The 144,179-nt window shown below is 44.1% G+C and overlaps 1 protein-coding gene across 1 annotated transcript; it reads left to right on the forward strand.

Moving 5' to 3' along the window:
* The first annotated feature begins 2,150 nt into the window (after positions 1-2,150).
* syt3 (synaptotagmin III) lies at positions 2,151-115,232 on the forward strand. Its single transcript, XM_034190388.1, has 12 exons — positions 2,151-2,508; positions 4,057-4,469; positions 28,588-28,977; positions 31,410-31,518; positions 42,047-42,223; positions 73,097-73,223; positions 79,683-79,901; positions 81,754-81,874; positions 89,083-89,254; positions 89,888-90,017; positions 103,719-103,812; positions 113,293-115,232. Exons 2-11 carry the CDS (start codon positions 4,322-4,324, stop codon positions 103,806-103,808), a joined length of 1,683 nt encoding a protein of 560 aa, XP_034046279.1. The 5' UTR covers positions 2,151-2,508; positions 4,057-4,321; the 3' UTR covers positions 103,809-103,812; positions 113,293-115,232.
* Positions 115,233-144,179: the final 28,947 nt, after the last annotated feature.

Here is a 144,179-nt window from a genome sequence, read left to right on the forward strand (position 1 = left end):
CATGGAGGAGTGTGAATATTTCAGGATCTGACAGGCTCACTGCAAAGGGCGTTCATTCAGTGGAAAACTACGGAGGGAGCCGGCCAGTCTCACAGAGAAAAACACACACGTTTATCTGTTTTTGGAGAAGTATGACCACAAGGAGTTGGAGAGAAACTGACAGCATGTGACGTTGGCAGACGGTGATCTCATGGACACGTGGACACATGACCTGAAACAGCCACCAGCCATTTGTGTTATCAGTGTTGCCTGCTTATTGACTGTCGGATGTTTACTGACCATCATGTGGAACTTGGAGAACTTTGAAATACTGAAAGGAGATAAGGACTTTGTTTACATATGAAGCCGTGTGAAACCAGAGCAGCGCCAGTCAGCAGAACGTGTTTCAGGATATGTATTTATTACTGCTTTATTTGTGGTTATTCAGACGTATTTGACGACTTTTTCTGAATACACTGCAGGTTACAAAGGAGAAATACATTGGAAATATGTTGGTCAGCAAACCTCGGAAAATTCAACCTAAAACATACAGTTTAAGCCCTATAAGTGGCTACACGCGGTAGCGAGAATTTAGTAATTTGGAGGATGAGCAAGTGGCCTCCTAGAACCCTTAGCATATCATAGAACCAACACTGACTATTAAACCTCACTTTAATAGAGTATGTTTATGTAACAATGAGAAATGTAGCTGAACCGGGGTCAGACCACCAGGGTTCTCCTTGTGGATTTCTGTCCATCTGGAAAGTGATTTAACAGGCACAAATGAAGAAGAAGCAAAGACAAGGGTGTTAACGCTAATGCTAGTTAATGCTATAGAAACACCCGCACACAAGATTAGCAGTCAAATGGAATGGCTGGAATTTACCGTTTCTGTGCAGAAAAACATGCAGGACTGCTGCATTATGATGATCAAATATGGTTCAACCCGATGCTGGGAGAGGCTAGCAGGCTAACAGTGCAGGCTAGCAGGCTAACAGTGCAGGCTAGCAGGCTAACAGTGCAGACTAGCAGGCTAACAGTGCAGGCTAGCAGGCTAACAGTGCAGGCTAGCAGGCTAACAGTGCAGACTAGCAGGCTAACAGTGCAGGCTAGCAGGCTAACAGTGCAGACTAGCAGGCTAACAGTGCAGGCTAGCAGGCTAACAGTGCAGGCTAGCAGGCTAACAGTGCAGACTAGCAGGCTAACAGTGCAGGCTAGCAGGCTAACAGTGCAGACTAGCAGGCTAACAGTGCAGACTAGCAGGCTAACAGTGCAGGCTAGCAGGCTAACAGTGCAGAATAGCAGGCTAACAGTGCAGGCTAGCAGGCTAACAGTGCAGGCTAACAGTGCAGGATGCACAGCTAACCTCTAGTAAGAAAGCACTCCAGTAAGACAAACAAACAAACAAACAAAAAAACAGAACAAAAATATATATAAAAAATAAAAGTGGTGTACAAATGTAAAAGTTAGGGCTAAAAGCTGTTTGCTGAAATTGTAATATTTATCAATAAAATGTCCCTCTGTACATTAGCAAAAACAACCTACAAGCTCTAACAGGAACAAACGTATGATTATAGGATGTAAACTTTTTTCCCTCCATCAAACTTTATTTTTTACTTATTATTTTTAATTTGTGGACCTAAACTGAGAAGATGCTAATTGGTGTGCTAATAGTTTTCAGAGTTAACGTAATTTTGTGGTTAGCAGATCGGTGTAAGTGTACTCACCACTGCCTCTCGCGGTCAACATTTTTTGACCATTGATTATTAGGCAAGGCATCCTCAATTTCTCCATTTTTTAAGAGACACATTAAACATAACTTTGCATATCATCTCCTGGTTTGGAGTCCTTTGAGACTCTCAGACTGTGAGAAAGCAGAGTTTGGCTGTTGACCTGCTTTTATTTAGACAGAATGAGTTCAAAATGAAGACAGTAGCTATGCAAAAGAAGTCTAGTTTCTCCAGGATGAAAGGACAAGGCGCGCACACATCAGGGATTCAGACTCAGTGCAGCTAATTATAATTGCATCTGATGTTTCTTGATGAGATTCTGCAGCCGTCCAGCACGCTGGGGTTCGGATCCCTTGTTGTCCGTCTTGTTGTTTGTTTGTCTCTGCTGCATTTTGGCTTCATGCATTTTATCATTTATCAACTGTAATGTTTTTCAGGTGATGTTGGACGGCTTTGAAAGACTCTCCGCAAATGCAAAAGTGAATTCTGGTCCAGGCTGATGTGTTTGAGAGGCAACGGAAACCCAGGCATCCCATCAGATCCTGCTGGAGATAGATGACTAAGAGCTCATTCCCAGCATGCAGTGAAGAAAACTAGCAGCTATTTGTCTGCAGGTGCCATTTTCTGCTCGTGGAAGCAATATGAAAATAACAATCTAAAGATTATGTGTAGACTGGAGGCATAACTGGGCATTCCTCAGCTAAATTCAGTTGCAAAGAAAATTCTGCATGTAGCCTGTCTTTGATTGGGTTTACAAATTCATCATGGACCAGAACCCATCAGGTTGATTCCAGTAAAGGTAAGCACACACATACAAACACCCCTCTGACACAAATCAACCTAATTATTCAGTGTTTAGCTGTATGATGGGCCAACAGTCTGCAGTTTGTTCCTACGTTTTCTGGCAGTGTACTTACTGCTGATATGACTGGTAGATACCCGGAATTTCTAGTCAGTTTATGAAGGTTAATGTCTTAGTGTCCAGGTGCGTCTTGTCTTACGGTATAGTTGTGAGGCTTGAATGTTGATCAGTGACCCGAGGAGTATCTGGGTTTGCAGTTGACCTGGATCAAGCATTTAATGACTTCCTGGATTTGGCCATGAGGACTGTATCTGTATGTGGTGAAAGTGTTACAGAGAGACATTCATTGCTCTCTGGATTGTCTGCCTTTGAGATCAAGAGACGTCCAAGAAGAATTTATGGAATCATGAGGTTGTTGGACAGCATAATGAAGGTCTTGAGGGTCCTGGTGCTACCTGTTCTACTGTATGATTGTGAGACTTGGACATTAACCAGTGACCCAAGATGATGACTAGATGTGTTTGGTTCCCCGTCACCTCAATCTTTTGCTAAAGTTGGAATGACTTTGTGTCAAATGAGCAGTTACTCTGGGAATGTCCCTTACATTGTGAGGGAGTGACAGGTTAAAATAGGAGCTTGTAGCCCAAAATAGAAAAAAAAGTGAAACGCTGCCTTTAGCAATCACATGATGTGCTCCAGAAGGACATTACGTTCATTCTGGTGAGGTGTCCTTTGTGAGCATCTTGACCTTTCTCCTTACCTTAGCTATTACTCCTCGATATATCAAGTCTGATCTGTTTTAGGCTGAGCGGAGAACTGATAAGAGTGCCACCCTCGGTGGTACAACCGCCGCACTAACATCTGTTCTGAGACACCTTGTGTGTCACTGCAGTGTTGCCAAGTGCTGTGACAAAGCATCACTGTCTGATCCCTTCAAATGAAAACATGTCGCATCAGCAGGTGATGTCACGATGAGCAACACTTTGAGATAATGGAACTAATTCATCGGTGAAATCACCTGCCAAGGAAAGTGGCTCGAACAAAAAGCCGCAGACTGTTGGTTCCTCACTCCGTACAGTTTCCTCGCTCCTGTTTTAGATGTCTGTGGTTTCATCGTGTCCCTCTACATAGTGCTAAAGTGATATGTTGGAGCACCACAGCCAGTAATCTATCAGGGACATCCAGAAGGTTTTGACGTGTATTTATATAGCCCTTTGTCCATCTGCACCAGAAGCTCCCAACACATTACAATGACGCCTCACATTTACACAGACACACTTGCATACTGTTGTCAGGCTGTTGCCATGCAAAGTGCTCACTACACACCAGGAGCAACTGGGGGATTAAGGACCTTGCCCAGGGGCACTTAGTGATTTTCGGGTCTAGCTGGGTTTTGAACCAAGGATCCTCTGGTCTCCAGCCCAATGCTTAACCACTAGACCATCACTTCCCCTGATGTGGAGTAGAATCTGCCAGATAGTTGATTTGTGCAGTTTTATGTCCTTGTGTTTGTGTTGCCACTCTCTCTGTCTTTTTGTCTTTCAGGAAAAGAGGTGTCACTCCATCAGACATCAGCACCGCAGTCTGGACTCTGTGATCCACACCAACATACCCACCGTCTCCCCTTGTATTTTCTGAAGCTCCATCGACTGACTCCCTTACCTCCTCTTCCCCTGTTCACACCTTGTAAACAGTGGAAGGCCAAACACACGACTTACCCGAACGCTGTCCAGTAAGCGAGGGCGGCGAGGGCGGCGAGGGCTGTGCTGTCATTGGTTGACTGCAGGTTGACTGCAATGTGGATGGGAGGATGTCGGGGGACTGGGATGAAGACCTGTGTAAGAAGGCGCTGGTGTTGGTAGAGGAACTCTGCTTCAACACAAGAGGATACAGCCAGAGCAAAGGGTGCCAGGAGTTCAGCTACCTGCTGCGGGGTCGAAACAGACAGCTGGACACAGGTCAGTGATGCAGTCAATGCCATATATATTTACATAATGATATCATAACATGCACCACTGTTTGGTCTCCAAAGCTTCAACGGTTCACAAAAACCCAGAGTGAAACTTCCCATACTGTACCTGAAGCATTTATGCCTACTAACACTGTCGACTTCTGGAATTCTGACCTGTACCTCGTTGTTGTCAATTTAAACGTCCCGTTCTTGTCAAAAGTAGACTACATATGGTTGCTCTGCTGCAACGTGTCTACCATTGCATGTTCTGGTAGTCTTCAGTTTTGTTTAGTGTTGTTAGAATGGCCAGAGCAGATGGTCACCCCACTGAGTCTGGTCTGCTTCAGGTTTATTCCTGCAATCAAAAAGCACTGAGGGAGTTTTTCCTTACCGTTGTCGCCAGTGCTAGGGTCGGGTCGACGGGTAGGGTCGAGACCTTACTTGTGTACAGCACTACTGCCAGCTGCTTTAATAGAGTTGAACTGTTGTTGCGATGCAGAATGTGCTCATCTAAACACCTTTTCACTCAAAGTGACTGTGAACATGCAACTTGTCTTAGAGTACAACAGTGCTTCAGTGCTTCGGTGCTTCAATGCTTCAGTGCTTCAGTGCTTTCCTGGGCTGGGTGTTGAGTAGGATTTTGCACACCATAGGTGCCTAAGGTTAAGATGCCCATGTCAGTGAGAGAAGGTATACTGACCTTCACTTTAGAGCCGATGTGGTGATCTTAGCAGAATCAATAGATGTCCCGATTGCAGCACTTGAGAAGCTGAGTGTGGAGTCGGACTGTCTGGGTTCGTGATTGTCCTTGATAAGGAGTAAGTGCCAGACTTTCAATGAACTCCTGGACTGAGCTATCAGAAGTCTATCAGAATGTGGCGAAAGTGCCAAACTTGTCGAGACAATCATATCTCTGGGTCCTCAGTCTTTTAGCTTGTTAGATACCTGGCAGGAGCTTATGGAGTCATGAGGTCACTGCACAGAAGTCTTTGCCAACACCGATGAACAAATATCAAAGTCTTTAGGGTACCAGTAACTGTCATGGTTGTGAGATTTGAATGCTAACCAGTGACGTCCTTGGTGCTAGGTGGCTTCAGAGCATCCTTGGATACCACAAGAATGACTTTGTGTCAAATTGTTGCTTATCTAGACTCTGATAAGGAAGGTCTCTTTCATTGTGAGGGGAGGTCAGCTCTAAACATTTTGGGTGGGTGGTGCGTTTATCTGCATATGATCCATCACACATGTGCCTTAGTGATGAGCACCCTAATGGCTGGAGATGGCCCACATTTTGTTGGAATTGTCTTCTATCCTGGGTGGCAACCACCTAGGCAGAAGACAGTTCAGTCGAGTGGTGGATGTGGTGACGTGTGGTACCAGAGCACACTTCCAGCCCTGAACTCACCTGGTACAATGAGTGTGGATTTTTTTTTTTTCTTTCTTTCTTTTTTTTTTTTTTTTTTTGAGGAATGCAAATACTTTGTTGAACTTTTGCAACAAGCTAGTACATGGTTATTTTAACATGTACTCCACACATATTGAAGGAACTATTAAAACTTCTCAAAGCACATAGAGTATTTCTCTGCTGGGGATTAGTTTCTTCATTAGGGTTTAAACACTCATATCTGCGCCACTTGTGGATATCCACAGCAGTAAGCATGTTCGACTTTAAAGTGTGGTCTAAAATGGCAAATGTTATGAAGGGGGCTCATGTTTAAAGATGTTCAGAGGTGCTGTGCTTTCTGAACAACAATGCATGAAATATTCATTTCCTAGATTGGAGTGGCTTCAGAACAAGTGCATCCCATTTGCTTTACGAGGCCCAAAAGAGGCTCTGGAAAATTTGGAGATGGGTATTTCACAACCAGATTACATTAGTACATCTTAGTAAGTTGTAGAACTAAACTCTTCTGGACAGAGAACGCACAAAGTGTGCTGGGAACTTGATGTGGCCAGTTTACAGGGTTACAGCCCTGAGTGGTACTATTACTGCACGAACCTTGTACAGCTGCAGACATACGTTTACATACATCTTGGCTATAAACTTTCAAACTCAGTTTTCCCTTATTGCACTGTATATTCTTTTTTATTAAACAATATATGTGGTAAGTCGGTTAGATTGTCTGCTGTATTTCCATATAAAGTACTCGCTGCTGGGCGTCAGAAACGCTGAAGCACGTACCCTGTAAAATGCAGTAAATGAATCCATAGATTGAGAAACGAGTCTTTCTCCTCCAGCGAGTTAACATGATAACTCACCATATTACAAAGGTCATATGACGGCAATCTCATTACAATTTGGTGAACTTGCTGCACTAAAGCAATCCAGAAAGCAACTTTGTTTCACCCATGTGAGATCTCAAAGATATTAGATGGAGAAGGGTTGGTGCAATAAAATAGGAGGATGTCATTAATCCAAAATTGATATTAAAAAGGTTTTGGCCTATGAGATCCACAGTCATTTTGTTCCAGATTTATTTATTTATTTTAGGTCATGATGATGATGTGATGTCACATTTCTACCTGCTGCCTTCACTTTCTTTATCGGTTCCTTGGCTGTGGTTCTGGTGGACTTTTATGGCAAAAGCTTGTCAGTCACGGGGTGTTAATTTAAGCCTCGTTTCTCAGTGATGTAAAGTCTGTGTTGTCCGAAAATCCTTATATGTTTCCACAATAGATTGTACAGTTGCTTGTAAGGCCATGAATTTATTTATTTATTAGAAAAAGGAATCAGACTTGATCAGTCAAGGAATCAATTCATTCTTTACATTTTTCCCCTGTTTTGAAAGGCAAAAAAGGGTGAACGCTGAGCCTATACTGTCCTTTGACCTGCACATTAGAGAGATTACAAAGACTGGATTCTTTCATCTGCCTAATATTGCAAGGATTTGCACTATCCTGTCAATGGCGGATGCACAGACACCCAATCACACCTTTGTTTCTTCTACAATTGACTATTGCAATGTTCTTTTTTCTGGTTTTGCCTCATTTGAGCCTCAACAGTCTCCAGTTGGATCCGAGTGCTGCTGCTGGTGTCTTATTAAGAGAGAAAGTTTGATCAGTGAGCGTTTCAATTAGATTGTTGCAAACTGTTCCTGTCAGCCAGCGTCAGTCACTTCACATCATAATGTGAATGGGACCTTAGATTACTGGACGCAGGTGCAAGACACCTCTCTAATAGACATGGAAGTCAATGCAGTACTGTAATATCAGTTTACTTTTATAATGTTAGTGTGGTGCGATATGTAATTCCGTAGGATTTTTGTGCCAAAATTGATTTTTTTGTTGATTTGACTTGGTTAGTGGTCCAGTTAACTGAAAATAATGGGGTACAATTTTTCTGACCCCTGTAACCCCCCTCTATGGGGGTCATTCTGCCCGGGTGGCCCTCAAACAGTATAAAGTGTATCTTCCTCAATTCTAGACCGATTTTCACAATCTTACAGTCCTTTTTTTAATTTGTAAGGGTGCTAAATACATAAATAATACACCCTGCATGCAATAAATCAAGCTTTGTTGCTTTTCTGTATTTTGGGGGGCTGGGTCTCCTAAGGGCCCCAAAATTAATCTATGGGGTTATGAGGGTACTCAACATAATAATGATACACCCTGGATAACATGAAAAATATTGATTTCATTTTTGGTTATCTCCCTTTGCAAGATATCAGCTGTCACTCTCAGTTTTGCAACTGTGTCAAGTGAATCTAGGTGGACATCAATAGCTTTGCTAACACCCTTCAGGGTAACAGGTTTGTCAGGCTCATTCTTACGCAGTGATTTGACAAACTGGAAATTTGGCAGACGCTCAGTGATTAACCTTTTCAGGTGTTTTCTGTAGTTTTCATCACCCTTGACCTCTATCTGATAGATGTAGGCCTCATTCACCTCAGCCATATTTATTGTGTCACAATCATCCACAACTGTATTTTGAATGAACATGAGTAACTCTTCATCACAAAGAGATTGGATCAGAGGCACATTGCTGTGGCCCTCAGAAAGACAGGTTCTCTGTGCTGACCGTAAGCAGTTTCTGTGATAGAACTTTTCTTGAGCAGCTGCATCACCAGCATCAAACAGATCAGAAACACAAGTTCGGACATGATCATCACATGTGTTCAACTTTATCTGAAGCAATGTTTCACCCATTCTATCAGTAAAAACCTGATGCAAAGACTCTTTGGCCTCAGATGCACAGAAAGAACATGAAGAGAACAGACACACCTCTGCTTTAGATAGACTTTTTGACCTTTTTGGACGGTTTGGAGCATTTGAACATGAGGGGCGACCTAGAGCAGGAAAGAAACCTATGGGGGAGTTAGATCTATCACGCTTTTTAGCACCCTCCCTGAGTCTTTTAATTACACATTTATTCACAAGGGGTTTACGGCATTCACTGTGATATAACCAGTGTTGCCACAGTTACTTTGAAAAAGTAATCCAATTACTGATTACTGATTACTCCTTGAAAAAGTAACTTAGTTACTTTACTGATTACTCAATTGTAAAAGTAACTAAGTTAGATTACTAGTTACTTTTTTGGTTACTTTTCCCAGCTGCCGACAACAACCCTCTGCCACCTCAACATGACAATGATACCTGTTTTGCCAAAAGTTACTTTATAGTCACCCTTTCTTGACTTCAATGAAAATAAATACTTGTTTTATAAAAAGTAAAATAAAGACCTCTTTCTTGACCTCATATTTAACTGTTGACAGCACTGTAACAGTAAAACTTGCAATTTCAAACCTACATTGTTTATAAATGTAACTATTAAATTCATTCTAGCATTTTTCTAATGTTTAAATTCTCTCTAAATATTTTACTTGTCAAAATTAATATTATTTTAAGTAGTATTAGTAGTTGTAGTAAAAAAAGGCTTCAAAACTGGACCTTTAATCTAGGGGTGTTGTGAGGGGGGCACATCCCTCCCCCACGCCCCATTCCAGCTGGATTCGCCCCTGCTTTGGCGTTTCAATCAATCAATCAACTTTTTTTTTATATAGCGCCAAATCACAACAAACAGTTGCCCCAAGGCGCTCCATATTGTAAGGCAAGGCCATACAATAATTATGAAAAACCCCAACGGTCAAAACGACCCCCTATGAGCAAGCACTTGGCAACAGTGGGAAGGAAAAACTCCCTTTTAACAGGAAGAAACCTCCAGCAGAACCAGGCTAAGGGAGGGGCAGTCTTCTGCTGAGACTGGTTGGGGCTGAGGGAAAAAAACAGGAAAAAGACATGCTGTGGAGGGGGGCAGAGATCGATCACTAATGATTAAATGCAGAGTGATGCATACGGAGCAAAAAGAGAAAGAAACAGTGCATCATGGGAACCCCCCAGCAGTCTAAGTCTATAGCAGCATAACTAAGGGATGGTTCAGGGTCACCTGATCCAGCCCTAACTATAAGCTTTAGCAAAAAGGAAAGTTTTAAGCCTAATCTTAAAAGTAGAGAGGGTGTCTGTCTCCCTGATCTGAATTGGGAGCTGGTTCCACAGGAGAGGAGCCTGAAAGCTGAAGGCTCTGCCTCCCATTCTACTCTTACAAACCCTAGGAACTACAAGTAAGCCTGCAGTCTGAGAGCGAAGCGCTCTACTGGGGTGATATGGTACTACCAGGTCCCTAAGATAAGATGGGACCTGATTATTCAAAACCTTATAAGTAAGAAGAAGAATTTTAAATTCTATTCTAGAATTAACAGGAAGCCAATGAAGAGAGGCCAATATGGGTGAGATATGCTCTCTCCTTCTAGTCCCTGTCAGTACTCTAGCTGCAGCATTTTGAATTAACTGAAGGCTTTTCAGGTAACTTTTAGGACAACCTGATAATAAAGAATTACAATAGTCCAGCCTAGAGGAAATAAATGCATGAATTAGTTTTTCAGCATCACTCTGAGACAAGACCTTTCTGATTTTAGAGATATTGCACAAATGCAAAAAAGCAGTCCTACATATTTGTTTAATATGCGCATTGAATGACATATCCTGATCAAAAATGACACCAAGATTTCTCACAGTATTACTAGAGGTCAGGGTAATGTCATCCAGACTAAGGATCTGGTTAGACACCATGTTTCTAAGATTTGTGGGGCCAAGTACTTCAGTTTTATCTGAGTTTAAAAGCAGGAAATTAGAGGTCATCCATGTCTTTATATCTGTAAGACAGTCCTGCAGTTTAGCTAATTGGTGTGTGTCCTCTGGCTTCATGGATAGATAAAGCTGGGTATCATCTGCGTAACAATGAAAATTTAAGCAATGCTGCCTAATAATACTGCCTAAGGGAAGCATGTATAAAGTGAATAAAATTGGTCCTAGCACAGAACCTTGTGGAACTCCATAATTAACCTTAGTCTGTGAAGAAGATTCCCCATTTACATGAACAAATTATAATCTATTAGATAAATATGATTCAAACCACCGCAGCGCAGTGCCTTTAATACCTATGGCATGCTCTAATCTCTGTAATAAAATTTTATGGTCAACAGTATCAAAAGCAGCACTGAGGTCCAACAGAACAAGCACAGAGATAAGTCCACTGTCCGAAGCCATAAGAAGATCATTTGTAACCTTCACTAATTGTTGTGAAAGTGTAGGAACACGGACCCACAACAGGGGGCGCAAATGAACGGACAATGGAGAAGATAAATAACAAGTTTTACTATTGTGAAACGAGCACAACCAATACAACAATCAACAATTTGGGGTTAAGCCGAATTCTGCTGGTGTCGTGTGGGCAGGCTCGAAGGTAGGAGACGTCCGTCCAAGTCGAACCGGAACCATCCAGATCTCCTCTGCCACCGAACCCTGGAAGTACTGGAACCGCCAAGTCCCGAATTCCCAGGTGGCCACTGCCTCCGCTCGTCGGATCCGGTACTACTGGCAAGAGAGAGCAACAAACACACAGGTGTGGATGCGGCTGCACCCAATAACACGGAGAGGGGAGAAGCCGCCTCCACCTCTCGTCACAAAAAAGCAGGAAGGTGAGTACTTATCTAATCACTCGGCCTGCGGTAGTCAGCTGTCCTGAAAGGTTTAACAAGTGTTATCAATTAACACAGAATATGCTGCAGAGAATGTTACCTCTATCTCAAGGCGATATCTCGACACTGAGGTGGAGACGCCGTCCTGCTGATATACCTCCGTGCTGAGTGGAACAGCTGTGTCCAGTGATGGGTGACAGCTGTCACCCTGGCTGCTCTCGTGAGGCGGCAGCGCCCTCTGGTGCCTGGAGCCCGCACTCCAGGCAGGGCGCCCTCTGGTGGTGGTGGGCCAGCAGTACCTCCTCTTCAGCGGCCCACACAACAGGACCCCCCCCTCAACGGGCGCCTCCTGGCGCACGACCGGGCTTGTCCGGATGGCGACGGTAGAAGTCGGCCAGGAGGGCCGGGTCCAGGATGAAGCCCTTCTTCACCCAGGAGCGTTCTTCGGGACCGTACCCCTCCCAGTCCACCAGGTACTGAAAACCCCGACCCATTCGACGGACGTCAAGGAGCCGGCGCACTGTCCAAGCCGGTTCCCCGTCGATGATACGGGCAGGAGGTGGTGCCGGACCCGGGGCGCAGAGGGGTGAGGTGTGATGGGGTTTTATCCGGGAAACATGGAATACTGGATGGATCCGCAGTGAGGCCGGGAGCTGGAGCCTCACTGCGGCGGGGTTGATGACTTTAAGGATCTTGAAGGGTCCGATGTATCGTTCCTGGAGTTTTGGGGAGTCCACTTGTAGAGGAATGTCCTTGGTGGATAACCACACCTCCTGCCCAGGACGATACGTAGGGGCCGGGGCCCGTCGCCGGTCTGCATGTTTCTTCGCCCTCGTCCGGGCCTTCAACAAAGCAGAACGGGCGGCGCGCCACACCCGACGGCACTTCCGTAGGTGGGCCTGGACCGAGGGCACACCGACCTCTCCCTCAACCACCGGAAACAAGGGGGGCTGATACCCCAAGCACACCTCAAAAGGGGAGAGGCCGGTGGCTGACGACACTTGACTGTTGTGGGCGTACTCGATCCAGGCCAGGTGGGTACTCCAGGCCGTCGGGTGCGCGGCTGTCACACAACGTAGTGTCTGCTCCAGTTCTTGGTTGGCCCGCTCTGCTTGCCCGTTGGTCTGGGGGTGATACCCGGACGAGAGGCTGACCGTGGCCCCCAGTTCCCGGCAGAAGCTCCTCCACACATGCGAGGAAAACTGGGGACCGCGATCGGAGACGATGTCTGATGGTATCCCATGCAGACGGACGACGTGGTGGACCAAGAGGTCCGCTGTCTCCTGGGCCGTTGGTAGCTTCGGGAGGGCCACGAAGTGGGCCGCCTTGGAGAAACGGTCCACTATCGTGAAGACGACGGTGTTTCCCTGGGACGGCGGGAGACCCGTGACAAAGTCCAGGCCGATGTGGGACCAGGGGCGATGTGAGACGGGCAGCGGCTGTAGCAGCCCTGAGGTCTTTCGATGGTCGGCCTTGCCCCTGGCGCAGGTGGTACAGGCCTGGACGTAGTCCCGGACGTCGGCCTCCAGGGACGCCCACCAGAAGCGCTGCCGGACGACTGCCACGGTCCTTCGCACCCCAGGGTGACAGGAGGCTTAGAACCGTGACAGAAGTCCAGCACCCCAGCTCTGGCTTCCGGTGGGACGTAGAGTCTGTTCTTTGGTCCGGTTCCGGGGTCCAGGTCTCGGGTCAGGGCCTCCCGGACGGTCTTCTCCACGTCCCAGGTGAGGGCGGCCACGATAGCGGACTCCGGGATGATGGGATCCGGGGGATCCGACGGTTCCGTCTTGACTTCGTCTTCGTGTACCCGGGACAATGCATCCGATCTCTGATTCCTGGTCCCGGGACGGTAGGTAATCCGGAAGCCAAAACGGCCAAAGAACAGTGACCAGCGGGCTTGCCTGGGGTTCAGCCGCTTGGCGGTCCTGATGTACTCCAGGTTCCGATGGTCAGTGAAAACCGTGAATGGCACGGATGTTCCCTCCAACAGATGTCTCCACTCTTCGAGGGCCTCTTTCACCGCAAGGAGTTCTCGATTGCCGACGTCATAGTTCCATTCGGCCGGGGTCAACCTGCGGGAAAAATAGGCACACGGGTGAAGGACCTTATCGGTCTTCCCGCTCTGGGAGAGCACCGCTCCTATCCCTGAGTCCGAGGCGTCCACTTCAACCACTAACTGGTGGCTAGGATCGGGCTGCACCAGAATGGGTGCAGACGAGAAGCGCCGTTTCAACTCCTTGAACGCGGCATCGCACCGGTCCGACCAGGTGAAGGGGACTTTTGGTGAGGTCAGGGCTGTCAGGGGGCTAACTACCTGACTGTAGCCCTTAATGAACCTCCTGTAGAAATTAGCAAAGCCGAGGAACTGTTGCAGCTTCCTACGGCTTGTGGGTTGGGACCAGTCTCTCACCGCCGCCTCCTTGGCCGGATCAGGAGCGACGGAGTTCGGGGAGATGATGAACCCCAAGAAGGACAAAGATGTGCGGTGGAACTCACACTTCTCGCCCTTCACAAACAGCCGGTTCTCTAACAACCGCTGCAGGACCTGACGTACATGCCGGACATGAGTCTCAGGATCCGGGGAAAAGATGAGTATATCGTCTAGATACACGAAGACGAACCGGTGCAGGAAGTCCCGCAAGACATCATTTACCAATGCTTGGAAAGTCGCGGGAGCATTAGTGAGACCGAACGGCATGACCAGGTACTCAAAATGACCTAACGGGGTGTTAAACGCCGTCTTCCACTCATCTCCCTTCCGGATCCAAACCAGATGGTACGCATTCCTAAGATCAAGCTTGGTGAAAATCCTGGCTCCATGCAAGGGGGTGAACACTGAATCCAATAAGGGCAACGGGTATCGGTTGCGAACCGTGATTTCGTTCAACCCCCTGTAATCAATGCATGGACGAAGCCCGCCATCTTTTTTACCCACAAAAAAGAAACCGGCACCCATCAGAGAGGTGGAATTCCGGATCAACCCGGCAGCTAATGAGTCCCGGATGTAGGTCTCCATTGATTCGCGCTCCGGCCGTGAGAGGTTGTACAGCCTACTGGACGGGAACTCACTGCCTGGCACCAAATCAATGGCACAATCATACGGGCGGTGCGGAGGAAGCGTGAGAGCCAGATCCTTGCTGAACACGTCCGCAAGACCGTGGTACTCCGCCGGCACCGTCCTCAGATTGGGCGGGACTCTGACCTCCTCCTTAGCTTGGGAGCCAGGAGGAACCGAGGAACCTAGACACTCTCAATGGCAGGTCTCGCTCCACTGTACCACTACCCCGGACGGCCAATCGATCCGGGGATTGTGCTTCAGCATCCAAGGAAAACCCAGAACCACACAGGAGGTGGCCTGAGTCACAAAGAACTCGATCACCTCCCGGTGGTTACCTGACACCACCAGAGTTACTGGTGGTGTCTTATGCGTGATCGGCGGGAGTAGGGAGCCATCTAGTGCCCGAACCTGTACAGGCGAGGTAAGAGCCACCAGAGGGAGCCCTATCTCCCTGGCCCATCTACTGTCTAGCAGATTCCCCTCAGAGCCCGTGTCCACCAGTGCTGGGGCCTTCAGGGTTGAATCCTCATATAGGATCGTGACTGGGAGTCGTGTGGCAATGTGGGTGTGTCCCACGTGAATGTTTTGGCCCACCCCAGGCCCAGTCTCTAGGGGCGGGCGTTGGAGTTTAACCGCTCGGGGCAGTCGTTTGCAAGATGCTCAATCGAGCCACAAACAAAACAAGCTCCGTGGGCCCGCCTCCTTTGTGCTCCAGGTGCCCGAAATGTTGCCCTGCTCGTGTCCATAGCATCGTCAGCAGGGGGAGCCGTAGCCGCACGGAGCGCAGGAACAGGGGAGCGTGGGGAGGGCGGAGCTCGGTCGGAACCGGAAGGGAGAGGAACGACTCGTGCCTGGCCACGCCCTTCGCCTCGTTCCCGACGGCGTTCTTCTAACCGGTTGTCGAGTCGTATGACTAGATCGATGAGCCCATCTAAATCCCGCGGTTCGTCCTTCGCCACCAGGTGCTCTTTTAGGACCAGTGACAGTCCGTTTACAAAGGCGGCACGGAGGGCAGTGCTATTCCAGCCGGACCTCGCAGCCGCGATGCGGAAGGCGACTGCATAGGCAGCTGCGCTCCGACGCCCCTGTCTCATTGACAGTAGCACGGTTGAAGCGGTCTCTCCTCTATTGGGGTGATCGAACACCGTTCTGAGCTCCCGCACAAACCCATCGTATGTATGAAGGAGCCGTGAGTTCTGCTCCCAGAGCGCTGTAGCCCAAGCGCGTGCCTCCCCGCAAAGCAGGTTTATTACATAAGCTACTTTGCTAGCGTCAGTCGCGTACATCACGGGACGCTGTGCGAAGACGAGCGAACACTGCATAAGGAAATCCGCGCACGTCTCCACACAGCCTCCGTACGGTTCTGGAGGGCTTATGTATGCTTCTGGGGACGGAGGGAGGGGCCGTTGAACGACCAGTGGAACGTCACTATTACGCACAGGGTCCTCGGGAGGGAGAGCCGCAGCGGCGCCCGAAGGGCGTGCTTCCACTTGTGCGGCGAGAGCCTCCACCCTGCGGTTTAGGAGAACGTTCTGCTCGGTCATAAAATCCATCCGAGTGGTGAAAGCGGTGAGGATCCGCTGCAACTCACCGATTACCCCTCCCGAAGACGCCGACGCGCCCTGTTCTTCCATTGGCCGTTCAACAGCTGGTTGACGCCCCTCGGGATCCATGACGCTGGCCGAGATATCCTGTTGTGAAAGTGTAGGAACACGGACCCACAACAGGGGGCGCAAATGAACGGACAATGGAGAAGATAAATAACAAGTTTTACTATTGTGAAACGAGCACAACCAATACAACAATCAACAATTTGGGGTTAAGCCGAATTCTGCTGGTGTCGTGTGGGCAGGCTCGAAGGTAGGAGACGTCCGTCCAAGTCGAACCGGAACCATCCAGATCTCCTCTGCCACCGAACCCTGGAAGTACTGGAACCGCCAAGTCCCGAATTCCCAGGTGGCCACTGCCTCCGCTCGTCGGATCCGGTACTACTGGCAAGAGAGAGTAACAAACACACAGGTGTGGATGCGGCTGCACCCAATAACACGGAGAGGGGAGAAGCCGCCTCCACCTCTCGTCACAAAAAAGCAGGAAGGTGAGTACTTATCTAATCACTCGGCCTGCGGTAGTCAGCTGTCCTGAAAGGTTTAACAAGTGTTATCAATTAACACAGAATATGCTGCAGAGAATGTTACCTCTATCTCAAGGCGATATCTCGGCACTGAGGTGGAGACGCCGTCCTGCTGATATACCTCCGTGCTGAGTGGAACAGCTGTGTCCAGTGATGGGTGACAGCTGTCACCCTGGCTGCTCTCGTGAGGCGGCAGCGCCCTCTGGTGCCTGGAGCCCGCACTCCAGGCAGGGCGCCCTCTGGTGGTGGTGGGCCAGCAGTACCTCCTCTTCAGCGGCCCACACAACACTAATGCTGTTTCTGTACTATGATGAATTCTAAAACCTGACTGAAACTCTTCAAATAGACCATTCCTCTGCAGGTGATCAGTTAGCTGTTTTACAACTACCCTCTCAAGAATCTTTGAGAGAAAAGGAAGGTTGGAAATTGGCCTATAATTAGCTAAGATAGCTGGGTCAAGTGATGGCTTTTTAAGTAATGGTTTAATTACTGCCACCTTAAAAGCCTGTGGTACATAGCCAACTAATAAAGATAGATTGATCATATTTAAGATCGAAGCATTAAATAATGGTAGGACTTCCTTGAGCAGCCTGGCAGGAATGGGGTCCAATAAACATGCCGATGGTTTGGACGAAGCAACCAATGAAAATAACTCAGACAGAACAACTGGAGAGAAAGAGTCTAACCAAATACCGGCATCACTGAAAGCAGCCAAAGATAACGATACATCTTTGGGATGGTTATGAGTAATTTTTTCTCTAATAGTCAAAATTTTGTTAGCAAAGAAAGTCATGAAGTCATTACTAGTTAAAGTTAATGGAATACTCAGCTCAATAGAGCTCTGACTCTTTGTCAGCCTAGCTACAGTGCTGAAAAGAAACCTGAGGTTATACTTATTTTCTTCAATTAGTGATGAGTAGAAAGATGTCCTAGCTTTACGGAGGGCTTTTTTATAGAGCAACAAACTCTTTTTCCAGGCTAAGTGAAGATCTTCTAAATTAGTGAGACGCCATTTCCTCTCCAACTTACGGGTTATCTGCTTTAAGCTACGAGTTTGTGAGTTATACCACGGAGTCAGACACTTCTGATTTAAAGCTCTCTTTTTCAGAGGAGCTACAGCATCCAAAGTTGTCTTCAAAGAGGATGTAAAACTATTGACGAGATACTCTAACTCCCTTACAGAGTTTAGGTAGCTACTCTGCTCTGTGTTGGTATATGACATTAGAGAACATAACGAAGGAATCATATCCTTAAACCTAGTTACAGCGCTTTCTGAAAGACTTCTAGTGTAATGAAACTTATTCCCCACTGCAGGGTAGTCCATCAGGGTAAATGTAAATGTTATTTTAAAATGATCAGACAGAAGGGAGTTTTCAGGGAATACTGTTAAGTCTTCTATTTCCATACCATAAGTCAGAACAAGATCTAAGATATGATTAAAGTGGTGGGTGGACTCATTTACTTTTTGAGCAAAGCCGATAGAGTCTAATAATAGATTAAATGCAGTGTTGAGGCTGTCATTCTCAGCATCTGTGTGGATGTTAAAATCGCCCACTATAATTATCTTATCTGAGCTAAGCACTAAGTCAGACAAAAGGTCTGAAAATTCACAGAGAAACTCACAGTAACGACCAGGTGGACGATAGATAATAACAAATAAAACTGGTTTTTGGGACTTCCAATTTGGATGGACAAGACTAAGAGTCAAGCTTTCAAATGAATTAAAGCTCTGTCTGGGTTTTTGATTAATTAATAAGCTGGAATGGAAGATTGCTGCTAATCCTCCTCCTCGGCCCGTGCTACGAGCATTCTGACAGTTATTGTGACTCGGGGGTGTTGACTCATTTAAACTAACATATTCATCCTGCTGTAACCAGGTTTCTGTTAGGCAGAATAAATCAATATGTTGATCAATTATTATATCATTTACCAACAGGGACTTAGAAGAGAGAGACCTAATGTTTAATAGACCACATTTAACTGTTTTAGTCTGTGGTGCAGTTGAAGGTGCTATATTATTTTTTCTTTTTGAATTTTTATGCTTAAATAGATTTTTGCTGGTTATTGGTGGTCTGGGAGGGTTTGAGCACAAAGAATGGATAACATTTATTTATGCAGAAAACGTGACCAGATTTACAGGTAAGAAAGTTTTATTGTGTTTTCACATCATGTGGTCCTCAGAAAGAGAGTTTAGGTGCATTTGAGTGGAAAATAGTCTTAGTTGTTGACGCGTCGCGGAGGATCAGCTGTTTTAACGTGCAGATACGGAGCGGCTCAGCTCAGCTCTAAATAAAGGAGGAAAAAAAGTATAAAAATGTCTTTGTAAAGCTCAGTGCAGGTGTGCTGTTGTCACCGCGCTTTAAGAGGTGAGGACGAGTCGTAACTGCCGCAGAAAACCGCAGATGAAAAGCTCACAGCTCGCTTAATGTGGCCAGTTCAGTCGAACCCTGACCCCCTGTCCATGGACCAAGTTTAATGCTGCTATCGACCCACAATGTAAAAATAATAGTAACGCACAGTGACATGAAGAAGTAACTTTAATCTGATTACTGATTTGGAAAGATTAACGCGTTAGATTACTCGTTACTAAAAAAAGTGGTCAGATTAGAGTAACATATAAACTTGATAAGCTCTCTGTGAGGTTTTGAATGCTGGTATCCCCAAGGCTTAGTCTTTCTTTACAACAGTCCAGGAGTTCTTCAACCATCTGTGGATTACAAACAAGTCTTTTGGATGATGTTTCACCCTCATTGCAGATGATACAAGCACTCATTTTGCAGACACAGCTTCAAGGATACTCACTTCACCGTTATGCATAATCTACAACACACACAAATATAAATATATTTTAATACAGTTACCTATAGATGTTATTTTGATAATGTGTGGTGTCTTATTCTAACTTATTCTATCTTATTCTATGTTATCTTGGGTAAACTAATTGTTAATCAGAAAACATTTACCTTATTTACTTATATAACATGTGTTATTGTTACAGTATATAAAAATAAATATTACTTAACTGGTCATGAAACCAAATGTTAACACTGAAATTATTATTCCCTTAAAAACCACAGCATCTCCAAAGATTCCTGTCTGTCCAAAACTGACTGTGGTCACTGAAAAATTTATGAGTAACATGTAGTTGATAAAACTGGTAAATTGTAACAAATCCTTATTCCATTAATAATATAAAGACTTAAATATCAGTCTGTGCTGAGTCTGCAATTTATAAAAAAAAGTTTTATATGAAGTTAGCAACAATGAAAACCCATAAAAGACTCTAAAGTTTAATAGAAGTGACTAAGAACAGGGGAAGATAGTAATTTAGAGGGTTTTTTGCATCCTCGGCAAACAAGTCCCTCCAAAAGGGGGTTATGGGGGTCAGAAAAACTGTACCCCGCTATTTTCAGTCAACTGGACCCCTACCCAAGTCAAATCAGCAAAAAAATCAATTTTGGCACAAAAATCCTACGGGAGCCCTTTTTATGACATATCGCACCACACTATGTTGTCCATATTATATTTAGCGTCATCTTTTTGAGACTAATTCCACTCAATGCTGTTCTACGTTCTCTGGCAGGTTGTTCTATGTATCCACCACTCTCACTGAAAAAGAGAATTTCCTCAAATCCAGATGTGACCTTCTTTTAAATCATTTCTTCCTGTGACCCGCTTCTGCCATCTTCTGATAATCTGATGAGTACATTCACTGTCAAAAATGTTATATTTAAAAAAAAACCACACCATCGTATCCCCTCTTTCACGTATCCAGTGTTGGTAATTTGAGTTTTTTGAGTCTTTCCTGCTATGAATATTTTGAAAACTTATTTATTTATTTTATTTCTGGTTATCTCTTCAAACAATCACTTGTCAATATTAAAGCTTCCTCCTAACCTTTTTTTGTTGGGTTTTTTTTTTTTTTGGTGGTTTAAAAAAGAATTCTAGCAAGAAATTATGGAAAGTTTTCCTGATTATATCTGTCACTTGTGATGCCTGGTTAATAATTCCCTATCAATGTTTATTAGAAGTTATTGTTAAAAATAATTCTGAAATCTTTCTCTCTGTCCACTCTTTCTATCTTTGACTCATTTGCTTTATCAGTTCTGTTAGCTAATAAAACTATATCTTTTTAAGATGATAAACAGACATCGTGCCTTTTGAAGGTCATGTCTGCAAGAAAATGAGCTTTTATTCATTTGGGATTATTGAGTATTGGTCTGTCAGATAACTTTGTGGTATCCTGGGTCAAGGAGCAAATCTCCAAAAGAATCCAGTCTGTTTGTCTGTTTTAATAACTGATTAAGTTCTTTAAAGAGTGATATTATTCACATTTTCAGCAGTGACGTGTCCAGACTGTTTGACTCTGGGGGGGGGGGGGGCTGTGTGCACACACACACACAAACACACATGTATCTGCTTAATTCATTAAAACAGAACATTAAGGATTAAGGTTAATGATGATTAGGGTGATAGTAAAATAAGCTTTTTCCATCGGGCTCAGTTGTACGGTACCAAACCCAAATTACCAAAATGACAAAATGAATATTGCACCTCTACAAATATAATTATCAAGTTTCTCATCAAAACATTCAATCTTAATCCTGCCTCTGACTGGACAGATAGCCAGTCATACTTTACAATAATGTGGTGGCCAATCAGAACCTGAGGCGAACCCGTCTGCAAGTTTCAGTAAGTTAATTTAGTCACCAAACAGGGATGGATCCGGGGGGGGGGGGGGGGGGGGGGGATGAGCCCTGCTCCCCACCAGTTACAAGTTTTTACACAGTTTTTACACTGCATCATGTGTTCATAGAAGTAGGATAAACTTCTGTAATCTGCAGGTTGTTATTATTGATTAGTGTTTTTGGAGATTCCTGGACAATCTTTGAAAAATTCACTGGTATCATGAAACATATGGTTTACAATAAATATTTATATTTTACTTTGCAAATTTGAGTTTTTCACATTAGTATTCACAATGGAAAGATTTCCTTAGTACGAGTATAATTTTTTATTTATTTTTTAATATCAGTGCCAATATTACGGTGTCATTCCATGAATGACTGGAATTCACTGAGTGCATTTCCCAGCTGCGAAGAATCGGGACCCCCCCCCCCCCCCACATAAATATCTGGATCCAGCCCTGTCGCCAAGGGCCTCATTTTTTTCACTGACAAATAGAATTCAGAAATGAGTCATTTCAGGTCCACGTCTTTCCTATAAAAGGAAAATTTCTACATCCACCCTCATGGATTTGTGCGACTTTAAAAACCATTATGACTATGTTTAGCTATTAGAGGTGAATAATGTATGATTTTGCAAAATATGACCCCTTTAATGAAATAAAGGCACAAAAAAACCCCCTCTTCTTATTTGATGTTTGTTGGAATAGAAATGTTGGGACATTTTTCCCACTTAGTGTAAAAGTAAAAACAAAAACAACACAAAAACACATCAGTCATATTTGCTCAGTACCGATATCAAGTACCATCTACTAAAAACTGGAACTTCACCATATCTGCAGTGAAGCTGCATTAAGCCACCGAACACCAAAGCTGTTTGAATTTATCCGTTAAGCAACTCCTGCAAACACGACGCGTCACCAGAGATAAATCATTTTGAACAAAAAGCATTTTTATTGTAATTTTCAGTTTTCTGTATTACGCCCCATCTTAAATATCAGGGCAGCTGCTGAAATCTGATTCTTAAACAGGTTATGTACAGTTTATCTGCTGTGTGTAAGATAAAATGTTCCTTTTTGAGTCCCACACGGGGAAATTTATGATGTCAGCAGTAACTGGATAAAGTAACATGTGCAAATTGAAGGAATGTAACTAATTAGCAATTTTAAACAAAATAATTCAGCTGTGAATGTGATGTTATCAGCTGCCCAAAATACTTTTATTTTTATTTATTTATTTATTTGCAACTTATGTCCATATGTCTTTCTCATCCAGATGTTAATAATTTTGGAATTTTGCAAGACATGGTTCATAGCTCATCATATGTTCTAGGCTCTTGGTCAGGACCCCCCCCCCCCCCCCCCCCCCCCACACACACACACACACACACCACTAGTTGTTCACTTTCCATCTGGTTGCCATGGTTTCCTTGCACCTCATGTCAACCTTGTTAATCCAGATGACATCTGAGCCAGTATTACTCTGTCTTCACGGTTTAAGGGGCCTTACTGAAGGCCAGGTTTTGACCTCTGCTGTCCGTGTCCAACATCAGGAAATGAAATGTCTTCTTCTTTTTTTTACCAAACTAACAAGGTTCAGGAAGTTGCAGCCTGACAGCAAAATGTGTTACTTCAACTCAACTGTGATACATCCAGCTATTCCTGGGCTTTGGAAAAGCCTCGGCATATTCACTGTAAAATGCAATTAGTGAATTGATGCATCATCTCCATCCCATCTAATTTGTTACCACAATAATTACAAATCAATAAATCCTGTCATCTTTTAATTTGAAAAATTAAAAGAACATATAATGAGGATAAACTGATCAAGATTTGTTGAGCTTTGAAGTACCAGATCAATTTAAAAAAAGTAAAAATAATAAACAAACAAATAAATAAAAAGCAACTCTTTTTGCTTGTGCAGTCTACTGCAGACCTGACTGTCACCTGCTGGACATGTCTGGGATTGTTGCAGGGAATAAACACAAGGCTAATTTATGCTCCATTTACATGCATAAATCTGTGTGCGCATTTCAAATGGTGTAACCGTGTCTGTCCACACACTTCCATATGTCCATTGTGCTGACATAGATGTTAAGCAATATGTCCACTGGAGGGCACTGCAAAATCTCAAACATTTGTGACAACATTAATAATGCCAACATAATGATAATGTATCAACTGCAGAAGAGATAAATGTGTTGGCAGCAGCATAGCCAGAAATAGTACATGCAGTGGTGGGCACAGTGCGGCGTGCCCTGTGGTCGCCCTGAGCAAAATGGGAGCAGCACAACAAAATGTCATTGAATGGAATATTCAGCGTACAAAAAGCAAGTGCATTTAAATTCTCCAAAAATCATTGGTTTAAAAATAGCTTGATGATGTTAATTTAGCAAAACAACAACAAAACTTAGTTTTACTGGTTTAAGATGGAATTTTTTTTTTTTTTTAACTCTCAACAGCTTCATACTGTAAAATGTACAGGTTGTTCCTCATATCTCCATATTTTTATTGTATTTTTTTACAGAATTCTTCCTGCCATGAGAGCCACCAGCTTCTTTTTTGTTTTGTTTTAATGTAAAAACAATGGATTAAAAAATTAAAATCTAGCTGACAATAGAAATCATGAAATATCATGGACTCGTACTGTCTGCACTCAATTACAACTCAAAGTAAATGTAATAATTGTTGAATTGTTCTTCCATATTGTCCAAACTTTTTCTGTTTTGGGTTGTAAATGCTGTATTTCGACGCTGGCACACTGTGGCTTTAAGTTACCTGCAACGAGTTATATTTTAGAGATTTGATTGTGTTTGAGGTCTCAGATGGCCGTTAACGTGCACCTGAACATGACCTTATCGTGTCTGGGTTTTAGGAATTGACCCTCTCACTCACCAGCTGTCATTTTTCGCTGCTTGCTGATGGAAGTCCCCGAGCCCTCCCGGGAGCCGACTCCCGAAAGCTGTCAGGGAGCGACCTGTGTAAGCAGCAGAGATGTGTTTGATGTGGAGCGATGCGCAACTCCCAGTGGTCTTGCATTAGTCACTGACTGACAGGGAGTCTCGGCTCGTGCAGTCAGGCCTCCTGCCCAAAAACCTACCAGCCCGCTGACTCGCTCTTCACTCTGAGGTGGATTAGTGATGCATCTCCTACAGGATCAGTGCACCGAGATGCATCACTAATTCTCCTCAGACTGACTGAACAGCATCTGACCTAAAGAGAGACACACGGGGGGGGGGCGACAGTCCCCTGGTGCACTTTTGGGGGGGGTGGCCCCTGATGGTCCCCCGGTGCATGTTTGATCACAGCTGTGTGTTATCACTGCTCCTGATCTGTCAGCCACAGACAACCTCTTCCTCTGACGCACCCCCCCCAATCAATACGTTAACCTTTCTGGCTCTGAAACACCTCCCTTCTTCAGGTTTCTCTCTAAATCACTGTCAGCTTGTTTTCGTCCATTTTTCTCTCTTTTTCTGTCTCTCTAATTGCCTCTTTGATTTCTACTCTTTCACGCATGTCGTTGTAGTTGCGTCAACTATATCAGCCCTTCTAACCATCTTCCCCTCCCCGTCCTCCTTTGGAGAATCAGGTCACTTGGCTAAAGTGTCTCTTTCACCTTGGGCACCGATCGGGTCGCCACCTTTTGTCTGTCCTGTGGTTTCGAGCGTTCTTGTCTCCCTCTTGCCCTTTCATCACCACTCCTCCTTTTGCTTAATATTTTCTACCTTTCTCTTCACCTTCTCCTGCCTCCTCACCTCTGTCATCTCTGTGTGCATCCTCCTCACTCCTCCTTAATCCCTCGTTCTTCAATCTGCTCTTGTCTTGTTGTCCTCGGCGACAGATCGATGTCCCCTTGCTTACCAACCCCCCACCTTTGCACCACCAATCATATCTTCTGAACAAGTGCTGATTAATGACATACACTTCCTAATGAATTATTCACCAAAGAGACGAGTGGAGAGGCAGAGGAGGGGGGATGCCGGAGAGGAGGCAGAGGTGACAAATAAAGAGCCAACGTCAAGCACAAGAATTAAGCGGGAGTGTGCAGAGGCACTGAGAAGGAAACAACTTGAGGAGATTATGTAAAAGAGACTGTGATACAGAAAGAGAAGAGAGACATGTGGAGACAGATGACAAACTGAAGGACCAGCTGCTGCAGAAGATGGACCCCTAGGCTCTCAATCAGCTGATATAGAAGTAAGAACCCAGGGTCAGGGGATCAGCTGCTGTAGAACATGGACCCCAAGGCCTCAGGATCAGTGGATGCAGAAGAATCCAGGGCAAGGGCATCAGCTGCTGATGGACCCCAAAGAGTCAGGATCTGCTGATGCAGAAGTAAGAACCCAAAGCCTGGAGGATCGGCTGCTGTTTTCTTAGTTTCAGTCATTTGTTCTTCCTGTTGTTGTCAGCAAGCTCAAGGAAAAATATTCTCTTTTATGTGATTTAGCAGCATTTACATTGTTGTAGACAGTTTGATCAGATTTAAAATGGGTAAAAGGGGATTGGTCTGTGTGTGATACAAGAGTTTATTTTCATATTTAAACATTTAATGAAGACTTAATTATTTAAATTCATTAGTTCTTTTCAATAAATACTTCCATCCATCCTCTTCTACTACTTACTCCAATTAAGGGTCACAGGGGTCTGGAGCCTCTCCGAGCAGTCATGGGGCGTGAGGCGGGGTTCACCCTGGACAGGACGCCAGTCTGTCACAGGGTCACATACAGACAAACAAACATATTCGAACCTGTACACACACCTACAGACAATTTAAAGTTTCAAGTCCATCTAACCTGCATGTCTTTGGATGTGGGAGGAAGCCAGAGCACCCGGAGGAAACCCACACAAAAACGGGGAGAACATGCAAACCCCACACAAAAAGGACACTGGTGGGAATCGATCCCATGACATTCTTGCTGTGAGGCAACAGTGCTAACCACTAAGCCACTGTGCTACCTGAAGAAATGCTTTCATGTTAATAATGTAAATAAATTTTAATTACATTTTTAAATTTTATTATCCAAAAATGTTTTTGGTTTTACTGACATACTACTAAGTCATTCAGCATTTTATTTTTAACTTCTATCCCAAAAATCTGGCTTTCTGACTGATTAACTCACAGAGTCCCATCCATTTGACACTACAGAAGTCGTAGATAAGCACGAGAACCAACAGGCCTCAGGGCCTATACAGGACTTCTTTACATTGCAGTAATCTAGGCTCCTTTGTTATAGCTCCATGTCCCCAGGATGGCCCCCAGCCCACAGTCTAAGAAGCTCTGCATTAATGTGATGACTTTCCTGCCCACAAATAAGATTACTTGCTAATTGTTGACCCTGCGGTCTGGATGGAGGCTAAAAAAAGGGATCATTCCAATTAGGAGGCAAATTTCACACACTGGACAGCTTGGAACCATGAATATTCATGCTGAGGGCTGTTGTTTAAAGTTGATTGTGGGCTCTGATCACTCTTTTTGTTAAAACAGTCATTAGACCACAAAGTATTATTTATAAAAACACGTCAAACGCCTCAGTCTATTTATACCAGTGGTGTCCAAAGACCTGCGCCCTCTTGGCCCTTTCTGGAATGTCTTTGGACACCTCTGATTTGTACAGAATGCATTGTATATTTTGTGTTTTTAAATATTTGTCATTGTTTTATGGGATAATTACAAGTTCACACATTTATCAGGGATCACAGGTTGTGACACATGAAGAAGTCCTCTTTCAGATTTTAAGCCGATCTTCGCACATTTCTGGAGTCGATTTTGAGCCTCATTCTGCTATTTTCATGGAAGCTCGTACTGGAGCTGTCCAGCACTCTGGTGCTGAAATAGCATTTTTTTTTCTCTTATTCTTGACAGTTTTTCAGGCCAGTGAGTCACACACACACACACACACACACACACACACACACACACACACACACACACACACACACACACACACACACACACACACACACACACACACACACACACACACACAGAGTGGGTGACACATATATCCTAATCCCAAAAATCCATCACTCCCACAACCCTTAATTCCTCCTCTGTTTGATAGCTCTTGAATGTGGAAATGGAGACATCACTATGTTTTTTTTTTCCCTCTGCTGTGGCCCCAGCTGTACTACAGGAAAACATTTTTTTCTATACTACAGGAAAACATTTTTTTCTAGAGTCCTATAAGGTGTGCGCCTGTACATCTGTTCATATGATATAATTCAAAAACTCAAACAGAGCAGGTTATCCTCATGACAGATTTGTGGTAAAAGCTCATGCAAAAATAATAATTTGTACATATCCCACGTATTTGTCAGCTGGCAGGTGTTGATGACATCATCAATAGCATGACTGTGGATTTTCCAGTTTTGAAAATACAGTAAATCCTTCTTTTTGTTATTTAAAATCCTTGTATCACACATTTCTGGAGGGTCTGTTAAAGGATCTTGCTCTCCTGGTTCATGTCAGTTCTACCAGAAGGAGCCAGAAGTACAAATTGATAATTTCAATGCAATAAGATAATACAAAGAAAGTGATATGCATGTGGTGCTGGTTCCCATCATGGCAAAGAGTAGACTTGAGGTGATCACAAATCCTGCTGATGAAAGTGGCAGGGTCGGAGCCTGGCCCGAGGCAGACGACAGGGACCAGGTGAGTGGAGGAGGGGATGGCTTGTCAGTGATCTGTAAGCAGAGAGAGTTGGGTAAGAACATTGATGTTTTGAGGAATGTTCCTGTTGGTTAAGAGCTGATGACTAATGTGGAGCAACTTCTTAGTTCTGATATTAAAGCTGATATTAATTAAAGGGATTCTGAGAGACTACCTAAAGATTGGAACTTGCAATGCGCTGATGTTGCTGCTACTGTTACATGCATCCATCCCTGCCCAAACATAAATAAAATGATGCATTCCACAGTTTTTAATTATTATTATTATTATTATTATTATTATTATTATTATTATTATACTCCTCGGCAGCCACCTTTTCTCTTTGGTTCATTGATTTTAATTGGGTTTGATTGTCACACATTTAATTTTGAGAACCTCAGAGTAGATATGACCTCTGCCCCTCCTTGTGAACTTTGGTGCCCCCTAATAGAGGCACTTACAAATGTCAGTGTGTTGATGCTCTGTTCTGGCATTCTCCACATTTTTTCAAGCATCTTTGCAGTGACAGTGACCTGCTCATGTGCAAACTGTAAATTATGATGAATTAGTACTGCCATTTTTTTCTAAAGTCTTTTTTTCTCTCCTACCCATTTCAATCCTTGCAGAGATCTCTGTCAGCCTACTGTCGGTCATTGTGACATTTTGCGGCATCGTCCTCCTCTCTGTCTCCCTCTTCGTCTCCTGGAAGCTCTGCTGGCTGCCATGGCGGGACAAGGAGGGCGGAGGTTTGAGCCTGACGTCTGGGCTGCTCCCTGGAAGCAGCCTCGGAGGCCTGGCAGGTGCCGGCGGGTCACTTTTACCCCCGCTGCTGCAGAGGAAGGACGGCCACTCGTCCTCCTCGCTCTACCCATCTCTGGGCCAGCAGGGTCAGCACCATCCCCACTTCTCTGATCTGGTGGGGTTGGAGAGGGGGGAAGTCGGTGGTGTCGTTGGGGGACCACATGAAACCCAGGAGCACTCCTACCTGGATATGGACTCCTATCCCAACAATGCTGGTGAGATAGCAGTGAGACATTTTAGCATTAAATCAACTGACTGCAGGGGTCATGTTTTGCTCCCATTTGTCACATTTTTATGTGCATATTAATACAAAACAATAGAACAAACCATATGATGAAGTGCTCATATAAATCTGTTTATTTTCAGAACAAATGAAGTTAAAATATTTTTCTTTTTTTCCTTCTCAGTGGGACATGTCTTGTATGCATATTTGGTTGCATTTCATCAGAAGTATTAAAAAATGCACTATAATGTGTAGTTCATATTTTATTTATAGCAACTCTGCCCCATTTCTTATTAATACGTTATTTCTTAAAGCTGCATTAATTGACGTTTTCCAACTTGGGTGTAAGAATGACCCAATGGACACATTTTTAATTTGGCAAGAACATATCTGGGACTTTAAAGGGAACTCTGGAATTTTTCAACAATAACTTTAATCATTGCACTGCTGAACCATCCATCCACCGGGCTGTGGCGGATAGATGGCTGCTGTTGAGAGGTGAGGATGGATCGGTTGTCTGCCTAGGTATTTGCCACCAGGACTCAAGGCGGTTTTGATGCATGACACCAGCACATGCTCCCAGACCTCACCTGATGTGAATATTGAACTCGAACTGAAACACTGTTAGAGCAAATAATGCACAGTGAACTGTTTCTTGTTGACACTGAACAGACGAAATTGTCTTTAGAATGTTTGGTAGCATGGAGAGGGTCCCTCCCTATGTGTGCATGAAACCTTTTAAAATGGGCGATTATACAATAAACTGTTTGCCTTAGCCTCCCTGTTGTGAAAGTGTAGGAACACGGACCCACAACAGGGGGCGCAAATGAACGGGCAATGGAGGAGTCAAATAACACTGTTTTTACTGTTGTGAAAACAGGCACAACAACACAGCCGATTACAATATTGAGACTGAGTCCAATAACAACGGTGTCGTGTGGGCAGGCTCGACGATAGGAGACGTCTGTCCAAGTCGAACCGGAACCAACCCGATTTCCTCTGCCACTGAACCCCGGGAATACTGGAGCCGCCAAGTCCCGAATCCCCAGGTGGCCACTGCCTCCGCTCGTCGGATCCGGTACTGCTGGCAAGGAACAGAAACAGTCAGGTGTGGATGCGGCTGCACCCAGCAACACGGAGGGTGGAGAGTCCACCTCCACCTCTCGTTAACAACAACACAGGAGTGTAGGAAGATGAGTACTTATCCAATTGTTGTCCAGTAGTCAGCTGTCCTACGAATACTCAACAAGAAATACAACAATGGTTATTTATATGTTTGGGCTGAGAGTGTTACCTCTTTGATAAGGCGATATCTCGGCAAATGAGGTGGAGATGCCGTCCTGCTGATATACCTCCCGGTTGATTGGAATCAGCTGTCTCCAGTGATGGGTGACAGCTGTCATCCTGGCTGCTCCTGTAGGGCGGCAGCGCCCTCCGGTGCCTGGAACCCGCACTCCAGGCAGGGCGCCCTCTAGTGGTGGTGGGCCAGCAGTACCTCCTCTTCAGCGGCCCACACAACACTCCCAGCCATTTGGTGGCACTACTCTCCACTGAGTCATTACAAATGGAATGACAGTGAAGACCAATGCCCTCCTCCTCAGGAATCAACTTGCAATGGCTCAGTGGAGACCAACTCTGCTGAATGGGAAAGGATAAAGGTAAGTGGCTAACTACATACGAGGTCTGTCCATAAAGTAACGGCCCTTTTTATTTTTTTTTTAAAAACTATATGGATTTCATCCATATGTTTTTACGTCAGACATGCTTGAACCCTTGTGCGCATGAGTGAGTTTTTCCACGCCTGTCGGTGACATCATTCGCCTATGAGCACGCCTTGTGGAAGGAGTGGTCCCGCCCCCTCGTCGGATTTTCATTGTCTGGAAATGGTGGAATGAAAAAGACTTTTTTTCCATTTTGTATTTTCAACCCCAGAATATCTTAAGTTAGAGCCTAGGTTGAAAAATTCTGGTGTTTTAATATAACATTTAAGAGATATTCAATGATGTATACAAGGTAAATGTTCTTATGTCCGCCCCCTGACTTGTTTAAAGTCAACTGGCTGTGTTCGCTTGTGTTAAAATCAGTGTAAACCCAAATAAGTTTAAATTTTCACAGCATGATTCATCACAGAAACTCCTTAATTATTTTAACTTCCCAAAGCGGCATTTATACAAAATTGCTGCAGGTTGCATTATTCAGTCAAATGTTTGCTAAAGTCTCATTTGTTGTCCTTTTTTTTCTTTTTGAGTATCAACAAACCAGTGAGTGTAATCGAATCAATGTCATCGATGATGTCGGCCCTGAAATACAGTTAACCAAAAGTGTGTGTTTAATGTCGCTTTGACGACTGGCATCACAGAAGCAATAACGAGAAGGAGATGGGAATCACTCAAATGGCTCTTTTATACATTTCCTCACTGGCAGGAACGCTGAAGCTCAGCCAGACATCTCCAGATGTCCCCAACTCAGAGGGTGGAGCCCATTCCCATAAAGACCTGCCCAACGCCCACTCGCAGCAGCAGGTCACCCCACGGTGAGCCCCGAGTTTGAGTGGCCGGCATGAGTGTGCGGTGTCGTCCCTGGACGTGACCATCACGGACAGGAAGTCAACAATGCTGGACGCTGGAGTTCAGTTCAACTGCATTTCAGCCACACTCTAAAACCAGATAGATTCATTTAACTAAAAAAAAATTGGTGAAACTAATTTCATAAACTTTTTAAATTGCACCAACTTTTTAAAGCACTGAATCCAGAATGTTTCCTTAATTTAAAAATACTTTGTGCTACCTGAACGTTGTCTGCAGTCAGATTCAACCTGTTGGGTTTTACAGTGTGGTATTTCTCAAAGTCAGCTGTGGCCTCACAGCCGGTTACTGGTTTTAGGTTCAGGGACTGCGGGCAATTTTTTCACAAGAAGAGAAGTGAAGGTCAGGGTCCAAAATCAGACATGGGTTCTATGTCAGTACCATTAATAGCTTTTGAAATATCACAATGACTGACAAACACTTGATGAGAAGCATTGTAGCCTCAGTGGCCTTGGTCCACGGAGGTATTGATTATGGATTTAAAGGGCACTCACAGAGCAGAGGCATCCGCTAATAGCATAATAATGGCCAATACCATTATTCAGTCAAACAAATGACAGATATTTATAGAGCTTTGTTTTGTCATTAGAGAAGCCCTCAATGAAACCATGGAAGTAGTTATATAGTTAAGTGGTTATATATGTTGCCTCATCACCAAAAGCTCAGGATTCAGTACCTTGACCACATAGAAAACTGTGGGTGGAGAAGCAGAAAAAGAGCACTGCTCTCACCCTCATTATCGCCACTAAGCAGTGATGTAATTTAACAAAGTAGAAATACTTTGTTACTGTACTTAAGTAGAATTTTGATGTATCTGTACTTTACTTCGTTATTTACATTTCTGGCAACTTTCACTTTTACTCCACTGCATTTCTTCAATAAAATGTATACTTTTATTTCCCTTAAACATCTTCGTTAGTTGTTACTACAATCTACACTGAAAAAAGTGAAACACAGTGCACTTCATTCAAAGTACTTATTTACATTGGTCTAATGGAAAATTGTGGTTTCCAGTTTAAATCTGATGGAATCACTTTACAAAATCATAAATATACATTGAGAAACTAAAAAAATTAGCTGTAACAAATTACATCAATTTTTTTAAGTTGATCCAAAGTACATTTTTTCAGTGTAAATGTAGAAGAAATTTGATTGGGCAGTGCCTGTGGTGAAGGTCAGTCGGAGTGCAGCTGTACACCGGGCAGAGATACAGTCCTCTTCAGTCGGAGCACGGCGCCTTACAGCCCTGTGGCATCAAGTGACGTGTTTGACATAAAACAAGTTTAAAAGACAAATAATATAAAAGATGACTGGTTGAATCTGCTCCCCTGCTGAGGAAGAGGAAACTGTGGAGGGTGAGAACCATCTGTGGTTTGGACTCCAAACTCACACACGCTGACACACACATTCACATGGATTGACTCCCGCTGAAGTCCAGCACACGATTGGAGTTAAGGGGAAAAGTTCAGTACTGATAAAAAGTGCAGGCCTGGCTGTTTCAAACGGAAAAATAATCATTTCTCGACATTGATTGTGGACACGGTGGTTCTGATTTACAATTTATTCATCACTCTCTGTCAAAGTTGTTTAAAGATGTCCATAATGACTACTGGGACTCTGTTATTGCAGGTAAGAAAAGAGAATCACCTGCCGTTTATTTCACACAGTTTTTTCCCCCTCATAATTTGTCATTTCCGTGGGACAGCACATGAAGGTTCTCTGGTGTGTCAGAGAATTTTTCCCATAGCCGTGTTCTCCTGCTGCAGGAGAAAAGACCCACCCTGTCCATCCAGCCATCTGTCTGTGTATGTCTCAAACCTCTTTATGGATTTCCATTTCTTTCATTGAGATCCATCTTTCATTGAGATATGATGGTAGCACATCATGTTATGCCTGAAGGAAAATAATTGCAGTCTGATGTTTTCAAGGGGAGATAATTGGAATTTTTTGTTGTTTTTTAGTACATTATGTTTGTCAATATTTGGTAAACATGGCAATGAAAAGGAAAGTTTTCAAGAAGGATGTGCTCCCAGTGATGATACACGGCATTGAGACATGGATACTCACAACCACCCACATGGAAACACTCAAAGTGAAGCAGAGAGAGATAAAAAGGATCATTAAAGCAGGCATTAAAGGAGTGGAAACACAACATTTATACAGTGTTGCCACAGTTACTTTGAAAAAGTAATCCAATTACTGATTACTGATTACTCCTTGAAAAAGTAACTTAGTTACTTTACTGATTACTCAATTGTAAAAGTAACTAAGTTAGATTACTAGTTACTTTTTTAGTTACTTTTCCCAGCTGCCGACAACAACCCTCTACCACCTCAACATGACAATGATACCTGTTTTGCCAAAACTCACTTTATAGTCACCCTTTCTTGACTTCAATGAAAATAAATACTTGTTTTATAAAAAGTAAAATAAAGACCTCTTTCTTGACCTCATATTTAACTGTTGACAGCACTGTAACAGTAAAACTTGCAATTTCAAACCTACATTGTTTATAAATGTAACTATTAAATTCTAACATTTTTCTAACATTTAAATTCTCTCTAAACATTTTACTTGTCGAAATTATTATTATTTTAAGCAATATTAGTAGTTGTAGTAAAAACCGGCTTCAAAACTGGACCTTTAATCTAGGGGTGTTGTGGGGGGGCACATCCTTGCCCCACACCCCCATTCCATCTGGATTCGCCCCTACTTTGGCGTTTGAGCACAAAGAATGGATAACATTTATTTATGCAGAAAACATGACCAGATTTACAGGTAAGAAAGTTTTATTGCGTTTTCACATCATGTGGTCCTCAGAAAGAGAGTTTAGGTGCATTTGAGTGGAAAATAGTTAGTTATTGACGCGTCGCGGAGGATCAGCTGTTTTAACGTGCAGATACGGAGCAGCTCAGCACAGAATTCTAAATAAAGGAGGGGAAAAAGTATAAAAATGTCTTTGTAAAGCTCAGTGCAGGTGTGCTGATCACCGCCCTTTAAGAGGTGAGGAAGAGTCGAGCAGCTGCAAAAAAAACGCGGATGAAAAGCTCACAGCTCGCTTAAAGTGGGCAGTTCAGTCGAACCCCGACCTCCTGCCCACAGACCAAGTTTAATGCTGCTGTCGACCCACAATGAAAAATAATAGTAACGCACAGTGACATGGAGAAGTAACTTTAATCTGATTACTGATTTGGAAAGATTAACGCGTTAGATTACTCGTTACTAAAAAAAAGTGGTCAGATTAGAGTAACGCGTTACCGGCATCACTGATGGATAGACAACCTGGTCTTCGAGCTGTGAGGTCCATGTGAGGTTCATCCATCGAGAACATTGCTGATTATTTTCAATTGCATTTACAGACTTTGACCGGTATGTTAATTTGATGTTTAATGACAAATGATTCACTACCACCAGTAGCAATGCCAGTGCTGCCCAAGGAGTATCCTCTGCATGAGGTGGGAACACTACTGTACCAACATCAGCGTCCTGGCTGAAGCCAAGCTCCAGAGTGTAGAGTGTGTCATCATCAAGACCCAGCTTCACTGGGGGGATCACATCATTGAGATGAATGATGGCTGACTTCCCAAGCAGATCTTCTACTCCCAGCTGAGTGAAGGAAAATGGTTCAAAGGAAGACAGAAGACATACTACTGAACCACAACCTCAAGAACTGCTCAATTTAGTGGAAGACCTGGGAAGACCAAGTGAAGGACTGAGCCAGCTTGTGAGCAATGATCCACAAGGGAGTGGAAGTCTTTGATGAAATGCACCCAAATAACACAGAGGAGAAAGAGGAAGGAGAGAGAGCAAAATTTTGGCTACACGCCCTTGCTGAAATGCTGATTTTTTTAAAAAGTATTATTTCTAGTGTTCAGCCTTCTCCTCGGCGACTGATTATTCCTTAAATACATAACATTGGTGCCAGGAAATAGCAAGCCATTCATAATCAACAACTTTTTTTTTTTCAAAAAACTAAAAACATGGCAAAATGACAGTAAGGGTGGTTCATGGGTTTCGGATGAACCGCCCACTTTGCCCACGTTTGCCACAATTTTCTTACTGGTGCCTGTTCGGGGTCTCTATCAGATCATGGTATTATCAACGTACCAGTATATCACATTTGGTATGTGCACGTATAATCTCTTCGTGTGTTTACATCAGAGTTTGATGCTGTGAGCTGTCATTCTGCTGTTTTACGCAGCAGGTCCGAGTTGAAAAAAATAGTTCCCTTCTGTGTCTCAGAGCATAAGAACGTAGAGAACAAAGAGCAGAGTGCAGAGTTTCAAACATATTTTTAAACATTTCTTCTCTCTCAAAGTCTGAGCCTCTCTGTGAGTGTCCTCACTGTGGTTAAACTAAAAACCAAGCTGCAGACATATTACAACAAATACTAAAACTTTTTTTTTCAAATATCTCGTTCTGAGGACGGAGTAAAGTAAAAAGCACTGATAAAACCTTTTTACCTCTCAATTAGGTCATGCATTCCACATAAATATGTAACTTCGCAAATCTACCTGCTCAGACTGCAAACCAGGTGTGAATCCAGATGGAAAGAGGGTGCTGCCGGGGGGGTGGGGGGTGGGGTGGCGATGTGCCCCTAAATACCCCTCAATTAAAGGTCCACTTGTGAAGACATTTTTTTTATACTAATGGAATATTACTGCTACTAGTAGTATTTGTAATAATAATAATAACAGTAAATAATATTTTTAACAATTAAAATGTTTAAATCAGTATAAACCTGGGCCTGAGTTTTACTACAGTTCTGCACTGTTTAAATGAGCTATAAATGGTAAATGGACTGCATTTATATAGCGCTTTTCCATCTGCATCAGGTGCTCAAAGTGCTTTATTATTATTATAATTATGCCTCACATTCACCCCGATGTCAGGGTGCTGCCATACAAGTCACTCACTACGCACCGGGAGCAATAGGGCATTAAAGGCCTTGCCCAAGGGCCCTTAGTGATTTTCCAGTCAGGTGGGGATTTGAACCCATGATCTTCTGAACTCAAGCCCAACACCTTAACCACTAGACCATGACTTCATGACTTTCTTTGCTAATAAAATTTTAACTATTAGAGAAAAAATTACTCATAACCATCCCAAAGACATATCTTTATGTTCGGCTGCTTTCAGTGATGCTGGTATTTGGTTAGACTCTTTCTCTCCGATTGTTCTGTCTGAGTTATTTTCATTACTCACTTCCTCCAAACCATCAACATATTAAGCAAATATGTAGGACTGAGTGATGCTGAAAAACTAATTCATGCATTTATTTCCTCTAGGCTGGACTATTGTAATTCATTATTATCAGGTTGTCCTAAAAGTTCCTTGAAAAGCCTTCAGTTAATTCAAAATGCTGCAGCTAGAGTACTGACGGGGACTAGAAGGAGAGAGCATATCTCACCCATATTGGCTTCTCTTCATTGGCTTCCTGTTAATTCTAGAATAGAATTTACAATTCTTCTTCTTACTTATAAGGTTTTTAATAATCAGGTCCCATCTTATCTTAGGGACCTCGTAGTACCATATCACCCCAATAGAGCGCTTCGCTCTCAGACTGCAGGCTTACTTGTAGTTCCTAGGGTTTGTAAGAGTAGAATGGGAGGCAGAGCCTTCAGCTTTCAGGCTCCTCTCCTGTGGAACCAGCTCCCAATTCAGATCAGGGAGACAGACACCCTCTCTACTTTTAAGATTAGGCTTAAAACTTTCCTTTTTGCTAAGGCTTATAGTTAGGGCTGGATCAGGTGACCCTGAACCATCCCTTAGTTATGCTGCTATAGACTTAGACTGCTGGGGGGTTCCCATGATGCACTGTTTCTTTCTCTTTTTGCTCTGTATGCACCACTCTGCATTTAATCATTAGTGATTGATCTCTGCTCCCCTCCACAGCATGTCTTTTTCCTGGTTCTCTCCCTCAGCCCCAACCAGTCCCAGCAGAAGACTGCCCCTCCCTGAGCCTGGTTCTGCTGGAGGTTTCTTCCTGTTAAAAGGGAGTTTTTCCTTCCCACTGTCGCCAAGTGCTTGCTCACAGGGGGTCGTTTTGACCGTTGGGGTTTTTCTGTAATTATTGTATGGCTTTTGCCTTACAATATAAAGCGCCTTGGGGCAACTATTTGTTGTGATTTGGTGCTATATAAATAAAATTGATTTGATTTGATTTAGACCATCACCTCTCCCAGCTATATACAAATAAGTTTTACTTAATTTAACTTTTCTGCATAACTACATAACTAATGTCTATGTTCAGGCATTACTGGGTCTGTTTGGGGTTCTAGCTTTAAAATCAGGTCATTTAGAGTTCATGAAGTCATAAGTATGAATATGATTATGGATCTTGTGGTTCATATGTGTTTGACAGCTGTTTGAGGTTCAATGAACAGATAAACTTTGTTGTCAAAGCAAGTATTTTCCAGTTACATCTTCTGGATAAAGTAAAGTCCTTCCTCAGGAGGAATCAATTTGGGGTGAAGGCAAAGAAAAGGTGAAAATGTCCAACAAAATAAGAAAAATACAAATTCCACACATATTAAGCAATACAACTAAATTGGGGGGAGATAGCAATAAACCCTCCAAAATGCATCCCTGGACATCCGCCAACAAAGGCTGACTTTCACCACAAAAAAGACCCCCCCCCCCCTTCAGATCCTGGCTACGGGCCAGGTTGTTGTTCTTCTGGTCCTTCAAGAAGCCTCAGAATGCCCCACTTTGACCTCAAATTTTCAAAAGCTCCACACCGAGTAAGGGGGAATGCCCCCCCCTTCCACATCATTCTCCTTGCTCGGGGGTGGGGGCGGAGGGGGGCTGGTCAGGGCTGTATTATTTTGTGATCTTGATCACAGGTTTCGAGTTCCATCAATCATCCATCTCTGTATATCTTTGGAAATATTTTGTGCTGTTTATGGAGGTGTTCATCTTAGTTGATGTAAACTGTTGACCCACTGAAAATCTGACATACGAGTATTAAATAAAAGCTGACATCAATCTTTCTTCTCTGTAATATTTTTAAATACTGTTTCATGGAATTACAGTTGAAATGACAAATATATTGTTTGACAAATGGGGGACAAATGGAAAAATTAAGTTTGAATGTTTTTGCAAAGGTGTATTTAAAATTATGTTCACAATTGCTACAACGACTAAAAACCAGAATAAAACAGTAGAAATTAATAAAGCAGAATGAAGGAAAGGATAAATCATGACAATACATAAAGTGAAACATGTCATCTCTAAAATGTAATAAACTCCTCCTTCTCAGTTTCTCCATGGAATATTGTCAAAAAGTACATTTTATATTTTTGATATTGGGTCCTATCTTGACAATCTGTGGGACAAGTGCACACTAAAAAAGGAACCACTGTCCCAACGAGAAAAAGTGATGCAACAATTTATAGATTTTTTTAAAAGTTATTTCAACTTAACTAGAGATGTGGCATTAACTCAGTTGAAAGTTGAAATACGAGGTCTGTTAGAAAAATATCGGACCTTTTTAATTTTTGCAAAAACCTGATGGATTTTGATGGATGATGGATGCATCAGCCAACCTTGAACCTTCGTGCACATGCGTGAATTTTTTCACACCTGTTGATTGCGTCATTTTCTGGTAAGCAGCCTTTGTGTGAGGACGTGTGTTGTGCAATCAATCAATCAATTTTTTTATATAGCACCAAATCACAACAAACAGTTGCCCCAAGGCGCTTTATATTGTAAGGCAAGGCCATACAATAATTACGTAAAAACCCCAACGGTCAAAACGACCCCCTGTGAGCAAGCACTTGGCTACAGTGGGAAGGAAAAACTCCCTTTTAACAGGAAGAAAAGATTGCATAATTTTCTGGTAAGCAGCCTTTGTGTGAGGACATGTGTAGTGCACTCGGTGGATTTTCATTGCAAGGAAAAAGACGGAACGACTGGAGCAGCACCGCATCAAATTTTGCCAGAAACTGGGCGACAGCCAGGTGGAAACCATTCGGATGATTCAGACGGCTTTCGGTGGCTTTTTAGTCATGTGACTATCCGAGAAATTGTGGAAGAGGTGGGCATGTCACAGCATGTCCTGTGAGACTTCAACACGGAGGCGCTTTTGCTCCGTCAGCAGCAGCATGAATTTCACAGCCACTCTTTTCATGGCCATATCTTCTGTCACAGTGGAATGTACCGAAAAAGTGCTGATGTCCACCTCTTCTGCAATTTTCAGATAGTCACACGACGGTCCCACATCACCACAGCGTTCACTTTGGAAATGATCTGGTCATTTCAGCATGTTGATGGCCGACCGGAGCGTGGCTCGCTCTCCACCGTTGTGCGGACGTCTTTAAACCGGTTGTACCGCTCCTTAATCTGTGTGATGCCCAGAGGATCGTCACCGAAAGCCGTCTGAATAATCAGAATGGTTTCCACCTGGCTGTTGCTCAGTTTCTGGCAAAATTTGATGCGGTGCTGCTCCAGTTGTTCCGTCTTTTTCCTTGGAATGAAAATCCACCGAACGCACTACACACGTCCTCACACAAAGGCTGCTTACCAGCAAATGATGCAATCGACAGGCGTGAAAAAATTCATGCATGCGCACGAAGGTTCAAGGTTGGCTCATGCAAGCACATGTGATTCAAATCCATCAGGTTTTTGAAAAAAATAAAAAGGTTGGATATTTTTCTAACAGACCTCGTAACTAAGTTGAAATAACTTTAAAATATCTATGCAAATTGTTGCATAAATTTTTGTCATTGAGACAGCAGTTCCTTTTTTAGAGTGTGAATTTGGGGCATGATAACCTCCACTTTGCTGTTTGCGCATAATCTGAAGAAAAGTCAGCCTTAGGGTAGAGAGGGATTGTATTTAGTCACTTATGCACCACAGTCACAGGAGTCATTTGCTTGTCATCACTCCTTCCCTTTAAGTGCAGCGGCACTGTGACTGACTCAGAAGTGAGAGGTTTGCTGGCAAGGAAAAGAATCATCATGCAAAGTGTCATTGTACAAATGTGTAATTTACAGAGCATCAATCTTCCACCAAAGCTCCCTGAAGCATTTGATCTCCTTCTCTTCATCTCCCCCTCATGACCTTCTCCAGCCTTTGGGGTCCTCAGCACTGAAGCACCTACATGCTGGATCCTGCACAGAGGAATGTGACGCATGGCCAAAATGATGAAGCTGACAAGTAACCCTTCATTTGACATAAAGTCAGACATACCCAAGGATTCCATGAAGAGTCTAGGACCAAAAACATCCAGTCACTGCCTTAGGTTGCTAGGTAGCCTTCAAATCTCACAATCATACAGTAAGACAGGAAGCACCAGGGCTCTGAAGACTTGGACTTTCATTCTCCTACACAGACATCGGTCTCACCAAACACACCTGTCCAGTGACCTCACAACTCCATAAGATATTCCCAAAGGATCCACAGACATGAACATCCATGTTGAGATAAGTGAATCTCTACAAGTTAAGCAGTTTCACAGCAAACAGTTCCACTTCAGATGTATGAGTCCAGGAAGCCACTGGAAACCTTGGTCTTAGTCCTGATCCTGGGCAGTCACACATGGGTGCTAGTGGTCAGCGATCACCTTAGTATTTCTTCTGTTTTTCTTGTTGCTTAATGCTGACAAATTGATTCTGATTCTGTTTTTTCTCTCTCTCTGTTTGAGGGGGTCTTCTTCTGCAGGCCTCCTGTCCTGTGCACCAGCATGGACTCCCAAAATTTCCTGTATATTTGTATTGTCAACTCTGTTGGTAGCATGGCCCAAGCAGAGGATCACCCCTTTGAGTCTGGTCTGCTTGATGTTTCTTCCTCAAATCATCAGAGGGAGTTTTTCCTTCACACTGTCTTCTGTGTTCTTGCTCTAGGGGTTAGTAAGGTTAGACCTTATTTGTGTGAAGAGCCTTGAGGCAGCTTTGTTGTGATTTGGCGCTATATAAATGAAAATTAATTGAATTAAATTGTGCTTGGCTTTAAAATGATGACTGCATTGGATTACATGAGCAATGACGTTTGTGCCGTGCACTGCTTTGTGTCAAGTGGAAGATAGGTCCAATCTTGTCCACAAATATACAGACGGGAGCTGTCACACTGTCTTAGCTGATGGATCTGAAGAAAACAAGTTAATACCCTCTTTGAGATGATTAGGAAAATTGTTTGACGATAACTGAAGAAAATAAAGTCTGTGTTTTGGAAAACTGTTGTGCATGATGTGGATTTATTCATATTTTACATTATTATTTTTTAATCGGCTGATATTTGAAAAGACGTGTAGTTTAATTTTGCAAACATGAACCTCTAAGCCTCAAATTTCACTTTCAGTGAAGGAATTTTAATTATTCCTTTGTACTCCATTAACATGGTGCTGTCTTTGATTTGAAAACATGTTGCATGTTGTTTCAATTTTGATGTTTCCTCACCACACTAGTGTTTTTCATTATATGCTGCAAACATCCTATTCAACTTCCCCACTTTTTTGTTTGACTTTTCATTTTTTAGACCCAAACCCATGACTCACCAGCTCTCCAGCCCTGATTTCCACGGTGAGGAGAAAGAGCAGGTAACCTGCATCGGCCAGATCAAGCCGGAGCTCTACAGACCCAAAGGTGACCAGGGTGAAGGCAAACAGGGCGACAACTGTGGCAAGATCAGCTTCCTCCTCCGCTACGCCTTCAAGTAAGTTGCTACAAAGTCACCTACTCACTGTCAGCAGCCCTTCACGTGCAAGATTCAAAGTCTCAATGCACAGCGCCACAGTGTCTTAGTGGTTGTCTCACAGCGAGAAGGTCCTGGGTTCAGTTCTGACATGGTCCTTTCTGAGTGGATTTTGTATGTTCGCCCTGTGTTTCATGGGTTCCCTCCAGGTGCTCCAGCTTCCTTCCACTTCCAAAAACATGCAGGTTAGGTGAACTGGCATCTAACAGGGCTATTCCACAGGGCACAGTTCTACTTCGATTGACCACTATCCAAAAATGTGTAAAAACAATACGAAACGACTTAATCTGGCTTGCTTGCTTCCTAACAGCCTGGCTTATAAAGTTCAGATCTGGTAACTGGCTGACTAATACAACCCCTGGCAAAACTTATGGAATCACCGGCCTCGGAGGATGTTCATTCAGTTGTTTAATTTAGGAAAAAAAATTGTGGCAGTCAGTAACGGTTACTTTTTTAGACCAAGCAGAGGGGAAAAAATATGGAATCACTCAATTCTGAGGAAAAAATGATGGAATCATGAAAAACAAAAGAACGCTCCAACACATCACTAGTATTTTGTTGCACCACCTCTGGCTTTTCTAACAGCTTGCAGTCTCTGAGGCATGGACTTAATGAGTGACAAACAGTACTCTTCATCAATCTGGCTCCAACTTTCTCTGATTGCTGTTGCCAGATCAGCTTTGCAGGTTGGAGCCTTGTCATGGACCATTTTCTTCAACTTCCACCAAAGATTTTCAATTGGATTAAGATCCGGACTATTTGCAGGCCATGACATTGACCCTATGTGTCTTTTTGCAAGGAATGTTTTCACAGTTTTTGCTCTATGGCAAGATGCATTATCATCTTGAAAAATGATTTCATCATCCCCAAACATCCTTTCAATTGATGGGATAAGAAAAGTGTCCAAAATATCAACGTAAACTTGTGCATTTATTGATGATGTAATGACAGCCATCTCCCCAGTGCCTTTACCTGACATGCAGCCCCATATCATCAATGACTGTGGAAATTTACATGTTCTCTTCAGGCAGTCATCTTTATAAATCTCATTGGAACGGCACCAAACAAAAGTTCCAGCATCATCACCTTGCCCAATGCAGAGTCGAGATTCATCACTGAATATGACTTTCATCCAGTCATCCACAGTCCACGATTGCTTTTCCTTAGCCCATTGTAACCTTGTTTTTTCTGTTTAGGTGTTAATGATGGCTTTCGTTTAGCTTTTCTGTATGTAAATCCAATTTTCTTTAGGCGGTTTCTTACAGTTCGGTCACAGACGTTGACTCCAGTTTCCTCCCATTCGTTCCTCATTTGTTTTGTTGTGCATTTTCGATTTTTGAGACATATTGCTTTAAGTTTTCTGTCTTAACGCCTTGATGTCTTCCTTGGTCTACCAGTAAGTTTGCCTTTAACAACCTTCCCATGTTGTTTGTATTTGGTCCAGAGTTTAGACACAGCTGACTGTGAACAACCAACATCTTTTGCAACATTGCGTGATGATTTACCCTCTTTTAAGAGTTTGATAATCCTCTCCTTTGTTTCAATTGACATCTCTCGTGTTTGAGCCATGATTCATGTCAGTCCACTTGGTGCAACAGCTCTCCAAGGTGTGATCACTCCTTTTTAGATGCAGACTAACAAGCAGATCTGATTTGATGCAGGTGTTAGTTTTTGGGGATGAAAATTTACAGGGTGATTCCATAATTTATTCCTCAGAATTGAGTGAGTCCATATTTTTTTTTCCCCTCTGCTTGGTCTAAAAAAGTAACCGTTACTGACTGCCACAGTTTTTTTTTCCTGATTTCTTATAGTGTTTCTTAAAGCCAGAAAGTTGCCATTTGAAATTACTTTAGTTTTGTGTCATGTCTGTGATCTGCTTTTTTTCTACAAAATTAAACAACTGAATGAACATCCTCCGAGGCCGGTGATTCCATAATTTTTGCCAGGGGTTGTAATGTGCACACATAGCAACCCGCCTGAAAATGAAAGAAAGGAGACATGTTCAAAAACTGCAACAAACCCTGCTTCGGCTTCATATTTTTACCCTAAAGGAGCACGATCAAACACGTTTCATACTGTCATCACTACAAACACCCGAATACCCCACTTAAAGATGTCCAAGCATGATTGAAGCCATTAAGACTACAAATATTCGGAAGTTACCATGTACTATTTGTTATGTGTCGACGCGGGTTGAGGAGCGGACCTGCGTCAGACGGAACCCAGCGCTACAAATAACCAGAAAAGCGGTTCCAAAAACAATATATTTATTTCACCCACTGGTGCATAAAAAGTGTAAAAACAGAAATAGCGTCCTTCTGGTGGAGTGAAGGCTGGCACGCTCTCCAGCGCCCAAAAGGATCGAAGCCCGGCGCTCCTGGACCCACTACCACTGCCAAACACCCCCCAGGTGGACACGACAAACCGACTCTCTGCGAAGCATAGAAGAGGTGAGGTAAGTTAGCAGTTACAACTAATATCCTTCAAAAGACACACACTATCAGCAACACATACAGGTCTGTATTTTAAGCTTTATGCAAATAAGCAGCTTCTCACAACAAGTGGAGGACCACTTGTCCGCATGCCACAGCAGTGAGAAGCGAGCTGCACAATCCTCATCACAATTCAAGTATACTGCGTAACAAAATACCAAGTTACTATCAACAATTAATCAAACACTTAATCACCTTTGATGTGTGCTGACAGCATGTGTCCCTCACCCTTCCTTGCTTCACGGGCTCGATGTGTCAAACCTCAGCGTCTCACAAACGAACATCACAAGGTCGAGTTCCCGGCAGTTCTGCTTGAATCACACATGACTTAAATGCAGAACGCCATCCAATTATCTGCTTCAGCCTAAAGTCTTTAAGGTTGCATGTGAGCACCATTCACAGGTGCTACACATGATGTTGATGAGGGTGAAGGATTCTTCAGCCAGCACCTTCTCCACAGACAAATCAGTTCTCATGCCACCTGGAGAGCAAAGTGTTGTATGGCTGGGGGGGCCTGGCTGTCTTTTTGTTTCTGTCTTTTGTCCTGTCTTTTGTTTTTCCTTCCAGGTGGCTTGCATTTGGGACTGAGTGGCTGTGTAGCTGAGTTTATCAGGACCTCACCCTGATCACCTGAGGCTGATCACCTGCGGCTTGTCAGGACTCACAGCTGTGGTGCATCTACATGGATTGGAACATGGTGGCATTTAAGACTGGAGTACACAGTGTGTATTTGCCAGAGACTCGACCTTGTGACCAGACGGGTGAGATCGTCGTCTCGGGAGCCATCTCATCATCAGTGGATGCAGAGAACGTCCAGGTTTGATGCATGGTCTGTGAAAGAGGAGGGGGTGAGGTCTCACGCTCGTCAGCACACTTCCTGAGGTACGTTAGATTTTGTGACTAACATTTATACAGTCAGTAAATGTGGTGTCCCTCACACCTTATTATATTGAGCAGACGTTCAGAAGTTATCCGGATCAGTTGCGGGTGCTCTCCGCCCGGATGGTGCGCGTTGGAGAACCCATTACTAAATACTGATTTGAGTGCTCATGCAGCCGTGTTCCTGTGTTTGTGCCTTATCCGTGGGTCGTGGTGGAGTGTGACTGGCGACGGCTTCGCGTCACACTTCGACCGGATAAGAGGTTTAAACGGGAGCTGCAGGAGTGGTTCTGTAATGGGTGAACGCGCACGGCGGAGCTCTGTGGCACGGGTCGCGGTGCTTCCTGTGTTACAGTCGTAGCCCCGTTTCCCCAAGTAATGATAGCTACTGCATCTGTTGTGTCAGCTCCGGTGTTATTTAGTTGAATCACATTTTTGGTTGTGTCTTGCACACAGCTGTGCACAGAAAAGCAGCTCGTTTGTTTTCTCTGTCACCAAAGAGGGTTTTTCATTTTTAGCACTCTGGCTCCCTCTTGTGGTGACTGAGTCACATTACCGTTAAGCTCTTAAGTTGGAACAGGTGTGTTCGATTTGTTTGAGCTTGACGGTATAAACCACTGATTAGTTTTGTGTTGGTTCGTTTCTTGTGGGTGTTTTTTGAGTTGGTTTTTGTGTGGGATTTTATTTTTTGTTTTCCACTATTAGTGTCTGGGGTTGTGACCCTGCAGCCTGTTTGGAGCAACAAAAAAGGACCCAAGCAACTTTATGTTAGTCTGTTAGTCTTTCTTTTTATTTCTTTTCGTTTCACCTCCCCAGGGTTTGATGGGACGGTCCCCGGGGGGTGATGGGGGGTAATTGGGTTGTTTTTTCTTTTTTCTTTTTTCTTTTGTTTTGTTTTTTGTTATGCCCTCTCTTCTCCTCTGACTCCAGCCGGGTGAGCCGTAGAGTCGGCGTTGCTGGAGTGGTGCAGTTTGGTTATGTTGGGCGTTTCCCGGGTAACCTCTGCACCCGGGAGGGGGGGGGGGTTTGGGGTATTTTCTTTTTGTTCCCTCTCTTCTCCTCTGGCTCCAGCCGTGTGAGCCGTAGTGTCGGCATTGCTGGAGTGGTGCAGTTTGGTTATGCTGGGCGTTTCCCAGGTAACCTCTGCACCTGGGGGGGGGGTGTTTTTGTTTGTTGATTCCCTGTTCCACCTCCGGCTTCAGCGCGCCTTTGAGCCGTCTGCCATCGGCGTGGCTGAGGTTTGGGGCAGTGGGATATACCCGCAGCTGGTGGCTGGTTTGGAAGTCGGAGGAGTGGCGCCGTTTTGTGCCGTCTGCCATAACCGCTGTTCCACTCCTCCCGGTTGGCTTCTGGGGTATAGTCACGGTTGGTGACACTGGACATGCTTCCAGTTTCCACTGCGCCAAGGGGGTGGGGTTGGGGTTGTTTTGTTTGTATGTTTTTTTTCTCTTTTTGTTTTTCCCCCCAGTTTCCGCCCTCAGGGTTTGACTGTGGTGTCCTCTGGGGGGGAAAGGGCTGTGGGTCCATCTAGCCATAGACGGCCGGGGCTGGGTCCGTTGGTCATGAGGGGAGGCGTCTCCTGGGGTTGATGGAATGGTCCTCTGGGAGGCGCTGGGAGTCCCCGTGGGTGACATTGGGTCCCAGAGGGACCTCAGCTGTGGTTATTACTCCTGGAGCTGGCGGGATGTCCTCTGGGGGGTGTTGGTCCCTACATGTCGTTGGGGGGGGGGGGGGGGTGTTAGTGTTTTTATTTGTTAGCTTAAGTTTTGGTTGTTTTTCTTTTCTCCCCTTCCCGGGGTTTGATGGAACGGTCCTCTGGGGAGGGGGGGGGGGGGTGTTAGTGTTTTTATTTGCTAGCTTAAGTTTGGGTTGTTTTTCTTTTCTCCTCTTCCCGGGGTTTGATGGGACGGTCCCCTGGGGAGGGGGGGGTGTTTTGGTTGTTTGTGTTTGTCTTTTTTGTTTTATGACTAATCAGACTGTGAACATGGTTGGACAAAGGCTGACCGCACAGGTTTACGAACTCCTGGCCACACCTGTGCTAATTGACTGATAGAAACAAGGGCAAAGATGCAGCCAGAGGAGAAGACATCAACCGTTCTGTTAGATGAAGATTCTGTTGGAAGATGAATGCGGATACGGTTTCCAGCCATGGTCCCTGGAGGGGGGTGTTTCTCCTGGGCCAGGTTTGTGTGGTCGCCGGGAGGCTTCCCGTGAGGGTGGGGTACTGTTGTATGGCTGGGGGGGCCTGGCTGTCTTTTTGGGTGTTAGTGTTTTTATTTGTTAGCTTAAGTTTGGGTTGTTTTTCTTTTCTCCCCTTCCCAGGGTTTGATGGAACGGTCCTCTGGGGAGGGGGGGGGGGGGTGTTAGTGTTTTTATTTGCTAGCTTAAGTTTGGGTTGTTTTTCTTTTCTCCTCTTCCCGGGGTTTGATGGGACGGTCCCCTGGGGAGGGGGGGTGTTTTGGTTGTTTGTGTTTGTCTTTTTTGTTTTATGACTAATCAGACTGTGAACATGGTTGGACAAAGGCTGACCGCACAGGTTCATGAACTCCTGGCCACACCTGTGCTAATTGACTGATAGAAACAAGGGCAAAGATGCAGCCAGAGGAGAAGACATCAACCATTCTGTTAGATGAAGATTCTGTTGGAAGATGAATGCGGATACGGTTTCCAGCCATGGTCCCTGGAGGGGGGTGTTTCTCCTGGGCCAGGTTTGTGTGGTCGCCGGGAGGCTTCCCATGAGGGTGGGGTACTGTTGTATGGCTGGGGGGGCCTGGCTGTCTTTTTGTTTCTGTCTTTTGTCCTGTCTTTTGTTTTTCCTTCCAGGTGGCTTGCATTTGGGACTGAGTGGCTGTGTAGCTGAGTTTATCAGGACCTCACCCTGATCACCTGAGGCTGATCACCTGCGGCTCGTCAGGACTCACAGCTGTGGTGCATCTACATGGATTGGAACATGGTGGCATTTAAGACTGGAGTACACAGTGTGTATTTGCCAGAGACTCGACCTTGTGACCAGACGGGTGAGATCGTCGTCTCGGGAGCCATCTCATCATCAGTGGATGCAGAGAACGTCCAGGTTTGATGCATGGTCTGTGAAAGAGGAGGTGGTGAGGTCTCACGCTCGTCAGCACACTTCCTGAGGTACGTTAGATTTTGTGACTAACATTTATACAGTCAGTAAATGTGGTGTCCCTCACACCTTATTATATTGAGCTGTATGTTGGTCATTTAAATCAGCTTCTACTGCAGTGGAGTTTTGTGAACAGGGTGTTCTATGCCTGCAGGGTGGGAAGCTGATTTGCAATTAAGCCAGGAAGTGTTTGCTGTTTGTACACCTTTGAGTGGTCTCTCTGTGTGTTGAGTGTGGACTCACATAATGATTCCTTCTTTCACAGACTCAGTTTGTCGCGGCCACCTGGGGGGGTGTCGGCGGGGTCCTTGGGTCCGAATTGGTTCTGGCTCCGGACCGTTAACACTGCTGGGAGCGCTGCTGGGAGCGCACCGCAAAACCACCACGCCAGACCGCGCACTTTTATATTTTTTCACATCACTGTTATGTTTATTAAACTCTGTTATCCTTTGTACCGTGCTCTGCTTATTTTATACTGGGTCCTTCAAACGCTGGTCGGTTCTCCGGGCTGCGTCCGACACATAACACAAAGAAAAGAAAAGAACACCAAAATATCCAGCCACACCCCCCAACACACAACACTATTAACAATTTCATAAATCGGGTTGACATTTTTGAACACTTCAAAAATTGGATCCCGATTTCAAATCTGGTGCAGATGATGACCCTAACTACTGTGTATACCAAGTTTGTTCAAGATTGATTAAGATAACTCAAAAAGTTATTGTGATGCTTCAAAATGTGCCCCAATTTGCTATTCGGGATTAAATGGGAAGGAACGGTGCTCTGTGGAATAGGCTTATAACCTCAAGCAGAATAGACTCAGTTGGGTGACCATCTGTGACGGTCATACCAACAAGACGTCATGCACACGAACAGCAGAACATGCAGTGACAGAAAGGTTGCAGCTAAATCCTGTGTCACACAGAGTGTCACTGATTCAGGAGAGTTGTGGACAGTCTCTGTCACAGCCCCCTCAGGAATACAGTGGTGGACTTTGGGTGGGGACAAAAAGTTGCAGTCACATACATAAAGACTCTGATGCACACATATGCATGATGGTGGTGCAAATTTATAACTGTCATGACTCATGGGAGCTGTCTGTGGTGCTGAACTGTGGTGCTTTTTATCAAAGAAGAAGGGGGATCGTTACACCTGCAAGGTCGTGTTTCTTGGACACGGTGAGCGCTCCAAGCAAGACTGCTGGCAGACATGTTACTACATGATATTCTGATGGTCCATCTGTTGAGTGAACTAACTTATTTTAGTTACGACCATTTTACGACCAGTTAATGGACTGTCATTATCCAAGGATGCATACTTCTCTGTGCCCTGAAAATATAAAAATACTAAAGTTCTAAAAAAGTTCTATTCATGTGGTGTCAAATTTTCAAAACAATCTTAGTTCATATTATTAAGACTTGAACCTTCCAAAATGCTCCAAAGCATTTGGCCAGAGACCATTGTTCCTTTCAAGCGTAATGCCTTCAGATTTAAAGTTTGGACTAATATGGGCTTTATGCAATGACAGTGAAATTGTTTCTGCGTCACGCAGTGTGGAAAATTGAAATGTTTAAAATAAGAGCTGAGCATGGTCTGATGAATCTGACATTCAGAAGAAAACCTTGATCCAACCCCGAATAGCGATGAGCTCATGATGTTGGATTTGGTTTCATATCTGCCACATTTTCCATGGCACAGCCCAGGTAACGTGTGCTGTTTGGGAGAATTAATTCAATATTGGTGCATATTTCAATAGAGACTAAAATAATGCCTCCACTCAAGTGGAAAATTGAGTTATCCTCTATGCTGTGATCAGTACGGCTCTGAGGAGACACATCTGAAATTACAAATCCCCAGACAATAGAAGGCATTTCTGATCTGAGCTGTGAAAAAAAGTGGGGAGTGGAGATGTGTGTGTGTGAATTAAATAGGTAAAAAACAATCTCATTAGCTCAAAAAAGTCCAATGTTGAAAAATTAATGAAAGATAATATTCAGACTTGTGGTCTCTATTCCTTAAGCACTTTCAGCTAACTACTCAAATCTGTACTTCATGCTTTTATGCTGTCAGGTGAAAAAAATGAATTATTGTGTAAGGATTCAGCTGTATCATTTTTTTGTATTATTTAATTTAATTTAAAAATAGTTATTAGTCACAGATGGTGGGTCAGCCACAACACCAGGATGCTGATTTTACAGGTTGGCGGAGGCTTTCTCGCATCACCTCGACAGATGTGAGTCGATATTCATGACAGATCATGTTTTCACTCCAGTATGGTGTATTTTTTTGTCCTACGGTATTTAACATTTAAAAAACATGCATAGACTGCTTAAAAATCACTTTTGCACAGAATAATGAGAACTGAACTGTCACTTGGGCAGCACAGTGGCTTAGTGAGTGGTTAGCACTGTTGCCTCACAGCAAGAAGGCCGTGTGTTCGATTCCCACCTGTGTCCTTCTGTGTGGAGTTTGCATGTTCTCCCTGTGTTTGCTTGGGTTTCCTCCCACATTTAAAGACATGCAGGTTAGGTGGGCTGTAAACTTATAACTGTCCAGGTCTCCCTTGCAAAATAAATCTCAATGGAACTAACCTGGTTAAATAAATGTTAAATTAAAATTATGGTATAATTGTTGATTTATATAATGAGCTAATGTACATTGCCTAAAATGCTAAATTATCAAAAAAAATACAATACTGTATTTTCTGGAGTACAAGTCAGTCTTTTTTTCTGTTAAGTGGATCTTTGCAGGAAGCCCTCAGCTTGTGGTGCAACACACAGAATTTTATATTACAAAAAATGATCAAGATAGACAGATACACATGCAATGGACAACATATTACTTGATGCAGTTTGGACAACAGTCAGGTGGACACGGGCTTGCTGACCCACATCGCTTAAAACACTACAAAAAAAGAAATGTGAGTCCTTTTCATTTTTTTGCTCTTTAATTTAGCTGTTTTGTGTTTATTATTCTAGTGTACTCTGTTATTGGAGTTTCTTTTGTGCATTGATTCCTGGGAAAGCCCAATATGAATAGTTATTACCTATCTATTGTTAGACTCGATTGGCTTTGCTCAAAATGTAAATGAGTCCACCCACCACTTTAATCATACCTTAGATCTTGTTCTGACTTATGGTATTGAAATTGAAGACTTAACAGTATTCCCTGAAAAACCCCTTCTGTCTGATCATTTCTTAATAACATTTACATTTACTTTAATGGATTACCCAGCAGTGGGGAATAAGTTTCTCAGTCTTTCAGAAAGCGCTGTAACTAGGTTTAAGGATATGATTCCTTCTTTATGTTCTCCGATGCCATATACCAACACAGGGCAGAGTAGCTACCTAAACTCTGTGAGTGAGATAGATTATCTCGTCAATAGTTTTACATCCTCATTGAGGACATCTTTGGATGCTGTAGCTCCTCTGAAAAAGAAAGCCTTAAATCAGAAGTGCCTGACTCCGTGGTATAACTCACAAACTCGCAGCTTAAAGCAGATAACCCGTAAGTGGAGAGGAAATGGCATCTCACTAATTTAGAAGATCTTCACTTAGCCTGGAAAAAGAGTCTGTTGCTCTATAAAGCCCTCCATAAAGCTAGGACATCTTACAACTCATCACTAATTGAAGAAAATAAGAACAACCCCAGGTTTCTTTTCAGCACTGTAGCCAGGCTGACAAAGAGTCAGAGCTCTATTGAGCTGAGTATTCCTTTAACTTTAACTAGTAATGACTTCATGACTTTCTTTGCTAATAAAATTTTAACTATTAGAGAAAAAAATTACTCATAACCATCCCAAAGACGTATCGTTATCTTTGGCTGCTTTCAGTGATGCCGGTATTTGGTTAGACTCTTTCTCTCCGATTGTTCTGTCTGAGTTATTTTCATTAGTTACTTCCTCCAAACATCAACATGTCTATTAGACCCCATTCCTACCAGGCTGCTCAAGGAAGCCCTACCATTAATTAATGCTTCGATCTTACATATGATCAATCTAACTTTATTAGTTGGCTATGTACCACAGGCTTTTAAGGTGGCAGTAATTAAACCATTACTTAAAAAGCCATCACTTGACCCAGCTATCTTAGCTAATTATAGGCCAATCTCCAACTTTCCTTTTCTCACAAAAATTCTTGAAAGGGTAGTTGTAAAACAGCTAACTGATCATCTGCAGAGGAATGGTCTATTTGAAGAGTTTGTCAGGTTTTAGAATTCATCATAGTACAGAACCAGCATTAGTGAAGGCTACAAATGATCTTCTTTTGGCCTCAGACAGTGGACTCAACTCTGTGCTTGTCCTGTTAGACCTCAGTGCTGCTTTTGATACTGTTGACCATGAAATTTTATTACAGAGATTAGAGCATGCCATAGGTATTAAAGGCACTGCGCTGCAGTGGTTTGAATCATATTTATTTAATAGATTACAATTTGTTCATGTAAATGGGGAATCTTCTTCACAGACTAAGGTTAATTATGGAGTTCCACAAGGTTCTGTGCTAGGACCAATTTTATTCACTTTATACATGGTTCCCTTAGGCAGTATTATTAGACGGTATTGCTTAAATTTTCATTGTTACGCAGATGATACTCAGCTTTATCTATCCATGAAGCCAGAGGACACACACCAATTAGCTAAACTGCAGGATTGTCTTACAGACATAAAGACATGGATGAGCTCTAATTTCCTGCTTTTAAACTCAGATAAAACTGAAGTTATTGTACTTGGCCCTACAAATCTTAGAAACATGGTGTCTAACCAGATCCTGTTGTGTGGGCCGCTGAAGAGGAGGTACTGCTGGCCCACCACCACCAGAGGGCGCCCTGCCTGGAGTGCGGGCTCCAGGCACCAGAGGGCGCCGCCGCCTCACGTGAGCAGCTACGGTGACAGCTGTCACCCATCACCTGAGACAGCTGACGGCAATCATCTGTGGGGTATATCAGCAGGACGGCACCTCCACCTCATTGCCGAGATATCGTTTCTACCTACGAGGTAACGTATCAAAGCTGACGGAGTGTATCCTTTTGGATTAGTGTATAGCTTGTGGATTATTGTTCCAACGAGAGGTGGAGGTAACTTCCCTGCTGTTCGGAGTCTTGGGTGCAAACGCGCCCCCATCTAACTGTTCTTTGTTCCTCGCCAGCAGTACCAGGTCCGACACGCGGAGGCAGTGGCCACCTGGGAGTTCGGGACTTGGCGGCTCCAGTATTTCCGGGGTCCTGTGGCGGAGGAAGCCGTGTGGTTCGGGTCTTACCTTGGAGAGGCGTCTCCTATCTTCGAGCCTGCCCACACGACACTTTTGTGAATTGACTATTGTCCATTTCATGATTGGTTGTATTCGTTGTGCGCGTTCACAACAGTAAAGCCTTGTTATTTGACTTTCTCCATTGTCCGTTCATTTGCGCCCCCTGTTGTGGGTCCGTGTACAGACACTTTCCCAACAGATCCTTACTCTGGATGGCATTACCCTGACCTCTAGTAATACTGTGAGAAATCTTGGAGTAATTTTTGATCAGGATATTTTCTTCAATGCGCATATTAAGCAAATATATAGGACTGCTTTTTTGCATTTGCGCAATATCTCTAAAATTAGAAAGGTCTTGTCTCAGAGTGATGCTGAAAAAGTAATTCATGCATTTATTTCCTCTAGGCTGGACTATTGTAATTCATTATTATCAGGTTGTCCTAAAAGTTCCCTGAAAAGCCTTCAGTTAATTCAAAATGCTGCAGCTAGAGTACTAACGGGGACTAGAAGGAGAGAGCATACTTCACCCATATTGGCCTCTCTTCGTTGGCTTCCTGTTAATTCTAGAGTAGAATTTAAAATTCTTCTTCTTACTTATAAGGTTTTGAATAATCAGGTCCCATCTTATCTTAGGGACCTCATAGTACCATATCACCCTAATAGAGCGCTTCGCTCTCAGACTGCAGGCTTACTTGTAGTTCCTAGGGTTTTTAAGAATAGAATTGGAGGCAGAGCCTTCAGCTTTCAGGCTCCTCTCCTGTGGAACCAGCTCCCAATTCAGATCAGGGAGACAGACACCCTCTCTACTTTTAAGATTAGGCTTAAAACTTTCCTTTTTGCTAAAGCTTATAGTTAGGGCTGGATCAGGTGACCCTGAACCATCCCTTAGTTATGCTGCTATAGACTTAGACTGCTGGGGGGTTCCCATGATGCACTGAGTGTTTCTTTCTCTTTTTGCTCTGTATGCACCACTCTGCATTTAATCATTAGTGATTGATCTCTGCTCCCCTCCACAGCATGTCTTTTTCCTGGTTCTCTCCCTCAGCCCCAACCAGTCCCAGCAGAAGACTGCCCCTCCCTGAGCCTGGTTCTGCTGGAGGTTTCTTCCTGTTAAAAGGGAGTTTTTCCTTTCCACTGTCGCCAAGTGCTCACAGGGAGTCGTTTTGACCGTTGGGGTTTTTCCGTAATTATTGTATGGCTTTGCCTTAAAATATAAAGCGCCTTGGGGCAACTGTTTGTTGTGATTTGGCGCTATATAAATAAAATTAATTTGATTTGATTTGATTTGACATGCCTGAAACACCTCCCGAGGGAGACGACAAGGGGGCATCCTCTCCAGATGAGTGAACCATCTCAGCTGGCTTCTTTCGATGTGTAGAAGCATCGACTCTACTCAAGTTCCTCCTGGATCACCAAGCTTCTCACACTGTCCCACTGAGACACCTGAGAGAGGAATCTCATTTACATGTCTTGTATCTGTGACCTTATTCTTTTGTTCATTACGCAAAGTTTATGACCATAGGTGAGATATTACTGTCATTATAATAATAATAAATGCATGATTTTTTTGGTATATGAGTTGCACCAGAGTCACAGGACCTCCTGAACTACTAAAAACAACCCTTGACTTATACTTCAGAAAGTGTGTGTGTGTGTGTGTGTGTGTGTGTGTGTGTGTGTGTGTGTGTGTGTGTGTGTGTGTGTGTGTGTGTGTGTGTGTGTATGTGTGTGTGTGTGTGTGTGTCCACCTGTATTATCTAACACAGATATATTCTCTATCTTTAAATTTTTAAAACATGTCTGAGGTCTGTTAGAAAAGTATCCGACCTTTTTATTTTTTTCAAAAACCATATGGATTTGAATCATGTGTGATTGCATCAGCCAAGCTTGAACCTTCGTGTGCATGCGTGAGTTTTTTTCACGCCTGTCGGTTGCATCATTCGCCTGTGAGCAGGCTTTGTGTGAGCACTGGTCCACCCCTCTCGTCGGATTTTTATTGCGAATAAATGTCTGAACAATTTGGAGCTTTGCTGCATCAATTTTTTGCAGAAACTGTGAGAGACCTCCAGGTGGACACCGTTCGGAAGACTCAGATGGCTTTCAGGGACGATTCTATGGGGATCACACAGATTAAGGAGTGTTACAACCGGTTTAAAGACAGCGCACAGTGGCGGAGGGCGCGCCGCGCTCCAAGCGGCGATCGACAGGCTGAAACGACCAGATCATTTCCAAACTGAAGGCTGTGTTGATCCGGGACGTCGTCGGACTACCAGAGAAATGGCAGAAGATGTGCACATACCACGTTTTTGCCACATTCCACTGTTACAGGAGTTTTTGTCATGGAAAGAGGAGCGGAGGAATTCACCACGGAGCCGCTAATGGCGCGGGACAAAAGCACCTCCATGTTTGTCTCACAGGACATGTTGTAACATGCCCAGCTCTTGCACCATTCGGAAGATTCAGACGGCTTTTGGTGGCTTTTCAGTTGTGTGACTATCGGAGAAATTCTGGACGAGCTGGACATGCCACAACATGTCCTGTGAGGCTTCATCACGGTGTTGCTTTTTGTCCCGCACCATTAGTGGCTCCGTCCCGACGCGCAAATTCCTCCACACATCTTTTCATGACAAAACTCCTGTAACAGTGGAATGTGGCAAAAAAGTGCTATGTGCACATCTTCTGCCATTTCTCTGGTAGTCAGACGACATCCCGGATCAACACAGCGTTCAGTTTGGAAATGATCTGGTCGTTTCAGCCTGTTGATCGCCGCTCGGAGCACGGCGCGCCCTCCGCCATTGTGCGCCGTCTTTAAACCGGTTGTAACACTCCTTAATCTGTGTAATCCCCATAGAATCGTCCCTGAAAGCCATCTGAATCTTCCGAACGGTGTCCACCTGGAGGTCTCTCACAGTTTCTGGAAAAATTTGCTGCAGCAAAGCTCCAAATTGTTCAGACATTTTCCTCGCAATAAAAATCCGACGAGAGGGCTGGACCACTGCTCACACAAAGCCTGCTCACAGGCGAATGACGCAACCGACAGGCGTGAAAAAAGTCACGCATGCGCACGAAGGTTCAAGATTGGCTGATGCAATCACACGTGATTCAAATACATATGGTTTTTGAAAAAAATAAAAAGGTCGGATAGTTTTCTAACAGACCTCGTATTTTATATGAATATACGTTGCTATTGTGTTGTTGCTGTTATTGTAGTTGTGTGTTTTCTCACTAAAATGCACAGCGAGTTTATAGCATGAGAAGGAAGGAAACTAGAATGATGTCTCTGCTGAATCAGAGCAAATCATTTTTTCACCTGAATATGGTTATTTGATGTTATTTTCTCCTTTTCTTTGTGTGACCCAGTTGTCAGTCCTGTCTGGCGGAGCATTTGGTGGTTATTGATTGGTTATCTAGAAATCTGGCCAATTTTCTTAAATCCTCCAAACCGTGACTATCCAGGGTTGGGACCAGGAAGCAGAGTTGTAGTCTTACACACCTCTCTGCAGCTTCTGTCCCCCTGCCATCCCCTCATTACCCCATCCCCGTAGAGACGGTGCCTGCTCCCAGACTACCAATAACCAGCAAAAATCTATTTAAGCATAAAAATTCAAAAAGAAAAAATAATATAGCACCTTCAACTGCACCACAGACTAAAACAGTTAAATGTGGTCTATTAAACATTAGGTCTCTCTCTTCTAAGTCCCTGTTGGTAAATGATATAATAATTGATCAACATATTGATTTATTCTGCCTTACAGAAACCTGGTTACAGCAGGATGAATATGTTAGTTTAAATGAGTCAACACCCCCGAGTCACACTAACTGTCAGAATGCTCGTAGTACGGGCCGGGGCGGAGGATTAGCAGCAATCTTCCATTCCAGCTTATTAATTAATCCAAAACCCAGACAGAGCTTTAATTCATTTGAAAGCTTGACTCTTAGTCTTGTCCATCCAAATTGGAAGTCCCAAAAACCAGTTTTATTTGTTATTATCTATCGTCCACCTGGTCGTTACTGTGAGTTTCTCTGTGAATTTTCAGACCTTTTGTCTGACTTAGTGCTTAGCTCAGATAAGATAATTATAGTGGGCGATTTTAACATCCACACAGATGCTGAGAATGACAGCCTCAACACTGCATTTAATCTATTATTAGACTCTATTGGCTTTGCTCAAAAAGTAAATGAGTCCACCCACCACTTTAATCATATCTTAGATCTTGTTCTGACTTATGGTATGGAAATAGAAGACTTAACAGTATTCCCTGAAAACTCCCTTCTGTCTGATCATTTCTTAATAACATTTACATTTACTCTGATGGACTACCCAGCAGTGGGGAATAAGTTTCATTACACTAGAAGTCTTTCAGAAAGCGCTGTAACTAGGTTTAAGGATATGATTCCTTCTTTATGTTCTCTAATGCCATATACCAACACAGTGCAGAGTAGCTACCTAAACTCTGTAAGTGAGATAGAGTATCTCGTCAATAGTTTTACATCCTCATTGAAGACAACTTTGGATGCTGTAGCTCCTCTAAAAAAGAGAGCTTTAAATCAGAAGTGCCTGACTCCGTGGTATAACTCACAAACTCGTAGCTTAAAGCAGATAACCCGTACGTTGGAGAGGAAATGGTGTCTCACTAATTTAGAAGATCTTCACTTAGCCTGGAAAAAGAGTCTGTTGCTCTATAAAAAAGCCCTCCGTAAAGCTAGGACATCTTTCTACTCATCACTAATTGAAGAAAATAAGAACAACCCCAGGTTTCTTTTCAGCACTGTAGCCAGGCTGACAAAGAGTCAGAGCTCTATTGAGCTGAGTATTCCATTAACTTTAACTAGTAATGACTTCATGACTTTCTTTGCTAACAAAATTTTGACTATTAGAGAAAAAATTACTCATAACCATCCCAAAGACGTATCGTTATCTTTGGCTGCTTTCAGTGATGCCGGTATTTGGTTAGACTCTTTCTCTCCGATTGTTCTGTCTGAGTTATTTTCATTAGTTACTTCATCCAAACCATCAACATGTTTATTAGACCCCATTCCTACCAGGCTGCTCAAGGAAGCCCTACCATTATTTAATGCTTCGATCTTAAATATGATCAATCTATCTTTGTTAGTTGGCTATGCACCACAGGCTTTTAAGGTGGCAGTAATTAAACCATTACTTAAAAAGCCATCACTTGACCCAGCTATCTTAGCTAATTATAGGCCAATCTCCAACCTTCCTTTTCTCTCAAAAATTCTTGAAAGGGTAGTTGTAAAACAGCTAACTGATCATCTGCAGAGGAATGGTCTATTTGAAGAGTTTCAGTCAGGTTTTAGAATTCATCATAGTACAGAAACAGCATTAGTGAAGGTTACAAATGATCTTCTTATGGCTTCGGACAGTGGACTTATCTCTGTGCTTGTTCTGTTGGACCTCAGTGCAGCTTTTGATACTGTTGACCATAAAATTTTATTACAGAGATTAGAGCATGCCATAGGTATTAAAGGCACTGCGCTGCGGTGGTTTGAATCATATTTGTCTAATAGATTACAATTTGTTCATGTAAATGGGGAATCTTCTTCACAGACTAAAGTTAATTATGGAGTTCCACAAGGTTCTGTGCTAGGACCAATTTTATTCACTTTATACATGCTTCCCTTAGGCAGTATTATTAGACGGTATTGCTTAAATTTTCATTGTTACGCAGATGATACCCAGCTTTATCTATCCATGAAGCCAGAGGACACACACCAATTAGCTAAACTGCAGGATTGTCTTACAGACATAAAGACATGGATGACCTCTAATTTCCTGCTTTTAAACTCAGATAAAACTGAAGTTATTGTACTTGGCCCCACAAATCTTAGAAACATGGTGTCTAACCAGATCCTTACTCTGGATGGCATTTCCCTGACCTCTAGTAATGCTGTGAGAAATCTTGGAGTCATTTTTGATCAGGATATGTCATTCAAAGCGCATATTAAACAAATATGTAGGACTGCTTTTTTGCATTTACGCAATATCTCTAAAATCAGAAAGGTCTTGTCTCAGAGTGATGCTGAAAAACTAATTCATGCATTTATTTCCTCTAGGCTGGACTATTGTAATTCATTATTATCAGGTTGTCCTAAAAGTTCCCTAAAAAGCCTTCAGTTAATTCAAAATGCTGCAGCTAGAGTACTGCCGGGGACTAGAAGGAGAGAGCATATCTCACCCATATTGGCCTCTCTTCATTGGCTTCCTGTTAATTCTAGAATAGAATTTAAAATTCTTCTTCTTACTTATAAGGTTTTGAATAATCAGGTCCCATCTTATCTTAGGGACCTCGTAGTACCATATCACCCCAATAGAGCGCTTTGCTCTCAGACTGCAGGCTTACTTGTAGTTCCTAGGGTTTGTAAGAGTAGAATGGGAGGCAGAGCCTTCAGCTTTCAGGCTCCTCTCCTGTGGAACCAGCTCCCAATTCAGATCAGGGAGACAGACACCCTCTCTACTTTTAAGATTAGGCTTAAAACTTTCCTTTTTGCTAAAGCTTATAGTTAGGGCTGGATCAGGTGACCCTGAACCATCCCTTAGTTATGCTGCTATAGACGTAGACTGCTGGGGGGTTCCCATGATGCACTGTTTCTTTCTCTTTTTGCTCTGTATGCACCACTCTGCATTTAATCATTAGTGATCGATCTCTGCTCCCCTCCACAGCATGTCTTTTTCCTGGTTCTCTCCCTCAGCCCCAACCAGTCCCAGCAGAAGACTGCCCCTCCCTGAGCCTGGTTCTGCTGGAGGTTTCTTCCTGTTTAAAGAGAGTTTTTCCTTCCCACTGTAGCCAAGTGCTTGCTCACAGGGGGTCGTTTTGACCGTTGGGGTTTTACATAATTATTGTATGGCCTTGCCTTACAATATAAATCGCCTTGGGGCAACTGTTTGTTGTGATTTGGCGCTATATAAAAAATTGATTGATTGATTGATTATAATGGGTGGGCGTCACACACTGGCGACCGGATGATGAATTTGCATGCGTGCTGGCGCTGGCGGCGCTTGGTGGCATTTCTTTGTCGTTCCTTTTCTCTGTGTGGCTCAGCTGGCAGCCTGCCAGCTCCTCCTGCACCAACATGTACCAACATTGCAAGAGCCTGAAGTGCTGATGGTCAGGAAAGAAAGGCAGTGCACCACCGCTGGGCTCATGGATTATTTATGGTGAGCTGCTTTAAACAGCAGCCTTTGTCAACACGCAATAAAACCAGACTGTCTTATAGTCAGACTTCCAGAGGACCAGAAAGGGACCCGGACATCTGTGTGTCCCTGTTTTCATCACTGCAGGTTCCTGTCATGTTTCAGTTCTGCCAGCAGCAGCAGAGAGACAGGAGAGCAGGTGGAATGCCGTGGAGAACATCAGGGGGCGGAGGTGGGGGGATGTGTGAGACCCCCGTCCCCCTGTTGTTTAGGATGTAAGAAGCAGAACAACGTCAGTTTTCCTCAGCCCCCCTGGGAAAGGCGTTTCTATTGACAGTCCCATTAAAAACTGACACATTTCCACTCTGGAAATAATAGCTCGCTTTTGGCCACTGTTTGCCAGGAATAAGGCCGTGAATTTTGCTCCATGTTTAAATAGTAATAGGTATACCCTCTGCAACATGCCTCTGGGATTATGTAAAAGAAAAAAAGCTTTAATACAGGCTCATTCCTTGTTCTGTGTGCGACGACCTGCAGCTGCCTGTTTGCAGGAGACAACAAATCCATGAATATTCCTGACGATCAGGCAGCTTTTTCAAATTTTGCACATTTTCCTGTAGTTTCAAGTTGTTTTGTAGCCGGGAGCAATGTACAAATAACAAATTCTTGTAGGTAAATGAAAGTCCCTTCCTAGAAAAAAAGAAAGAATGATGCATTTTTTTTCAATTTGGCTTATATATCGAAATACTTTACACAGACTTTTTACTAGGTCACTTTCTATGACAGTAATCTCTCATATTTCCATAAATACCATATTTTTTTTAAATTATTTTATAATGTCAATTATTTGTACTGTAATGCTTACTCAAAATTGTAATGCATCACAGTGATGACCCCATTGCAGAGAACCACAGTGAAGAATGGTTTGAAGAACAGGTTTATGTTATTTAATAATAAGTTAAACAGCAGTAGTTTAGGGACAGACTGGATGGGTCATCAGAGACTCAGGCTCAGGTTTGGTGCACAGTAATCAGTTCAAAATATAAAACAGAAAAAAAAACACAGAATCATAATCCAGAGTTAGATAAAGTTCAGTAGCCAGATTTCAATTAATAGTGACAGGAGTTCTTACAGCAGGCCAAAATGGGGATCTGGAATGACAGCAAGCATCGGTAGCATGGAGTCCAAAAACAATATAACTTGAGTAAAAGACAGCAGGAAAAAACAGAGGTCTTGAATGATATCGAGGAGAGTAATTGGAGTAAATAAACAGACATAGAGCACTAGAGAGCATGGCAGAGCCTAATACAATCTGGCAACTAGGAGACATTTCCATGGAGTATTTGTAGGACCCGACACAATAACACCCAGTGTCCAGACACACAAATGCAAACTTCAACAAATAGTAAAATGGTAAATGGACTGCATTTATATAGCACTTTTCCATCTGCATCAGAAGCTCAAAGCACTTTACAGTTATGCCTCACATTCACCCATTCACACAAACACACTCACACATTGATGTCAGAGTGCTGCCTGGGGTTAAGGACCTTGCCCAACGTATCATAGTGAGTTTTGAACCGAGTATCCTCTGGTCTTAAGAGCAATGCTTAACCACTAGACCATCACCTCCCTGGAAGTAAAAACTAATACAGAATTTGTCAAAATAATAGCAAAATAATTGTCAAAATAAGAGCAGTTCAATTTATTTCATTTATATAGCACCAAATCACAACAAAGTTGCGTCAAGGTGCTTCACACAAGTAAGATCTAACCTTACCAATCCCCAGAGCAAGAACACAGGCGACAGCCGTAAGGAAAAACTCCCTCTGATGATTTGAGAAAGAAACATTAAACAGACCAGGCTCAAAGGGGTGACCCTCTGCTTGGGCCATGATACAGACACAATTGACAATACAGGAAATTTTGGGAGGTTTTGGGAGTCCATGCTGATGCACAGGACAGGATACCTGCAGAAGAAAACACCCACACCCATCTCTGGATGGAGCCGCACCTCAAACAGAGAGAAAAACAGAATCAGGTGGCAGAAAGACAACAAATACAGAATAATTTGTCAGCATTAAGCAACAAGAAAAACAAAAGAAAGTTGATTGCCAGCCACAAGCCATAAGCTTCACTAAAAGACCCAGACTTTAGATAAAGTTGAGGCCGCTGCCTGCTCTGTTTACTAATAAAATGAATTTAAAAGGGTAAAAAGCATAGTAACATACTATGCCAGTATGTTAGCCATATAAAAGGGAAAATAAGTGCGTCTTAAGTCTGGACTTGAAAGTCTCTACAAAATCTGACTGTTTTATTGACGCAGGGAGATCATTCCACAGAACAGGGGCACGATAAGAGAAAGCTCTGTGATCCACAGGGACACAAAGTAGTCCTACACCCTGAGAACACAGAGCTTGGACCGGTACGTAGCACTACAGGTAGACACCGCTAAATAACACCAGGGGGAAAAGCATCAGAAGCAACTATAAAATAGACAAAAACAGGAAAAAGGACAAGAGATAAAAACATGACCCATATTATTATGAGGTAATAGTGACATACTTGTGAGCAATAAGGACTGACACCTGAATGACCTTAACTTACACCCAAATGAATTGCCTATGTGTTCATGACTGGATGTAAAAGAAATACTTCGACCTTTGCCAAAATGAAATCATTAAAGGCACATTTTGGGTTAGCCTTCACTGATGTGCCAAGTTTGGTAGAAATCAGTTAAAAGACCTGAGAGGAGTCGACCAAGAAACAGAGAGAGACATGCCATGTTTGGTGGTAAATCCACCAGAAGGACCAGATGATGATGATGATGATGATGATGATGATGATGGCTATCATCATCATGTTGTTGTCAAATTAGTCATTAGTCTATTCCCTTACAACCAACCACTTACTGTCAGCAGGGAGGAATCAACCTGCAGCAATGCGGCAAATGTAGTAAAATTCAGTGGTAAAACTACAGACTTGGCAACTCTGTCCAGCTACAGATTGTTATGTTATCCAGCAACTCTTGGAAGAAACCAAAAAGGCAGCAAACATACAAGGATTTAGGTTTATGGCATAACAAGAAGACAACCTTTGATTCGGAAAATAATAGTAATACAATAAAATAAAAACAAACTGAAAATTTCATATGTGGAAAAGAAAATGGGGCTGTCTTCCTCATCTGAGCCCCCCCTAAACTGGCTGCCGATGCACAGCAGCCGTACTGGATGAAACGTTATTAGATATGAGCTAATACTGCGCAGGTGTTTCTGGTTATATTTTCAGGCGTAGCTGGAAATCATATTTCCTCCTGTAATTTGGCCTGTGCATCATCTCCCTGATGGGCTGTGATTAGAGAGTGGGCATGTTTATCCAGTTACCCTAATTGGATGTGACTCATAGGTAAACACATTTCCTCATTGGTCACAGTTGTAGTGACAACAAGCGTGTCTTGTTTGCGATTGGTGCGTGTTTCCGTGTAACCGCCGAGGTCGCTGCCGGCTTCACCCGGCCGAACCTTCTCCGGCCCTAAAGTTCAGGTTGAGCTCCTGAAGCAGCTAATGAAGTGCTGACATGCTGGTTAACACGAGGAGACTCGGTATAACGGAGCCTGATTAAAGAGCTCTGAGCCGTCCCCGTCTTCATCTGCTAATTAAACACAGAATAAACAGTCAAACAAGACGAGGCCTTATGACACACACACATGCACATCCACACAAACACACACATCTCATTTGGTTTGGACCTTCTGACATTTCAGTTTGGTCCAAAACCAAAAGGCTGCCTTGTCCATGTCCCGGACAAAAGGATGGTCTCGGCTTGGATCATACTGAACCGTGATCCGGCGCATTTAGAATCAGAATCAGAATCAGAATTGCCTTTATTGTCACTGTAATTTGCATTACAATGAGATTTGAGTGCAACTCCAAAAAGGTGCTTTCCGTGGTGTGAGTAATTTTTAGACAAATAAAAGATAGTGAAATTTAACAGTAAATTATTCAGATTATATGTACAACTAATATAAACATAAGGTAAAATAAAATGAAATGTGGACTACGTAATGTAAAACGTGAAATATATACAACCATGGAATCATATTGCATGGGAATATTGCACATGGTTTACAGGTATTGCACAAGAAACTTGAAAGGTGCAGATTAGAGTGATTTGTTATTGTTCAGAGCAGTGATCGCTCTGGAGAGAAAGCTGTCCCTGAGTCTGTTTGTCCTAGTTTTGATTTACAGCATGAAAAAACCATTTTGATGGTTGAACCAGGTTATCATCACCTGTTTAATATTTTACTTTGCAAATTTTACTTTTTAAAGTTGGTATTCATGATGTAAATTGTTGTGAAAGTGTAGTGACACGGACCCACAACAGGGGGCGCAAATGAACGGTCAATAGATGAGCCAAAAAGTAACAATTTAATGTTGTGAAGGTGCACAACGAATATACAGACAATCTCAGAATTTGATAACAGTCAATCCACAAAGGTGACGTGTGGGCAGGCTCGAGGATAGAAGACGTCTGTCCTGAGAAGAGCCGGAACCACACGAATTCCGCTGCCACCGAACCTGGTGAATACTGGAGCCGCCAAGTCCCGAATTCCCAGGTGATCACCGTCCCCGACTGTCGGATCTGGTACTGCTGGCGAAGAACAAAGACAGTCAAGTGTGGGTGTGTGTACACCCAGTAACAACAACGGTGGGAATGCCACCTCCACCTTTAACACACACTCGTGCAGCGTCTGTTTAACCACTTATCTGATGAGACGAAGGACGAAACAGTCGTGACCCACACCGGTCCTCTGGTTGACAGCTGCAACACAATAGCTCTGGAAATCACTGAATGCTGGCAGAGAATATTACCTCCATAGAAGTACGATATCTCAGCGATGAGGTGGAGATGACGTCTGGGTTTTATGGAGTGAGATGATGAAGAATGAGTGACAGCTGTCAGGAATTAATGAGTGACAGCTGTCACTCCCGGCTGTGTCCGTGGCGGCAGCGCCCTCTCGTGCCTGAAGCCCGCACTTCAGGCAGGGCGCCCTCTGGTGGTGGGCCAGCAGTACCTCCTCTTCTGGCGGCCCACACAACAAGACCCCCCCCTCAACGGGCGCCTCCTGGCGCCCGACCAGGCTTATCGGGGTGTCGACGGTAGAAATCGGCCAGGAGGGCCGGATCCAGGATGAAGCTCCTCTTCACCCAGGAGCGTTCTTCGGGTCCAAACCCATCCCAGTCCACCAAATACTGGAACCCCCGACCCATTCGACGGACGTCCAGGAGCCGGCGCACTGTCCAAGCCGGCTCCCCGTCAATGATCCGGGCAGGAGGCGGCGCCGGACCGGGAGCACAGAGGGGTGAGGTGTGGTGAGGCTTGATTCTGGACACATGAAAGACTGGGTGGATCCGCAGTGAAGCCGGGAGTTGGAGCTTCACTGCGGCAGGACTGAGGATTTTGAGGATTCTGTAAGGTCCAATATACCTGTCCTTGAGTTTCGGGGAGTCCACCTGGAGGGGGATGTCCTTCGTGGACAGCCACACCTCCTGCCCGGGCTGGTAAGCAGGGGCCGGGAATCGCCGGCGGTCCACATGGGTCTTCGCCCTCGTCCGGGCCTTCAACAAGGCAGAACGGGTGGAGCGCCACACCCGACGGCACTTCCGCAGGTGGGCCTGGACCGAGGGCACACCGAACTCTCCCTCCACCACGGGAAATAATGGGGGCTGATACCCCAAACACACCTCAAACAGGGAGAGGCCGGTGGCAGAGGACACCTGGCTGTTATGCGCATACTCGATCCAGGCCAGATGTTCACTCCAGGCCGTCGGGTGTGCGGACGTTACACAGCGCAGGGCTTGCTCCAATTCCTGATTGGCCCGTTCTGCCTGTCCATTGGTCTGCGGGTGATACCCGGACGAGAGGCTCACAGTGCCCCCATTTCCCGGCAGAAGCTCCTCCAGACGTGTGAGGAGAACTGGGGACCACGATCAAAGACGATATCGGTAGGTATCCCATGCAGACGGACGACGTGGTGGACCAAGAGGTCTGCTGTCTCCTGGGCTGTTGGGAGCTTCGGGAGGGCCACGAAGTGGGCCGCCTTGGAGAATCGGTCCACTATCGTGAAGATGGTGGTGTTGCCCTGGGACAGCGGGAGGCCCGTGACGAAATCCAGGCCGATATGGGACCAGGGGCGATGAGGCACAGGAAGTGGCTGGAGAAGCCCTTGGGACCTCTTGTGGTCTGCCTTGCCCCTGGCACAGGTGGTGCAGGCCTGGATGTACTCCCGGACGTCGGCCTCCATAGACGCCCACCAGAAGCGCTGCCGGACAACTGCCACGGTCCTTCTCACCCCTGGATGACAGGAGAGCTTGGAACTGTGACAGAAGTCCAAGACTGCAGCTCTGGCCTCTGGTGGGATGTATAGACGATTCTTCGGACCAGTTCCGGGGTCCGGGGTCCGGGCTCCGTGCCAGGGCCTCCCGGACGGTCTTCTCCACGTCTCAGGTGAGGGTGGCCACGATAGTGGACTCCGGAATGATGGGCTCCGGTGGATCCGACAGCACCGTTTTGACTTCGTCTTCGTGTACCCGGGACAAGGCATCCGATCTCTGGTTCTTGGTCCCGGGGCGATAGGTGATCCGGAAGTCAAAACGTCCGAAGAACAGTGAGCAGCGGGCTTGCCTGGGGTTCAGCCGCTTGGTGGTCCTCATATACTCCAGGTTCCGATGGTCAGTGAAAACCGTGAACGGCACAGACGCTCCCTCCAACAGGTGTCTCCACTCCTCAAGAGCCTCTTTCACCGCAAGGAGTTCTTGATTGCCAACGTCATAGTTCCGTTCAGCTGGGGTCAACCTGCAAGAAAAGTAGGCACACGGGTGAAGAACCTTATCGGTCTCTCCGCTCTGGGATAGCACGGCTCCTATCCCTGAGTCAGAGGCGTCCACTTCAACCATGAACTGGCGGCTAGGGTCGGGCTGCACCAAAACTGGCGCAGTAGAGAACCGTCATTTCAATTCCTTGAATGCGGCTTCGCACCGATCCGACCAGGTGAAGGGGACTTTTGGAGAGGTCAGGGCTGTCAGGGGGCTAACTACCTGACTGTAGCCCTTAATGAACCTCCTGTAGAAATTAGCGAAGCCGAGGAACTGTTGCAGCTTCCTACGGCTTGTTGGTTGGGGCCAATCTCTCACCGCCGCAACCTTGGCCGGATCAGGGGCGACGGAGTTAGAGGAGATGATAAACCCCAGGAAGGACAAAGATGTGCGGTGAAACTCGCACTTCTCGCCCTTCACAAACAGTCGGTTCTCTAACAACCGCTGCAGGACCTGACGTACATGCTGGACATGGGTCTCAGGATCCGGAGAAAAGATGAGAATATCGTCCAGATATACGAAGAGGAATCGGTGCAGGAAGTCCCGCAAGACGTCGTTAACCAAGGCTTGGAACGTCGCGGGGGCGTTGGTGAGGCCGAACGGCATGACCAGGTACTCAAAGTGACCTAACGGGGTGTTAAATGCCGTCTTCCATTCGTCTCCCTTCCGGATCTGAACCAGGTGATACGCATTTCTAAGATCCAGCTTAGTAAAGATTTTGGCTCCATGCAGGGGGGTGAACACGGAATCCAACAAGGGCAACAGGTATCGATTGCGAACCGTAATCTCATTCAGCCCCCTGTAATCAATGCATGGACGGAGTCCGCCATCTTTCTTGCCCACAAAAAAGAAACCTGCACTCATCGGGGAGGTGGAGTTCCGGATCAGCCCGGCAGCTAATGAGTCCCGGATGTAGGTCTCCATTGATTCGCGCTCAGGTCGTGAGAGGTTGTACAGCCTGCTGGATGGGAACTCAACGCCTGGAACCAAATCAATGGCACAATCGTACGGACGGTGTGGGGGAAGGGTGAGTGCCAGATCCTTGCTGAAGACGTCAGCAAGATCGTGGTACTCAACCGGCACCGCCGTCAGATTGGGAGGGACTTTGACCTCCTCCTTAGCATGCAAACCGGGAGGAACCGAGGATCCTAAACACACCCGATGGCAGGTTTCGCTCCACTGAACCACTACCCCAGACGGCCAATCAATCCGGGGACTGTGTTTCAACATCCAGGGGAAGCCCAAAATCACGCGGGAGGTAGAAGGAGTTACAAAAAACTCAATCTCCTCCCGATGGTTTCCAGACACCACCAGAGTTACTGGTTGTGTCTTGTGTGTGATTAAAGGGAGGAGGGTGCCATCTGGTGCCTGCACCTGCAATGGTGAAGGAAGCGCCACCAGAGGGAGCCCTACCTCCCTTACCCATCTGCTGTCTAGCAGATTCCCTTCTGACCCCGTGTCCACCAGTGCTGGGGCTTGAAGGGTTAAATCCCTGCTCAGGATTATAACTGGGAGTCGTGTGGCAATCTGTGTGTGTCCCACGTGAATGTTATGACCCCCCCTTAGCCCAGTCTCTAAGGGCGGTTGTTGTTGTTGTGGCCATTTGGGGCAGTTTTTCTGTATGTGCTCCTTTGAGCTGCAGAGAAAACACGCCCCGCGGACCAGCCTCCTCATTCTGGCCCTGTGCGTTTCCCTAACAACGTCAGCAGGGGGAGCTGTTGCCCCACGGAGCGCTGCGGCTGTGGAGCGTGGGGAGGGCGGCCCCTTTTCAAACCCGGAAGGGAGAGGGACGGCGCGTATCCAGCCACGTCCTTCGCCTCGCTCCCGACGGCGCTCCTCCAACCGATTGTCTAACCGTATAACGAGATCGATAAGCCCATCTAAATCCCGCGGTTCTTCCTTAGCTACCAGATGCTCCTTCAGGACCGATGACAGTCCGTTTATGAAGGCGGCGCGGAGCGCAACGTTATTCCAGCCGGACCTCACAGCCGCGATGCGGAAGTCGACTACATATTCGGCTGCGCACCGGCGCCCCTGTCGCATTGACAGCAGCATTGTTGAAGCGGTCTCTCCTCTGTTAGGGTGATCAAACACTGTTCTGAACTCCCCCACAAACCCAGTGTATGCTGATAACAACTGTGAGTTCTGTTCCCAGAGCGCCGTAGCCCAGGCGCGTGCCTTACCCCGAAGCAAATTAATTACATAAGCCACCTTGCTGGCGTCAGACGCGTACATCACGGGTTGTTGTGCAAAGACGAGTGAACACTGCATGAGAAAGTCCGCGCACGTCTCCACACAACCCCCGTACGGCTCAGGGGGATTTATGTATGCTTCAGGGGATGGTGGGGGGGTTTGTTGAACGACCAGTGGAATGTTAATACCCGGCACCGGGTCGGCAGGAGGAGGAGCCGCAGCAGCGCTCTGATCGCGCGCTTCCACCTGTGTGGTGAGAGCCTCCATCCTGCGATTAAGGATGACATTTTGCTCGGACATCAATTCCAGCCGAGCGGTAAAGGCGGTGAGGATTTGCTGCAACTCACCGAGCACGCCTCCTGCAGACGCCTGTGCACCCAGCTCTTCCATTGGCTGTCCAACAGATGGGTGACGCCCCTCGGGATCCATGACGCTGGCCGAGATATCCTGTTGTGAAAGTGTAGTGACACGGACCCACAACAGGGGGCGCAAATGAACGGTCAATAGATGAGCCAAAAAGTAACAATTTAATGTTGTGAAGGTGCACAACGAATATACAGACAATCTCAGAATTTGATAACAGTCAATCCACAAAGGTGATGTGTGGGCAGGCTCGAGGATAGAAGACGTCTGTCCTGAGAAGAGCCGGAACCACACGATTTCCGCCGCCACTGAACCTGGTGAATACTGGAGCCGCCAAGTCCCGAATTCCCAGGTGATCACCGTCCCCGACTGTCGGATCTGGTACTGCTGGCGAAGAACAAAGACAGTCAAGTGTGGGTGTGTGTACACCCCGTAACAACAACGGTGGGAATGCCACCTCCACCTTTAACACACACTCGTGCAGCGTCTGTTTAACCACTTATCTGACGAGACGAAGGACGAAACAGTCGTGACCCACGCCGGTCCTCTGGTTGACAGCTGCAACACAATAGCTCTGGAATTCACTGAATGCTGGCAGAGAATATTACCTCCATAGAAGTACGATATCTCGGCGATGAGGTGGAGATGACGTCTGGGTTTTATGGAGTGAGATGATGACGAATGAGTGACAGCTGCCAGGAATTAATGAGTGACAGCTGTCACTCCCGGCTGTGTCCGTGGCGGCAGCGCCCTCTCGTGCCTGAAGCCCGCACTTCAGGCAGGGCGCCCTCTGGTGGTGGGCCAGCAGTACCTCCTCTTCTGGCGGCCCTATAAAAATTGATGTGAGTGTGTGTGTGTGTATATATATATATATATATATATATATATATATATATATATATATATACGAGGTCTGTTAGAAAAGTATCCGACCTTTTTATTTTTTCAAAAACCATATGGATTTAAATCACGTGTGATTGCATCAGCCAAGCTTGAACCTTCGTGCGCATGCGTGAGTTTTTTCACGCCTATCGGTTGCGTCATTCACCTGTGAGCAGGCTTTGTGTGAGCAGTGGTCCACCCCTCTTGTCGATTTTTTATTGCAAATAAATGTCTGAACGATTTGGAGCTTTGCTGCATCAATTTTTTTCCAGAAACTGTGCGAGACCTCCAGGTGGACACTGTTCAGAAAATTAATATGACTTTCAGGGATGATTTTGTGGGGATTACACAGATTAAGGAGTATTACTGCCGCTTTAAGTACGGCCCACAACTGCTGAGAGCGCGACGTGCTCCGAGCGCCGATCGACAGGCTCAAACCCCGCTGGAACAACCAGATCATTTCCAAGGTGAAGGCTTTGTTGATCCAGGACGTCATCTGACTTTCACAAAAAGGCAGAAGGCGTGGACATCAGCACTTTTTCAGCACATTCCACTGTTACAGGAGTTTTTTTCATGGAAAGAAAAGTAGAGGGACGCGCCACAGAGCCGTTCATTATGCGGCACAAAACCACCTCCATGTTGGTCTCACAGGACGGCTTTCAGGTGGATTTCAGATGGCTGTCGGTTGCTTTCCAGTCGTGTGATTATCCGTGAAATTGAGCATGAGCTGGACATGCCCCAACATGTCCTGTGAGGCTTCATGCGGCTCCACCGCGACTCGCGGAATTCCTCCACACGTCTGTCTCAATGTGCCAAAAAAGTGCTGATGTCCACGTCTTTTCCCAATTCTTGTGCTAGTCAGACGACATACCGGATCAAGACAGCGTCCAGTTTAGAAATGAACGGCACATTCCACTGTTACAGGAGTTTTTGTCATGGAAAGAGGATCAGAGTTCCGCGCGTCTGAGCCTGTCGATCGGCGCTCGGAGCGCGGCGCACTCTCAACAGTTATGGGCCGTCCTTAAAGTGGCAGTAACACTCCTTAATCTGTATAATACCCACAAAATCGTCCCTGAAAGCCATATTAATTTTCCGAACGGTGTCCACCTGGAGGTCTCTCACAGTTTCTGGAAAAAAATTGATGCAGCAAAGCTCCAAATCGTTCAGACATTTATTCGCAATAAAAAAACAACGAGAGGGGTGGACCACTGCTCACACAAAGCCTGCTCACAGGCGAATGACGCAACCGACAAGCGTGAAAAAACTCACACATGCGCACAAAGGTTCGAGCTTGTCTGACACAATCACACGTGATTCAAATCCATATGTTTTTTGAAAAAAATAAAAAGGTCGGATACTTTTCTAACAGACCTTGTATATGACAATATTACGCTGTCTTTCAATGAAGAAGCAGAATCTGCTCAGCGGATTGCCCAATTGTAATGAGTCAAACCCCCCTACCCCCCACTCAAAAATGTCTGGATCCACCCCTGCAAGCTTGTGCACCTGTGTTTGTGTGAGTGCACGTTAGTGTGGGTGGCTCCCACCTTTTTTAATGCCTTGTTTTAATGTCTGAAATAGAAATTGTGTGTGTGTGTGTGTGTGTGTGTGTCCACATCAGCACGGAGCAGCTGGTGGTGAAGATCCTGAAAGCTCTGGACCTGCCCGCGAAGGACGCCAACGGCTTCTCCGACCCCTATGTGAAGATCTACCTACTGCCAGACAGGAAGAAGAAATTCCAGACCAAGGTGCCGCCCACTCACACGCCCACCACACTCACCTGTGCTGCCGGCGTCGGCTCCGATCACAGAACTGATCCTCATAGAATCACCCACTCCACCCGATTTCAGCATCTTCAGCTGTGACCTGCTGTTTGTTTCTGCCCGTCTGATGATCCAGCTCCCTCATGGGGAATATTACAGCCCCGCTAATGTAACCTAATCTAATCAGACACATAATTTATTCAACATATTGTGCAGCGCTACTCAACTCCCGTGTGTTATTCTGGTGTTTGAGGACAGTTGAGTCAATATTTGAGCATATTTCAAGATGCTCTGTACCAGGAAACCTACCCTTAGCCCTTAAAAACAAATTCTTCTCTCTCCTAATTTATTCTCTGTGGAGCAGCTCCAGAGTTGTGAGCAAATTTTAAGTTCTCTGTTTCGGTGTCCACATACACATCGGCGGTGGTGTTCCACGCTGATGTAGTGAATCCAACAGAGTGAAAAAGATGCATTCAGTGGCAGTTTGAAATTTCTCCCTTTTGGGTTCTCCTTTGTGTGACAGTCTCCTGCACATCACAGAAGCTGTTCCAGACTCCAAAAAAGCACAAAGGCTTCAATCATTTGCATAATTCAGCAACACTTCTGTTCATAAAATGGCTGATTGTTTCATTTCAATCACCTTCTCATTAACATGGAATTTTTATGACTTTCATCATTTTGACTTTTATCTCCCCAACTCGTTTGTGAAGCGGAGTCGATGTCACCTCAAAGCAGATGTTAGCACTTTGTGTTTCTGCTTCTGCGGCATCCCCATCACATGCACATTTAATCCCGAGCTAACAAGTAATCATCAAGTGCTAATCAGCCTGAGTGATAGGCCCACTCAGGCAGTGACAAAAGTTGGATTCGGAAAATTGAGCCCGCGTCACATTTTAATTATTGCTTCTTTTATTGCATGACAGCAGTTCTATCAAGAGCTTTCCTCGCAAATAAATCCTGCCAGTAATTCAATGACTAGGAAAATACCGAGTCTGAGGTTGAATGAGACTGAACGCAAATTTATAAAAGCCATCTGTAAGATGCTAAAGTGTGATGAAAAGGAAATTACACCAGCAGAAGTTTGCACAGGGATTTAAAAGTGTGCGCCTTCATAATTATTTTAAACAAGTGCAAATTTATGCAATGAGGTTGGTTTTGCTTTGAATCAGTCAGTGTGGATGCACACGAAAGGCAGCAATTCTGATGAGGTTCAGCTTCAGAATTAAAAGTGTTTACCCACAGACTGGTAAAATGATTGGCCAACCCTCCAAGGCGCCACCTTCAGGTATTCCAAAGAGAGGGTTTCAAGGTCAAATGGAGAAATTCCAAATGTTGACATCATAGCTGATTCCTGGGTACACAGGTGAAGTACGGATAAGACCAAACATGTTGTATGGCTGGGGGGCCTGGCTGCCTTTTTGTTTCTGTCTTTTGTTTTTCCTTGCAGGTGGCTTGCATTTGGGACTGAGTGGCTGTGTTGCTGAGGTTATCAGGACCTCACCCTGATCACCTGCGGCTCGTCAGGACTCACAGCTGAGGTGCATCTATATGGATTGGAACATGGTGGCATTTAAGACTGGAGTATACAGTGTGTATTTGCCAGAGACTCGACCTTGTGACCAGACGGGTGAGATCGTCGTCTCGGGAGCCATCTCATCATCAGTGGATGCAGAGAACGTCCAGGGTTTGATGCATGGTCTGTGAAAGAGGAGGGGGTGAGGTCTCACGCTCGTCAGCACACTTCCTGAGGTACGTTAGATTTTGTGACTAACATTTATACAGTCAGTAAATGTGGTGTCCCTCACACCTTTTTATATTGAGCTGTATGTTAGTCATATAGTTAGGGCTGAATCAGGTGACCCTGAACCATCCCTTAGTTATGCTGCTATAGACGTAGACTGCTGGGGGGTTCCCATGATGCACTGTTTCTTTCTCTTTTTGCTCTGTATGCACCACTCTGCATTTAATCATTAGTGATCGATCTCTGCTCCCCTCCACAGCATGTCTTTTTCCTGGTTCTCTCCCTCAGCCCCAACCAGTCCCAGCAGAAGACTGCCCCTCCCTGAGCCTGGTTCTGCTGGAGGTTTCTTCCTGTTAAAAGGGAGTTTTTCCTTCCCACTGTAGCCAAGTGCTTGCTCACAGGGGGTCGTTTTGACCGTTGGGGTTTTACATCATTATTGTATGGCCTTGCCTTACAATATAAAGCGCCTTGGGGCAACTGTTTGTTGTGATTTGGCGCTATATAAAAAAAAAATTGATTGATTGAATTGATGTATCGGCTTCCACTGCAGTGGAGTTTTGTGAACTGGATGTTCCATGCCTGCAGGTTGGGAAGCTGATTAGTAATCAAGCCAGGAAGTGTTTGCTGTTTGTACACCTTTAAGTGTTCTCTCTGTGTGTAGAGTGTGGACTCACATAATGGTTCCTTCTTTCACAGACTCGGTTTGTTGCGGCCACCTGGGGGGTGTCGGCGGGGTCCTTGGGTCCGAACAGCTTCTGGCTCCGGACCGTTAGCGCTGCTGGGAGCGCACCACGCCAGACCGCACTTTCTTTTGTATTTTTTGTATCACTGTTATGTATTAAATTCAGTTAGCCTTTGTACCGTGCTCTGCTTATTTCATACTGGGTCCTTCAAACGCTGGTCGGTTCTCCGAGCTGCGTCCGACACATAACAAAACATACCCGTGAATATCAATATTACCAGGCTAAGCTAAGGCTAACAGGATAGGTCCCCTGACGTCTAATGATTAATTAATCCACATTTTGTTTGCATGCTTGAATCTGGCTATTATAACGCTATATATGGCTATATACGATATGATACAATACAACAACAAAACAGTACACTGCTTGCATGATTATGTGAACATTCATCAGCATATTGCACATTTCCCATAATATAATTTACAATTTAAACAGCGTAATAAAACAGAAAAAAAACAGATTAAAACAGATGATAAGTTAAAGTACACACCTTACTTGTACACATGCACATTCCCACATGGGCACACACACACACACACACACACACACACACACACACACACACACACACACACACCTGTGTATACCAGAACACAGACTTCTTAGATGGTCCATAGGTACAATTAACAAGAAGCAAACCACATTTTCCCAGATATTTGCAATAAAATGCTCAGAAAGAACAAACATGGTCAAGTCCACAGTGACTAGTGGCTGGACCTGGCTGTCACTTGAAGCAAACACACTAATAATTATTCCTCATTTTATGGCTTAAAGTACATTTAACTGAGATATAGGTTTGTTAGATATTTAAACATGGGGGTCTACGGGGTTTGTCTTACTTACAGGAGCCACACTCAAGTGTCCATTCAAAGAACTGCAGGTTTTGGTACTTTGCATTGGCTTAATTTTTCAGCACCGTTGCTGTTTGAATTTCCAACAAGCATTTTTATGTGTTTATTGTTTCTATCTGAAAATGGGTGCCATGCTGTGAAGAGCTTCATACGGTGACCTGTCCATGGTGCTGATTAGATGTGCAACACAATGTGGAGCATTTGGAAATGACTGACAGTCGCATTGCATATTTAAAGGAACAAAAACAGTTGTGCATAAATACTGCAGACAACACCAGAAATGTGTGAGAGACTGTAATTAGTCAGTGCTGAATTCTTCATCAAAGCAAGGCTCGATGTGTGAGCTGCAGACGGAGCGTTCAGTGTGGGTTTTTTCTTTCTTTTTTCTCACTTAAGTACTGACTAATAGCAGGATTTCACAATGCGTATGCTATCATGTAAATGTCATTTTCATGAATTTATAGCATGCCTACATCAGGACTACAGTACTGTATTCATATTTCTGTCCAGGTGGTTTCCATAGTAGAGAAGCTTGAATCTTCGACTGGACTGGGTTGCTTGATGCGAGGACGTTTCGCTTCAAATCACAGAAGCTTCCTCAGCTAAAATTCTTGCTCTGTACCCTGGGGACGTCACTCCATACATCTATGGACTGCCCAAAATCCACAAACAGGACGTGCCACTCAGGCCTATTGTATGTAGCACAGATTCCATCACGTACAATTTGGCCAAGCACCTCAAGTGGATTTTGGCTCCTCTAGTGGGTAACTCAGTCCACCATGTGGAGAACACACAATATTTTGTGAACAAGATCAAGGACCTACAGCTGGAGGCAGATGAAACTATGGTGTCATTTGATGTGACATCGTTGTTCACCTGCATCCCCACTGCTGAGGCCGTCTCAGCTGTGAGGCAGAGACTGCTGGAGGATGTGTCTCTACTTGAAAGGACCAAACTCACACCAGACCACATCTGCCAACTCTTGGAGATCTGTCTTAACACCACGTATTTCCTGTTTAGGGGGAATTACTACAGGCAGATTCATGGTTGTGCGATGGGGTCTCCGGTATCCCCCATTGTGGCCAAGCTGTACATGGAGCGAGTGGAGAAGACAGCCTTGACGTCTTTCACGGGCTTCTCTCCCAATCACTGGTTCAGATATGTCGATGACACATGGGTTAAAATCAAGCAACAGGAGGTTGAGGACTTTACAGAACACATCAACTCGGTGGACGCCAATATCAAGTTCACACGTGAGGATGCCAGAAACAACCATTTAGCCTTCTTGGACTGTGATGTTACGATTGGAGAGAACAGGCAGCTCTAGACAGGGGTTTACAGAAAACCCACTCACACTGACCAATATCTGTTCTTTGACTCAAACCACCCCCTTGAACACAAGCTTGGGGTGATCAGGACGCTTCAACACAGAGCCCTACAGGTGCCCACAACTGCAGAGGGAAGGGCTAAAGAACAACAACTTGTCCGGAAAGCCCTCACAGTATGTGGGTACCCACGATGGTCCTTGGACAAAGTGCAGAAGTCCCAGAGAACAAAGAGACCAGATAGACAGGAGACGGAGACAAGAAGAAGAGGAGTGTCTCTCCCTTATTTAGCAGGAGTAGGGGAAAAACTACAGAGGATCTTCAGACAGCACAAAATCCCAGTTTACTTTAAACCGGTTAACACCTTGAGACAGAAATTAGTTCACCCTAAGGACAGGATCCCTCATTACAAACAGAGCAATATAGTGTATTCTATCAGAAAACTGTAACGAACACTACATAGGTGAGACTAAGCAACCTTTACACAAAAGGATATACCAGCACCGCAGAGAGGGCGCCAGTGGACCTCAGTCTGCAGTTCATCTCCACCTTAAAGACACTAACCACATGTTTGAGGACAAGGAAGTTAAAATCTTAGCCAGAGAGAAGAAATGGTTTGAGAGAGGGGTCAAGGAGGCATTCTTTGTAAAACAGTTGAAACCCAGCCTTAACCGGGGAGGGGGTCTGAGACACACTTTATCCCCTGTTTACAATGAGGTACTCATGTCAAAGCAGTTTCAGTCTTTTGTTCATGGTAATGAGTCATTCACCTCATCAGCAGAGTCGTCAAGGGAGCCATCAGGAGAGGGACAGCTGCCCTGTCATTAGGAGGGTGCTAACTAGAGCACAATAGGTGCTAATTAGAGCTATTGTTTAGTCACTAGCCTATAGCAGTCTGCCTCTAGGTAGGAGGGGTCTGGTTAGGTTAAAAACTCCAGCTTTCATGGCTTCTGTTTATTCTTCTCTACAAGAGTCAAGACAGAAGTCAGACTACCAGAGTAGGAATTTTAGCTGAGGAAGCTTCTGCGACTAGAAGCAAAACGTCCTCGCATCAAGCAACCCAGTCCTGTCGAAGATTCAAGCTTCTCTACTATGTATTCATATTGTATGTTACAAAGAAAGAACAATTTAACATTAAACACCTCAAAGGCAATGAAATAGAAAAGCACCATCAGGAAAAAGCATCTTTTAATTGGATAAACTCAATATACCATCATATCACATTGATAAACATGCTAATGAGATAAAATAATACATAATGAAGTTGGAGCGCCAGCAGCAGTGACCTCGGTGGCCACCAGACCTTGGCTTTCGAAATAAAACAAACCGACAAAATAATTTCAAGCTGCTTCAACCGCACCTGCTCCTAATTTTTATCATGCATCAATAGAATTATAAACTGCAGCAATCCCATACATGTCCAGTAGGTGGCAGACAGGTATATGGTATATTACATAAGCAAGCAGTTTCTTGAGAAATGATGCAAGAATAGATGGATTGAAAGAAATAGAAATGAAGCTTGTATATTTAACTTGTATCTGATTTGATACTGTAAAAATAAGATTCACAGTCTCTATGCCTGGACTATTTCTCATTCCAGCACAACACAAAAGCATCTTAGAGGATCTGAGTGTATCTTGAAAACAGCAATACATCCTGTTAAATAACAAATCTAACTTCTAGCAAACACTGACTTACTGTATATTTATGAGTTGAATTCAAGCTTCAGCGCAGAAGACTGCCATGATGGACATATGATGAAATTCTGACCATGTCTCTTTCAGGTCCACAGAAAGACCCTGAACCCGATCTTCAATGAGACGTTTCAGTTCGGCGTTCCACTGAATGAGTTACATTCCAGGAAGCTTCATTTCTCTGTGTACGACTTCGACCGCTTCTCCAGACACGACCTGATTGGACAGGTAGTGGTGGACAACCTGCTGGACTTCAGTGAGGGCACCGGGGACAAACCTGTCTGGAGGGACATTGTGGAGGGCACCGCGGTAAGCAGCACTACAGCCGAAAAACAGCCACGACGTTATTAGCTGGGATTGTGTCTGAATGACCTCCGTGGTGAGAGGACTTAGGAGGACTTTCAGTTTTACAGCGTCTGCTTAGTGCATCGGTATGAAACCGAGCTGCAGCATGAAAACAGAAAACTAGAGAGGGTTCGGTGAGCTCATAATTTCATTGAAACCTTTGCTGTGAAGGCCCAGTCACACCGCGGTTACGACCATCCTGCCACAGGTTCACGACAAAATGTTGCAAGTGTACATGCAAGGTTTCCTCGCAGGTTTCTTCCATCTGTTTTGCACTATTGCACGGCTCCATCAGCTTCTTGTAAAAAATGCTTCCATGATGCATTACGGAAACTGGAGGCTACAGCTATGGGGGGTTCAGCTAAAAAAAAGAAACAGCCCGGTGACACCTCCGTGAGAGAGGAAAGGGTCCGGTGCACCATCCTGTGGGTAAGAGACAGGAGCAACAGACGTGTAATCTGACTTGTCATATTTTCAGTAAAATCTAAAATGATGCAGATTTATTTCAGTGTCATATAAAACAAATAATCAATGTTTTCATTCATACAGTGGGGAAAAAAAAATTACATTCACTGAAAGATGGAATGTACCATCTTTCAACTCCAGCACATATTCTTGCCATTGCACTCAAAAACATTCATTATTTGTAGAATTTTCTAAAAATATATAGTAAAATGTGATTTTGTTTTTTTTTTTTGTACATGCTGGATTATAGGTGCAAGTTCCCTCCCAGTTTGTGCCCCTCCCCCCCCACACACACACATCATTGTGATAATTCCACAGTAACTGAGGGACACTCAGATTAAAGTGTCACCTAAACTTAAACATCTCTTCATATCACAGGAAAATTGACATTATTGTTTATTTTGTATCAAGCTGCAAATGCGCAGGCATAGAGTCAAATCAGTCAGTCCTGTCCAGGTCCTGAGGCCCATCAGACTGGTGCTTGTGCCCAGATACCATAGTGCATAGTGGATTAGAGATGAGAACGTCCCATGCACAGGACACCAGTCGGGACAGGTTACTTCCCCAACCACGTCTGGTACCGTTTCCAGCTGGCTGAAGTGTATTGTCCAAGGACACACTGAAGAACACACCTGGAATCGAACTTGGGTCTACATATTGATGGTCCGATTTCACAGATCTGCTTGTATCCAGACAGGACTCACAGAATCTGGGCAGATTAAAGAACAGCGTCCGAGCACACTCCACATCCTTCACATGCAGGAGTGGGCAGGTGCCGCTGGCCACAACCAGAGGTTTTTATCCTGCAAATAGGTTTATATGAAATATTCATAGAAGGCTATTAGCAAATTAGACCGTGTCCAAATCTTAAACATTTTTTTGGCATGGAGGTGTAATTTATTAAATCATTAAGTTCAAGCATCAGCCTCTCAGTGTCTTTCAGTGTTTCACTCAAGGAAGTATTGATTAGTGGGGCTCAAAGCCACTGAGGAGTCGTCACGCCGCAGTGTGACCTGAATACCACCGGTGTCATTACGGTGGTGCCACTGTGACCACAGGCAGGGAGCAGATCAGTAGATGGGAGTGCAGGGAGAGATATAAAAAGCCTGCAGAATCATCACCTCTGCTTAACAATTTCTCCACCCGGGGACTTGGACAGACTGGCACATGATTCATTTACAGTGACGGCGCTGGTCCTCTGCCTAAATCGTCTGTCCGCTCAGATTAGGATCAGTGCTGTCACCCGCCGTCACTCACATATATGGACAGACAATCATGTCAGAAAAGAACAGTGGCCCACGAGTGTCCTTCCTTGCTGTGTTTTGATGCCGTCTGTGATTCTGTCCTGCAGGAGAAGGCTGATCTCGGGGAGCTGAACTTCTCACTGTGTTACCTGCCGACTGCAGGCAGGCTCACGGCAACAATCATCAAGGCCACCAACCTCAAAGCCATGGACCTGACTGGCTTCTCAGGTAATGGATCAACATCAGACCTCCAGCACTAATTTTTCACTGGAAACTCATTTAAGTAAAAACAAAACAAAAAAAAATTTAGTGAAAATGTTTAAAATGAAAAGCATTCACTGCATGAATAAGTTCTCTTTGGTTTTAATCTTGTTCTGATTAATGTGACAGGTCAACCATTCAGGAAATGACATGAAAGGATTCAGAGGTAGCTTTCAGCAGAGATTTATTCACCACCATCACTGGTTTCAATAGACCATAATGCACTGCTTCAGCAAGACTCTATCATTTGTCAAAACCCAGAACAATCTATGTATGTACAGCCCAGTCTCACTTTTTTTTTTTTTTTTTTTTTGGTGCTCCCCGTCATGAAAATTTGAATCGCAAAACTTGCAAAATCAAAATTTTTGACATTAACACTGGGATGTCAAAGCTCTGCGTGCCAAAATTAATTTTGGGTTTCAAATAGGAAACACGCCAGAAGCCCTGAAATGCTCACATCAGCCACTAGATGGTGAAGAAATCTGTTGAAATGTGCAGCAAGGTCTCAACAAATAATTGTAATGTATGTGAAGTGAAGTGAAGTGAAGCAGAGTATAAATATGCTGCTGATGAACGAGCAGAAAGCAGAGCAGAGAGTTACAGAAGAAAGACTGATCTTAGACTCTGGGTGAATTAATCCAAAAGGATCAATTAAAAATGCCTTGATCGGGCCAAATTCTGATCACTACAATCAGATTGAATCATCCCAAATTACATCATAATTTCCTAATTTCATTTCCACATAATCATATTCAGAACTAATGGTTAAAAGACTGATTTCAGTTTTTATTCATGATGTCATATTTTCCTAAGGTCAAAGGTTTCTTTACGTACACTTTCATCCAGCATTGAAAAAAATATTGTTTAAAATGAAGAAAGTAGATAGTGCAGGATTTATTCTTCCTTATAAATACTCACTTGCACAGAAAATATTGGTAAATATGTTTTTTTTTTCAAGTTCAATTTGCTTATGAGGCATTTGCTTGCAACTTTTTTCAATCTAAATATGTGCAAAGATTCATTCTCAGATGCTTTTAAATCAATACTTTATGCACTTTCCATCCAAAAAAATGTATTTCACACAGAATTACCTTTAGGTTTAACTATTTATAAATTTCAAATGAACAAGATCCATTTTAAAAGACCCTGCGGGGGTCAACAGTTACCATAAATTAAAACCAGCACCTGAAAGCAAAACATATTTAGTCACGTTTTAAGAAAACATAAATCACAAAGAGTAACATTGAAATCGTGGAAAAGAAAAATGTTAATTATTCCTGGAATGTTTTGAGCATCTGAGATTGATTATTTGTAACCGAGTAGAAGAATCACAGACCAGCTTTCTTTCATAGAGCAGAAATGTTGCACATTATAAATACTGCATGCTACCTGGAGCCAAAAACCTACACATCAAATACAGTAATAAATCCAGGAGTACAGGCAAATTGATAATGTTGCACTAATTATAACACTATTATTGGAGAAATAAAGAAATACAAGCGTGTACAGTCAAGCACATAAGTATTGAGACAGTTGAACAATATTGTCCATAAGTAATTGGGCAAACGATACATAAGAGGGAGAGCAGTGAGTCCTACATAGGCCCTGGGACTCACTGGTGTTAGTACTTATCTCTGGATTCCGTAGTGTGAATCTCCCCCTGGTGGGACACCAGTCCGTCTCATCTTACTTCCCCAGCCAAACCAGTAGCCATTTATAGCTGAGTGGACTGAGGCAATGCAGGTGAGACGTCTTGTCCAAGATAAGTAGCGTGACCAGGAATCTAACCTAGGTCTACATATTGGATGCCCATCTCCTTATACTACTGAGCGATCTGCTCTGCATGAAGGAGACACGTGAGGAAAGCCACAAGAACTCTGAAGGAGTCATAGGCTTTTGTGACGTGACTGGGGAAACCTTTGTCTGATGCATCACCAGTAGTTTCATAGTGGAGTGGAACAAAGAAGGGTTTTTTCAAAAGAAGACCTCGAATTTCAGCTACAGTTTGCAAGAAGGCCCGTGGGAGACATGAACCTAGATTTGATCTATTTTCTTGTGTGAAAATTCTTCTCTGCAACTTTACCATGAAGCTGTTGCACTATTCACAATTTTTTTCCAGTTACAAAGACAGAAATCTACAACTCCTTTGGAGTTCTCTGGTTGCCTTGGTGGCTTCCCTCACATCTTGCACCTGCTACTCCAGGCAGATTTACCACAAATGGACTTTCAATAGCATTTTTCCATCCAACTGATACCACACAGCAGAGTCTTGCTTGTAGTTCTTAATGACTAGGAGAAGGCCATGATCAAGTTTAGCCAGTGTTCTAAAAAGTTACTGATGAAGACTGAACAATTTCTTGTAAAATAAATCTGTGGTTAGGTTTTGTGACACGCTATGCCCCCGCTATGAAATACAGGGGGATATAGCAATCAGCGTGTCTGTCTGTCTATTCGCCCATTTTCGCGTGGTAGCGTGATATCTCAAGAACCACTTGACTAATTTCATTCATATTTAGCATAAGTGTGTACTTGGCAGTGTTGCCACAGTTACTTTGAAAAAGTAATCCAATTACTGATTACTGATTACTCCTTGAAAAAGTAACTTAGTTACTTTACTGATTACTCAATTGTAAAAGTAACTAAGTTAGATTACTAGTTACTTTTTTAGTTACTTTCCCCAGCTGCCGACAACAACCCACGTCAACATGACAGTGATACCTGTTTTGCCAAAACTCACTTTATAGTCACCCTTTCTTGACTTCAATGAAAATAAATACTTGTTTTATAAAAAGTAAAATAAAGACCTCTTTCTTGACCTCATATTTAACTGTTGACAGCACTGTAACAGTAAAACTTGCAATTTCAAACCTACATTGTTTATAAATGTAACTATTAAATTCTAACATTTTTCTAACATTTAAATTCTCTAAACATTTTACTTGTCGAAATTATTATTATTTTAAGCAGTATTAGTAGTTGTAGTAAAACACGGCTTCAAAACTGGACCTTTAATCTAGGGGTGTTGTGGGGGGGCACATCCTTGCCCCACACCCCCATTCCATCTGGATTCGCCCCTGCTTTGGCGTTTGAGCACAAAGAATGGATAACATTTATTTATACAGAAAACAGGACCAGATTTACAGGTAAGAAAGTTTTATTGCGTTTTCACATCATGTGGTCCTCAGAAAGAGTGTTTAGGTGCATTTGAGTGGAAAATAGTGTTAGTTGTTGACGCGTCGCGGAGGATCAGCTGTTTTAACGTGCAGATACGGAGCAGCTCAGCTCAGAATTCTAAATAAAGGAGGGAAAAAAGTATAAAAATGTCTTTGTAAAGCTCAGTGCAGGTGTGCTGATCACCGCCCTTTAAGAGGTGAGGACGAGTCGAGCAGCTGCAAAAAAACGCGGATGAAAAGCTCACAGCTCGCTTAAAGTGGGCAGTTCAGTCGAACCCCGACCTCCTGCCCACAGACCAAGTTTAATGCTGCTGTCGACCCACAATGAAAAATAATAGTAACGCACAGTGACATGGAGAAGTAACTTTAAGCTGATTACTGATTTGGAAAGATTAACGCGTTAGATTACTCGTTACTAAAAAAAGTGGTCAGATTAGAGTAACGCGTTACCGGCATCACTGGTACTTGGGTGATGACCTGACACTTTGTATTACTGATTTGTGGGGACCAGAGAGATATGTCATCTCCTGAGTTGAAATGTTTGGTGCAGTTGGCAGAGACTGAGACTGTGGATAAGTACCCCAGATTTACAGAGAAATACAGTTTGTATTTTGACCATAGAATGTAGATGCACTGGATAAGTTGAAAACTTTCCCTTTTTGCAGGAGGTATATTTTTCTGACCTCCTGCTTTTAAACTCAGATAAAACTGAAGTTATTGTACTTGGCCCCACAAATCTTAGAAACATGGTGTCTAACCAGATCCTTACTCTGGATGGCATTTCCCTGACCTCTAGTAATGCTGTGAGAAATCTTGGAGTCATTTTTGATCAGGATATGTCATTCAAAGCGCATATTAAACAAATATGTAGGACTGCTTTTTTGCATTTACGCAATATCTCTAAAATCAGAAAGGTCTTGTCTCAGAGTGATGCTGAAAAACTAATTCATGCATTTATTTCCTCTAGGCTGGACTATTGTAATTCATTATTATCAGGTTGTCCTAAAAGTTCCCTAAAAAGCCTTCAGTTAATTCAAAATGCTGCAGCTAGAGTACTGACGGGGACTAGAAGGAGAGAGCATATCTCACCCATATTGGCCTCTCTTCATTGGCTTCCTGTTAATTCTAGAATAGAATTTAAAATTCTTCTTCTTACTTATAAGGTTTTGAATAATCAGGTCCCATCTTATCTTAGGGACCTCATAGTACCATATCACCCCAATAGAGCGCTTCGCTCTCAGACTGCAGGCTTACTTGTAGTTCCTAGGGTTTGTAAGAGTAGAATGGGAGGCAGAGCCTTCAGCTTTCAGGCTCCTCTCCTGTGGAACCAGCTCCCAATTCAGATCAGGGAGACAGACACCCTCTCTACTTTTAAGATTAGGCTTAAAACTTTCCTTTTTGCTAAAGCTTATAGTTAGGGCTGGATCAGGTGACCCTGAACCATCCCTTAGTTATGCTGCTATAGACGTAGACTGCTGGGGGGTTCCCATGATGCACTGTTTCTTTCTCTTTTTGCTCTGTATGCACCACTCTGCATTTAATCATTAGTGATCGATCTCTGCTCCCCTCCACAGCATGTCTTTTTCCTGGTTCTCTCCCTCAGCCCCAACCAGTCCCAGCAGAAGACTGCCCCTCCCTGAGCCTGGTTCTGCTGGAGGTTTCTTCCTGTTAAAAGGGAGTTTTTCCTTCCCACTGTAGTCAAGTGCTTGCTCACAGGGGGTCGTTTTGACCGTTGGGGTTTTACATAATTATTGTATGGCCTTGCCTTACAATATAAAGCGCCTTGGGGCAACTGTTTGTTGTGATTTGGCGCTATATAAAAAAAATTGATTGATTGATTGATTGATAACTTTCAGGTTTCCAGCCTAATTGTGACCTAATTCAGGCATGTACAACCTGGCAACACACAGCCAAACCTGCATACCAAATTTGGCTGAGCTGGGACCCACAGGGAAATAGTGTTTTTTTTTTTTGTTTTTGTTCAGACTCCAGTAACTCTTTTGCAGGCTGATCATGACATTAATGAAGTATGTGCTGATCCAACCCCCAGCCAAAGCTGTGTGCCATGTTTCGAGTAGCTCAACCCTGCAACTGCAGAGGGGTAGTCCAGAAACCTTTGTGTGGCAGTCACACAGATGTGTACCAGGAATTATTATAAGATTATTATAAGATGATGCAAATAGAATCAGATGTACGAGATCTGTTAGAAAAGTAACGGACCTTTTTATTTTTTGCAAAAACTATATGGATTTGAATCATGTGCGCTTGCATCAGCCAAGCTTGAACCTTCCATGTCTACCACCATTCAGAAGATTCAGACGGCTTTGATGGCTTTTTAGTCGAGTGAGTATCCGAGAAATTGTGGTGAGCTGGGCATGTCAACATGTCCCGTGAGACTTCCAACACGGACTTGCTTTTGTTCTCTACCATTGCGGCTTCGTCCCGATGCGCGAATTCTGCCACACGTCTTTCATTACAAAATCTCCTTTAATAGTGGAATGTGCCTAAAAATGGCTGATGTCCACCTCTTCTGCAATTTCTCTGGGTCACACGACGTCCCGGATCAACACAGCCTTCACTTTGGAAATGATCTGGTCGTTTCAGCCTGTTGATGGCCGCTCGGAGCGCGGTGCGTCCTCAGCCGCTGTGGGCCGTCTTTAATCCAGTTGTAATGCTCCTTAATCCTTGTGATGCCCATAGAATCTTCACTGAAAGCCATCTGAATCTTCTGAATGGTTTCCACCTGGCTGTCTCTCACAGTTTCTTAAAAAATTTGATGCAGCGCTGCTCCAATCGCTCAGCCATTTCCCTGACAATGAAAATCTGACAAGGGGGCTGGACCACTGCTCACTCAAAGCCCGCCCACAGGCGAATGACGCAACCGACAGGCGTGAAAAAACTCACGCATGCGCACGAAGGTTCAAGCTTGGCTGATGCAAGCGCACATGATTCAAACCCATATAGTTTTTGCAAAAAATAAAAATGTCCGATACTTTTCTAACAGACCTCGTACTCAGTGACTTGGACTACTGTTTCTTTCTCTTTTTGCTCTGTATGCACCACTCTGCATTTAATCATTAGTTATTGATCTCTGCTCCCCTCCACAGCATGTCTTTTTCCTGGTTCTCTCCCTCAGCCCCAACCAGTCCCAGCAGAGGACTGCCCCTCCCTGAGCCTGGTTCTGCTGGAGGTTTCTTCCTGTTAAAAGGGAGTTTTTCCTTCCCACTGTAGCCAAGTGCTTGCTCACAGGGGGTCGTTTTGACCGTTGGGGTTTTACATAATTATTGTATGGCCTTGCCTTACAGTATAAAGCGCCTTGGGGCAACTGTTTGTTGTGATTTGGCACTATATAAAAAAATTGATTGATTGATTGATTGATTGAAATGTTCAGGTCCCCTGACTTTTCAAAAGAAAGTGATGTTTTTTTTTTTTTTTTTTAAATATATTTTATTAAATTTGTCCAGTTACTTATAGGCTCAAACGATGGAGAGACTGTGTGAAAATTAATGTATTAATTAATGTAATATTTTTGGCAAACCCCTTGTACACATGCTGAAAGTCTACACTGGAAGAACATCTTATTATTGTGATGTTACTGTGTGGTACAGATGGCAAAAATTACTAAACTTTTGTCACCTTTCCAAAACATATGGACCTGAGTGTATGCACATTAACAATAAGAAATGTGATTTTTAACGCTGGTGACACTTGATGATGGCAACACATCATTGATAATGATCCCAAAATGATTTTAGTGCTAATTTATGCTGTAAAAAATACAGAAGAAGGTGGCACTAACGTGGAGTCTTGGCTTCTGTTCGTGCTGATTGGATTAATGCAGCGATTCAACCTGTGCTGATTTCCTGCCTTTGTGCTTCCTAATCCAGCTTTGTCAAGGTTACTTGATTTCCACGGCTTTTATGCGTTGCAGATGTGCATACCTGTGTGTATAATACCTCACAGAATGTGATCCTCTCCTCTGTCTCGCTCTCGCCTCCTCAGACCCGTACGTAAAGGCCTCACTGATCTGTGACGGGCGTCGGCTAAAGAAGAGGAAGACTTCTATTAAGAAGAACACGTTGAATCCCACTTACAACGAGGCACTGGTCTTTGACATTCCTAATGAAAACATAGAAAGCGTGTCCATCATCATCGCCGTGATGGACTATGACTGGTGAGCAAACTGCAGTGCGTCTGCGCTCCCTACCGGGATGTTTGGCAGGCATTTGGGGTTAGTGGGAGAGGGGGAGGGGGATCGGGGGATTGGGGGCATGTGTTCCCCTGTTGCATTTTGATGGTATTGAACGCGACAAGGGCCTGGTTACAGGGCGGCCTCGTCGCGGGTGCTTCCTGTTTAACATGGACCTCGTGAATAAGCGCTGTGCAGCTAATGAAGGCAGACGGCTGTGTTTGTGCACAGATATCATGTCCTCCGCTTGGCATCTCCATTGGTGTGTGTGTGTGTGTGTGTGTGTGTGTGTGTGTGTGTGTGTGTGTGTGTGTGTGTGTGTGTGTGTGTGTGTGTGTGTGTGTGTGTGTGTGTGTGTGTCTTTGTGCTCACTGACATCAAGCTTTTATGCAGTGCTGTGTGTATTTGTGAGCTACGATTCAATATCCATCCTCAGGAGCTGTAGTCTTTTCCCAGTACTCTCTCATGATAAATGAGACTCTCTTTGCATGTTTCTTACAAGCTCTCTCTCTCTCTCTCTCTCTCTCTCTCTCTCTCTCTCTCTCTCTCTTGCATCCTCCTCCCTTCTCTGCTCTGTTCTGTCTCTCGTTGCTCTTTTCCCACCATGCCTTGCCTCAGTATCGGTCATAACGAGGTTATAGGTATGTGTCGTGTGGGCAGCGACGCAGACGGTCCAGGAAGGGAGCACTGGGCAGCCATGCTGGGCAATCCACGTAAACCAATAGAGCACTGGCATCAACTCGTAGAGGTAAAGTTCAAGCGTTGTTGTTCCACAGAGGTTATGCTTTTGACCATGTCTGGTTTTTGGCTTGTTTGTTTGCAGGATTCTTCAAACTTTAAAGGGGTCACGTTCCTCAGCTTTGTCCAAAGCTGAGGCATGCACTAGAGATCGATAGTAGGTAGATAACTGGGTCCATCTCCTCCTGGTTGTTTGCATGATGACTCAAAAACAGCAAAGGCTGTCATAGTGTAAGGCTCTAAATTAAAAGGGCAAATAATGAGAGCAAATATTAAAACTTGTTTAAAGTTGCAGAATGTCAGATATCAGGGTGAGGGTGCAGATTTTATTATGACCTTACCCGTTATGATTTAGTTTCACTTCATGCTTTCGTACCTTCTCTTTGAGTCATTTGTTCATTTTCTATACCTACTTATTCCAAATAATAGGCTGGAGCCGATCCCAGCCATCACTGGACGAGAGGCTGGGTAGACCCTGGAGAGAGCCCCATGAGGACATGGCAACACATTCACAGTGTCCAGTCCACCCTGGAGGGAAACCACACAAACACGGGGAGAACATGCAAACTCCTCACCTTCTCTCATGATCAGCAAGATCTATGATCTACGTAGGTTGAGTAAGATCAACTGGACTTGTTCAGTTCCTTGAAGACGTTTCGCTCTTCATCCAGAAAAGCTACATTGGTTCTATTTGGAGTAGTCGGAGAATTAAATATCTTCTGTGGGGTCACTAATGTCACAGTGATGGAATGAAAGCCGTTAAGAGGCGTTAGTCACCGGAGCTCACTTGAGTTCAGGCGTGAGTTGCTGTTGCTTCATCTGAGGTGAGGTGATGATGATCTCTGAGTTTCTGTGGTATTGCTAAAAGGATAGAAGTACAGATGGGAGAGAGGAGGTATTGCAGCCCTCCCACCCCTCCTCTGTTTAGAGAAGGTTTCATCACTTTAGGGTCCTGTCCCACTGGCGTTTAGGAGGATTTGCGTATGGATTGCATACAAAATTGGCCCATATTCACCAAACACCCGCAATATCCGTGTAACATGCCTGTATGAGTCGGCCGTCATCCGAACATGCCCATGATCATCCACAGAGGCACGCATGTCCACAGCCAGGATTTTTGAGTAGCTCAAAAATCCTGGCTGCGGATGACATCCGCCTTACATACTCCATATATACTCAATTCATACACAATACATACTCACTCTATGCGCTGTATATCTGCCGTTAACCGCTGATAACCGCAACTGACGGGGTTTTGCGGCTTGGCAGCGGACCGGGACAGCGTGTAAAACAGATATACGAGGTCTGTCAAAGTATCGTACCTTTTTACTTTTTTCAAAAACTATATGGATTTCATTCATATGTTTTTACGTCAGACATGCTTGAACCCTCGTGCGCATGGGTGAGTTTTTCCATGCCTGTCGGTGACATCATTCGCCTGTGAGCACGTCTTGGGAAGGAGTGGTCCCGCCCCCTCGTCAGATTTTCATTGTCTGGAAATGGCGGAATGAAAAGGACTTTTTTCCATCAGAATTTTTTCAGAAGCTGTTAGAGACTGGCACCTGGAAACCATTCGAAAAATTTATCTGGCTTTTGGTGAAAATTTTACGGGCTTCACAGAGAATAAGGACTAACTACAGCTTTAAGGACTGCTTTAAGGACTGCTTTAAGGATGCTCGGCGCTCCGCGCTCTGAGCTGCAATGACGAGGCACAAACCACTGGATCATTTCTAAGCTGATGGCTCTATGGATACGAGACCATTGTGTGCACTTTCTCTGGTTATCACAAGAGCTGGACATCAGCCATTTTCCGGCAGATTTCACTTTTAACAAGAGATTTTGTCATGGAAAGCCGCGCAGAGGCTTCGCGCGTCACGACCGATTCGCTGATGAAGCGAGACAAAGGAACACCTCCGTTTCGGAGTGTTTGAGGACAACTTGGGAGCTCTTGTGATAACCAGAGAAAGTGCACACAACGGTCTCATATCCATAGAGCCATCAGCTTAGAAATGATCCAGTGGTTTGTGCCTCATCATCGCAGCTCAGAGCGCGGCGCGCCAAGCGTCCTTAAAGCTGTAGTTAAAGTCCTTATTCTCTGTGAAGCCCATAAAATTTTCACCAAAAGCCAGATAAATTTTGTGAATGGTTTCCAGGTGCCAGTCTCTAACAGTTTCTGAAAAAATTCTGATGGAAAAAAAGTCCTTTTCATTCCACCATTTCCAGACAATGAAAATCCAACGAGGGGGCGGGACCACTCCTTCCCAAGGCGTGCTCACAGGCGAATGACGTCACCGACAGGCGTGGAAAAACTCACGCATGCGCACGAGGGTTCAAGCATGTCTGACATAAAAACATATGAATCAAATCCATATAGTTTTTGAAAAAAATAAAAAGGTACGATACTTTATTGACAGACCTCATATATCGTGCCCATCATGTCCACATCACAAACTAAAATATGTTGTAGCGAATGCATACAGATTGGCCACGAATAAAGCATTTTTATTACATCTGATTTACGGACAATCTGTGAATGCATAACAAACACGTTACGTAAACCCTCATAAGTACTATATGTGGCAGAAAGCGACATAACTGCCAGTCAGTGCCGGTCCGGCTGTGTAAATCCACAAAGACGTAGTTGCTGCAATCGCGCCACAACTCACGCTGAAGTCTGTTTTCTGTGACACTCAAAAAAAAAACATCGTCTCAAACATCGGTGTGAATAATGATGCCGAAAGGAGCGAATGCGCTTATTTTATGACCGCGATGCAGATGCCATGCACACGCAACACGTGCGCGATGCATTCATAATAGGTTAGGTTAAACTTTATTGTCCCCACAGGGAAATTTGTCTTGGGCTCACAGTGTTGTTTGACACATACACAACATTCACAACATTTAACATCCGGACACACAGAAAAACGGTGCAACAGTCAGCTGATCTGCACAATTCCAACAAATAGAATATGACCATGTCATGATATTGCACAATCCCAAGTAAAGTGTATTTGCAGATAAAGTGACTTCAGTATACTGCACCTACCCAATAAATAACATTATAATTACAATTCAACAATTAAAAAAACACATTCCTACTGTCTTGTCTTATTTAACAAAGCCACTGATGTGGGAACAAAAGAGAGTTTGAAGCTGTTACTGCGGTGCTTGATCGCTCGATAGCGCCTCCCAGAAGGTAGCAGAGTATATTCACTGTGCAGTGGATGGGAGGGTTCTCTGGTTATGGCTTTAGCTTGTGCCAGGACAGAGGTTTCAAAAATTGTCTGGAGAGAAGGAAACTCCTTCTGTCCTATGATTTTCATAGCATTTTTTACAAGCTGTCCAATTTTGGTTTTACCCTGCACTGTGAGTGAGCCAAACCAGGCCACTATTCCATATCTAATGAGGCTCTCCAGCACCGCATTATAAAAACAAACCATGATTCGGGTGCTTACTCCAAACAATCTAAGTCTTCTGAGGAAGTGGAGTCTTTGGGAAAGTTTCTTACATAAAAAATCCACATGCACATTCCACCTCAGATGATTATCCACATAGACGCCCAGATATTTCACTGACTCCACCTGTTCTATCTCCCTGCCTCCAGTGATTACTGAGTCATGGGGCAGGAGTCTTTTTGGATCAAAGACCATTTCTTTGGGTTATAATACACCCGTAATAATGCCGTGATAATCTCAATGTGTTGAATCAGTTTCCTCACTACACGTGTTATATAACCGTGATTGTTCATCATATATTCGCTATATATTATTAATATATCTGTAATTCATACTGGGACATTTGTCATTTTTGGCCATTTTTGTTGTGGGCAGCAACGAACCGCAATTTGTATACTCAATTCATGCGCAATTAATCCTCTCCCCAGTGGGTCAGGGCCCTTAACAATCATGGTTTTTCTTGGCACCTCTTTCAAACCAAATGTCTTCCCTGTCTAAGATATAAATGGTGTTATCTTCAAGGTTTACCTGTTTTGCTTCAGGTGTTGGTAGATGGCTGAGTCCTGGTCACAGGAACTGGTCCTTCTGTGTTGATCCAGTCGTTTGATGAGCGACTCTTTGGTTCTCTGAGGTGGAGTTCGTTGCACTGAAAAACACAACCCAGATTGTTTTAGTGGGTTTGTGGTGTGCAGTCTTTAGGATGAACTAGTTTTAGTCTGGAATGTTGTATTTGTTGAACATACTCCTGAGTTTCTCATAACTTCCAGCCACATATGGAATGCCGGTGTTATTCTCTTTGTTCTTCATTTCTTCAGTGTTGGTGTTCCTTTTGGCTCTTGTAGCTTTTTTCACAAAGTTCGTTTGGATGTCCACAGACTTTAAGTACCTCGTTCAGGTGCCGGAGTTCCTTTTCTTGGGCACTTGTTGGGATGTCATTAGTAAGTAAGTAAGTAAGTAAACTTTATTTATATAGCACTTTTCACAGACCAGGGTCACAAAGTGCTTCACATGATAAAATCAATAAATACAAAATAACACATGCAACCATTTAAAATAAAATCAAGCTAAAATGCAATTTTAAAAAGGTGAGTCTTAAGTTGCTTTTTAAAAACATCGACAGAGTCTATCGAGCGAAGGGAGCAGGGAAGCTCATTCCAAAGGCGCGGCGTCACGGCTTTAAAAGATCTGTCCCCTCGAGTTTTAAAACAGGTACGGGGAACCATCAGCAGGTTCAGGTTGGAGGACCTCAGGGCCCTGGTGGACACATACGGTTGGATCAGTTCCTTGATGTATTCCGGAGCCTGCCCATGCAGAGCTCTAAATGTAAGCACCAGGATTTTATAATTTGTCCTAAACGAGACAGGGAGCCAATGCAAGGACTTGAGTATTGGGCTAATATGGGCTCTCCTGTGGGTGCAGGTCAGAAGCCGTGCAGCAGAGTTTTGCACAACCTGCAAAGGAGACAGTTCTTTCTTATTAAGACACGTGAACAGGCTGTTACAGTAATCCAGTAGCGAAGACATAAAAGCATGTACAATCATCTCTAACTCTTCAAAAGACACCATTTTTCGAAGTTTAGAGATATTCCGGATCTGGAAAAAACTATTCCTAACTAACTGTTTCATATGATGTTCCAGAGACATCCCTTTATCCAAGATAATGCCAAGATTGCGCATTAGCCCAGTGTCGCAGGGTTGTGATAGTATCTCCCAGCTTACGTTCCACTGGGTGGTGGGAATCAAAGAGAAGGTACTGGTCTGTGTACGTGTGGGTATCCTGGTGACTCCCAGTGTGAACATTCCTCTCCTCATTTATGTGAACATCACAATATGATGTATGACCCTCCATTTTTTTTAAAAAGGGGGTGTTTGAACTTGTTAGCCAGCACTAGCCACCAGTAGACAGTGTATCAAGGAGCATCCACTGGTTCCTTTTCTTTTCTTCTGCAGTCTTTCTGCAAAATGTGAAAGGCAAAGTAAGCGTATCAACATGTAGCGAGTGGTGTAACATGGCAGCCTCCACGCAGGGGCCTATGAAGAGCCGACCTCTGCTGCACCGCTCGTGTTAATTTGCTGAAAATATGACCTGACATAATTAACTGGAGTCTTGTTTCAAGTAGAACAAACAAAAGACAAAACCCAAATTCACAGTACATAATTATTATGTTTCTATAAGTATTACCAAATATTTTAGATATCCTTCATATTGGAATCGACCTACATATTACTAAAATTAGACTTTTTTATTTACTTCCATAGTACCAAGACACTCTTTAGATACAACCTGAAGCTGATTGACCCCAAAGTGCTGAGAATTGACATAATGAGACCTATTCAAATTCAACTGCAGTGTAGCCAGTCGAGCGCCTTGTCCATTAGCTCATTGGATTTCATCCCTGATTGGTGCTGAGGTTCCTTCAGCCACAGAGAATGATTTTATTATTAATGTGGCACATCATTATGCAGGCAGCATTTTAATGAGGGACTGTGCTGTGCAAATGATTTAGTCTCATTTAATGTGTGCTGAGAGATAATTGAAATGTCTGCATATCTCATACTTATGAATACATAAAAATGGGTGAACATTTCACCTTTAAAAATACATTACTGCTCTTTGGGGACATGGGTTGGTGTTGATGCTTCCACCACATGACAGGACCACATTGGGTTCTGGATGGCAACCACTCAGGCACACAACTGGCCTATACCCCCCTCTCGAAAATAACCATCTATCTATCCACCATCTACCATCATCAGTAACCATTATCTATTGGTCACAGGCAGATGACACGTAGGATAGTGCTGGACCTTCTCCAGCCGCTGGGGTCCACAACACTGAGGCATGCTGGATCACGCCTAGAGAAAAGTGCCACATCACCAAAATGTTGAACTTGTCGTTTCCTAAAGTCCCTTTAACACCGGGCCAATGTAGAATTGCGTAATGCGGCGTACCAACTACGCTGAGGGACGCAAAGGAGTCCACAAAATGGACATTCGGCAGTCCAGGGCTCTTCGGAAGTCTACTGTATGCAAGTCTACACAACACTATGCTACTGTGCACCATGCCTACGCAATTGTATGCTATCCTACGCCAGTTCTTTCATGTTTTGTTATCAGTATATATATAGATTTTATTCATCTCACTGAACTTTGCTGGCGGTGAAGCTTCAAAACCACTAAACAAGGTTCCCCCTGTGCCCAGCATTTTTTTTTCACGATGCAGCTGTCCCGGCGTGCTCGATACGCAGCACAATGCAACTCGACGCAGGCCCGGTGTGAAAAGGGCTTAACAAAGCAAGTGACACTCCTCATCTGAGTCTCCCTACGTCACCATTTGTCTGACACAGTCATTCCAGCAGTAAACAAGGATTGTCTGAAGACACGAGGTAACAAAGACATCCAGTCATTGACTGAACATCCAAGTCTCACAACCACCCAGTAAGACAGACAGGACCAGGACCCTGAAGACTTGAACCTTTATTAAAAGATATTGGCATCACCAAAACACCTCACAGCTCAGTCCGCTCTTCCCAAGTATCTTCCAGTGTCAAATGCTGAGAACCCAGAGACATGAATGGACAATCACAAAACCAGACACTCCAACTTTTGGGTCAATAACACCACATCTTTTTTTTTTTTTTTTTTTTTTGCGTGGCCTCCTGCAGTTTCTAATGATATTTGATTGTATTGAACCCTTTAAGCCCTTAAAGGGTTAACCAGGTCTTCACAGTGATTTCATTATTGTTCGTTGTCCTCATTATATGAGGTCTGTTAGAAAAGTATCCGACCTTATTATTTTTTTTCAAAAACCATATGGATTTGAATCACGTGTGATTACGTCAGACATGCTTGAACCCTCGTGGGCATGCAAGAGTTTTTTCACGCCTGTCGGTTACGTCATTCGCCTGTGGGCAGTCTTTGAGTGAGGAGTCGTCCACCCTCTCGTCGTTTTTTCATTGTTTAGGAATGGCTCAGAGACTGTTGCTTTGTTTGATAAAAATTTTTTCAAAACTCTAAGGCACAACTGAGTGGACACCATTCAATAAATTCAGCTGGTTTTCGGTAAAAATTTTCACGGCTGATGAGAGATTTTGGTCTGGTAGTGTCGCCGTAAGGACGGCCCACGGCACCTGACGGCGATCTGCACTTCGAGGCGGCAGCGTCTCACCGTTTCAAGTTGAAAACTTCCACATTTCAGGCTCTGTTGATGCAGTAAGTCGTCAGAGAACAGAGAACTTTCAGAAGAAGTCGGCATGAGGAGTTTATTCGGACATTCCATTGTTAACGGTCATTTTGTAATGAAAGAACGTGCGGGCAGAGTCGCATGTCGGGCCGGACCCGACCGCGGGGGGTCGCGACAGGAAAAACACCTCCGTTGGAAACCTTAACGGGCAAGTTGGAACATGCCCAAACTATTAAACAATTTCTCAGTTACTCACTTGTTGAAAGCCATCAAAAGCCGCCTGAATTTTACAAATGGTTTTCAACATGGAGGTGTTTTTCCTGTCGCGGCGCACACAGATTCGCCGAGTCGTCACGGAAACGACTCGGCGCACGTCTTTCATTACAAAATGTCCTTAAACAGTGGAATGTCCACATAAACTCCTCATGCCGGCCTCTTCTGAATCTTCTCTGTTCTCTCACGATGTCCTGGGTGAATTAAGCCTTAAATTAGGATGTTTTCAGGTCGAAACAGGCCGACGACGGCGCCTGGAAGCGCTGCGCGACGTCCTGCTCCGTGGGAAGTCCTTACACCGACAGAAACACCCCATAATCTCTCATCAGCCGTTAAACTTTTCACCAAAAACTGTTGTGTGGGCCGCTGAAGAGGAGGTACTGCTGGCCCACCACCACAAGATGGCGCCCTGCTTGAAGTGCGGGCTTCAAGCACGAGAGGGCGTCGGCTTTGCTGGAGGTGACAGCTGTCATCAATCAACACAAGCTGTCACCCATCACCACCACTACAAAGACCGGACTGCAACTCCACCTCCTCGCCGAGAAATCAACTACCATTCAGGTAATTTCTCTGCTGACTAACACTTTGTGTGTAATAACCTGAACTTCTGTTGCAGCCGTTTTCCTGGAGTGTGTCCTTATCTGGAGGATTGGCGTTTGGTGTGGCAGCGACGGCTTCGCCTCACACCCCAACTCAGATAAGTGGTTGACCAGGAGCTGCACGAGTGTGTGTGATTGGAGGTGGAGGTTTTCCCTCCTTTACTTAATACAGACTGTGGGATTACTGAGTGTGCGAACTCACACTCATCTGGACTGTCTCTGTTTTCTGCCAGCAGTACCGGGTCTGACTGCTGAAGACAGCGGCCACCTGGGGCGCAGGGCTTGGCGACTCCGGTGTTCTTCAGCTCCGTTGGCGGTGGAAGCTGTGTGGGGATCCAGCTCTTCTCTCTCCAGGCGTCTTCTATCGTCGAGCCTGCCCACACGTCACCTGGTGTATGATTGACAGTCACCATATTGTTATTGTCTGTACGTTGTTGTGCGATTCACAACATTAAATTGTTACTTTTTGGCTTATCCATTGTCCGTTCATTAACGCCCCCTGTTGTGGGTCCGTGTCACGTCACTTTCACAACAGAAAACCAGCTAAATTTCTCGAATAGTGTCCACTCGGATATTCCTCACAGGTCCAGAAAAAATTTTGATAAAGCATCGCGCACCGTCTGGAGCAGCGTGTGAAACAAAGGAATTCAGCCGAGAGGGCTGGACCACATCTCACTCAAGGCCTGCCCACAGGGAAATGATGTCACCGACACGCGTGAAAAAACTCACGCATGCGCACGATGGTTCAAGCATGATTGGTGTAATCGCATGTCATTCAAATCCATATAGTTAAAAAAAAATAATAAAAGTGTCGGTTTCTTATCTAATAGACCTCGTATACCATTTTTAATTTGGTGAGTTACAAGATATAAGACTTTATTGTTTTTGAGTTATTTTGTTAATAATCTGGTGGGGATGGATTCAGTTATCACCTGTCAGTCTGTCTGTTTTACAGGATTCATGTCTATTCTCTGATCAAAGCCAAGAAAACTCGTTATAGGAAATTTAATATGTAGAAGTTGCAGACATGAACGAGTGAAGCTCTTCAGCATCTCACCATGTCATTTAGGTCTTTCTGACTTTTTTTGAGTAAATGCTTCAGGGGAGCATTAGCATGGCTAAAACCTTTCAGCTTCTGAGGGAGCTCCGCCCCCCCAGACCCCCCATCTTTTTAAACATTTTTGTTTTTTGCCTGTCAGCTTCTGTGCCCCCCCCCGACTCATCACCTTTTAAGCATTTCTCTTTCTTTGCCTTCCAGCTTCTGGGGAGCTCCACACCACAGTACCCCCTAATTACAGCCCTCTTAACCCTCTGCCACTTTAAGCATTTTTAATATTCAAAGTTTTCAGCTAGTTGACAGTAGGGCTGTACAATATGGCCAAATTATTCTGATTATGATATATAATATGACTATGATTTCATGCAAAGTGCAGCAAGAGTGAAAATTAAACATTCTTAAATAAAACCACACTCATTTTGCACTCATCATAAGGTTAGGATACTGTGCCCTCCAAAGGTATGGCAACACTTGATATTTCACACATTTTAATTTGTTTATGCCATTTCAAATATAAGAAAAAAAAAAAAAAAAATATATATATATATATATATATATATATATATATATATATATATATATATATATAAATCGAATCAAAATCAGTTTTATTTATATAGCGCCAAATCACAACAAACAGTTCCCCCAAGGCGCTTTATATTGAAGGCAAAAGCCATACAATAATTACAGAAAAACCCCAACGGTCAAAACGACCCCCTATGAGCAAGCACGTGGCGACAGTGGGAAGGAAAAACTCCCTTTTAACAGGAAGAAACCTCCAGCAGAACCAGTCTCAGGGAGGGGCAGTCTTCTGCTGGGACTGGTTGGGGCTGAGGGAGAGAACCAGGAAAAAGACATGCTGTGGAAGGGAGCAGAGATCAATCACTAATGATTAAATGCAGAGTGGTGCATACAGAGCAAAAAGAGAAAGAAACAGTGCATCATGGGAACCCCACAGCAGTCTACGTCTATAGCAGCATAAATAAGGTTCAGGGTGGTTCAGGGTCACCTGATCCAGCCCTAACTATAAGCTTTAGCAAAAAGGAAAGTTTTAAGCCTAATCTTAAAAGTAGAGAGGGTGTCTGTCTCCCTGATCTGAATTGGGAGCTGGTTCCACAGGAGAGGAGCCTGAAAGCTGAAGGCTCTGCCTCCCATTCTACTCTTACAAACCCTAGGAACTACAAGAAAGCCTGCAGTCTGAGAGCGAAGCGCTCTACTGGGGTGATATGGTACTATGAGGTCCCTAAGATAAGATGGGACCTGATTATTCAAAACCTTATAAGTAAGAAGAAGAATTTTAAATTCTATTCTAGAATTAACAGGAAGCCAATGAAGAGAGGCCAATATGGGTGAAATATGCTCTCTCCTTCTAGTCCCTGTCAGTACTCTAGCTGCAGCATTTTGAATTAACTGAAGGCTTTTCAGGGAACTTTTAGGACAACCTGATAATAATGAATTACAATAGTCCAGCCTAGAGGAGATAAATGCATGAATTAGTTTTTCAGCATCACTCTGAGACAAGATCTTTCTAATTTTAGAGATATTGCGCAAATGCAAAAAAGCAGTCCTACATATTTGTTTAATATGCGCTTTGAATGACATATCCTGATCAAAAATGACTCCAAGATTTCTCACAGTATTACTAGAGGTCAGGGTAATGCCATCCAGAGTAAGGATCTGATTAGACACCATGTTTCTAAGATTTGTGGGGCCAAGTACAATAACTTCAGTTTTATCTGAGTTTAAAAGCAGGAAATTAGAGGTCATCCATGTCTTTATGTCTGTAAGACAATCCTGCAGTTTAGCTAATTGGTGTGTGTCCTCTGGATTCATGGATAGATAAAGCTGGGTATCATCTGCGTAACAATGAAAATGTAAGCAATGCCATCTAATAATACTGCCTAAGGGAAACATGTATAAAGTGAATAAAATTGGTCCTAGCACAGAACCTTGTGGAACTCCATAATTAACCTTAGTCTGTGAAGAAGATTCCCCATTTACATGAACAAATTATAATCTATTAGATAAATATGATTCAAACCACCGCAGCGCAGTGCCTTTAATACCTATGGCATGCTCTAATCTCTGTAATAAAATTTTATGGTCAACAGTATCAAAAGCTGCACTGAGGTCTAAGAGAACAAGAACAGAGATGAGTCCACTGTCTGAGGCCATAAGAAGATCATTTGTAACCTTCACTAATGCTGTTTCTGTACTATGATGAATTCTAAAACCTGACTGAAACTCTTCAAATAGACCATTCCTCTGCAGATGATCAGTTAGCTGTTTTACAACTACCCTTTCAAGAATTTTTGAGAGAAAAGGAAGGTTGGAGATTGGCCTATAATTAGCTAAGATAGCTGGGTCAAGTGATGGCTTTTAAGTAATGGTTTAATTACTGCCACCTTAAAAGCCTGTGGTACATAGCCAACTAATAAAGATAGATTGATCATATTTAAGATCGAAGCATTAATTAATGGTAGGGCTTCCTTGAGCAGCCTGGTAGGAATGGGGTCTAATAGGCATGTTGATGGTTTGGAGGAAGTAACTAATGAAAATAACTCAGACAGAACAATCAGAGAGAAAGAGTCTAACCAAATACCAGCATTACTGAAAGCAGCCGAACATAAAGATATGTCTTTGGGATGGTTATGAGTAATTTTTTCTCTAATAGTTAAAATTTTATTTGCAAAGAAAGTCATGAAGTCATTACTAGTTAAAGTTAAAGGAATACTCAGCTCAATAGAGCTCTGACTCTTTGTCAGCCTGGCTACAGTGCTGAAAAGAAACCTGGGGTTGTTCTTATTTTCTTCAATTAGTGATGAATAGTAAGATGTCCTAACTTTACGGAGTGCTTTTTGTATATATAAAGATTAAAAATTTCTAAAAGTATCTTCCTCAAACTCAAACTGAAAGCAGATCTCTAAAAGTTGATAAAACCTGTAAATAATAATCAGTTTTATTGCCAGTTTTCTTCAGACAAGTCAGGGGATAGAAACATGAACATTTCCAAGTCACTGAATATTTCTTGGACTTTATTTCCATCAATTATGAAGAAATGCAAAAGTTTCTTTCACCAAAACATCAAATCTAGGCTTTCATCTCAGATGTACTTTTTGGAAAATTGTAGCTGAACTATCAAGTCTTCTTTTTAAGAAAATCCTCCTCTACACCACTTCATCAGGAAGATGGATTTTATATTTTTAATTAATTTCTATCAAGTTGTAGGCATTTGCTTTCAGTTTGAGTTTAAGGATGATAATGTAAGATTTATTTATTTATTTATTTGTATTTGAAATGGCATAAACAAATCAAAATGTGTGAAATACCAAGAGTTCCAATACGTTTGAGTACAGTTCAGAAACACTCTGTGGTATCGGTATTCTCAAGTGAAATGCATCATCCTGGTGTCACTCAGAGAGCAAAATTAAGGGGTTATTTAATAGACAGCTGCCTGCTCATTTAAAAAAAATCACTGGAGAAACATGCATATATAAGACAACCCGAATTAAAGGAGAAATGCCGCTTTAACAACCTGGACCTCATTTCTGGCGTAAAATATGGTCATTTACTCACCAATATAACTTTGGTGTCATTATTAGTCATTATTAGTTCAAACGACATGTTCAGTTCAAATCTGAGGCAAACATTTGTCTTCTTCTACTAAGGTGGATTAGAACTTTTTGTGGTACACAGCACCAACTATTGGACAGAAGGAACCTAGCAGTCAGTATGAGTCACTGATTTCAAAATGCAGCTCTTTTCAACCAGACTTGTGGTGCCGTGACATGTCAATCATATGTGTCCAAACAGATTTCAGGGGCGTCCAGTGCAAATCAGGCCTCCGCTGTAGCTCCATCCATGCCAGGAAGGGTTTGACATTTGACATTTCCTGTTTCACTGTGGACTCAAAATTTGGAACTTCCTGTTTGGGACTCACTATACCATGAGTGAAGCTCATCTTATTATTTTTTATCTCATTAAATGCTAAAATATGACAGATGAAGAACTGGAAAAAAATGTTAAAGCCCCAAGAGAGTGAATCATTTTTAAATGTGATGTATATAATTAAGTTAACACTGTACTCAAATATCAGTGTAATGAGTAATCAGTGTCTCTTTGTTGTAACATCTTTGTCTTTGCAGGAAAAAGCAATCGGTACGTTTGTGTCAAAGAGTGCGACAACACCTTCCTCGAAGCCGCACATCGTGGTGGACAGTCCTCATTCCGATTAATAGTGTGAGCCTCCGATTTCTTCTTCTTCCCTTTTTGTCACCCACACAGTTTTAACGCCAATACTGCCTGTTTAGGAGCAGCGTATAATTGGCCTTTTACACCGACAGCACAAAGCGCATAATCCCACTGAAAGAAAAAAAAAAACACCCCACCCTCAAAAATGCTTGCTCCAACAAGTCCACTGAGGAGGCTGTACAGGAGACTTCCTCTGGTTAAATGTCCCGTCCTTACAGGTCACCTGTCCTCTCTGCAGACCCACACCTGCTGCTGCTCTTCAAAATCAAACTAAGGCTCAGTTATGAGCCACTCTGATTATTTGAAAGAGTTGTTTCCTTCTATATTTTGACATTAAATGAATGAAAAGTTAAACACGTAATGACGTGAAAGTTGAATCAGGAAGACAATCTTTTGCTTGCACAGGTAGAAGAAGCTCTGCCCCGGTTCTGTATAACTTCAAAGCATTCAAGGTCACCAAAATATTTAAATTAATGTATTTGTAATAACTCTGAGATAGACAGACAGATAGACAGACAGACAGAGAGACAGACAGACAGACAGATAGACAGATAGACAGACAGATAGATAGACAGAGAGACAGACAGACAGAGAGACAGACAGACAGACAGAGAGACAGACAGACAGAGAGACAGAGAGACAGAGAGACAGACAGACAGACAGACAGACAGACAGACAGACAGACAGACAGATAGATAGATAGATAGATAGATAGATAGATAGATAGATAGATAGATAGATAGATAGATAGATAGATAGATAGATAGATAGATAGATAGATAGATAGATAGATAGACAGACAGACAGATAGACAGATAAGGATATGATTCCTTCTTTATGTTCTCTAATGCCATATACCAACACAGTGCAGAGTAGCTACCTAAACTCTGTAAGGGAGATAGAGTATCTTGTCAATAGTTTTACATCCTCATTGAAGACAACTTTGGATGCTGTAGCTCCTCTGAAAAAGAGAGCTTTAAATCAGAAGTGTCTGACTCCGTGGTATAACTCACAAACTCGTAGCTTAAAGCAGATAACCCGTAAGTTGGAGAGGAAATGGCGTCTCACTAATTTAGAAGATCTTCACTTAGCCTGGAAAAAGAGTCTGTTGCTCTATAAAAAAGCCCTCCGTAAAGCTAGGACATCTTTCTACTCATCACTAATTGAAGAAAATAAGAACAACCCCAGGTTTCTTTTCAGCACTGTAGCCAGGCTGACAAAGAGTCAGAGCTCTATTGAGCTGAGTATTCCATTAACTTTAACTAGTAATGACTTCATGACTTTCTTTGCTAACAAAATTTTAACTATTAGAGAAAAAATTACTCATAACCATCCCAAAGACGTATTGTTATCTTTGGCTGCTTTCAGTGATGCCGGTATTTGGTTAGACTCTTTCTCTCCGATTGTTCTGTCTGAGTTATTTTCATTAGTTACTTCATCCAAACCATCAACATGTTTATTAGACCCCATTCCTACCAGGCTGCTCAAGGAAGCCCTACCATTATTTAATGCTTCGATCTTAAATATGATCAATCTATCTTTGTTAGTTGGCTATGTACCACAGGCTTTTAAGGTGGCAGTAATTAAACCATTACTTAAAAAGCCATCACTTGACCCAGCTATCTTAGCTAATTATAGGCCAATCTCCAACCTTCCTTTTCTCTCAAAAATTCTTGAAAGGGTAGTTGTAAAACAGCTAACTGATCATCTGCAGAGGAATGGTCTATTTGAAGAGTTTCAGTCAGGTTTTAGAATTCATCATAGTACAGAAACAGCATTAGTGAAGGTTACAAATGATCTTCTTATGGCCTCGGACAGTGGACTCATCTCTGTGCTTGTTCTGTTAGACCTCAGTGCTGCTTTTGATACTGTTGACCATAAAATTTTATTACAGAGATTAGAGCATGCCATAGGTATTAAAGGCACTGCGCTGCGGTGGTTTGAATCATATTTGTCTAATAGATTACAGTTTGTTCATGTAAATGGGGAATCTTCTTCACAGACTAAAGTTAATTGTGGAGTTCCACAGGGTTCTGTGCTAGGACCAATTTTGTTCACTTTGTACATGCTTCCCTTAGGTAGTATTATTAGACGGTATTGCTTAAATTTTCATTGTTACGCAGATGATACCCAGCTTTATCTATCCATGAAGCCAGAGGACACACACCAATTAGCTAAACTGCAGGATTGTCTTACAGACATAAAGACATGGATGACCTCTAATTTCCTGCTTTTAAACTCAGATAAAACTGAAGTTATTGTACTTGGCCCCACAAATCTTAGAAACATGGTGTCTAACCAGATCCTTACTCTGGATGGCATTACCCTGACCTCTAGTAATACTGTGAGAAATCTTGGAGTCATTTTTGATCAGGATATTGTTGTGAAAGTGTAGGTACACGGACCCACAACAGGGGGCGCAATGAACGGACAATGGAGGAAGGTGAATAACAAGGTTTACTATTGTGAAACGAGCACAATGAATACAACAATCACAATTTGGGGTAGAATCCGCTGGTGTCGTGTGGGCAGGCTCGAAGGTAGGAGACGTCCGTCTCAGTCGAACCGAAACCACCCAGATCTCCTCTGCCACCGAACCCTGGAAATACTGGAACCGCCAAGTCCCGAAGTCCCAGGTGGCCACTGCCTCCGCTCGTCGGATCCGGTACTGCTGGCGGGAGAGAGCAACAACACAGGCGTGGATGCGACAGCACCCAGTAACGGAGAGGGGAGAAGCCGCCTCCACCTCTAGTCACAATATGGCAGGCAGGTGAGTACTTATCCAAGCAATTTAGCTTTCAGTAATCAGCAGTCCTGAAAAGGTTTAACAAGTCTTTTAATCAGAATATAAATGCAGAGTACGTTACCTCAGTCTAAAGGCGATATCTCGGCACTGAGGTGGAGACGCCGTCCTCCTGATATACCTCTGTGCTGAGTGGAACAGCTGTGTCCAGTGATGGGTGACAGCTGTCACCCAGGCTGCTCCCATAAGGCGGCAGCGCCCTCTGGTGCCTGGAGCCCGCACTCCAGGCAGGGCGCCCTCTGGTGGTGGTGGGCCAGCAGTACCTCCTCTTCAGCGGCCCACACAACAGGACCCCCCCCTCAATGGGCGCCTCCTGGCGCACGGCCGGGCTTGTCCGGATGGCGACGGTAGAAGTCGGCCAGGAGGGCCGGGTCCAGGATGAAGCCCTTCTTCACCCAGGAGCGCTCCTCGGGACCGTACCCCTCCCAGTCCACCAGATATTGAAAACCCCGGCCCATCCGATGGACATCAAGGAGCCGGCGTACAGTCCAAGCCGGTTCCCCGTCGATGATCCGGGCAGGAGGCGGCGCCGGACCCGGGGTGCAGAGGGGTGAGGTGTGAAGGGGCTTGATCCGGGAAACATGAAAAACTGGATGGATCCGCAGTGAGGCCGGAAGCTGGAGCCTCACTGCGGCGGGGTTGATGACCTTGAGGATCTTGTAAGGTCCGATGTACCGTTCCTGAAGTTTCGGTGAGTCTACCTGCAGAGGAATGTCCTTGGTGGACAACCAGACCTCCTGCCCAGGACGATACTTGGGGGCCGGGGCCCGCCGCCGGTCTGCATGTTTCTTCGCCCTCGTCCGGGCCTTCAACAAGGCAGAGCGGGCGGCACGCCATACCCGACGGCACTTCCGTAGGTGGGCCTGGACCGAGGGCACACCGACCTCTCCCTCAACCACCGGAAACAAGGGGGGCTGATACCCCAAGCACACCTCAAACGGGGAGAGGCCGGTGGCTGATGACACTTGGCTGTTGTGGGCGTACTCGATCCAGGCCAGGTGGGTACTCCAGGCCGTCGGGTGCGCGGCTGTCACACAGCGAAGTGTCTGCTCCAGTTCCTGATTCGCCCGCTCTGCCTGCCCGTTGGTCTGGGGGTGGTACCCAGACGAGAGGCTGACCGTGGCCCCCAGTTCCCGGAAAAAGCTCCTCCAGACGTGCGAGGTGAACTGGGGACCGCGATCGGAGACGATGTCTGATGGTATGCCATGCAGACGGACGACGTGGTGGACCAGGAGGTCTGCTGTCTCCTGGGCCGTTGGGAGCTTCGGGAGGGCCACGAAGTGGGCCGCCTTGGAGAAACGGTCCACTATCGTGAAGACGACGGTGTGTCCCTGGGACGGCGGGAGACCCGTGACAAAGTCTAGGCCGATGTGGGACCAGGGGCGATGAGGCACGGGCAGTGGCTGTAGCTGCCCTGAGGTCTTTCTGTGGTCGGCCTTGCCCCTGGCGCAGGTGGTACAGGCCTGGACGTAGTCCCGGACGTCGGCCTCCAGGGATGCCCACCAGAAGCGTTGCCGGACGACTGTCACGGTCCTTCGCACCCCAGGGTGACAGGAGAGTTTAGAACCATGACAGAAGTCCAGGACTGCAGCCCTAGCCTCTGGTGGGACGTATAGTCTGTCCTTTGGTCCGTTTCCGGGGTCCGGGTCACGGGTCAGGGCCTCCCGGACGGTCTTCTCCACGTCCCAGGTGAGGGCGGCCACGATAGCGGACTCCGGGATGATGGGATCCGGGGGATCCGACGGTTCCGTTTTGACTTCGTCTTCATGCACCCGGGACAATGCATCCGATCTTTGATTCTTGGTCCCGGGACGGTAGGTAATCCGGAAGTCAAAACAGCCAAAGAACAGTGACCAGCGGGCTTGCCTGGGGTTCAGCCGCTTGGCGGTCCTGATGTACTCCAGGTTCCGATGGTCAGTGAAAACCGTGAATGGCATGGCTGTTCCCTCCAACAGATGTCTCCACTCTTCGAGGGCCTCTTTCACAGCAAGGAGTTCCCGATTGCCGACGTCATAGTTCCGTTCAGCGGGGGTCAACCTGCGGGAAAAATAGGCACACGGGTGAAGGACCTTATCGGTCTTCCCGCTCTGGGAGAGCACCGCTTCTATCCCTGAGTCCGAGGCATCCACTTCAACCACAAACTGGCGGCTAGGATCGGGCTGCACCAGAACTGGTGCAGACGAAAAGCGCCGTTTCAACTCCTTGAACGCGGCTTCGCACCGATCCGACCAGGTGAAGGGGACTTTTGGTGAGGTCAGGGCTGTCAGGGGGCTAACTACCTGACTGTAGCCCTTAATGAACCTCCTGTAGAAATTAGCAAAGCCGAGGAACTGTTGCAGCTTCCTACGGCTTGTGGGTTGGGGCCAATCTCTCACCGCCGCAACCTTGGCCGGATCAGGGGCGACGGAGTTAGAGGAGATGATAAACCCCAGGAAGGACAAAGAAGTGTGGTGGAATTCACACTTCTCGCCCTTCACAAACAGGCGGTTCTCCAACAACCGCTGCAGGACCTGACGGACATGCCGGACATGAGTCTCAGGATCCGGGGAAAAGATGAGTATATCGTCTAGATACACGAAGACGAACCGGTGCAGGAAGTCCCGCAAGACATCGTTTACCAACGCTTGGAAAGTCGCGGGAGCATTAGTGAGACTGAACGGCATGACCAGGTACTCAAAATGACCTAAGGGGGTGTTAAATGCCGTCTTCCATTCGTCTCCCTTCCGGATCCGAACCAAATGATACGCATTCCTAAGATCCAGCTTGGTGAAGATTTTGGCTCCATGCAAGGGGGTGAACACTGAATCCAACAAGGGCAACGGGTATCGGTTGCGAACCGTGATTTCGTTCAACCCCCTGTAATCAATGCATGGATGAAGCCCGCCATCTTTTTTACCCACAAAAAAGAAACCTGCACCCATCGGAGAGGTGGAATTCCGGATCAACCCGGCAGCTAATGAGTCCCGGATGTAGGTCTCCATTGATTCACGCTCCGGCCGTGAGAGGTTGTACAGCCTACTGGACGGGAACTCACTGCCTGGAACCAAATCAATGGCACAATCATACGGGCGGTGGGGAGGAAGCGTGAGAGCCAGATCCTTGCTGAACACGTCAGCGAGGTCATGGTACTCCGCCGGCACCGCCTTCAGATTGGGCGGGACTCGGACCTCCTCCTTAGCTTGGGAGCCGGGAGGAACCGAGGAACCTAGACACTCCCGATGGCAGGTTTCGCTCCACTGAACCACTACCCCGGACGGCCAATCGATCCGGGGATTGTGCTTTAGCATCCAGGGAAAACCCAAAACCACACGGGAGGTGGCCTGAGTCACAAAGAACTCGATCACCTCCCGGTGGTTACCTGACACCACCAGAGTTACTGGAGGTGTCTTATGCGTGATTGGTGGGAGTAGGGAGCCATCTAGCGCCCGAACCTGCACAGGCGAGGTAAGAGCCACCAGAGGGAGCCCTATCTCCCTGGCCCATCTACTGTCAAGCAGATTCCCCTCAGAGCCCGTGTCCACCAGTGCTGGGGCCTTCAGGGTTGAATCCTCAAACAGGATCGTGACTGGGAGTCGTGTAGCAATGTGGGTGTGTCCCACGTGAATGTTTTGGCCCACCCCTGGCCCAGTCTCTAGGGGCGGGCGTTTGGCGTTTGACCGCTCGGGGCAGTCTCTCACATGGTGCTCTATTGAACCACAAACAAGACACGCTCCGTGGGTCCATCTCCTCTGTGCATCTGGTGCCCTAAATGTTGCCCTACTCGTGTCCCTAGCTTCGTCAGTAGGGGGAGCTGTGACCCCACGGAGCGCAGGGGCTGTGGAGCGTGGGGAAGGCGGAGCTCGATCGGAACCGGAAGGGAGAGGGACGACGCGTGCCTGGCCATGCCCTTCGCCTCGTTCCCGACGGCGTTCTTCTAACCGGTTGTCAAGTCGCATGACCAGATCGATGAGCCCGTCTAAGTCCCGCGGTTCGTCCTTCGCCACCAGGTGCTCTTTTAGGACCAATGACAGTCCGTTTACAAAGGCGGCGCGGAGGGCAGTGCTATTCCAGCCGGATCTCGCCGCCGCGATGCGGAAGGCGACTGCATAGGCAGCTGCGCTCCGACGCCCCTGTCTCATTGACAGTAGCGCGGTTGAAGCGGACTCTCCTCTGTTGGGATGGTCGAACACCGTTCTGAGCTCCCGTACAAACCCAACGTATGTATGAAGGAGCCGTGAGTTCTGCTCCCAGAGCGCTGTAGCCCAAGCGCGTGCCTCCCCGCGAAGCAGATTTATTACATAAGCTACTTTGCTAGCATCAGTCGTGTACATCACGGGACGCTGTGCGAAGATGAGCGAACACTGCATCAGAAAATCCGCGCACGTCTCCACACAGCCTCCGTACGGTTCTGGAGGGCTTATGTATGCTTCTGGGGACGGAGGAAGGGACCGTTGAACGACCAGTGGAACGTCACTTTCACGCGCAGGGTCCTCGGGAGGGAGAGCCGCAGCGGCGCCCGGAGGGCGCGCCTCCACTTGTGCGGCGAGAGCCTCCACCCTGCGGTTTAGGAGAACGTGCTGCTCGGTCATTAAATCGATCCAAGAGGTGAAAGCGGTGAGGATCCGCTGCAACTCACCGATTACCCCTCCCGAAGCCGCCGACGCGCCTTGGTCTTCCATTGGCCGTTCAACAGCCGGTTGACGCCCCTCGGGGTCCATGACGCTGGCTGAGATATCCTGTTGTGAAAGTGTAGGTACACGGACCCACAACAGGGGGCGCAATGAACGGACAATGGGGGAAGGTTTACTATTGTGAAACGAGCACAATGAATACAACAATCACAATTTGGGGTCGAATCCGCTGGTGTCGTGTGGGCAGGCTCGAAGGTAGGAGACGTCCGTCTCAGTCGAACCGAAACCACCCAGATCTCCTCTGCCACCGAACCCTGGAAATACTGGAACCGCCAAGTCCCGAAGTCCCAGGTGGCCACTGCCTCCGCTCGTCGGATCCGGTACTGCTGGCGGGAGAGAGCAACAACACAGGCGTGGATGCGACAGCACCCAGTAACGGAGAGGGGAGAAGCCGCCTCCACCTCTAGTCACAATATGGCAGGCAGGTGAGTACTTATCCAAGCAATTTAGCTTTCAGTAATCAGCAGTCCTGAAAAGGTTTAACAAGTCTTTTAATCAGAATATAAATGCAGAGTACGTTACCTCAGTCTAAAGGCGATATCTCGGCACTGAGGTGGAGACGCCGTCCTCCTGATATACCTCTGTGCTGAGTGGAACAGCTGTGTCCAGTGATGGGTGACAGCTGTCACCCAGGCTGCTCCCATAAGGCGGCAGCGCCCTCTGGTGCCTGGAGCCCGCACTCCAGGCAGGGCGCCCTCTGGTGGTGGTGGGCCAGCAGTACCTCCTCTTCAGCGGCCCACACAACAGATATGTCATTCAAAGCGCATATTAAACAAATATGTAGGACTGCTTTTTTGCATTTACGCAATATCTCTAAAATCAGAAAGGTCTTGTCTCAGAGTGATGCTGAAAAACTAATTCATGCATTTATTTCCTCTAGGCTGGACTATTGTAATTCATTATTATCAGGTTGTCCTAAAAGTTCCCTAAAAAGCCTTCAGTTAATTCAAAATGCTGCAGCTAGAGTACTGACGGGGACTAGAAGGAGAGAGCATATCTCACCCATATTGGCCTCTCTTCATTGGCTTCCTGTTAATTCCAGAATAGAATTTAAAATTCTTCTTCTTACTTATAAGGTTTTGAATAATCAGGTCCCATCTTATCTTAGGGACCTCGTAGTACCATATCACCCCAATAGAGCGCTTCGCTCTCAGACTGCAGGCTTACTTGTAGTTCCTAGGGTTTGTAAGAGTAGAATGGGAGGCAGAGCCTTCAGCTTTCAGGCTCCTCTCCTGTGGAACCAGCTCCCAATTCAGATCAGGGAGACAGACACCCTCTCTACTTTTAAGATTAGGCTTAAAACTTTCCTTTTTGCTAAAGCTTATAGTTAGGGCTGGATCAGGTGACCGTGAACCATCCCTTAGTTATGCTGCTATAGACTTAGACTGCTGGGGGGTTCCCATGATGCACTGAGTGTTTCTTTCTCTTTTGCTCTGTATGCACCACTCTGCATTTAATCATTAGTGATCGATCTCTGCTCCCCTCCACAGCATGTCTTTTTCCTGATTCTCTCCCTCAGCCCCAACCAGTCCCAGCAGAAGACTGCCCCTCCCTGAGCCTGGTTCTGCTGGAGGTTTCTTCCTGTTAAAAGGGAGTTTTTCCTTCCCACTGTAGCCAAGTGCTTGCTCACAGGGGGTCGTTTTGACCGTTGGGGTTTTTCTGTAATTATTGTATGGCCTTGCCTTACAATATAAAGCGCCTTGGGGCAACTGTTTGTTGTGATTTGGAGCTATATAAATAAAATTGATTTGATTTGATTTGATTTAATACAGAGGCGCCTGAAAAAACCCAGTTAGATCAGACTTGGTTTGTTCTGGAAGACTGTGACCAAAGCGCATGTGTGTGACGGAGCATCAGCTGTTAGATGTAGGCTCGTCCTGTGTAATGGCCGTCGTTACGGTGTTATGTAACACACAGACACACACACACCATCACCACCAGAGCTGCGTTACACTTCCTTAATCTGCCTCTTCTCCATCTCCCCTCTTTCCTCAGGTCATTACCGCCTCGCCAGCTCCAGACTTTCTTTTCCTCCTGCTCATCTGTGAATAATTCTCTCCATCAAAGAAAGAGAGACGCTGAGATGCTGCTCGTGTTTCCGGCTGCTAGCGCCGTTTTTGCTCCTGCTAATAAATCCTCTGATTCCTGAGCTGCCGTTACCAAGAAACATGAAAAACATAAAACCAAGTCCATCACCTCAGAAGCTCCACACACCTTCACCGACACCAAATCGTAGGACTGATGTTGGGATTTATCTTTGTGATGTAGCGGGGGGGCGCTCCACAACACACACACACACACACACACAGTTTGTACAGTAGAATGTCCATCGTCCACGTGTGCTTCAGATTAGTCGACTGTTTCATCTAGCAGAAGCGCCATGTGACTTTTCTTTCTCGACTAATCAGAGAACCATCGTAGAAACAGTCATTCCAACCGGGACCAAAGGATCCGCCCCTGTACAGGCTGTTGAAGAACATCGTGTTGGGACACTGGTACGCCGGGTGCTTTATGGGACAACATCTCACACATGGCGGTTAGCAGGACAAAACTCTCACGGTGGCTTTGGACGCTTCCTCGGTGCATCGTGGGTTGTCAGACCTGCTGGGTTTTTTGTTTTTAATCCAGGGGAAGATAACGCAGTGTCCCTGCCACTCATTATTGATGTCAAAAGGCGCACGAACTGAGGATTGATCCATCAGTCTCAGCATGTTACATGACCTTCAAACGTGTCCCTCCCTGCGTCTCATGCTTTTTGTTGTCCTGGTGCTCATCTGTGGCACTTTTGATGACTTAGGTTTTTGTTATGGTTTCCACTGGTGTTGGTGTACTACATGAGGACCCACTGAGGATGTCTTCTGAAAGACAATTTAATCAACGGGAAGACCTTTTCCGAACACGGGTCAAACCCCATGTTTAGGGACGGACCAGTTTGGACGGATATCACCGTCTTGTTTTCCTTTTCCGTCAGCTCTGTACTCTTCCGTTTCCCTTCTCAAGACATTGTCGTGGTGAAGATTCAACTGAGAAAACAAAAGAACAACAAAAAAGTCCACATCTTGCCTGTAGAAGGACTCACGTGTCCGTTGTTTGTTGCTTTTATCAGTGTGGTTTTCCGTATTTGTGGGTGTGTTTGTTTTGTATTTGTGTGTGTCCCTGTGGGTGTGTGTGTGTCACTGTGACCTTGTGTGTGTGTGTGTGTGTCTGTCTGTGTGTGTGTGTGTGAAAGACACGTTTTGTGCTCGCTGCCCTCCGCCGTTCCCGTCCTCCGTCCCTGCCTCCATTTTCAAACTGAACACGTCTTTGATCCCACGTGTTAGCGAGGAGTCCTGCTGTATGTGTGTGAGTGTGTGCCACGTGTGCCGTACACGCCTCATTGCGCTCCTGCATGCTTTCTACATACCATTTGTATAATGTCCATAAAATGGGTGATTTGCCCTCTAGTGTTCAACACAAAGAAATGCAGTCCTTTACAAAGACGACAGCAGCCATTAGATAGGCTAAGGTGGTTATGCTATAACCATATTACTCATTCATTCATTCATTTCCTAATGCTTCACTGGGTCTCCGTTTGCAGTGGCAGCAGATCAAGCCGCTCAGCCCACACTTCCCTATCCTTGACCATATCTAATATTGAAATTGAATATTGATAGACCTAGGCTGAAATGGGCATTGAAATTTTATTTTAATGATGAATCACATTTCAAAAGGTTCACTGAAGTTGAAACTCTTTCAAATGTGTTTAATGAGGTCTCCTATTTACCTTATTTAAGTTTGTTTAGGTGGTGTATCAGGTTTCTGTTAAATCATACAGTCACATAATTTAACTATCAATATATTGACTAAACAACTCCATTATATGTAGCCTATTGCTAACATTAATGCATAAAGAACTCCCACTTTTATTTCGCTTTGATTTAGCTGGTATAACTGCAAAATACATTGTGCGTTCACAATGTATTAAACTCTCTAACTAGTTTCTTTTCACTCATGCAAAATTTGAAGGAGCTAGCTTGTTAGCTTCCCAATTCTCACGAAGCTAACAAGCTAGCTCCTTCAGTTCACTTGCTTGATTGTTGATTGTCAAATTTTTCAGTCGTAGAAGTGAAAAAGACACTAGTTTTGTGAGTTTAATACATTATGAATATCAGTTGTGTTTTGCAGCTATTTTACTATATTTTCCAGAGTATACGTCACACCTGTTAAAAAATCATTCCACCTGCCTCTCCAAACCTTTGCCTGGTATAAGTAACTGTGTTGATTGTGTACTTCTTTTAGTGACTTGTGTAAACAAACAGAAACAGATGGGTCACTGACTGAAAATGAAATGTGGTGGTTGTGTTTTGATTTCATTCAGAATGTGCTGCAAAATAATTGTTTGAAAGAAAAGCTGACAGGCTGACATGTTGGTGTGTTCGTGATGGGTTGTTGTTGTTGTTGTTGTTATTTACCTTAAAGCAGTGGTTACCAAACGTCACCTCCAACTGCATCAGTTCACTCGTAATGTGCAATTAATTAAGTCAGTAAATAAGTCATTAGTAAATGAAGGCGTACCCGTACATGTCGTGCGCTGTCTTTTGCATAAAATACAAAATGCTTGCTACAGTTTTGCTCAGAATGAACAATTTTAGGATCTGACGGCTCTGATAAGCATCATCACGGGTGTCACCTGATGCATGCAGCATCTTCCATTTTGCATGCTTTCTTTCTCTCTGAATAAGCCGTGGTCCCATTAATACATTTTTATCAGCAGTATAATGTGGGTCACCAGGTGTCAGAAAAGAAGATACCAGTTTTGTAGCTAAATTTACTCTTTAAAGACTCAGATGATGCATCCAAAAACATCTATTTCCAGGTCTGTGACCTTGTTTGTCTTGTTTGTTTGTTTATTTGGACCAGGGATCACAAAGTTCCTATGTTGCCCTTTTTTCCTTTATTCTATTTTTGTGCTTTCACGTGCTAACTTTTTTTTAGAAGCCACATGTCAGCAAATTGTCCTTTCATTGTCCAGAAGTGCCGTATTTATCTTCCGGGGTTTACATCAAAGTGCAACATCACAGGCCTGCACCCAGTTTTGATGAAGGATGGGATGACTAGTCATAATAGTCCACTATGACTAGCTGACATCTGACTAGTTCAGTATTTTTTATTAGTTGACTAGTCTAAAACCATTTATTAAGTTCATTTAACCCTTAAATTTAGAATGAAGCAGGATGATCTAAGGTGACTAAACAACACTTACAACCCAGTGTCAAAATAACATGACAACACAAAAATGTATGTGTAAAAAAGCAAAGTGATGAATATAGTAAGATATTCTTCTTATTATTATTATTATATTATTTATTATTATATTATTTTTAAAAGGTCCAATCAAACTATACCACATTATTTCTCTGACTATAACGATTCCAAAGAGGTGTTGTTCAACTACCTATGACCAAAATTTAAAGTAATGTAGTAAAACAGCAAAAATGATGCGAAAGGCTGATTTCACTCATTGCAAGGGTCCAAAAATAAAGTTACTCCAATTTTGGCAAAAAAAAGGAAGGCAAGTTATTGGATGAGCTAATTGAATTATTATTATTATTTTTTTATACGTTTTGTCTGTTTTGAATGTGTTTAGCAGGTAAACGATGTCAGTGTCTCTTGGATTGCGTGATGTGTTACCACATAACCTGATGCGGTGCAAATTATTCGTTTTTAACATCCATCAATAATTTGCACCAACAGTTCACCAATGCAACATACAGCGTGCAACACAGCAGTAATGTCAGTCATGTAAGAAACAAACTTTTTCTTTGCCTGTTGCTTTAAATGTAAAGGAGCTGCTGGCCACACCTACTCTTTTTCTTTTTTTTTTCAAGAAGGGATATCTCTCTGTCTGTCCTATGGACTGGACACCCAGAACACAGACTGACATACTGGGTGTGTCCCAAAGCAAACCACAGCTCACTTAAGGATTTCTGTTACATATGTCACAGACGGATAAAACAAATCTTTTCAGGCCTATATTTTGCTGACAGTTGTAGAATTGTGAGAAAATTTTACACAAACTCCTGGCCTTACTCAACTGTAAAAACTAGATGAGAAGCAACTTTTGCACAAAACAACCCCTTTAATAGTCCCAGCATGAATCAAAGTAATTACATCTTCATTGCACATTTTTCAGCCGCCCTTAAAGTCGTTGCATGCCTGAGGTTTGGGAACCACTGCCTGCAGAGAATTTAAAACAAGGAGCAGGTGTGAGAAAACAAGCACCTGGGATTCCTGCCCTTTTTGTGTGAACAATACAGACTTATACAAGTAAAGCCATGTCAGTCACCGCCACTACGACTGTAACCTCAGCAAAACAACACTGCAACACCTCACTACAGCTACTCCGATTGCTATCATTGCTATTTCCCTCTGGTCCTGCCCCGCTCACTGACACACGCTTGGATTCACTGAGGAGAAGAATTGTGCATGCGTGAGTGTGTGTGTGTGTGTATGTTGCAGGGGAGGGATGTAACATCTTTCTGGGGGCCTCTCCTTCACATTTGCAACCAGAAACATCAAAACACCGTTTTCATTTGGAGGATTGTGTGCGCGTAGCCGTCTTGCACTCGTGTGCTTCATCTGAATGCACAGTATTCCAGCACATAGCCCAAACCCAGACATGGGTGCATGTATTAGGTGTTGTGTTCACTGCCAGTTTGGGAAATAAACTCAGTGTTTTTCGGTGCAGTGTATCACCAGAATGTCTACTGACAGCGGGCTGCACCCAATTGAAGGTTTAGGAGCTGCAGCAGCTTTTCATCACACTTCTCAAATGTTCACAGTTAGAAATGTTCATACAATTTCAAGACAAGTCATGAATCACCTTTGTGTTTCCATTGTTTTTGTGTGTTTTTTTTTTTTTTTTTTGTCCCAGACTCAGAGGACGACGTCTTGTCTCTGAATTTCGGCACGGCGCTCACCTTTGCACGTTTGATATTTTGCCATGCTGTGAGATGCAAAACTGTTTTGACAGGTGCAATTGTGAAGGAGCTCCCCTTTAACTCTGGACCATGTTAGTGCAGGGAGACTTACCAGCATGCCTGATCGGGTAAACGTGGGCCACATGTCCCACATCAGCCCCTGAAGTATTTCTGTGGAGTGCATTGATCACGGATATTATATTGATCCATTTGTCTCAAGGATCCATAACTGCTCTCCTGTGCTCCTGTCTGGTGACAGACCCCAAAACCCAGGGTGGGTCACCCACTTTCACCCTCTGTCTGTCACACTCCCTCTCCTCCCTGATTACTCTTGCTCTCTCCTCCCCTCCCCTCTCTCCCCCACACCTGTCCATTTCTCACTCTGTTCTCTCTCCCTCATCTACCTCACGTCCATCTATCTCACCCTCTTTCTTTCTGTGTGCCCCCCCGCCCCACCCCCCACTGTCCTCTCGGGTTAGCACTGTTCCGAATGATTATGGGGGGAAGAACAAACATGTTTGCATGCTTATATTAACACAAATGATGTCAACTCGATGCAATGAAAAATTATATAAATGATGCTTAAAAGCAAAATCTGACGATGAACTTGATGCTAACACTACTAACAACGACTCAATGGAGACTTAATGGTTTATCTCAGTGGTCAAAAATGATGAAAAGACTTTGTTTATGTTGTAGTGGTGTTCTTTTTTTATTTTTGATTGATTTTTTTTTAATATATATATATATATATATATATATATATATATATATATATATATATATATAATTTATTCCAGAGGTTTACTTTTATATTGGCTGAAGCTGAGAAGGTGAATGAGGGGTTCGGTTGTTCGCCGGATTAGGTCACAGGATGTCGACGAATGTGTACATTTACATTGTGGCTGCAGCAATGATGATGGAAATAAAGGATATGTATCATCCAGCCTCCGTTCAGTGTCCTGGGTTTTTGGAGAGCCGGTGCTAACGTAGCTGCCACCCGAGCCAGACGCTGTGCTATATATAAAATATAAGGCCTCAGGCAGTCCGAGAGCACATTATATTTGATTAGCGTGGAAGTCTACCTGGACAGAAGCAGCCTGAGCCCTTTGTTCCTCTCCTTCAGTCTTTCTGCTGAGTGTTAGGTCGTGTGTAATTATTCAGCCACTTTGTCATGAATTCTTCATGGTGGCCCTGTTTTGCTGGATGTGACGCGGGAGCGCCTGCCTGCTTTCCACCACCTCTTCTTAAAAACATATTTGTTATGTGGTTTGCATCTCCGTTTAAACCCTAGAAATTTCCACGGGTATCGTTCTGCATCTCCGGCACTGAAGCAGAAAGAGAAGGAAGCTCAGATGTCCAAGGGAATGGCAGAGGAGGAGGAGGAGGAGAGGATTAAACAAGTGGAGATGCCAGAGAGGAGGAGGAGGAGGCTACAGCAAGAAAACCTGGACTGAAGAGGAGAAAGCTGCATGCAGAATGTGTGTCGACGTGGAGACGGGCGAAAATGGAGGAGGAGGGATGCAGATAGACGTGTTCATAACCTGCAGCGTGCTGACAGCCTGAACGGTGCTGTGCAGACGTGCAGCCTTTGTGCACGTGCACGTGACAGCGCACCGGATTGTGGACTGTTGAGAAAAGTCAGAGGGTTGGGCTCTGGGGTGGGGACTGCTGTTTCCATGACAACGCTCCCACCATGCAAAAAAAAAAAAAACCATCATTTAGTCAGAAAGACATTTTACTGAGTTCAGTGAGCTGGAAGAGGTGTGTGTGTGTGGGGGGGGGGGGTGCAATGTGAAGGAGGGATTCACCTAAAGTCAGCTGACAGTAAGACATCACGCCTGACTGTCAACATGTCTCATTACTGCACATCCTGATTATGAACTCCTCTGCAACATTAAAGATGAATGGAAAGGCTTTGGGCGATTCGTCCGCGCACACTGACGGACACCGTGATGGAAATTTCACTTCAGCACATTACAAAATGTAGAGGTCACAATCTCGATCTGAAGCGCATAGCGCAACTGCATTTAGAGAGTGTCCAAGTACACATTCCTGTTTCCACACGGAAATGGAATTTTCCATAAACCACTGAAAATGCTGCGGTATATGTGTCAGGCCTGTGTGTGGCGCTGTAGCACACCCCCCCCCCCCAAAAAAAAAACAGAGAAGAAGACGTGGAGCATGCCCATAAAGCTTGCACACTGTATACAAACACAGAAGAAGAAGATGACACCATCGTTTCACAAAAGTTGCATATTGGCCGTACACACAAAAACGCAAAGGTGGCATTTTGAGATTTATCCACTCTGGGACCCGTTTTCAAAAAGCAGCGGTTTTGGATTCTGAAAACACTGGTTCTGTGTGGACGAAACACCGACACAATGCAAAAATTTGTGGATATGCCTAAACCCGTCTCCATGTGGATGGGCAACAGGCTGCGGTGCGCTGAACTGATATTTTGGATTGGGTTAGTCCAGTATTACTGGATCAGATGTGAGAAATAAAAACAATAATCATAAAAATCTGATGGGATCCAAGACTTCCATTACACACATCAGTACACATGGTGGGACTTATTAATCAGTATTGAATGACTGAGTTTATTTCAAAAAATAATGAACAATATTAGACAACAGCCCTGTGACAGACTGGTGCCCTGGGCAGGTGTGCCCGGCCTCATGCCCCGGTGACTGCTGGGACCCTTAACTGGAGTAAGCAGGTGTAGAAAATGGATGGATGAAACAAATAGTGCACATTAAATACTCAGAAAACACAATATATTGAAAACAATTCATTTCCATTGTGGTCCAGTAGACCTGGGGTCCATGTGGACCCCACTAGAACTTGGATTTTAATACTGCTAAAAGTTTTAGGCCATTCTTATAGACAGTCTGTAATATAACTAGCTGGGGTCACATAGCAACTGTTTTGGAAAAAAGACTTTTGAGTATCTGGCTGATAAACAATATTTTATTTTGAAAGAACTTTGAGAATTATTTTTTCAAACACAACTTTTCAATACAAAATTCCTACCCCTCCTCACTGAGAATATCCTGAATGAAAACTGATCTGACAGTGCAGTCATTACGAAAAAATGACACAAAGACTATGACCCGGGTGACTGAGAACCTACACAGACACATGTATATAGTACTCACAGCCTTTCCCATGAAGCTCAAAACTGAGCTCAGGTGCCTCCTGTTTTCACTGATCATCCTTGAGATGTTTCTACAGTTTAACTGGAGTCCTTCCAGAAGGATAACCATCTCTGCAGCAATCCACCAATCAGGCCTGTATGGTAGAGTAGCCAGATGGAAGCCAAAACCTGCTCCACGGCACTCTTGGCCTCAGACTGGGTAGCTGGTTTATTTTCAGCAGGACAATGACCCTAAGCACACAGCCACGATATCAAAGGAGTGGCTTCAGGACAACTCTGTGAATGTCCTTGAGTGGCCCAGCCAGAGCCCAGACCTGAATCTGACTGAACATCTCTGGAGAGATCTGAAAATGTCTGTGCACCGACGCTCCCCATCCAACCTGATGGAGTTTGAGAGGTGCTGCAAAGAGGAATGGACCAAACTGTCCAAAGATAGGGGCACCAAGCTTGTGGCATCATATTCAAGAAAACTCGAGGCTGGAATTGCTGCCAAATGTGCATCAACAAAGTATTGAGCAAAGGGAGTGAATACTTACATACACATGATTTCTCAGTTTTTTATTTTTAATAAATTTGCAAAACATTTTAAAAAGTTTTATGTTGTCATTACAGGGTGTTGTGAGTAGAATTTGAGGGATAAAAAATGAATTTACTCCATTTTGCAATAAGGCTGTAACATAACAAAATGTGGAAAATGTGAAGTGCTGTGAATACTTTCTGGATGCACAGTAAGTTAGGAACCTACTACCCAACCATTACTGTAGTACATTCTAGACGTAAGCAAGTGAGTAGCAGGGACAACATTCAGATGTACCACGCCACCACCATCTTACCTGTCCTTTGACTCTGATGTTCAGAAATGATGTACATATGCACATACCCATGTATGGCTGGAACATTTCTATTTTGCAATGGTGGACATTTTTAAATGGTTTTGTAGTACATTTGTACAACGACATGGTCCCCTGGTCCTCCACTAACATTTTTTTTGTATATCCGCTGTCTTCTGTGGATTTTCTCGGGAATTTCTTCTTCTTGGTTACCAGGGTCCAGCTGCCTCATGATGCTGCACAGTGTTGGAAATCATAGATCATCTGGGTACTGGTTGACTCCTACGAAATGCTTACTGAGTATTCTGATACCCTAATATATAGTAAGTTATTAGCACTGTGCTCAACCACACCTCCTTTTTTAAACTGACACACCCATGAGTGCACAAAAGAGCACAATTATATTTGCTACTTTTACAACATGAGCACTAGATGGAAAATTATGGATAAAACTGAATGTAGCCGTTGTATCCGTGCACTGCTTTACAGAAAAAGAGTCAATATGTTAATTTATATAGTAGAGTTCAAATCACACAAAAAGGCAAAGAATGTGGCTGCTTCCATCATGGATATGCATGCAGCCTGCAGCGTGCTGTAACCTTTGAGTGCTCAGCATCTTCTGCACACACCTGAGCCACCACACGGCTTCTGCAGCTGGATGAAGATCTGCACCTCACAAGCAGCAAACTTGCATGAGTTTATATTTACAGCTGACCATTTACAAATTTTGGGACTTTGTCGAATATTTCCAACAAAGGAGGATTGAACAACAGATATGAGGGTCATTTGGAAAGTTTACTGTTTCAAACATTCATTCATTCATTTTCTAAACCTGCTTAGTCCAGTCCTGTAAGGTATAGGAAGAGGCACAGAAGGATGAGGAGAAGTAACAGTGGACAGGTGTCAGTCCATGGGGTCAAATAGACCATTAATCAGAGGCAACCCTTAGCAAAAAGAAGTTTATTCATGTGTACTAGGAGTATACATATTTTTTGCTAAAATTGAGGAAGTATACTTTTTTTCCCCAAAACTTTATTTCAACAAATACAATAACGAACAAAGCACAAGGCCACAAAAAAGTCACAGTATCACCGTTATAAACTGAAAGAGATATACAAGATATACAAGACAAAATAAAAAAGAAGGCGTCAGCGTGTGTTTTTTTTTTTTTTAGTCTTTAGAAAAAAAGTTTAAAGTTCACAGGGAAAAGTTCATAGTTTTGAAAGTTCATAGTCTTTAGAGAAAGTTCAAAGTTCCCGGAGAAGAGTTTGTAGACCAGGGGTGGGCAATGAGGGCCGAGACACCGCAAGATCTCCTCACAACCAATCACCTCAGCAGGTGGGTTGCTGATGAGCTTCTCCCGTGAACACAAACACCTGGTTGTCAATGAAATCACCTGCTGATATGAATGGCAGCAAGGAAAACCTGCAATGTCTCGGCCCTTCATGGCACATGATTGCCCACCCCTGTCGTAGATTTTAGAAGTAGCTCACAGATAAGGTCATGAAGTTTTTGGTTCAAAGATCATTGCTCGACAACTGCAAAAAAAGAGAGAAGAGTTTGATGGCTTTTGGTTGCTTCATATGTTCCAAAGATTTCATGTAGAGTAGGGTTATGACTACAAAACGTTTTTCAGAACTTTAATTTTCCTGATGTTGCTTTTGATGAACTTTTACCCATAGTTCACTTTTTTGAAGTTTATTTCATTGGATCATGACCTCCCGCACCTAGTGCCACATCACTTTTAAAAAATACGAGTTTACACAATACTATTTAAAATAATGTAACAAGAAAAGAATTAAGAAGTATCAAGAAATAACAAGAAAATATATACAAATAAAATATATACCAAAAAAATTTGTCTGCAATTTGATGGTAAGAAAATTGACAATAAGGAGTACCAAGTTGTGTGCTTGAAAAATGACAGAAGAACATTACAACTTGGCATTTTGGCTTGTGACAGTGGAACTTCTGCAGACATCTACGAGGTCTGTGATAAAAAAAAGCGGTCCTTTTTATTTTTTTCAAAAAATAAATGGGTTTGATTCATATGTTTTTACGTCAGACAAGCTTGAACCCTCATGCGCATGCATGAGTTTTTTCACGCGTTGGTGACGTCATTTGCCTGTGGGCAGGCTTTGAGTGAGGTGTGGACTCCCCCTCCCGTCGGAATCTCTTTGTCTGAGACGCTGCTGCAAACGGCACGCGTTGCTTTATCAAATTTTTTCAGGACCTGTGAGGGATATCCGTGTGGACACTATTCGAGAAATTCAGCTGGTTTTCGGTGAAAAGTTTAGTGGCTGATGACAGATTGTGGAGTTTCTTTCGCTTTAAGCACAGCCCACAAAGCGGATCAGCGCGGCGCGGTCGGAGGTGGCGTCCGTCTGGCTGTTTCGAGCTGAAACTTCCTAATTTAATGCTCTGTTCACCCAGGAGAAGTTTCAGAAGAAGCCGGCATCAGGAGTTTATGCGGACATTCCACTGTTAAAGGAGATTTTGTAATGAAAGAACGTGCGGGCAAATTTGCCAAGTCGGATCCATGACGATGTGGCAAATCCGTCTGCACCGCGACATGAGAAAAAACACCTCCGTGTTGAAAACCATTTGTAAAATTCAGGTGGCTTTTGATGGCTTTCAACAAGTGAGTATCTGAGAAATTGTTTAACAGCTTGGGCATGTTCCAACTTGCCCGTTAAGGTTTCCAACGGAGGTGTTTTTCCTGTGGCAGTAGAGAGATATTCCTGACTTCCTGTGACTTCCTGTTCCGGAGCACAGCGGTGTTCTGCTGTATCTGTTAGCTGTTTGAACTGAGCTGTTTGAGTTCTTTGAATTAACAGTCTTTTTCAAGACTTTTTTACTTTTTACTTTTTTTTTTTTTTTTTTTACTTTTTCACCGTGCTCCAACGCCTAAAGAAGACCTCTAACGGTCGAAACATCGCGACGGAGCACTTTTATCAGCTAACTTTCATCAGCGTTGGCAAGCTAACTAGCTTGCTAACGCTTTCGTTTTTATTTTATTTTTTAGCACTGTTGTCGTGCGTTACCTGTGCTGCTCCACAGCCTGTTCAGTGGATTTTTATTTTATTTTAGCACTGTTGTCGTGTGTTACCTGTGCTGCTCCACAGCATGTCCAGTGGATTTTTATTTTATTTTTTAGCACTGTTGTCGTGCGTTACCTGTGCTGCTCCACAGCCTGTCCAGTGGATTTTTATTTTATTTTAGCACTGTTGTCGTGCGTTACCTGTGCTGCTCCACAGCCTGTCTAGTGGATTTTTATTTTATTTTAGCACTGTTGTCGTGTGTTACCTGTGCTGCTCCACAGCCTGTCTAGTGGATTTTTATTTTATTTTAGCACTGTTGTCGTGCGTTACCTGTGCTGCTCCACAGCCTGTCTAGTGGATTTTTATTTTATTTTAGCACTGTTGTCGTGTGTTACCTGTGCTGCTCCACAGCATGTCTAGTGGATTTTTATTTTATTTTAGCACTGTTGTCGTGCGTTACCTGTGCTGCTCCACAGCCTGTCTAGTGGATTTTTATTTTATTTTAGCACTGTTGTCGTGCGTTACCTGTGCTGCTCCACAGCATGTCTAGTGGATTTTTATTTTATTTTAGCACTGTTGTCGTGTGTTACCTGTGCTGCTCCACAGCATGTCTAGTGGATTTTTATTTTATTTTAGCACTGTTGTCGTGCGTTACCTGTGCTGCTCCACAGCCTGTCTAGTGGATTTTTATTTTATTTTAGCACTGTTGTCGTGCGTTACCTGTGCTGCTCCACAGCCTGTCCAGTGGATTTTTATTTTATTTTAGCACTGTTGTCGTGCGTTACCTGTGCTGCTCCACAGCCTGTCCAGTGGATTTTTATTTTATTTTTTAGCACTGTTGTCGTGCGTTACCTGTGCTGCTCCACAGCCTGTCCAGTGGATTTTTATTTTATTTTTTAGCACTGTTGTCGTGCGTTACCTGTGCTGCTCCACAGCCTGTCCAGTGGATTTTTATTTTATTTTTAGCACTGTTGTCGTGCGTTACCTGTGCTGCTCCACAGCCTGTCCAGTGGATTTTTATTTTATTTTAGCACTGTTGTCGTGTGTTACCTGTGCTGCTCCACAGCCTGTCTAGTGGATTTTTATTTTATTTTAGCACTGTTGTCGTGCCTGTGCTGCTCCACAGCCTGTCTAGTGGATTTTTATTTTATTTTTTAGCACTGTTGTCGTGCGTTACCTGTGCTGCTCCACAGCATGTCCAGTGGATTTTTATTTTATTTTAGCACTGTTGTCATGTGTTACCTGTGCTGCTCCACAGCCTGTCTAGTGGATTTTTATTTTATTTTAGCACTGTTGTCGTGCCTGTGCTGCTCCACAGCCTGTCCAGTGGATTTTTATTTTATTTTTTAGCACTGTTGTCGTGCGTTACCTGTGCTGCTCCACAGCATGTCCAGTGGATTTTTATTTTATTTTAGCACTGTTGTCGTGTGTTACCTGTGCTGCTCCACAGCCTGTCTAGTGGATTTTTATTTTATTTTAGCACTGTTGTCGTGTGTTACCTGTGCTGCTCCACAGCCTGTCTAGTGGATTTTTATTTTATTTTAGCACTGTTGTCATGTGTTACCTGTGCTGCTCCACAGCCTGTCCAGTGGATTTTTATTTTATTTTAGCACTGTTGTCGTGTGTTACCTGTGCTGCTCCACAGCATGTCCAGTGGATTTTTATTTTATTTTAGCACTGTTGTCGTGTGTTACCTGTGCTGCTCCACAGCATGTCCAGTGGATTTTTATTTTATTTTAGCACTGTTGTCGTGTGTTACCTGTGCTGCTCCACAGCCTGTCTAGTGGATTTTTATTTTATTTTAGCACTGTTGTCGTGCCTGTGCTGCTCCACAGCCTGTCCAGTGGATTTTTATTTTATTTTTTAGCACTGTTGTCGTGCGTTACCTGTGCTGCTCCACAGCATGTCCAGTGGATTTTTATTTTATTTTAGCACTGTTGTCGTGTGTTACCTGTGCTGCTCCACAGCCTGTCTAGTGGATTTTTATTTTATTTTAGCACTGTTGTCGTGTGTTACCTGTGCTGCTCCACAGCCTGTCTAGTGGATTTTTATTTTATTTTAGCACTGTTGTCGTGCGTTACCTGTGCTGCTCCACAGCATGTCCAGTGGATTTTTATTTTATTTTAGCACTGTTGTCGTGTGTTACCTGTGCTGCTCCACAGCCTGTCTAGTGGATTTTTATTTTATTTTAGCACTGTTGTCGTGCGTTACCTGTGCTGCTCCACAGCATGTCCAGTGGATTTTTATTTTATTTTAGCACTGTTGTCGTGTGTTACCTGTGCTGCTCCACAGCCTGTCTAGTGGATTTTTATTTTATTTTAGCACTGTTGTCGTGCCTGTGCTGCTCCACAGCCTGTCCAGTGGATTTTTATTTTATTTTTTAGCACTGTTGTCGTGCGTTACCTGTGCTGCTCCACAGCATGTCCAGTGGATTTTTATTTTATTTTAGCACTGTTGTCGTGTGTTACCTGTGCTGCTCCACAGCCTGTCTAGTGGATTTTTATTTTATTTTAGCACTGTTGTCGTGTGTTACCTGTGCTGCTCCACAGCCTGTCTAGTGGATTTTTATTTTATTTTAGCACTGTTGTCGTGCGTTACCTGTGCTGCTCCACAGCATGTCCAGTGGATTTTTATTTTATTTTAGCACTGTTGTCGTGTGTTACCTGTGCTGCTCCACAGCCTGTCTAGTGGATTTTTATTTTATTTTAGCACTGTTGTCGTGTGTTACCTGTGCTGCTCCACAGCCTGTCTAGTGGATTTTTATTTTATTTTAGCACTGTTGTCATGTGTTACCTGTGCTGCTCCACAGCCTGTCCAGTGGATTTTTATTTTATTTTAGCACTGTTGTCGTGTGTTACCTGTGCTGCTCCACAGCATGTCCAGTGGATTTTTATTTTATTTTTTAGCACTGTTGTCGTGCGTTACCTGTGCTGCTCCACAGCCTGTCTAGTGGATTTTTATTTTATTTTAGCGCTGTTGTCGTGTGTTACCTGTGCTGCTCCACAGCCTGTCTAGTGGATTTTTATTTTATTTTAGCGCTGTTGTCGTGTGTTACCTGTGCTGCTCCACAGCCTGTCTAGTGGATTTTTATTTTATTTTAGCGCTGTTGTCATGTGTTACCTGTGCTGCTCCACAGCCTGTCTAGTGGATTTTTATTTTATTTTAGCGCTGTTGTCGTGTGTTACCTGTGCTGCTCCACAGCATGTCCAGTGGATTTTTATTTTATTTTTTAGCACTGTTGTCGTGTGTTACCTGTGCTGCTCCACAGCATGTCCAGTGGATTTTTATTTTATTTTTTAGCACTGTTGTCGTGCGTTACCTGTGCTGCTCCACAGCCTGTCTAGTGGATTTTTATTTTATTTTTTAGCACTGTTGTCGTGTGTTACCTGTGCTGCTCCACAGCCTGTCCAGTGGATTTTTATTTTATTTTAGCACTGTTGTCATGTGTTACCTGTGCTGCTCCACAGCCTGTCCAGTGGATTTTTATTTTATTTTTTAGCACTGTTGTCATGTGTTACCTGTGCTGCTCCACAGCCTGTCCAGTGGATTTTTATTTTATTTTTTAGCACTGTTGTCGTGTGTTACCTGTGCTGCTCCACAGCCTGTCTAGTGGATTTTTATTTTATTTTTTAGCACTGTTGTCGTGTGTTACCTGTGCTGCTCCACAGCCTGTCCAGTGGATTTTTATTTTATTTTAGCACTGTTGTCGTGCGTTACCTGTGCTGCTCCACAGCCTGTCCAGTGGATTTTTATTTTATTTTAGCACTGTTGTCGTGCATTACCTGTGCTGCTCCACAGCATGTCTAGTGGATTTTTATTTTATTTTAGCACTGTTGTCATGCGTTACCTGTGCTGCTCCACAGCCTGTCCAGTGGATTTTTATTTTATTTTAGCACTGTTGTCGTGCATTACCTGTGCTGCTCCACAGCCTGTCCAGTGGATTTTTATTTTATTTTTTAGCACTGTTGTCGTGCGTTACCTGTGCTGCTCCACAGCCTGTCTAGTGGATTTTTATTTTATTTTTTAGCACTGTTGTCGTGCGTTACCTGTGCTGCTCCACAGCCTGTCTAGTGGATTTTTATTTTATTTTTTAGCACTGTTGTCGTGCGTTACCTGTGCTGCTCCACAGCATGTCCAGTGGATTTTTATTTTATTTTTTAGCACTGTTGTCGTGCGTTACCTGTGCTGCTCCACAGCCTGTCTAGTGGATTTTTATTTTATTTTAGCACTGTTGTCGTGCCTGTGCTGCTCCACAGCCTGTCCAGTGGATTTTTATTTTATTTTTTAGCACTGTTGTCGTGCGTTACCTGTGCTGCTCCACAGCCTGTCTAGTGGATTTTTATTTTATTTTTTAGCACTGTTGTCGTGTGTTACCTGTGCTGCTCCACAGCCTGTCTAGTGGATTTTTATTTTATTTTTAGCACTGTTGTCGTGCGTTACCTGTGCTGCTCCACAGCCTGTCTAGTGGATTTTTATTTTATTTTTTAGCACTGTTGTCGTGTGTTACCTGTGCTGCTCCACAGCCTGTCTAGTGGATTTTTATTTTATTTTTTAGCACTGTTGTCGTGCCTGTGCTGCTCCACAGCCTGTCTAGTGGATTTTTATTTTATTTTTTAGCACTGTTGTCGTGCGTTACCTGTGCTGCTCCACAGCATGTCCAGTGGATTTTTATTTTATTTTTTAGCACTGTTGTCGTGCGTTACCTGTGCTGCTCCACAGCCTGTCTAGTGGATTTTTATTTTATTTTTTAGCACTGTTGTCGTGCCTGTGCTGCTCCACAGCCTGTCCAGTGGATTTTTATTTTATTTTTTAGCACTGTTGTCGTGCGTTACCTGTGCTGCTCCACAGCCTGTCCAGTGGATTTTTATTTTATTTTTTAGCACTGTTGTCGTGCGTTACCTGTGCTGCTCCACAGCCTGTCCAGTGGATTTTTGTTTTATTTTAGCACTGTTGTCGTGTGTTACCTGTGCTGCTCCACAGCCTGTTCAGTGGATTTTTATTTTATTTTTTAGCACTGTTGTCGTGCGTTACCTGTGCTGCTCCACAGCATGTCCAGTGGATTTTTATTTTATTTTAGCACTGTTGTCGTGCGTTACCTGTGCTGCTCCACAGCATGTCCAGTGGATTTTTATTTTATTTTAGCACTGTTGTCGTGCGTTACCTGTGCTGCTCCACAGCCTGTTCAGTGGATTTTTATTTTATTTTAGCACTGTTGTCGTGTGTTACCTGTGCTGCTCCACAGCCTGTTCAGTGGATTTTTATTTTATTTTTTAGCACTGTTGTCGTGCGTTACCTGTGCTGCTCCACAGCATGTCCAGTGGATTTTTATTTTATTTTAGCACTGTTGTCGTGCGTTACCTGTGCTGCTCCACAGCATGTCCAGTGGATTTTTATTTTATTTTAGCACTGTTGTCGTGCGTTACCTGTGCTGCTCCACAGCCTGTCCAGTGGATTTTTATTTTATTTTAGCACTGTTGTCGTGTGTTACCTGTGCTGCTCCACAGCCTGTTCAGTGGATTTTTATTTTATTTTTTAGCACTGTTGTCGTGCGTTACCTGTGCTGCTCCACAGCATGTCCAGTGGATTTTTATTTTATTTTAGCACTGTTGTCGTGCGTTACCTGTGCTGCTCCACAGCATGTCCAGTGGATTTTTATTTTATTTTAGCACTGTTGTCGTGTGTTACCTGTGCTGCTCCACAGCCTGTCCAGTGGATTTTTATTTTATTTTTTAGCACTGTTGTCGTGCGTTACCTGTGCTGCTCCACAGCCTGTCCAGTGGATTTTTATTTTATTTTTTAGCACTGTTGTCGTGCGTTACCTGTGCTGCTCCACAGCCTGTCCAGTGGATTTTTGTTTTATTTTAGCACTGTTGTCGTGTGTTACCTGTGCTGCTCCACAGCCTGTTCAGTGGATTTTTATTTTATTTTTTAGCACTGTTGTCGTGCGTTACCTGTGCTGCTCCACAGCATGTCCAGTGGATTTTTATTTTATTTTAGCACTGTTGTCGTGCGTTACCTGTGCTGCTCCACAGCATGTCCAGTGGATTTTTATTTTATTTTAGCACTGTTGTCGTGCGTTACCTGTGCTGCTCCACAGCCTGTTCAGTGGATTTTTATTTTATTTTAGCACTGTTGTCGTGTGTTACCTGTGCTGCTCCACAGCCTGTTCAGTGGATTTTTATTTTATTTTTTAGCACTGTTGTCGTGCGTTACCTGTGCTGCTCCACAGCATGTCCAGTGGATTTTTATTTTATTTTAGCACTGTTGTCGTGCGTTACCTGTGCTGCTCCACAGCATGTCCAGTGGATTTTTATTTTATTTTAGCACTGTTGTCGTGCGTTACCTGTGCTGCTCCACAGCCTGTTCAGTGGATTTTTATTTTATTTTAGCACTGTTGTCGTGTGTTACCTGTGCTGCTCCACAGCCTGTTCAGTGGATTTTTATTTTATTTTAGCACTGTTGTCGTGCGTTACCTGTGCTGCTCCACAGCATGTCCAGTGGATTTTTATTTTATTTTAGCACTGTTGTCGTGTGTTACCTGTGCTGCTCCACAGCCTGTTCAGTGGATTTTTATTTTATTTTTTAGCACTGTTGTCGTGCGTTACCTGTGCTGCTCCACAGCCTGTTCAGTGGATTTTTATTTTATTTTAGCACTGTTGTCGTGTGTTACCTGTGCTGCTCCACAGCCTGTTCAGTGGATTTTTATTTTATTTTTTAGCACTGTTGTCGTGCGTTACCTGTGCTGCTCCACAGCATGTCCAGTGGATTTTTATTTTATTTTAGCACTGTTGTCGTGCGTTACCTGTGCTGCTCCACAGCATGTCCAGTGGATTTTTATTTTATTTTAGCACTGTTGTCGTGCGTTACCTGTGCTGCTCCACAGCCTGTTCAGTGGATTTTTATTTTATTTTAGCACTGTTGTCGTGTGTTACCTGTGCTGCTCCACAGCCTGTTCAGTGGATTTTTATTTTATTTTAGCACTGTTGTCGTGCGTTACCTGTGCTGCTCCACAGCATGTCCAGTGGATTTTTATTTTATTTTAGCACTGTTGTCGTGTGTTACCTGTGCTGCTCCACAGCCTGTTCAGTGGATTTTTATTTTATTTTTTAGCACTGTTGTCGTGCGTTACCTGTGCTGCTCCACAGCATGTCCAGTGGATTTTTATTTTATTTTAGCACTGTTGTCGTGCGTTACCTGTGCTGCTCCACAGCATGTCCAGTGGATTTTTATTTTATTTTAGCACTGTTGTCGTGCGTTACCTGTGCTGCTCCACAGCCTGTACAGTGGATTTTTATTTTATTTTAGCACTGTTGTCGTGCGTTACCTGTGCTGCTCCACAGCCTGTACAGTGGATTTTTATTTTATTTTAGCACTGTTGTCGTGCGTTACCTGTGCTGCTCCACAGCCTGTTCAGTGGATTTTTATTTTATTTTTTAGCACTGTTGTCGTGCGTTACCTGTGCTGCTCCACAGCCTGTTCAGTGGATTTTTATTTTATTTTAGCACTGTTGTCGTGCGTTACCTGTGCTGCTCCACAGCCTGTCCAGTGGATTTTTATTTTATTTTTTAGCACTGTTGTCGTGCGTTACCTGTGCTGCTCCACAGCATGTCCAGTGGATTTTTATTTTATTTTAGCACTGTTGTCGTGCGTTACCTGTGCTGCTCCACAGCATGTCCAGTGGATTTTTATTTTATTTTAGCACTGTTGTCGTGCGTTACCTGTGCTGCTCCACAGCCTGTACAGTGGATTTTTATTTTATTTTAGCACTGTTGTCGTGCGTTACCTGTGCTGCTCCACAGCCTGTACAGTGGATTTTATTTTATTTTAGCACTGTTGTCGTGCGTTACCTGTGCTGCTCCACAGCCTGTTCAGTGGATTTTTATTTTATTTTTTAGCACTGTTGTCGTGCGTTACCTGTGCTGCTCCACAGCCTGTTCAGTGGATTTTATTTTATTTTAGCACTGTTGTCGTGCGTTACCTGTGCTGCTCCACAGCCTGTCCAGTGGATTTTTATTTTATTTTTAGCACTGTTGTCGTGCGTTACCTGTGCTGCTCCACAGCCTGTCCAGTGGATTTTTATTTTATTTTTTAGCACTGTTGTCGTGCGTTACCTGTGCTGCTCCACAGCCTGTCCAGTGGATTTTTATTTTATTTTAGCGCTGTTGTCGTGCGTTACCTGTGCTGCTCCACAGCATGTCCAGTGGATTTTTATTTTATTTTAGCGCTGTTGTCGTGCGTTACCTGTGCTGCTCCACAGCCTGTCTAGTGGATTTTTATTTTATTTTAGCGCTGTTGTCGTGCGTTACCTGTGCTGCTCCACAGCCTGTTCAGTGGATTTTTATTTTATTTTTTAGCACTGTTGTCATGCATTACCTGTGCTGCTCCACAGCCTGTTCAGTGGATTTTTATTTTATTTTAGCACTGTTGTCGTGCGTTACCTGTGCTGCTCCACAGCCTGTCCAGTGGATTTTTATTTTATTTTTTAGCACTGTTGTCGTGCGTTACCTGTGCTGCTCCACAGCCTGTCCAGTGGATTTTTATTTTATTTTTTAGCACTGTTGTCGTGCGTTACCTGTGCTGCTCCACAGCCTGTTCAGTGGATTTTTATTTTATTTTTTAGCACTGTTGTCGTGCGTTACCTGTGCTGCTCCACAGCCTGTCCAGTGGATTTTTATTTTATTTTTTAGCACTGTTGTCGTGCGTTACCTGTGCTGCTCCACAGCCTGTCCAGTGGATTTTTATTTTATTTTAGCACTGTTGTCGTGCGTTACCTGTGCTGCTCCACAGCCTGTCCAGTGGATTTTTATTTTATTTTACCGCTGTTGTCGTGCGTTACCTGTGCTGCTCCACAGCCTGTCCAGTGGATTTTTATTTTATTTTAGCGCTGTTGTCGTGCGTTACCTGTGCTGCTCCACAGCCTGTCCAGTGGATTTTTATTTTATTTTAGCGCTGTTGTCGTGCGTTACCTGTGCTGCTCCACAGCCTGTCCAGTGGATTTTTATTTTATTTTAGCGCTGTTGTCGTGCGTTACCTGTGCTGCTCCACAGCCTGTCTAGTGGATTTTTATTTTATTTTAGCGCTGTTGTCGTGCGTTACCTGTGCTGCTCCACAGCCTGTCTAGTGGATTTTTATTTTATTTTAGCGCTGTTGTCGTGCGTTACCTGTGCTGCTCCACAGCCTGTCCAGTGGATTTTTATTTTATTTTAGCGCTGTTGTCGTGCGTTACCTGTGCTGCTCCACAGCCTGTCCAGTGGATTTTTATTTTATTTTAGCACCGTTGTCGTGCGTTACCTGTGCTGCTCCACAGCCTGTCCAGTGGATTTTTATTTTATTTTTTAGCACTGTTGTCGTGCGTTACCTGTGCTGCTCCACAGCCTGTCCAGTGGATTTTTATTTTATTTTTTAGCACTGTTGTCGTGCGTTACCTGTGCTGCTCCACAGCCTGTCCAGTGGATTTTTATTTTATTTTTTAGCACTGTTGTCGTGCGTTACCTGTGCTGCTCCACAGCCTGTCCAGTGGATTTTTATTTTATTTTTTAGCACTGTTGTCGTGCGTTACCTGTGCTGCTCCACAGCCTGTCCAGTGGATTTTTATTTTATTTTTTAGCACTGTTGTCGTGCGTTACCTGTGCTGCTCCACAGCCTGTCCAGTGGATTTTTATTTTATTTTTTAGCACTGTTGTCGTGTGTTACCTGTGCTGCTCCACAGCCTGTCCAGTGGATTTTTATTTTATTTTAGCACTGTTGTCGTGCGTTACCTGTGCTGCTCCACAGCCTGTCCAGTGGATTTTTATTTTATTTTTTAGCACTGTTGTGGTACCTGTGCTGCTCCACAGCCTGTCTAATGGATTTTTATTTTATTTTAGCACTGTTGTCGTGCGTTACCTGTGCTGCTCCACAGCCTGTCCAGTGGATTTTTATTTTATTTTTTAGCACTGTTGTCGTGTGTTACCTGTGCTGCTCCACAGCCTGTCTAGTGGATTTTTATTTTATTTTTTAGCACTGTTGTCGTGCGTTACCTGTGCTGCTCCACAGCCTGTCTAGTGGATTTTTATTTTATTTTAGCACTGTTGTCGTGCGTTACCTGTACTGCTCCACAGCCTGTCTAGTGGATTTTTATTTTATTTTTTAGCACTGTTGTCGTGCGTTACCTGTGCTGCTCCACAGCCTGTCCAGTGGATTTTTATTTTATTTTAGCACTGTTGTCGTGCGTTACCTGTGCTGCTCCACAGCCTGTCCAGTGGATTTTTATTTTATTTTAGCACTGTTGTCGTGCGTTACCTGTGCTGCTCCACAGCCTGTCTAGTGGATTTTTATTTTATTTTAGCACTGTTGTCGTGCCTGTGCTGCTCCACAGCCTGTCTAGTGGATTTTTATTTTATTTTTTAGCACTGTTGTCGTGCGTTACCTGTGCTGCTCCACAGCATGTCCAGTGGATTTTTATTTTATTTTAGCACTGTTGTCATGTGTTACCTGTGCTGCTCCACAGCCTGTCTAGTGGATTTTTATTTTATTTTAGCACTGTTGTCGTGCCTGTGCTGCTCCACAGCCTGTCCAGTGGATTTTTATTTTATTTTTTAGCACTGTTGTCGTGTGTTACCTGTGCTGCTCCACAGCCTGTCTAGTGGATTTTTATTTTATTTTAGCACTGTTGTCGTGCCTGTGCTGCTCCACAGCCTGTCCAGTGGATTTTTATTTTATTTTTTAGCACTGTTGTCGTGTGTTACCTGTGCTGCTCCACAGCCTGTCTAGTGGATTTTTATTTTATTTTTTAGCACTGTTGTCGTGCGTTACCTGTGCTGCTCCACAGCATGTCCAGTGGATTTTTATTTATTTTAGCACTGTTGTCATGTGTTACCTGTGCTGCTCCACAGCCTGTCCAGTGGATTTTTATTTTATTTTAGCACTGTTGTCGTGTGTTACCTGTGCTGCTCCACAGCCTGTCTAGTGGATTTTTATTTTATTTTTTAGCACTGTTCTCGTGTGTTACCTGTGCTGCTCCACAGCCTGTCCAGTGGATTTTTATTTTATTTTAGCACTGTTGTCATGTGTTACCTGTGCTGCTCCACAGCCTGTCCAGTGGATTTTTATTTTATTTTTTAGCACTGTTGTCATGTGTTACCTGTGCTGCTCCACAGCCTGTCCAGTGGATTTTTATTTTATTTTTTAGCACTGTTGTGGTACCTGTGCTGCTCCACAGCCTGTCTAATGGATTTTTATTTTATTTTAGCACTGTTGTCGTGCGTTACCTGTGCTGCTCCACAGCCTGTCCAGTGGATTTTTATTTTATTTTTTAGCACTGTTGTCGTGTGTTACCTGTGCTGCTCCACAGCCTGTCTAGTGGATTTTTATTTTATTTTTTAGCACTGTTGTCGTGCGTTACCTGTGCTGCTCCACAGCCTGTCTAGTGGATTTTTATTTTATTTTAGCACTGTTGTCGTGCGTTACCTGTGCTGCTCCACAGCCTGTCTAGTGGATTTTTATTTTATTTTTTAGCACTGTTGTCGTGCGTTACCTGTGCTGCTCCACAGCCTGTCCAGTGGATTTTTATTTTATTTTAGCACTGTTGTCGTGCGTTACCTGTGCTGCTCCACAGCCTGTCCAGTGGATTTTTATTTTATTTTAGCACTGTTGTCGTGCGTTACCTGTGCTGCTCCACAGCCTGTCTAGTGGATTTTTATTTTATTTTAGCACTGTTGTCGTGCCTGTGCTGCTCCACAGCCTGTCTAGTGGATTTTTATTTTATTTTTTAGCACTGTTGTCGTGCGTTACCTGTGCTGCTCCACAGCATGTCCAGTGGATTTTTATTTTATTTTAGCACTGTTGTCATGTGTTACCTGTGCTGCTCCACAGCCTGTCTAGTGGATTTTTATTTTATTTTAGCACTGTTGTCGTGCCTGTGCTGCTCCACAGCCTGTCCAGTGGATTTTTATTTTATTTTTTAGCACTGTTGTCGTGTGTTACCTGTGCTGCTCCACAGCCTGTCTAGTGGATTTTTATTTTATTTTAGCACTGTTGTCGTGCCTGTGCTGCTCCACAGCCTGTCCAGTGGATTTTTATTTTATTTTTTAGCACTGTTGTCGTGTGTTACCTGTGCTGCTCCACAGCCTGTCTAGTGGATTTTTATTTTATTTTTTAGCACTGTTGTCGTGCGTTACCTGTGCTGCTCCACAGCATGTCCAGTGGATTTTTATTTTATTTTAGCACTGTTGTCATGTGTTACCTGTGCTGCTCCACAGCCTGTCCAGTGGATTTTTATTTTATTTTAGCACTGTTGTCGTGTGTTACCTGTGCTGCTCCACAGCCTGTCTAGTGGATTTTTATTTTATTTTTTAGCACTGTTCTCGTGTGTTACCTGTGCTGCTCCACAGCCTGTCCAGTGGATTTTTATTTTATTTTAGCACTGTTGTCATGTGTTACCTGTGCTGCTCCACAGCCTGTCCAGTGGATTTTTATTTTATTTTTTAGCACTGTTGTCATGTGTTACCTGTGCTGCTCCACAGCCTGTCCAGTGGATTTTTATTTTATTTTTTAGCACTGTTGTCGTGTGTTACCTGTGCTGCTCCACAGCCTGTCTAGTGGATTTTTATTTTATTTTTTAGCACTGTTGTCGTGTGTTACCTGTGCTGCTCCACAGCCTGTCCAGTGGATTTTTATTTTATTTTAGCACTGTTGTCGTGCGTTACCTGTGCTGCTCCACAGCATGTCTAGTGGATTTTTATTTTATTTTAGCACTGTTGTCGTGCGTTACCTGTGCTGCTCCACAGCCTGTCTAGTGGATTTTTATTTTATTTTAGCACTGTTGTCGTGCGTTACCTGTGCTGCTCCACAGCCTGTCCAGTGGATTTTTATTTTATTTTAGCACTGTTGTCGTGCATTACCTGTGCTGCTCCACAGCCTGTCCAGTGGATTTTTATTTTATTTTTTAGCACTGTTGTCGTGCGTTACCTGTGCTGCTCCACAGCCTGTCCAGTGGATTTTTATTTTATTTTTTAGCACTGTTGTCGTGCGTTACCTGTGCTGCTCCACAGCCTGTCTAGTGGATTTTTATTTTATTTTTTAGCACTGTTGTCGTGCGTTACCTGTGCTGCTCCACAGCCTGTCTAGTGGATTTTTATTTTATTTTTTAGCACTGTTGTCGTGCGTTACCTGTGCTGCTCCACAGCCTGTCTAGTGGATTTTTATTTTATTTTTTAGCACTGTTGTCGTGCGTTACCTGTGCTGCTCCACAGCATGTCCAGTGGATTTTTATTTTATTTTTTAGCACTGTTGTCGTGCGTTACCTGTGCTGCTCCACAGCATGTCTAGTGGATTTTTATTTTATTTTAGCACTGTTGTCGTGCCTGTGCTGCTCCACAGCCTGTCCAGTGGATTTTTATTTTATTTTTTAGCACTGTTGTCGTGCGTTACCTGTGCTGCTCCACAGCCTGTCTAGTGGATTTTTATTTTATTTTTTAGCACTGTTGTCGTGCGTTACCTGTGCTGCTCCACAGCCTGTCTAGTGGATTTTTATTTTATTTTTTAGCACTGTTGTCGTGCGTTACCTGTGCTGCTCCACAGCATGTCCAGTGGATTTTTATTTTATTTTTTAGCACTGTTGTCGTGCGTTACCTGTGCTGCTCCACAGCCTGTCTAGTGGATTTTTATTTTATTTTAGCACTGTTGTCGTGCCTGTGCTGCTCCACAGCCTGTCCAGTGGATTTTTATTTTATTTTTTAGCACTGTTGTCGTGCGTTACCTGTGCTGCTCCACAGCATGTCCAGTGGATTTTTATTTTATTTTTTAGCACTGTTGTCGTGTGTTACCTGTGCTGCTCCACAGCCTGTCTAGTGGATTTTTATTTTATTTTTTAGCACTGTTGTCGTGCGTTACCTGTGCTGCTCCACAGCCTGTCTAGTGGATTTTTATTTTATTTTTTAGCACTGTTGTCGTGTGTTACCTGTGCTGCTCCACAGCCTGTCTAGTGGATTTTTATTTTATTTTTTAGCACTGTTGTCGTGTGTTACCTGTGCTGCTCCACAGCCTGTCTAGTGGATTTTTATTTTATTTTTTAGCACTGTTGTCGTGCCTGTGCTGCTCCACAGCCTGTCTAGTGGATTTTTATTTTATTTTTTAGCACTGTTGTCGTGCGTTACCTGTGCTGCTCCACAGCATGTCCAGTGGATTTTTATTTTATTTTTTAGCACTGTTGTCGTGTGTTACCTGTGCTGCTCCACAGCCTGTCTAGTGGATTTTTATTTTATTTTTTAGCACTGTTGTCGTGCCTGTGCTGCTCCACAGCCTGTCCAGTGGATTTTTATTTTATTTTTTAGCACTGTTGTCGTGCGTTACCTGTGCTGCTCCACAGCCTGTCCAGTGGATTTTTATTTTATTTTTTAGCACTGTTGTCGTGCGTTACCTGTGCTGCTCCACAGCCTGTCCAGTGGATTTTTGTTTTATTTTAGCACTGTTGTCGTGTGTTACCTGTGCTGCTCCACAGCCTGTTCAGTGGATTTTTATTTTATTTTTTAGCACTGTTGTCGTGCGTTACCTGTGCTGCTCCACAGCATGTCCAGTGGATTTTTATTTTATTTTAGCACTGTTGTCGTGCGTTACCTGTGCTGCTCCACAGCATGTCCAGTGGATTTTTATTTTATTTTAGCACTGTTGTCGTGCGTTACCTGTGCTGCTCCACAGCCTGTTCAGTGGATTTTTATTTTATTTTAGCACTGTTGTCGTGTGTTACCTGTGCTGCTCCACAGCCTGTTCAGTGGATTTTTATTTTATTTTTTAGCACTGTTGTCGTGCGTTACCTGTGCTGCTCCACAGCATGTCCAGTGGATTTTTATTTTATTTTAGCACTGTTGTCGTGCGTTACCTGTGCTGCTCCACAGCATGTCCAGTGGATTTTTATTTTATTTTAGCACTGTTGTCGTGCGTTACCTGTGCTGCTCCACAGCCTGTTCAGTGGATTTTTATTTTATTTTAGCACTGTTGTCGTGTGTTACCTGTGCTGCTCCACAGCCTGTTCTGTGGATTTTTATTTTATTTTTTAGCACTGTTGTCGTGCGTTACCTGTGCTGCTCCACAGCATGTCCAGTGGATTTTTATTTTATTTTAGCACTGTTGTCGTGCGTTACCTGTGCTGCTCCACAGCATGTCCAGTGGATTTTTATTTTATTTTAGCACTGTTGTCGTGCGTTACCTGTGCTGCTCCACAGCCTGTTCAGTGGATTTTTATTTTATTTTAGCACTGTTGTCGTGCGTTACCTGTGCTGCTCCACAGCATGTCCAGTGGATTTTTATTTTATTTTAGCACTGTTGTCGTGCGTTACCTGTGCTGCTCCACAGCCTGTTCAGTGGATTTTTATTTTATTTTAGCACTGTTGTCGTGTGTTACCTGTGCTGCTCCACAGCCTGTTCAGTGGATTTTTATTTTATTTTAGCACTGTTGTCGTGCGTTACCTGTGCTGCTCCACAGCATGTCCAGTGGATTTTTATTTTATTTTAGCACTGTTGTCGTGTGTTACCTGTGCTGCTCCACAGCCTGTTCAGTGGATTTTTATTTTATTTTTTAGCACTGTTGTCGTGCGTTACCTGTGCTGCTCCACAGCATGTCCAGTGGATTTTTATTTTATTTTAGCACTGTTGTCGTGCGTTACCTGTGCTGCTCCACAGCATGTCCAGTGGATTTTTATTTTATTTTAGCACTGTTGTCGTGCGTTACCTGTGCTGCTCCACAGCCTGTACAGTGGATTTTTATTTTATTTTAGCACTGTTGTCGTGCGTTACCTGTGCTGCTCCACAGCCTGTCCAGTGGATTTTTATTTTATTTTTTAGCACTGTTGTCGTGTGTTACCTGTGCTGCTCCACAGCCTGTCTAGTGGATTTTTATTTTATTTTAGCGCTGTTGTCGTGCGTTACCTGTGCTGCTCCACAGCCTGTTCAGTGGATTTTTATTTTATTTTTTAGCACTGTTGTCGTGCGTTACCTGTGCTGCTCCACAGCCTGTTCAGTGGATTTTTATTTTATTTTAGCACTGTTGTCGTGCGTTACCTGTGCTGCTCCACAGCCTGTCCAGTGGATTTTTATTTTATTTTTTAGCACTGTTGTCGTGCGTTACCTGTGCTGCTCCACAGCATGTCCAGTGGATTTTTATTTTATTTTAGCGCTGTTGTCGTGCGTTACCTGTGCTGCTCCACAGCATGTCCAGTGGATTTTTATTTTATTTTAGCGCTGTTGTCGTGCGTTACCTGTGCTGCTCCACAGCATGTCCAGTGGATTTTTATTTTATTTTAGCGCTGTTGTCGTGCGTTACCTGTGCTGCTCCACAGCCTGTCTAGTGGATTTTTATTTTATTTTAGCGCTGTTGTCGTGCGTTACCTGTGCTGCTCCACAGCCTGTTTAGTGGATTTTTATTTTATTTTTTAGCACTGTTGTCATGCATTACCTGTGCTGCTCCACAGCCTGTTCAGTGGATTTTTATTTTAGCACTGTTGTCGTGCGTTACCTGTGCTGCTCCACAGCCTGTCCAGTGGATTTTTATTTTATTTTTTAGCACTGTTGTCGTGCGTTACCTGTGCTGCTCCACAGCCTGTCCAGTGGATTTTTATTTTATTTTTTAGCACTGTTGTCGTGCGTTACCTGTGCTGCTCCACAGCCTGTTCAGTGGATTTTTATTTTATTTTTTAGCACTGTTGTCGTGCGTTACCTGTGCTGCTCCACAGCCTGTCCAGTGGATTTTTATTTTATTTTTTAGCACTGTTGTCGTGCGTTACCTGTGCTGCTCCACAGCCTGTCCAGTGGATTTTTATTTTATTTTACCGCTGTTGTCGTGCGTTACCTGTGCTGCTCCACAGCCTGTCCAGTGGATTTTTATTTTATTTTACCGCTGTTGTCGTGCGTTACCTGTGCTGCTCCACAGCCTGTCCAGTGGATTTTTATTTTATTTTAGCGCTGTTGTCGTGCGTTACCTGTGCTGCTCCACAGCCTGTCCAGTGGATTTTTATTTTATTTTAGCGCTGTTGTCGTGCGTTACCTGTGCTGCTCCACAGCCTGTCCAGTGGATTTTTATTTTATTTTAGCGCTGTTGTCGTGCGTTACCTGTGCTGCTCCACAGCCTGTCCAGTGGATTTTTATTTTATTTTAGCGCTGTTGTCGTGCGTTACCTGTGCTGCTCCACAGCCTGTCCAGTGGATTTTTATTTTATTTTAGCGCTGTTGTCGTGCGTTACCTGTGCTGCTCCACAGCCTGTCCAGTGGATTTTTATTTTATTTTAGCGCTGTTGTCGTGCTTTACCTGTGCTGCTCCACAGCCTGTCCAGTGGATTTTTATTTTATTTTAGCGCTGTTGTCGTGCGTTACCTGTGCTGCTCCACAGCCTGTCCAGTGGATTTTTATTTTATTTTAGCGCTGTTGTCGTGCGTTACCTGTGCTGCTCCACAGCCTGTTCAGTGGATTTTTATTTTATTTTTTAGCACTGTTGTCGTGCGTTACCTGTGCTGCTCCACAGCCTGTCCAGTGGATTTTTATTTTATTTTTTAGCACTGTTGTCGTGCGTTACCTGTGCTGCTCCACAGCCTGTCCAGTGGATTTTTATTTTATTTTTTAGCACTGTTGTCGTGCGTTACCTGTGCTGCTCCACAGCCTGTCCAGTGGATTTTTATTTTATTTTAGCACTGTTGTCGTGCGTTACCTGTGCTGCTCCACAGCCTGTCCAGTGGATTTTTATTTTATTTTTTAGCACTGTTGTCGTGCATTACCTGTGCTGCTCCACAGCCTGTTCAGTGGATTTTTATTTTATTTTAGCACTGTTGTCGTGCGTTACCTGTGCTGCTCCACAGCCTGTCTAGTGGATTTTTATTTTATTTTAGCCCTGTTGTCGTGCGTTACCTGTGCTGCTCCACAGCCTGTCTAGTGGATTTTTATTTTATTTTAGCCCTGTTGTCGTGCGTTACCTGTGCTGCTCCACAGCCTGTCTAGTGGATTTTTATTTTATTTTAGCGCTGTTGTCGTGCGTTACCTGTGCTGCTCCACAGCCTGTCTAGTGGATTTTTATTTTATTTTAGCGCTGTTGTCGTGCGTTACCTGTGCTGCTCCACAGCCTGTCTAGTGGATTTTTATTTTATTTTAGCGCTGTTGTCGTGCGTTACCTGTGCTGCTCCACAGCCTGTCTAGTGGATTTTTATTTTATTTTAGCGCTGTTGTCGTGCGTTACCTGTGCTGCTCCACAGCCTGTCCAGTGGATTTTTATTTTATTTTTTAGCACTGTTGTCGTGCGTTACCTGTGCTGCTCCACAGCCTGTCCAGTGGATTTTTATTTTATTTTTTAGCACTGTTGTCGTGCGTTACCTGTGCTGCTCCACAGCCTGTCCAGTGGATTTTTATTTTATTTTTTAGCACTGTTGTCGTGCGTTACCTGTGCTGCTCCACAGCCTGTCCAGTGGATTTTTATTTTATTTTTTAGCACTGTTGTCGTGCGTTACCTGTGCTGCTCCACAGCCTGTCCAGTGGATTTTTATTTTATTTTTTAGCACTGTTGTCGTGCGTTACCTGTGCTGCTCCACAGCCTGTCCAGTGGATTTTTATTTTATTTTTTAGCACTGTTGTCGTGCGTTACCTGTGCTGCTCCACAGCCTGTCCAGTGGATTTTTATTTTATTTTTTAGCACTGTTGTCGTGTGTTACCTGTGCTGCTCCACAGCCTGTCCAGTGGATTTTTATTTTATTTTAGCACTGTTGTCGTGCGTTACCTGTGCTGCTCCACAGCCTGTCCAGTGGATTTTAATTTTATTTTTTAGCACTGTTGTCGTACCTGTGCTGCTCCACAGCCTGTCTAATGGATTTTTATTTTATTTTTGCACCGTTGTCGTGCGTTCGCTGTTGCCGTGCGTTACTTGTGCTGCTTCATGGCCT

The sequence above is a fragment of the Thalassophryne amazonica genome, chromosome 16, assembly GCF_902500255.1.
Source record: "Thalassophryne amazonica chromosome 16, fThaAma1.1, whole genome shotgun sequence".
Taxonomy (NCBI): Eukaryota; Metazoa; Chordata; class Actinopteri; order Batrachoidiformes; family Batrachoididae; genus Thalassophryne; species Thalassophryne amazonica.

Excerpts from the sequence above, each read along its gene's own strand:
- syt3 (XM_034190388.1), top strand. The coding sequence starts at position 4,322 with ATGTCGGGGGACTGGGATGAAGACCTGTGTAAGAAGGCGCTGGTGTTG. Across the intron at positions 31,519-42,046 it reads CAGCAGCAGGTCACCCCACG|ACCCAAACCCATGACTCACC; the intron begins GTGAGCCCCGAG and ends TTCATTTTTTAG. Across the intron at positions 81,875-89,082 it reads GGACCTGACTGGCTTCTCAG|ACCCGTACGTAAAGGCCTCA; the intron begins GTAATGGATCAA and ends TCGCCTCCTCAG.